At 40.0% G+C, this 124,232-nt stretch overlaps 1 protein-coding gene and 1 pseudogene across 1 annotated transcript; both read right to left on the bottom strand.

Annotated features, from left to right (window-relative positions):
• Positions 1-5,369: 5,369 nt before the first annotated feature.
• Ric1 (RIC1 homolog, RAB6A GEF complex partner 1) lies at positions 5,370-96,364 on the bottom strand. Its single transcript, XM_051146317.1, has 26 exons — positions 96,015-96,364; positions 84,584-84,691; positions 76,466-76,545; positions 56,805-56,912; positions 52,230-52,372; positions 51,810-51,946; positions 42,271-42,362; positions 40,821-40,909; positions 34,451-34,595; positions 33,373-33,421; positions 31,837-31,989; positions 29,765-29,968; positions 25,054-25,092; positions 24,459-24,569; positions 23,182-23,271; positions 22,326-22,486; positions 21,392-21,530; positions 16,049-16,165; positions 14,841-15,569; positions 12,853-13,011; positions 12,629-12,765; positions 10,784-11,070; positions 9,865-10,053; positions 7,555-7,732; positions 7,220-7,408; positions 5,370-6,048 (listed from the first exon to the last, which is right to left on the bottom strand). Exons 1-26 carry the CDS (start codon positions 96,156-96,158, stop codon positions 5,760-5,762), a joined length of 4,266 nt encoding a protein of 1,421 aa, XP_051002274.1. The 5' UTR covers positions 96,159-96,364; the 3' UTR covers positions 5,370-5,759.
• Positions 96,365-118,501: 22,137 nt separating this feature from the next.
• LOC127189865 (elongation factor 1-alpha 1-like) lies at positions 118,502-123,114 on the bottom strand (annotated as a pseudogene).
• Positions 123,115-124,232: the final 1,118 nt, after the last annotated feature.

Below are 124,232 nucleotides of genomic sequence, written 5' to 3'. Positions count from 1 at the left end.
ATGAAGAATTGTGATTTCACAGTTCTTAATTTTTAAGAAAGATTGTTCTATGAAGTGTTTCTAAGTTTAGCAGCTATAATTAAATGTCTAAGATTCCGCCCCAAGGTTTTACCATGAAGGAGGATGGGCCACAAGCCAGCCTATGTGACTCAGGAAGCCGTTGATGAACATGTCTGTCCATCTTTTTTTCACTGTTTTTGATGACTTGTTGAAGATTAATTGTTGCCTTACAATGTTACTGAAATAAACTTTCTAACATACTGGTTGGAAAAAAAAATGGATCTTTTACAACTGCTTTTATTCTGTCCATATTTCAAAGCTATTTTTATATCCCTAGCCTTTTAATATATATATTTAAAAAACTTTAAAATGAGCTATATGGCTTGAGTATTTTAATAATTGGTATGAGCAGCTGGGTGTGGTGCTTTAATCCCAGTACTCGGGAGGCAGAGGCAGGCGGGTCTACAAAGCAAGTCCAGTACAAACAAAGCTAACACAGAGAAACTCTGTCTTGAAAAACAAACAAAAAGTTGGTATGAGCAAAGAATTCAAGATGGAAATGCTCACTCTACCTGGAATCTTGAAATGGTGCACCTGAATTTTAGAAAAGTATACCTGTTTAGTAAATTTAGCTGAGTATATTTAGGCTTAAATTTTCTCCATTGGGAGAGGAAATCACAAAAGGATTAGTTTGTTTTTGTTTGTTTTTTAAACTGGGGCCTAGGGATAAGAGCAGGGGGAAAAAAAGGCTTCATTGCAGCCTGTGACCCACACACATTTTTCCAAGCTCTTTTAGTTTTCTGAGGGGATTCCTTCCCAACAGTTCAAAATGAAACATCTGTTCTCCTTTTAGGGGCAATAAAGTCACAATGCCAAATATGCCTCATTATATGGGATTTAAAAAACATATTTTGATGACAAAGACTATTTAATCCAATATCCTGATCAAGTGGAATCAGTACAATGGAATAAACAATCTTATGATCCTCTCATCAGGGGAGTTCTTCTACCTGCTAAAGGTCATCAGTGAGAACCCAGAGCATTCTACTTAAAAAGGAAAGTTGAAAATTTTCGCTTAAGACAGGAAGAAGACAAAATGTCTGTAATTGCCACTCCCACTGATCATCATTTTCCAGCTAGGGCAATCTGGCAAGAAGAGACAAAACATCCAGATCTGAAATGCAGAATTAAAATTATATACCTGGTTGTAAATGGCATGTAAATGACATGGAAAAATAAAAAAAAAATCCAGAGATGAAATTAAGCATCCCATTTGTAAGAATGAATTAGAATAAAAAGCAAAAACCACACAATATTGCTGAAAAAAAAAAAAAATCAAAGGCCTAAAGTGGAAGATACATTCACGGATTGGGAAGTATGACACTAAAAGACTGCCTTCTTCACACAGATTAATTTACACATGGTATACAATCCCTACCAAGTCCCAGTTTGAGTGTACGCATACCAAAAAGTTGATCCTAAATTCATGTGGAATTGGAGTCCTAGAATAGCCAAACAGTCTTGAGATGTGCTTGTACTTCCAAAGCTTCCTATAAAGCAAGAATTGCCCAGAAGCAACTCCACACGTTTATAGTCTGTTTTTGACAGTTTGTGGGAGAAAAATCTTTTCATAAATTGTACTTAGGCAATTGAGTATCCATATACAAAAGAATAAAGTTAGAGTCATTTATATACAAAAATTAACTCAAAATGGGTCTAAACTATAAAACATAGGCATAAATATTTATAATGTTGGGTTAAATAGTGGTTTCCTAGCTATGACACACAAGCACAAACAACAAGGAGAGAACTCAACTCCCATCAACAAGAAAAACTGTGCTCCAAAAGATAGTATATCAAGGAAGGGAAGTCAAAGAATGAGAAAGCACCAACTACAAACTTGAGTAGGCTTACTATCCAAAAGTATATAATGATAGGCGTGGTGGCGCACGCCTTTAATCCTAGCACTCGGGAGGCAGAGGCAGGTGGATTGCTGTGAGTTCGAGGCCTGGTCTATAAAGCAAGTCCAGGATAGCCAAGGCTAACACAGAGAGACTCTGTCTCAAAACAAACAAACAAAAATATATATAAAATCACTGGCAAACCAAAGATAAAAAAAGATCTTTCAGTTTGATCTAAAAACCATATAAAAAGATACAAACAATTTTCATGCAGATCTGGAAAGACTAAGGTGATTAAGAGTAGGTAGCAAACACTGGACGGGGACTTTAGGCACTCTGGCATAAAGGCATATAGAACTTGGTATTTCCTGAGGACACAGTCATTGATTGTATCATAATCCAGCAAGCCCACTTCTAGAGAGAACTAATACCATATCCACACAGAAAAGCCTTGCTCCCCCAACTTATTTGCTTATTCATGGGGATATGGTCCAAGATCTTCAGTGGGTTCCTGAAACCATAGATACGTGGTACATCATACTTTCCCCCTACATACACACCCATGATAAAAGTTAGGAATTAGGCACGGTAAGAAACAGGTTTAACTGCTGTAATAAAAGCTGTTTAAAGCTTAGGAACTGTTGATGCCTATTATTTTCTATTTGGTACCATTTGGACCTTAGTTGACTGGGTAACTGAAATCTTACACTATAAATGTTCACATAGTAATTCTCCCTTACCCTGCTTTGCCTTCTAAGATTTCAGTTACCCAGTCAACTAAGGTCTAAACTGTATCCTTTAAATGGACAGTAAACATCCACAAAACAGCATGATTCAGCTTTTTAAAAAAGCAGATATATGAAAAATGTTGAAAACATGACACCAAGGTAATAAACACACATTCTAGATGATCCACAAAGCAGACTTAAGGGACATGGGGAGCCGTGCAAATAATTTTTAATTCTACCTATTAGAGATGATGCCTAGCTTCCTATACACTTCTGTTTGCTTGGTGATCACTTGGTGTACATAATTTTCTATCATTTCTTCACTATATCTTGAAGACATACATACATACATACATACATACATACATACATACATTGGAATCATGTTACAAATGATTCCAATATCATCATCAGGCACTTGAATGTCCTCACTCTGTATCTACATATAAATATTTTAAATACATTTGTTTGAACTTCTAGGTATTTCACTCAGGAGAATAGAAGAGGTGGGACTATAAAGTGAAAATAATTTTTGTGGCATATAATGCATACCCTTTTTTGGCTGTTAACCTAAGATAAGTACACAAAAGTTTGTGTAATAGTTTTATTACCCTTTACCGGGAGGTGGGGGGCGGCGGCGGTGGAGACACATTACAGAAGCAGCAGCAACTTTAGTTACAAGCAAAGGTTTTTATGCCCAAATCATTTGTTTTGGTATCAGCAAGAAATTTAACCATATATATTAACTTTCAAGTAGTTATGCTGAATATTTAAGTTCATTAAAGATATGGCTTACACAGTTGATATGTTTTGAACCAAACAACACAGCAAAACAAAAATTTTTTAAAAGTATACAATAACAAAAGAATAACTTTCTTAAGCTGGCCAAATTTCTTGCCTTGGTGTTTCATAGTTCTACAAGTTAGAATATCTGTTTTATTAAAGAGTCATTCCCGGCCCAAACCACAGGAGTAACATCGACCAGTGCGGACACTGCTTTAAGATTGTGAGATGACTTGGGTTCAGCAGCACATGACTAAAATCCTAGCTACAGGAGCAGCTAAGGAAGAGTCACAAACTGGTTTACATCTTGAGCAAGGCTTTGCCGGGGGAATCAGAGGGAAGAAGGAAAAAGAGGGGGAAGGGCTGTTGGATGTAGCTTACTGCTGGAGCACTTGGTTAGGATGTGAGCGGCCCTATGCTCATCCTAATACTGCCCCCATCACCAAAAACCGTGAGACTTAACTCAGTCATTTAAGACATTTGAAAAGGTGACTGCTGCTTATGATGATAAGTTGTTTTTATTAACTAAACAGTCACACTAGAAATTGATTAAATACAAAAGAAATGCTGGCTCCTCTCTCTAATGGAATGGGGCAGAAGACTTTCGGTTTAGTTTGTTTTTTTGTTTTTGCTGCACTGCATCTACTTATAAGCCTTATTCGCTATTTTAAAATTCAGAACAAGCTGATGGTTTGATACAACGATTTAAATATAAGTAGCACCAGAAGGACCAGGTACCAGCAGTAACATATTTCACCATCCAGGAATTTTATCATGTAAAATTATTGCACTTCTAAAGTAGAAAGTAAATAACAGTAATTACCAAATTCAATAATTTTAAATAATTGGTGAAATTTGAAGTGATTTCAAAATAATTCTGAGGTTCCCTCTAAAGAACACTGCCTAAGAGAAATAGTCTCTGCAGTTTAAAAGGCAGGAGTAGAGGCTGAAATCCCACCCTAAGCTCTATCTGCACTACAGGAGACACTGTTTACATGGTGGTACGAATTGGTCCACATCAAATACATTGTTGTTATAAAAATAAACAAGATTTTATAAAAAATAACATTGCATTCCTTGTTCAAATTGCACAGTACAAATAAGCTATCTAAATTAATACTGTTATTAATAATTAGAATTACATATGTGGGTATGTGTTTAGTCCAAAGCAACTGAGTATGTAGTTCTGCTTTCATAATGTATGAAAACTAAAATTTAAGTCATGTCTAGAAATACATAAAATATTTTAAAACTTTACAATAAAGGATTTACAAACCAATTTTTAGTAGCTGATAATATAGGATCCCACAGTCTATTTACATAAAAGCCCATTTTTATTCAATTTACAAAAGCAATAAATAAGAAACTACATTAATTTGCACAAACCCTGTTCCACTTCATGATCAGTGGGATGACTTTTACTACTTTACAGCTGAGCCAATGAGCCTGTCTTCCTCCATGAAGACTGCTCGCTTAGGAAAGAACAAAGTCTTTATTCCAAGAGCGAGTACAGCCATGCAGAACCCAGCATAAACCTTACAGATTATATATAATACACACTTTAAAAATATGGACAGTTCCTTTGAGTGTATTTACATAAGTATGCACAAAAAGATACAATTCTTTGATACAAAAATTTAGTGGTGTCAGCATAATTGATAAGAACCCCCTCGCCCTCTGTCACACTGATCTGGTAGGAATTAAGCTTGCTACAACAGGCACATTAACCCACAGGTAAAAAGCATCATCAATTCAGGACTGCTAGTGAACTGTGCACTAAAGCCAAAGGGTCTCTGTCCACTGACCCATACTGTGCTAGGGTCGGCATTTATTCAAGGGACCAATAAAGAGTCTAGCTGACTCTGTACAGGGAAGCAAAGAAGTAGCTCAGGTACCTGATGAGCTACAGCAAGCACCTTAGCATTTATTTTTAAAAAAGTTAAAAAAAAAAAAAACAAAAACAAACCCACCCCACAAAAACAAAACCAGTCTAGACACACACTGCACCAGAAAATATTTAAGTAGTGAAAAAGTAAGCTTGCTCAGGGCAAAATAATCCCGACACATTAACTGCTACCAATCTGTTGTGAATAAAATCAAAGTATTCTATGTGTACATCTATATACTGCTCATTACTCTACTGCAGATTAAATTTTTCTTGTGAAAGATGTTTTGATACCACATTTTTTATGGAGTCAATTAGAGGAAGAGTTCAATAAAATATAATACTTCATGGGAGTTTCTGACCCAAGTTCTTTTACCTGTGAAGTCATTCAGCCAGATCACAATGTACTCAGTTGCACGCTGCGGTGACTAATACTGCCTGCTGTGATGCTACTCACTGTTGTCAGGACACGGAACAGTCATAAGCCCCGTCCTGAAACGGCTCCTCCTCATCTGCTTGGGTTGTGTCCTCTTCTTTCCGGCTGACCATGCTGTTACTCCCAGTCTCACTCTGAGAGACGCTCCCATGGCTGGAAGAGCCTCTGTTCTCCTCTGCCCGCGGGCTGGTCTGTTCAGGAGTCTTACCCACTGTTATTGGCTGGAAGATGTCAGGCTGGACCTGCTCTTCTGTAAGCTCTGTGAGCTTCTGCAGTTGTGGCTTAATGATGTTTAAAAATGGCTTATATCCAGGGCTAAGCAAAGGGGAAAAGTTAGTTGTCATCTGCTATAAGTCAAGACTTGACAGTGGGGCTGGGGAGATAGCTGAGGCAATAAAGTGCTTGTGCAGGTGAAAAGCCCTGAGTTCAATCCCTAGGGCCCACATAAAAAGCTGTGGTGGTGCTGAGAAGGTACAGATAGGATTTCTGGAGGCGTGCTGGACAGCCAGCTAGCCAAAGCAGTAAGCCCCAGGTCCCAGCGAGAGACCCTGTCTTAAAAAACACCATGAACAGCTCCTGTGGAATGGTACCAATAGCTGATCTCTGTCTTGTGGGCATGTACACAAGTACAAAGGCAAAGCACACACATATACAACTTGGTTACGTATTTAGATAAGCTCTACTAGACATCAATGCAGTAAAGCACATGAGTCAGAGAAGATTCCTGAGCACCCTTCTCAGAACTGACATGGCTCAAAGCTGGGTCTTAATCTTAGCAAAGGCAAGGATTGATATGTCAAAATTAGTATTACAACAGGAAGCAAGGGACAAGAGACTTAAGACCCAAAGGGATCACTTGGGAAGTATCTAACTTAAATACATGTGGCAATAGCTAGATCTAAGGGAAGTAACGAGCCTCAAATCCATACATGACTGCTGACAGACATGACCTCTCAACTCCCACCCACTACTTCTAATTTGGAAACTCTAGGGAATATCAGGAGCGTTGAAATTTACCTAGACTGCATAACCTGTCTTTCACTTAGCCTGTATACAATTTTTACCACAGAGCTAGCAATCTACGTTCCAGTCTTATTCTTAGATTACTTGTATGGTATCAATCATAAGCCAGCATATGCTTTCACACATAAAACTAGCCAACACTATAAACTATTCAATGGGCAGTACCCACTCAAGGGTCTGAGTATACAACGATTAAAGAAAAATGTCTTTAAGACATAAATATGAAAGCAGTTTTTAGTTCCACACGCTTTTGGGGCAGGGTACCATATGTAACTCTGACTGACCTGAAGCTTGCTGTTTAGACCAGGCTTACCTTAACCTAACAGAGATCTGCCTGCTTTTCCCTCCCAAGTGCTGGGATTTAAGGCATGTGCTACTACCACACCTTGCAGTTATAACAATCCTAATATAAAAAAGTCATCATTCACCAAAAGATACCAAACTTATGGAAACCAGCACTTACCAGTCTGTAGAGGCCCACCGGTCCACAGCATGCAGCCCTGTTTTTATGTTTTGTAACATCTCTCCATCCATTTCTGAAGACTGGGCAATCCCCAGAATCTGACTCACTACTGAGGATTCTCTGAGAATCAGGCCGATGACAACACACCAGTCCAGACATCCTGCCTCCATGAAAATGTGCAGCAAATAACTACAAAGCAGCAACAGAACGGTTTGTATGAAGGAGATCTGCTGGCACACAAAGGGCAGCAAGTACTAAGAACCTAACTCCAATTCCCACCTGCATGAAGAAACCAGACTAGGCTTTCTGTGTTTTCAAGAATCTGAGACACTCACCGAAGCTGGACTTGAGACTTATGGGGCCCTTTACTCGCCAACTCCATGGAGATGTGCTCCAGCTCAGACTGAGTCAAACTTAGTGTGGAGAAATTTTCATCCACCACTGTCCAGTCTCCATCCACCATGGAGCTGCTTTCAGTCAAGTCTGTGGCTGAACCAATGCTGCACTCATCACCTGATGAAGAGATTTCAGAACTTACATGGGAGCTTTTCATTTAATAAATGAGCATTTCCTTTCATTATAAATATTAGTTATTTTTAAAATGCTGGTTTCTCAACATTTCAAAATAAAACCATTCAATCTACTGCAAAAGTAGCCATTATACAAATAACATATATTTTAAGACTAGCAGACCATTAAAAAGAAATTATTATGCTTTACAACACATTCTAATTTTTCAAATAAAAGTAATAGCAATTATCATCATCATCATCTTCTTCTGGGCTTGTACTGTAGATCTGTACTCTCAACTACTTGGGTGGCTGAGACAGGAGGATCTCAAGCTCAAAGGCAGCCTGGGAAACTTAGTGAGACCCTGTCTCAAGATGTAAAGTAAAATTAAAAATAAAAAATGGAGGGAAAAGCTTTAAGTATAGTCCAGTAATACACATTTACTTAGCAAGCAGGAGGTCCTAGATTCAATCCCCAGTATTGGATCCCCCATCTTCTACCAAAAACAATGCCCCCCAAAACATTAAACAAACACCCAAAACCCAGTCTAATTACTACTGAAGGTTTAATATTTTATAACCCTATAGCAACATAAATAGCTTCAAAACCTCTTCTATTTTTAGTTTAATCATTACTATATAGCAGAAATAGGTATACTGGTTTTGTAAATGGGCACATAAATATTTCAGGCTTTGAAAGCCAATAGGTAAAATGAAGGTCATTATATACAACAAATGAAAAAGAATTCTGCTTCTTCTTCCTCGGGAAAACACCAAATGGCGAGTGACACCTATGCAGTGGAGGACTTGGCAGCAGCCTTAGGGGACACAGTTGTGGCCATGGGGCCAAAGACAAGGAGTGGATCACTGCCTGGTTAAGAACATGAAGATCAAGTCCTTGGAGTTCTCCCTGCCCATTAAAGAATCTGAAATTATTGGCTTTTCCTGGGCGCATCCCTAAAGGATGAGGTTCTCAAGATCATGCCAGTGCAGAAGCAGACATGGGCTGGCCAGCGGACCAGGTTCAAGGTTTTTGTCACTATTGGGGACTACAATGGTCACATTAGTCTTGGTGTTAAGGGCTTCAAGGAGGTAGCCACTGTCATCCGAGGGGCTATCATGTTGGCCAAGCTTTCCATCATCCCTGTGCGGAGATGCTACTGGGGGAACAAGATTATCAAGCTACACACTGTTCCATGCAAGGTGACAGGCCTCTTGACTGTTTTGGTGTGTCTCATCCCTGCCCTCAGAGGCACTGTCATTGTCTGTGCTCCTGTGCCCAAGAAGCTACTGATGATGGATGGCATTGATGACGGCTACACATCAGCCAGGGGCTGTACTGCCACCCTGGGCAACTTTGCCAAGGCCACCTTTGATGCCATCTCCAAGACCTACAGCTACCTGACACCCAACCTCTGGAAAGAGACTGTGTTCACCAAGTCTCCTTATCAGGAATTCATTGTCATCTTGTGAAAACCCACACCAGAGTCTCTGTTCAGAGGACCCAGGTTCCAGCTGTGGCTACCATATAGAGGTTTTTATATAAGAAAAATAAAGTGCATTAATCTGTTAAATTAAAAATATTTTAAATAAACTTTATTAACGAAATAAAAACTAGTGAAAAAAGTATGTTTTTACTGAGAAAAGCTTACTTAGTCTAAAAATAGAATTCCTTATATGATGATAACATTTTATTACCTGGGTTTCAAAGATAGTATTTTTTTTTAAAACAAAATTAATTTCAAAGGGAGAGCAAGGTGGCCCAGAGGAAAAGCACTTGCCACCAGATGATGCAAGCCTGACAATCAGTTAGATCTCAGAGACCCAAAAACAGATAGACAGAACTAGAGCTGTCCTCTGACTTTCACATATGTATTCTTCCACACAGACCACAGACACACAGACAAGATAAAGAAACACCGAAAAACTTGACTGCAAAGATTTATTTAGTAATGACCTGTATTTCCTGTATCTAAAATAAATATGTTAAAGCCAAATTGCCCTTATTTACTTCTATAGGCAGATATTTAGTGGCTAATTCTTATGATGCTGTGTCTTAGAAACGCCACGGCACACAATCATTTCCCAAACAAAACTCAAGGAGAGCTTCAACTCCTTCCTTTATTAGGTACATACCTTTAGTGGATAATGGTGACAGGAAAGCATCTTGCATTTGTGGTCCAGATGAGGTTATGTCTGTGTCACGATGGGCGGGACCAATGTTGCTGAGCCAGCTCTGACTTCGTTGGATGTTAGAGACGCCAGCATCCATCTCAGGGCTAATGAAAGGGTCAGCTGACTGAGACTTTAAAAGCTGCTCTCCCACTGCATGGTAAAGTCCAGAAGCAAAAACAGGGTATTCAAGACGCTCCCAGTACTACCAGTTCTTAGCCAGTCACCACTGTATACTGTATCACTTATCCAAAACTAGGGATGTGGAGTCACTCTTTCAGAGCCACCTCATGTCTCTTACTGTAACTAGGCCACACTGTAGTCTCTTGACCTAAGTGACTTGCCTTTGTTCTAAAGATGACTCAAAGTTTCTAAACACCATAATAAAAAGGTTTTGCTTAAACAACTGGAAGACTTTATAAACAAGTATCTGATTAAAAAAAAAAAAAAAAAAACCTTTTCTTTTACTCAAACAGTTTCACTTTGTCCTCCAAGTTTAGAAGATATCACAAGTGTCAAAGATGTTTTCTGTTGTTACCCTGGGATGAGCTCTGTCAGGGAAATCATAGCTCAGCTTACTTGAGGTTCCTGACAAATGCATTCTAAAGTCTTTGCCATAATAAGGTAAATGTAGGAGCTTCTACACTCAGACAGTTTTCAACCTGTTCATAGTTTAATGATTAGATTTGTTGAGTTAAACTTCAACCCAAAAGACTTGAGAGAGAATAGTTTCTACTTCATTTATATCTTTGGCCAGATGCTGGACAGTCTAACTGGTGTACAAAAGGTTGTGTTTGAGAGTTCCTTGAATGTCAACCAATAGTAACATGTCCAAATATCTAAAATAAAATACCATTAAAAAAATGTTGGAAGTCCATATTACCTGTTCTGCATTTTCCATTTTTGAAAGGAGAACTGATAGAAGAGGCAGAGATGATGGGAAGTGGCCACAGGAAATCCTTGTGAAGTCTCTTCAGGGCTACCACAAAGTTGTCTACACGGGCAGCTCGGGTACGTTCTTTGCAAAGCCAGCTGATTAGTTCAAAGCCTAACTGGGCTGCAAAGCAGCCAAGGTCCTTTAACCGCACATCTTCCAAGAGGCGCCGAGCATGTCTCCAGAGCATCATGTCAATATACATATTCTCAGCACAGTCACTGTCTTTGCTCCATCTGTAAGAAACAAAAGAAAGCTAAGGACTAACCTCGCTGAAGAACTCTTAGCGTTGAAAAACCTGAAAGGGAAGCAAGAGATCCATTATCTAATTAGGCCTGAAAAGGAAGAAAAAGCTTCAGGGCTTCTCCATATCTCACCACAACCTATTAACATACGGCACAGAGTTACTTCTCCCCTGCCTTTAAATTTTGGGACAGTATCTCTCTCTATAGTCCTGGAATTCATAATATAGATCAGGCTGGCCTTAAACTAAGAGATGCTCCTGTCTCTTCCTCCAAGTGCTAGGATCAAGGGTGTACTCCACCATGACAGGTACAAAGTTAGTTCATATGATCAATTTGCAGAATTGAATACATGGAATAAGAATAAATAGGAGACAAAAGAAGTCAGACCAGGAAGAGGTGGTGTGAAATTGAAATGGGGAAAGAGCAAATGTATTTGTAAACACCAATGAAAGAAGGAAAAACATAAATGACATCCTCTCTACTCGAATTATATAGATGCATGAAAATAAAACTTATAATAAAAATTAATGACAAGTAAGTACAGTCTATCATCCCTAATAGATAAGAGCACATATGTAATCAGCTTGGTAACTGAGTGGCAGCTCTAAGTGAGAAGCAGACCGAGCAACAGTAGAGAGCCTGGCATCCGAAGACTTCTCGGATTTGGTTTCACTCCACCTTGCATTAGTTGTGTGAACACAATCCAGTATTTTTCTGATCCTGTTTTTTCACCTGCACAATGAGTAACAACTCCTAGATTTGTAAGAATTAAGACATAACCATGCAAATGCTTAGGAAAGTGCCTAGTATATTCTTAGTAAGGTACTATTAACCAGTATTTAAATTCAGTGTGTGTGTGTGGCCACTGTTGATCCTCTTCCGTGGCTGTATCTCACTGGTGACTTTTGTCTGTGTGTGCCTGAGTGTTTCCATTGGGGGAAGGGATGTTAATGATCAGTAACATGAGAAAAAGTAAAATATAATAAAACATTTTAACCCTTGATATATGCCAAGTATTGCAGTAAAAATATAAATAAAAACAAAACAAAACAAAAACACAACTAGGGAAGAGAAAACACGAGAGCCGAGACTGGGTAACACCAGAAGCAAGACAAGGACCTCACGAAACAGAAGAGACTCCAAGGATCTGTTAGGGTCACTGTGAGTTTACAGCCGCACTACCAGAGACATTTTCCACTTGTGACAGATGTAGTCTTTGGTCTTTAAAATGTACCAGATCTTCAGCTCTCTCATTACCTAAGATTTTATTCTAGTCCTCTGCTGTTAGAAGAAATTTACATTAATTACATTTAGAACAAGTGAATACAGATCTACTTTAATACAAAGATATAAAAATTACAGAGAATAAGAAATGAACTTAACAGGAAAGAAAAACTAAAGAGAAAAAGGGAAGCCTTCCCTAAGCCTTTGGCAAATGAAAAAGGATTTGCAACTGAATTAAACATTCCCTTAAGACTTAGTTGTATAAACGCCTTGAAATGCAATGTGACAAATGCTCTGAAACAGTAACTGCTCTTTATTCTTTTACCTTTTCCCAGAAGGACCAGATGGCATACTTAGTGTTTTCTGTAAGCTGAATTTACCAGGAGGAACATTTTCAGCTGACTGGGATAAACTGATGCTCCGATTTCTGAAGAACTCGAACCCGCCACTTGAACTGGGCTCCTGTGGTCAGACACAGCACACGGTAGTGTTAGTCAAAGAAGCCCCGTGGTGTCTGCCCTAGAGAAGCTGTACAGTTTTGCAACTAACCTGAGAAGTCGGCGTGGATGGCGGTGTCTCAGATTCTCCAGAGCCAATGGCTTTAAGAAATCGAATCATGTGTCGACACAAGTCCCATTTGCCTTGTTCCAGTGCTGTGTTGAACAGAAGGGTGGCATGCTGCCTACTTACTGCTGGGACTTCCATATTCTATAAAAGTAACCAAGGAAGATACCATTCCATTTATATGATACAATTTTGAAAGATAGAGTAGTTCTTTTCTTGACACTTCTCCCAGCCAAGGAACAAGCTGGCCGGGGGCAATTTAAATAATTTAAGTAAGATGAAAAGGAGCACTTAAAAGTACCACATGGGGAAACAGTAAAGGAGACGCTCTGCTCACAGTTCATTTCTGTACATGTTAGGTAACAATACCCACCTTACAGTCACCATCACCTTTCTTTCTCTATGACTGCAAAAAGCTACATCACTCCCATTTTACAGGATAAGGAAACAGGTCATTTAAATTGTTGAAGAAAAGAAAAATAAGATAAACAGAGGTTTGCCTAATTCCAAAAAAAAAACTTAGGTCCTCTCCCTGTAGCATTTTCTAAAGATCTGACTAGCATTCTGGCTTCTGGCAGGACCAAGCAGTAGTGCTGACACTGAGCCTCCCCAGCACCCTGCCTGCTGTCCTGGAGGGTGGCCACACAGCTGAGCTTATTTACAGGCTCTTTCCCACCAGCCCCAGCAAGGAGGCAGTTTGCTAGAGGCAAGCTCCCAACTGCACAGCTAGGGAGAACACTGGGGGTGTGAGAGACAGACAGCAAAAGGAAAACACAGCTGCATGACTTTGAGTCTTTTTATGATGATGGTGATGTTTTCTTCCATTAGGGCTAGCCAAATGAATCTCAGAATCTTAGGGCTGCTTTCCTCTGCTTAAATATTTCCTCTGGTTTCAGCTACTCATCATGAAGCAAATAAGTTGATAAGAAATCTGCTACAGCCTGAGATTCTGACTAGACTCATGGTTAGCTTTCTGCATAAGCAAATCTCCTCGTAGTAGTATGGAAGAACTTCAGTAGCCTTTCAAATCCATATCAGATTCACAATAGTATCAAACTTTCGAGCCCCTTTGTCAAATAACGAAACAAGTTTTCCAGGGTCTCATTATTTTGAGAAGAATGTGTCATGAGCATCACTACTGTGGCAGTCATGAGCCTCTCAGAAAGGCTACAGTTGGATACTGTGTTAAACTATGGTTTATTTAGAATCCTCGCAGCAAGTTTACATAGCAAGGAAATAAATATATTATTGTAGATAAGTCAGACTTATGCAACAATGTCCAAAGTACTATTTTTCTTACTGTTAGTGTTTCTTACATTTTATTAGTCTAATGTAGTATTTCGAATGGAACATGTACATCATGCATGTTACATATAATAAGAAAATTTCAGCTGTGGGAGATGGCTTAGTATTTACATTCTTACTATGTAAGCTTGATGACCTGAATTTAGAATCCAGAAAAAAAGCCTGACACAGCACACATACCTCTGTAGGCTCATGGAGGCCCTACTAAGATATGGGAGGAGGGGACAGAATCCAAGAAGCACAAAATCCAGCTCTCCTGGCTTATGCAGTAGTGAAAAGCTGGAGAGGCATTGTCTCAAACAAGGCTGACAAGGCTGAGGGCAAGGGTCAGCACTTGAGATTCTTCTGACTTCCACATGCATACTAAGGTATGTGTTACACACCCACACCCTTATACCTTTAATCATATTTAAAATTATATTCTGAAATCATTAATCTGTTTTAGGCCCATCTAGAGATAAATAGCCAAAATATTTAGAAATGTCACTTTTGTAACATTCAAGGTCACCTGGCAAGCCTGAGTTCTTCAAAGTCGAAGATATACACAATAGAGAAAATAGGACCATTCCATAACAGTGCAATCCTGTAACACTATCATAAGGATATGCCTTTTCTCCCCCTAAAATTAAGATCATGAATTCTTTCCCCTTTATAAGGACAACTGTTACCTGTAAGATAATAAGGTAGGAGGCAGCTGTGTCCAAATCCTGAGCCATCAGACATTCCTCAAATAAGTCCTTGGGGTTTCCAACAGCTGCAAAAAGGTAATTCCACAGAGCATACTCGGTCTTCCTGGCACAGTGCACGACTGTCTGAAGGAAAAGGGGGAACTCCGTGATAAATTTCGCCACTGTGGGAAGCAGTGGATCGGGAATGGGCTCCCGTGAGGTAGCTTCTTCTTCCAGCACTTCATGGAGCATGAGCTCCAGCACGTGAGGGAAGTAAGGTAATGCAGCGCAGGACTGAGCCAGAAGTAGGGCTTGCTCTCCAAGGTTCCTGACCAGAAGCTGGCGGAGGATATGGTGGAGGTAGATCTGAGAGGTTCTCTCCACAACACAGAAAGGGAAGAGCACCTCCAGCTGCTCCCTAGCACTGCTCCGTGTATACAAACAATCATAGAGTAAAGTGTCATTGACAGCACCAAGGACCAGTGCATCTTCAAACAGAACGGCCAGGGGGTAAATGTTGATATGGAAAGGCAGCATGATCCGCTGGGACAAGAAGGAGTGCGGCTTTCGGTGATCCCTGGGGAAGAGAGGGAGCCAAACCTTCATGCCTGCACCACCACAGCTCAGCCAGAGGGCCTCCAGAAGGTGGCGTTTTTGTTTATTTGCTCGGCAGGTAGTCCAGACATTTTCCACCGACTGGGCTAGTACAACTGGAGGACAAAACGGCAGCTGAAGGAGACAAAAATTGCTGGGTTTTGGTTTTCCTATTAAACATGTAGGTTATTAAGTTCATAGGTACTAGTTTTGTAGACTTTCAAAATGAGGTTTTTTATTTTTTAAACAGGAACATTTATTTATAATTAGAGATAATAGTAATCTTTCAAAGTATATGTATTGAAATCTAAAAAAAAAAAAAAAACCTAAAAAGAAATAAAGAAAACCTCTATGAATCTTTAATTTCCCAATAAATAAATGAAATTTACAAAGATGTACCTAAGCAGTAACAGCTGGAAAGTGAGACATTTCTTAATTTAGGACTTACCCTCCTCTCTGCTCTCTTCTTAAACCCATTTCTAACATGAATTTTATGTATGTTCTTAGCTTCTAAATCATGACACACTGCTCTCTATTAATTAAATTCCTCTATTCATAAACCCTAACCTCATGATAACTTCTCAGGGCTTGAAATGCCTTATAGTTCTGCTCACCAGCTTCCTTTGGTTAGGGTTAGTGTCCTTTTCCCGAATCTGAGGGCCTGACCTGTCCCTCTGCATCATGATGAGCTGTCCTGCAAGGTTCAGCATTATGCTTTCTGCATCACGAGCCTGAAATTTCAGAAAAAAAATCATCAATACCATTCATAGCCCTGTTCTTGGTATTCCCCGCCACCTAGTGACGTTTATAGGTTAAACAGCCAATGGCATTTACTAGGGCTGCACTATGTACAGCTGTGTTGCTAGGCTCTGTGGGAACACAGTTTCCTGGATGTGACCCACAAAGTATAGTATTATGCAGTTCATTACCAATGAGTGCAGAACTGAATTATTCTGGAAAAACTAAGAGAACCTTAAAAGTCCATAAAGGACTGGAGATCACCTCAGTGACCCAGCGGGCACCATAGAGAAGGTTTAAAAGGACGAGGGACCCAGAGGTAGGAGGAAAGGCTGGCACTCTAACACTAGCAGCTCCACTGGGAAAAGTGAGAATGGTCTCCTAGCGGGACGCCAGCAGACCCTCGGGGAGATCTTGGAAAGTCAGGCGGCAGGACACAAACCACTTCCCATGCCTCTCAAAAGAAAGGATCATTAAAAAAAATCCTGTTTAGTCAGGATGGATTGCTGTACTGAATTTAGGTATGAGGAACTAGTCTGTCATTTTATTATGAAAATCTTAATCAGATGCCAGAGTAAAGAGCCTACAATCATAATTGTTAAACCCCACAACCCCACTTAAACATGCACACAGTAGAATTTGAGAAACACTGCTTTAAAACAATTATCAGATATATCATGTATTTTCATCTGTAAAGAGGAAGATTATTTTGCCTTAAAAAGCAAACAATTTACTGCCAGCCCAGGCATGAAAAAACAAAACAAAAAGCCGGGCACTTGGGAGGCAGAGGCAGGTGGATCTCTGGGAGTTCGAGGCCAGTCTGGTCTACAAAGTGAGTCCAGGATAGCCAAGGCTACACAAAGAAACCCTGTCTTGAAAAAACCAAAACCAAAACCAAAAACTAGAAAAAGCCAAGTCTGAACTAAAGATGGCTTCAAGGTACAAAATCTAAGTGAGGTATTGGAAAGCTGAGGCTGGTGCTGGAGTGATGCCGCCTCAGTGGTTGAGAGCATTTACTGCTCTTGCAGGGGACTGGAGTCCTGTTCCCAGCACCCATGGTGACTGTTCAGAATAGCTTCTAACTCCAGTTCCAGGAGATTCAACTGCTTCTTCTGAATTTCCCCCAACACCTGCACTCACATGCATACACATACAGGTACACACACACACAAAACCCATAATTAAAAATAATAAATATTTTTTGAAAAGTTGAGGACATCCATCAGAAGGAGGAAAATATCAAAGAAGGGCAAATGAGTTTGTTTTCAACACTCACGCTCATTAAGCTGGAAAGAACTTGAAGATTTTAAAATAGAAATGTGTGTGGCAATTGAACAGATGAATATGCTAACATCAGGGTTATGCTAAGGATGGAAAGCTGAAGTAGGTGAGTTTTCATAGTACACAGAAGGAAAGGGCAGGGGACATCACCTGAGCTTTTCCAGATGAGAAACAGGGAAGTCAAGGCTGTGCAAGCTAAACAAGATGGGGGTGGGGTGGGGGAGAAAGCGAGGAGGGGGGAAGAGAGGGGGTAGGAGGGAGAGAAGGAGGGAGGGAGGGGAGGGAGAGAGTGAGAGGGAGAGAGGGAGCAGAGGGGAAAGAGAAAGAGGAGGGGAGGACAGGGAAGAGGAGGCTATTCTGCTGTTGCACTGTGTCCCAAGTTTTGATACCTGCAGGATTTGCCAGGTTAAGCTTTCAGTATCATTTAGGGCTCAAAGAAAACAAGTCAGCTACCCTATGTTCTTTAGCTATATAATACTTAATGTTCTCATTTATGGTTTTCAGATTTAAAATGTTGGATGTCTGTCATAAAAATGAGAATCTTCTAATAAGGAATGAGATAGAATAAAATAATTTAAAATCTATCTGGGAATCCTAAGAGTCAGGCACTCAGATAATAAATAAATGTAGCTAAATGGTGAGAAAGGGGAAACAAACATGCATTAAGACACTTGTGGCTATTTGGGCTTTCACATGAGGAGAAACTCCACAAACATTTCCAAAGACCTTGAAAAGACTTACTAGAGTTTACTATAATACCAATTTTCATAATGGACCTTGTGCATGCTAGGTAAATGCTCTATAAATGCCACTATGTAGCTCCTCACTCATTTTAAGATTGTAAATTTCACATAGCTCCTTAAAAATGTCTTTTCTTTAAAAAGTGGCTATTATTACTAAACACTCAATTTTTCTACTGAAATTATTGTGTGGCTTCATGAGTTTTCAGAAAAACAAGAGCTAACCTGTATGCTCAAAATTCTAAGTTTGGACCAGGTGGTAGTGGCTCACACCTTTAATCTCATGTTTGGGAGGCAGAGGCAGGCAGATTTCTGTGAGTCCTTGTTTACAGAAAGAGTCCCAGGACAGCCAAGGATACACAGAGAAACTCTGTCTTAAAAAGGCAAAAGATGAAGTTTCTAAAATTCTAAATTTGGAAGATTCAAAATATCCTCTTGCCCTACAAGATCCATGGCAAAAAAGCTCCAGGGCAGTCTGTGGCAGTTAACAGGGAGCTTACTCTTTGATAAGAGGCCATTTGACAGTTAATCAGTCTCATCATTGTTTTTAAGGATAACCATGATTAATGCAAGGTTTGCCTTGAAGTTCTGTGGCCTCTGGCTAAGTCTTATTATATTTCAACTTTTTAATCTGCTCTTCACTAAGTTAAACAGCTCTTTGTGAAGTCCCCTCAAACTGTTGCATCCATTATTAAGATGCTACTGATGGCCACTATCTCTAGCTTATACAAAGATTTTTCCTCTCTAAATCTTGCCAAGTATTTTAAAGCAAGACACTGTGCCATCTACTCTCTGATATCTAATCCTAAAATACATAGGCATTTTCCTTAAAACTATAATGTTAATGAAATAATAATTTTTTGCTTTTCTTTCTCAACTCAAATTTATCCTTAATTATTATAACTGCATTTTAACAGCTGGTTTCAATGAGGGTACAAAAAAGCTTAGTGGCATGTTTCTGTAGCACAGCAGTATGGTGGCTTACGTAAGAATGGCCCACATATTTGAATGTTTAGTCTCCTGTTGGGGGCTCATAATCCCACTGTTTGGGTAGGATTATGAGGGTATCACTGGGGACAGGCTTTAAAGTTTCAAAAGGCAAACTCTATTCCCAGAATGCTCCCATGTTTACACGCTCCCTCCCTCCCTCCCTCCCTCCATCTGTCTGTCTCTGTCCCTGTTTCAGTCTCTTACTTGTAGATCAAGATGTGAGCTCTCAGCTGCTGCTCCAGTGGCCTTTTGCCTTCAATTCTCCATTATAGACCCAAATCATCTAAAACTGTAAGCCTATTAAACTCTTTTGTAAGTTGCCTTGGTCATGGTGTCTTAACACAGCAATGGAAAAGTAACTAAGACAAGCAGTTATCGCACGCTCTTCATAAATGCAGCTTACTGACACTGCGTGGGTGGTTCATTTATAGCTAACCTAAGGACTGATACTCCTCTTCCTAGTGGCTTAATTAGACTAACTCTCTATCTCTATAAGTTCTGAGAACTGAGGATGACTCTATATGCTTAATTCAATTTAGGTTCAATGATCTTGGTAAAATGGCTTCATGTGAACTTCCTCTACAGCTTCTGTCTCTTCCCTACTTTCAATGGCACCCTGACGGCTCAGCCTTCAGTGTGATGTAAAGTTTCAGGTAGTAACAATCACTGCTGAATCCATTATTTTCTTGGGAAATAAAATGGTGACTCTGTAATTCTCACATTTCTTTAAAATCTTGTAGTAGGAATCGTGTGAAACAAAACTTTATTTTATCAACTAGGACTAGCTGGTTACCATGACAGAGCTTACAGATGGAATGGGAGCTGCACTGAAAGGAAGAATGTAATTTATTCAGTTCAAAAGGGAGACTGTAACAGTTAACACATACAGAACAAGCATGACATAGTTGGCAATGTGGAACTATCTGGCATGCAGGTGTAACGCTGCAAAGAAAAGTACGAGTAGAGAAGAGAATAACAATGATTTCCAAATATTTTAGAGGTTCTCATGAAAAAGAGCTGCTCTTATTATTCTAAATAAGAGAGAAAAGTAGGGTGTTTCCAATCAGAATCCTTATAAATCATGCTGATAAGAATTTTAACTGTAGTAGAAAGAGGCTGTTTTATTAAATCCTCCATAATTATATGAGAATGAAGTTTAATGTAAGCACCTAAATTAGAAGAAAAAGATGGATGCAGCAGATAAGAGATGACAAATCTACATATTTTAGAATTTCCCTTTCACAACAGGTTCTCAGTTACATCAAGTCTGGAAGCTGCTGGGGTAGCAGAAGCAGCCCAAGCAGCCCTGAAATAGAAGCTGGATGCCTGGGTACCATACCCTCAAACTACACGATTGTACTTTCTCTTCCCTCCTAACTGTCATGAGTCCTCTACACCTTAAATTCATTCGTTTGTTTCTTTTTTGTATGAGTGCTCTGTCTGCATGTACAGCTACATGGCCAGAAGAGAGCATCAGATCCCTTTATAGATGTGAGCACCAAGTGGTCACGAGGAGTTGAACTCAGGACCTCTAGAAGAGCAGTCTGTGGTCTAAACCACTGAGCCATCTCAGCAGCACCCCTAAACTCATCTTATGCTTCTTTACATCTCCATCTCCCTTCTTATGCTTAGGCCATTAATACCATTCAATACAATCTGTACAGTGTCTCCCCAATACTTCTCCTTCATGAAGTTTTGCTCTATTTGAATTTTCCTCTGTACAGAATAAACACTAAGATTTGAAATGAATGTCTAAAGCTACCAATACTATCCAAAAGAGCTCATCTACTCTCATGCCCTTGGCTCTGCTCTAGACACTTCAGTTCTCCAAACCTCAGACTGCATCACGTTGTCTCGTCTGTGAGCCTTTGCACGACTGCCTGAATTTCCTCCTCCCTGCGTAGAACACTCCTACCTCTGCTCCAGGCTTCAAATCAAATTGTATATAAAAATCTTCTGATTGATTATATGGACTACACAATGTTTCTAGGGTATACCCTCAGAGTAGTTTATGTATGTTTAATTACTTGTTTAATGTTGACTAGAAACTTGTGTTTTGGCTTGCCACTAAAACTCAGCGTCTTCCTGAAAGGGACATTGTGGACATTTAGCATGAATTTGCCAAACAAGTAAACAAACACTAATATTGACCTAAGACCTGGAAGACTGAGACATAGACTCCTAAGAGGTCTGAAAACGCACTGGTACCTGCTGTGGCATTTTCAAGGTGATTCCATTCTCTGTACTCACTGACGTCAGAGTGACAGATACCACCAGGAAAGGGTGAGGAATGTACCGTGACATGGAGACTTCCTGAAGAACCTGAACACTAGCTGTAGTATTCGAACTGCAGAAACAAACAAAAAAGTTCACAGCTCAACCATGTTCACAGATTTTTTTCCTTCGCAGTTGCTCTATTACAGCACACTCTCTGTCTACAGAAGACAGACCCTGGAGTTTTTCTGTGTGTCTTTTCCCTATTGTCCTCTCCTCCCATCTAGATCATCAACGTTGAGGGACCCAAAGAACATATACAGAAATAAGACAACGAAAGGCAGCAAAACGCTGGAAAGCAGGAAAAACAAAACCACAACAAAGCACTCCAAAACCAGTAGGGCAGAAGCTATACAAGTGGAAATACCTTGGGCACTGGGGACAGGGACAAATATCTGGTTGGGAAATGACAAAACTTTAATGATGTAGTGATATCTTAATTTTTTATCTTTGCATCACTACCCCATCACAGTACTTCAGCAAATACATTTCATAGCCTTATTAGACAAATATACTTTTAAGACCAAAAGAAAACCCAAGATGGCCTACATGTTACAAGTGGACCGATTCAATAAATAAGGCTTTTGTGCTGCAGACTGTGACACCTCCTGCAGCAGGGTTAGTGAGCTTTCTGAGGACACTTCCTTTCCCTCCTCCAAGTGTCTAGAAAGTATCTAGGACTTCTCTCAGCTACCAATGACACAGGAAGACAAACTCAAAGAGCAGGTGAAGGTGCTGCTTCTCCTTCACAGCTACGACGGAATATCACCTGAACTCCTCATAAGTAAACAAAACATGAAGATAGAAAACGGTTTTCAGAAAACACAGTAGAGGAAGTGGGAGTGACTCGTCCCATGTTATAACTTACCCATCAGATTTTTTTTCAATACTGTAAAGGCATATTGAACAGTCTGCTCTAAACACTACCACCATGTCCCGGAAGACGCTAAGCAGCAACGTTTCCAGTGGTGCTTTGGTGACATGAGCAAAGGCATTGTCCAGATTTGATGTCCGTAGGTATATTCTGAGCTGAAGACAAAAACAAGAAATAGATAAAAATAAGATGGTTACCAAGAATGCTTAAATTCTGTCATGAAGTTTTTGTCTACAGACCCCCTACGCCACTCACTTTAGAGCAGTAGGAGCTAAAAGAATTAACAATGTTTTAGCAAAAAAGGAATAATGTTTATATTTTGGCAAGCTAATTATTTATGAGTAACCAAAGATAGTGTGATCAGGAGTAAATGTAATATTATGACACCGTATTTCAGATTTGTTTACTCAAACCTCATTAGTGAGACTATCATTTTCTCAAAACAACTATAAAAGTCAATAGGTTAATAAAACTATCCTTAAGAACAATCATTCTGTGTTTTTAAAAAATGTTTTATTATCAACCTTCACAGATTATTTCTATCTAAAAGGTTATCCCTATTAGGTTTATTTACTTTTGAGACAGGGTTAATATTTAGCTCAGAATGAACCTAAACTCATAATCTTCCTGTTTCAGCACTTTGGGTGCTATGATACAAAAAGTTATCTTACAAATTGTCACTTAAATTAAAGAATAGTTAGCACCTAAACAGTAATTCCATTATTGAAATATACTAGATTATTGAAATAAATGCTTCTTTAAGTTTTTAATGGATTATTAGTTCACCTAAAATTAAATCGTGCTTAGCGGCAAAATTAAAAATACTTATTTCTGAGAAAATAAACATTACCTCTTCTTGACGGTCACTTAAGTTATAACATGCGAGGACCATAAAGTCATTCCACCAGGCTAAGCCACCAGTCACAATCATATTTTGTTCCTTAGAAGAAAATTTTATGATGTAGTTACCTTAATTATGTTACCCAAACTTTCAAAAAAGCAATACAACTCTTAGAAAGCTCAGATTATTTCTGCTATGTTCTCTCGCACCTAAATTATTTCTCCAGGGCCTTTATTAATAATGTAACATATCCTGTCTTAAAAAATTCCTATAAAGAAACAGCTGTGTCACTCAAAATACCTCAAATACTATATAGCATCATTAATTCTACATCTAAAACAACTTGATTTCAATTCTGGATTTAATCTTCATCAGATGAATGCTTGAATCCCAATCTTTTAGCAAATGATAGCATTGGTGTCCTAACTGGGTTGATAATAACATAAAAGCATTTTAAAGTGCCTGGTATACATAATTTTCCTCATTTCTTCCTAGTTGATTCTCATTAAATCTCGTACATTCTCCCTCTGACCCTCCACCACCTCTGCTACCCAAACGTATATATCACACACAGAATGATCTCCAATTTTGTGGACATCTAGTCTTACCACATAGGATAGGTCAATCTTAAAGATAGTATTGAAACCAAGGCTAAACAATTATTGCTAGTAGTCTATTTATTTCTTCTTATCATGTGCCTATCAAGTGGTGTGTGTGCGCGCATGTGCATGCGTGTATGTGTTTGTGTGCATGTGTGTGTGCATGAGGGGCTGTGTGCGTGCACACACACATGTGCGAGCGTCAGTGAGTTCAATCAAAGCTACTGGCTGATACGGCTGGTTTTTCTGGGCTGCTCTATCTCTACCTTCCAAGGATGGCACTACAGGTGACTTGCCATTTCCACCCAGCATCTAAATGGCCTCTGGGATTTGAACTCAGATTCCCTTGCTTGTGTAGAAAACACTTTAATGACTGTGTCATCTCTCAGCACTTGTCAATGATCTTCACAAGAATGAAAAGCCAACTATCTCAATGAAAGATCTTTTTATCAAATTATCAAGTGTTTTATCAAAATTGACTTATTGGCTATTATCAAATGTCAGTCACTTCTCACTTCTTTTTTCCCCTGAGAACCTGTGAATACAGCAAGTGTTTTACAGTTAAACTACACCTCTAGCTCATTATTAGTTTTTCTTTTTCTTTGCTGTACGTTGTATCTTGAAATTTATTTATTTTTTAGTTAAAAAAAAAAAAGAAAAGAAAAAAAAAAAAAAAAAAAGACTAACCTGAGTAATGTTTCCAAAAAGTTTCCATTTCTTGGTGAGTAAAGAGTAATGTGCAAACCCAAACTTGCCAGCCACAGCGATATTCTGTCCAAGTTTATCAATAGCTGAAAACTGTTTAAAAAAAATTAAAACCTCTTTCCTGCAAATATATATACTTCATTAGGTATAAAGTACTTAATAATAAGGTTAAGAGACTTACTAATACATATTTGCTGAGTGAGTGATTTAAATATAAAAATGCTAGATTAAAAGACCAAATATTGATAGTTATATTTGACAAAAATGTAGAGGTGAATCCACTAGTAATACAAAGCAGATGAAAGATAAAATTTCACTCTAATGGGGGCTGAAGAGATGGCACAGCAGTTAAGAGCACTGATTGCTCTTCCAGAGGACCAGGGTTCAATTCCCAGCACCCACATGGCAGCCCACATCTGTCTGTAACTCCAAGATCAGACACCCTCACACAGACATGCATGCAGGCAAAATATCAATGCATATAAAAGTAAATAAATTTTAAAAATTCGCTCTTATGAATCCACAAGGGCTCAACTCCCAGAATGACCACTATAATACCAACTAAATAACAACTCACCCGGATAGGCCAATTGCTTTCTAGATAGGTGCTGGAAATCTACAGAAAATAACATATTGGTTTGGTAAGACTTAGGAAATATATTCCAAATTAAAGCATTAACTTAACACAACCTAAGATTCAGCTTCCTGCATCATGTCTGAGGTGCCAAGTCGTGGCTTTAGTAAGAAAGCCCTTGGAATTGAGCATCTCCTTATGAACCAGCATTTTATATGTCTCGTCTTAATAATTTCAATGTTTTAGACACCATACTTCCTCCCCCCACTATAGCATTACTGGTTTCTAATATTAAACTCAATACAAAGTGACAAAGAAGTGCATGCAATGGCAGCCATAAACTGTTTCTGTCTGTTGATGTAAACCACCCCCAAATAAATGACCACTTCAGCAAGAGTTTTGGTTTTTACTGGAAATATTTATTACTTTTATACTGTTGTGATAAAAAAAACAATGCATATAAAATCAATCAATGTAAAAACAAACAAAAATTCCGTTGCTTGAGAATAGCAACTGTTTTGTTTGTTGTTTGTTTTTTTTTTTTTTTTAAGCAGTCCAGGTCCTTTGTTTCTTTTTGAACACGGGCTCCAGCAGCTCAGGCTGTCCTCACAAAGGGAGCTGCTCTGGGTGGCGCAAGCTGGCGCTTCAGCTGAACCCAGGTGCCCTTCTCTTTGTTACTTTTTTTAATGCTGTATTTTAAGATGCACTCACAAACCTATATGGATATGCTTAAACTACTATTTTTCTATTAGGCTGTTCAACTTTATTGATCCATAATAACTCTTAATATAATGCAGATAGTAGGTCTCCACCCAAAGCATCAATGGTAAACACAGTTTCCCACGATACCTATCTTACATATTTGTTCAAGGTGTCACTGCATCAGTGCTATGCAACTTTCAAACTCAGTGAAAACTCTGTAAGTTACTGATGTGCAGTAAGCTAGCTCTATAGACTCTATGTGTCTCCTAGTCTACTAATTATCTTTTATGAGCAGTTGGAAGAAAAACAGAACAACGGAAGAGTCTTCTGTTCCTGGAATAAAAAACAGCTTCAATTTATTCAAATTTATTTTAATTTGACTCAAGAAAACATATAGAAAAAATCAGAAGGCCATGTGAAGTATAATCAAACCCAATAAAATTGTGTAAAGACAAAAAGGGAACCAAGTAAAAGCAACATACCCTAAGCATTTGCATTACTCTCATAAAAGGTTAGGCTATACTTATCTGGTAAGTGAACTTAAAAGTACAACTGAACTAACAGCGTAAGCTACTGAAAAAAGAATGTAACAAGTGTACCAGAGTAAGCAGCTCACTGCAATGACACTGGATAAAATAATAAAAATCTAAGAATCTAAGACTCCCCAAACTTTGATGTTTCACTAATTCCTATGAAATGTGACGTGTGAGCTAGCATATCTCTGCAAAACTGATTCCAACATAAAGGCTCAGTAAAAGCTTATCAAGTCATCACACTCTAATGTGTATCTGTAAACACACAAACACAAATACACACACACACACACACACACCTATTCTTTTAACCTTCAAAGTCTATGAAATACTACAAATTATAAATGATTTATCTTCCAAGCCCAAACATAAGTTAAAAATAATGGGCTTGTAAATTTTGATTTAATGTTTTATGACTAGAACAAAATATACATTTTTTCCTAGGGTCACTCTTTTGATCTGTGTGTCATCTGAACTTTGTACTATACACTTAATGCTGTGTATAGAAAAGATGGAAAGAAAGAGGCAGCTAATAAACAACGGAGAGCCATGAGTGCCAAAGGTCTAGTCAGGGCACAGGAGTCATGCCACATCACTGGGAGACTGTCTAAGGTACAACAGAGAAGTCTCTGCCTCTTCCTAGAAAGGTTTTCCAATCTCTCTTTAAATGAAAGCTAACTGCTTTACTTCTTTTTTCCCTCCAAAAATCAGCCTCCAGCCTAGACTAGTTTTGTCTAACCAGTGAGACTAAAGGACTTGCCCCAGCAGATTTGATCTTTTCCAAATACGTCTTCCATACATGATAAAACTAGGGGGAGGTGAACAAGTCACTTATAAGCAAAACACCTTTAAAATCCACTACTGACTTCTCAAATATAACATATTATTTCTAAATAGTTAGAGCCAGGTTAAGTATAAAATCAGTATTCTTAGAATACTAGATAAAAAGAGCTTGTAGCAGCCAGTGTTTACACTGTACAGAACACTGAACATAAGGAACACAGCCACAAACTAAAAGACTTTTGTTTTTTTAATTTCACACTGTATTTCAGTACTTTCTAAATTTGCAATTAAGAAAACTAAATTAAAAACATAACTGAAAAAGGTATCGTCTATGCTGCTGGCTTTGCCTCTAAAGAGTGTGTATGCGTTAGGTTTAGCTAGAGACATATAAATAACAAAATATGGAAATAAAGTTGTATAAAACATGGATTGAACAAGCAACCAGACAAACAGACAGACAGAAAGACAGTGCAGTATTCTAGATTGTGAACAGAAAGCACAGGGGAATCAGCTGACACTCACAAGATGAATCTAAATTACACAGTAAGCACACAAAATAGAAACCACATCAATAAACCAGCTTTAATGGCTTAGCAGGAGAGGGAAAGTGGCAAGGGGACCGAGACACTGCCCTGTTTCTCCAGGGAGTCCTCGTGACTGAGAAGCTTAGAACGCAGGTTTCTGCACTATATAGACAAAGCCCAGAGACCACTGTCACTCTGCATTCAATTGCCAGGCTCCAGTGTTAGCAACATGAGCAAGGCAACTCTAAGTTAAAGGGCAAATTCTAAGTTTTAGTACAAGGTCAATAGTAAATTAGTTCAACATTGAGTAATTACATTTAAGAGTACACTGGACTTTCGCTTTAATGCAGACTGTTTAAGGCTGTGTCAGCCAGCACTCCCTTGTGTGACGCTGGGTGACTCTATTAACTGGCTGAGCTTCAGCTTCCTCATGTACAGAGCCGCGCGGGCTACATGGCCTCTGAGGTTCTTCGAGCTTTAACCATTCTATGAAACTTCAAACTAAGATTCTATTATAATTTAAATGTCTTGGGAGCACAAATGTGATTTTTTTTTTTTACTTATATTTTTATTAGTTTTTAAGTGCTCATTTCTCATTAGGGTCTATGAGGGCTCCAAAGCAGAATAAAGGCATTTATACCTTATTTTTTTGTGAACTACTTGCTTACCCTTATGGTAAATAAATTAATCATTTAACAAGTATTTTATCAAAACTATTTTATCTTTATTTAAAACTAAAAGAACAGAAATGAATAAAGAAATGAAAAGACCTAGGTAAACCCACTTAAAATACTCATCTTTGAAAGTGAGCACAGTTAGCTATCAGATGACAGAGACCCCTGCTGCTGCCTAAAGTCAGTGTTAAGTGCTTGTTTAGTGGAATGCTTCACAGACAGCTAAGAATCACGGAAGTTTTGAGCTGGAAGGAAATTCAGTTTTGTTATTGCCTGATGGATTTTTTTAGTTCCAGACCTACCTTCTTGGATCCTCTGCTCTACTTGGGTCTCTGGTAACACAGACCTGGCTAGGCAGAACTGGCATTGATTCTAGGTCAGTGTAGAATGAATAGTTCAAAGTATGGGGAAATGAAAATAGCAGAGAAATGGCTATAGGAGAGAAGGGAGCAGTGGAAAATTTTAGTCAAGGAAGTAGCGGATCCAGTTTTATATTTTAAAAAAATGTTACTAATTATAAAATGGTATGTACATTGTTTGATTTCTTAAGTTTATTAATGTCTGTTAAATACATTTTCTTTTAGTGCATACCACAAGTCAATGTAGGAGCTACTCTTCCTTTAATCCTTCACAGAATGACCATTTTTCTGTCTTTCACTATCTTCACTAGAAATCAACTGAAAATAACATGAGAGAAAACATAAACTAGTAAGAAATGAGCAGAGAGAAGGCAACTAACTGTGGAAATAGAAACTGATTAAAAATAGCTAGTGTGGTAGTGTGTACATGTATGGTCCCAGCATTTGGGAGGCTGAGACAAGTGAATTCTAGATCACCTACACAGCAAGACTCTATGTCAAAAGGAAAGAAAAAAGAACTGATGAAAAGAAAGCAATCCAAGAGCAGGCTCTGAAACACTTTGGTACTAAAAGGAGAAAGAAAATATTTAGAACTTTGAAACTATGCATACAAATTTCCTTCAAGAAATTTCAATTTACTCACTAAACCAAATTAATCTTAACTGACATCAGAATTCAGAATTAAACCATTTCACATGTCAATCTGTCAAAGTTGCTAAAAGAACCTACTAATTTAAATGTGGTATCAGGATGAATCCATAATTTGGAAAAACATTAAATAAAAATAAAATTATGAGCGATAAATTCAGAAGTTTGCAATCTGGCTCCACTGTTAAGTGGTTACCCATTGAAACTATACAGCCAGGTGTACTAGGTCCTAAGCAAAGCACTTTTCATGCAATGGATATACTGTAGGCTATGCAAATCCACTGAGCTAGATTAAGCAAAACAGAGGCTCAAAGTAAAATAAAATTATGTTCACTGAGGGAAAAATAAACTTCTAGTTCTTGATACTATTAATGGTAAGGATATACTCTGTATCAAACGGAAAGAAAAAAGGCAAGGGGAAAAAAAATTTTAAAGTACTAAGAGAGATACCAGTGAGTAAGTCACTAGCAGTCAGTGAATTGACCACTTACTTGTACAACATGCCAATGCCGATGCCCAAGTAAAGTGCTTAACCCCGGAGACTCTAGACCTCCATCTGCAAATGGGCTCCCCTCACGCCTGGGCATATGCTCAGCATGTGCTGAAGAACACTTCGGATTCTGGGTTTGTGAGGCTTCTCCACAGTTCAAGTATAAGCGATCTTCCCCCTGAAGCAACACCTGCTCTTGATTACTCTAGATGGAGAAAGAAGGGCAAAGGGAAAACAAATAAAAACCCTCAGCATTAGGTAGGGACAACTAAGGAACATGCTCTTCTCATTTTATTACTGAATGTGTACATGTAACAGTATTGATTTTTTTCACATGACAAAATCTACATACTGATCTATTTCATTTAGAGAAAAGTCAATATTTAGTGATTTTTAGTGCAAATAAGGTTTTCCCACAGTGTGCTTTGTCAATGCCAAGGTTTACAAATGTTTTACTAGCACCCCTAAATGGTTACACTATGAGAACTATACTTGGAAAACTACATGTAAGTAAGTACACATTGCTACCAGTTGACTGTGCAAGTTTCTATGGATATTCAGACAAATGCAACAACTTCCACTTTTAGTTAATTATGCCCTGACTTTTCATTAGAAGACCAGTGTTCTCATGGGGAGAAGACTCTCATATTCAAATCAGACACAGTGGGATCCTAGTCTTCACATTTAGTCCAAAGTAAAGTCAATGGAGCTTTATATATTTGTTTTTGTGTAAGTGTGTGGTGCACATGTATGTGTGCATGTGTACGTGGTGATCCAAGGTTGATGTCAGGTCTCCTCCTCAGTAGCTCTCTCTGCCTGTGGTCCCCTGCTGAACCTGAGGACTGTTACTCTGGCTAGGCAGACTAGCTATCTTGGTCTGGGGTCCTCATCCCTCCCTTTCCTGCTGGAATTAAAGATGGCTGCCGTGTACACCTGGCTTCTATGGCGTTCACATGGGCTCTGAGGATTCAAAATCCGGTTCTCATCTATCCACTCACTCAGCCATCCCCTCAGCTGCAGAGCACAAACGGTGCTTCAAGTTACCTGGAATAGGGAAGGGAAGGAAATATACTCTCTTCTTATTTTCTGAGAAATCCTGAATTTTCAAATGTAGTATAGAGTTCTGAGATCTAGGTTATTTTCACATTACTTTTCAATGTATTATACATTTTAAATAACTTGTTATACCACGTATTGTTTAAAAAGCCATTTTTAACATAGCTACCAAGATCTAGACTCATAGCATATAATTGTGCCATGTTAAAATACATGCTTATTGCAATCCTCCTGCCTCACCTTCCCACGTACTGGGAATACAGTGTGTGCCATCATGCCTGGCCTCAGAGTGCGCTCTCGTGCGCTTGCACTTGCTTCTCTCTCTCTCGCTTCTCTCTCTCTCTCTCTCTCTCTCTCTCTCTCTCTCTCTCTCTCTCTCTCTCCATGCTCGTATACATATGAGGAAGTCAAGTGAAAGTCTTCCTCAGTCGCTGTCCATCTTGTACTTTAAGATAAGGCACAGCACTGAGCCTGGAGCCTGCTGGCTTCCCAGGCACACACTATCATGCCCAAACCTTCACCATGGTGCTGGGATTAAACTTAGGCCTCATGCTTGTGAAGCAAACAATTTACCTGGTAAGCCATCCTCCAACCACTCATCCTTCAGCCACCCACCCTCCAACCACCTAGAACTTCCTCCAACCACCTAGAACACCCTCCAACCACCCATCCTCCAACCACCTAGAACTTTTTTTTAATCCTGTGGAGTAACATTTCTAAGTAGTGTCTAAATGGAACACACTTTGGAAAAATCTTACCCAAAGAAAGACTAACTTATTTAAGATGTCATACATGTAAATAAATATGGCTTCTTTCAAATGGCTTTTAGCATTATTTTTTGTAAAAGAATAAAACACTAAAAAAATAATAGTCTAAAACATGCTCAGAAATAAGACTTTGGTATAAATTTTATAGAAACACATGAATCACAGAAAATACACAAAGAAAGTACAGAAAGCAATTTTAGAAATATATTCAAATACGTGGGACATAAATCCCACAGTTTTAATTACTTACCATACAAGGGTTTACAGTGAGTACACTCTTGATAAACTGAAACAGGAAGATGCTGGGCTGTTTAACTGTACTCTGGAGGTTGTCCTCAGTCTCCGTGTGCTGGGGGCCAGACCCGCTGACAGCCCATAGGTGATAGCCTTCTGCACCCCAGCTCTTCAGAGAGGGAAAAGTCAAAGCAACAAGAAGCTCTTTTTATTTCTTTCACAACCTCACTTAAATATTGAAAACAGTCAACATATGAAATAACCAATAGCACAATTATTGTCTTCTGAATGCTGGAGCAATCATGACAAATAACAGAGACAAGAATCACATCCAGGGTCAAAAGATGGCTCAGCAGGTCAAGCACGTGACATCGAAGTATGAAAGCCCGAGCTGGATCGCCAGGCTCCACGGAACAGAGGGAGGAGAGAACCAACTCTACAAAACAGAAGCAAGGATTCTTGCCATCTACCACGTCCTAACTGTCTCCAGAGGAAACCACCAGCATTCCTCTACTTAAAATAGCGAAACACTACATAACGTTCTCAGCTTCAATTCTAGGATTCCAATCCTAAACCTTCTGTAACATCTTAACGTAATTTACCTGCTTTTCAAGTACAAATAAATTTCTTGGAGAGGACAACTCTGATTATGACTAGAAGCTCAGTGAACACCAGCTATAGTAGCTGTGGCGCTGTACAGCCAAGAGCACAGGATTGGTGGCCATGACACTAGAGTTTTCATTCCAGCTTGACTGTTTGTTACACGGTCTTGGCCAAGGTATCTGGTTTCCCCAGACAGAGGTTTCTTCAGTTGTAAAATGCGCAATGAAAATATTTAAATACAATTCTCTAAGACCAATCAGTATTGACATTCTGTAACTAGATTCCACCATAGTATGTTTGAAATTATTAATTTCTAATATGTAAGCCAAGAAAATGATGGGTAAGGTTCATAGACTGCTGTACATTGTTTGAAGCTAAGTAACTGGTGTGTGTGTGTGTGTGTGTGTGTGTGTGTACGAGGCACTGGCTAGTAGTTACAGAAATGTTACTATACTAAAAACGTATATTTGTGTGCATATAGGAGGTATGTGATGGTATGTAGGTGTCCAGTCATGTGTGTGCATGTGTGTATGTAAGCCACAAGATATCATTCCTCAGTGTGTGCGTGTGTGTATGTAAGCCACAAGATATCATTCCTCAGTGTGTGTGTGTGTGTGTGTGTGTGTGTGTGTGTGTGTAAGCCACAGTATGTCATTCCTCAGAAGCCATCTACCTTAATTTTTGAGACAAGGTCACTGTAAAGGCAAAGGCAAGAGGACTGTTAGGTCAAGGCTAGCCTGGTCTATATCATTTGAGGCCAGCCTTGGTTACATAGCAAGAAACCCCATCTTAAACGCACAAATAAATAAACTTCACCAACAATGAACTATACAGGAAAAAAAACTGCAGAGACAAAATTGCTTTCTGATTTTACGAGATCGATATGAAGTCAAGGAAAGAAGGCCTGTGCTCCACCAGCTACCCTTGCTCTTAAAGAGAAAGTACTTACCATAGAGTTTATCTTAAGGGGATCCTTTTTGGTACCATCAGACCTGTAACTGAAACAGAACAGAAACTTGACTGTGTTCCAGTTACATATAAACACATAGCACTTAGCTTCAGCTTAAAAAAAAAAAAGAAGAAGAAGAAGAAGAAAATCAAACTGACCTTATTTTTTTTAGAACAAAAATACATAATAGTATGTAAAACTGAACCGCCCATGCGTTATCACATAATTCTATTCTGAAGGAGCAGTCACTTTCACTTTGGGTTTTGCTTTTCATAGTACTATTTTTGAGACAGAGTCTTGCTATGTAGCCCAGGCTGGCCTCAAACTCATAGAGACCTCCCTAGTTTTGCATACCAAATGCTGGGATTAAAGGTGCATACTACAAGTCTAGTGGTCAGCCTTAAATCGTAACACAAGGACATGTTCACAACCAGGCTCAGAGAAAGAAGTGTTTTGGATCAGTAAGCACATTTTTATTAAATCAGCTTTCAGTTTGGGGAGGGTCAATGTTTAAAGAATCAATATATTCTCAACAAATTAAACCTGAGCTTTACAAACTGTCTTGGTATAAGAGTTAAATAAGAATGGATGGAACTAGAGGTCATATTAAGCGAAAAATACCAAACTCAGACAAACAATCCCATTTCCATTTTTATGCAAAATCTACATTGGGACATGACAGTGAGGGGGACTATGAGGGGAGAATGATGGTCCTGGAAAAAAGGAGAGATGAGGAAATGAGAGGGTATTGGTGGCTGAGGAATGATAGATAAAACACTGCATGTTTTCTATCATGTGTGCAGTCTAGATTTAAATACAAACACACATATGACGGGGGGCTACTTGGTGAGAAGGAGGTAAAATATGGGCAAAGTGCATTGATGCGCACATAATGTAACCATAAGCTCTAATGTATACTACTGTTTTGAATCCTATTAAAATATGTAACAGTAAAATGGGTTTTTTTTTTTTTTAATTAAAAAAAGGTAGTTCTATGGTCTGCATTTCTGAATATATGAGCTGCCAGGGAAACAATGCATTATTTATTTAAAGATCCTCTTTCTTTTTTTCCACTCACGCAAAGTCTCCTCCAAGTGTACAAATCAGCTGGGCTCCAAACACACTCCACAGAGACAGACCTCCACATTCCCAGGTTACTATTATAGCACTATTGTCAGGAGACCATCTAATCAATTTAACAGCTCCTGTTTTGTTCCAAATGTCTGTGAAAAGATAGTGAGAAGGGTAAAAAGGTTACTCAAAAATACCTAGTTTTTTTTTTTTTTTTTTTTTTTTTTTTTTTTTTTTTTTTAACAAGCTTTATGTTCAAATCTGAACAAGCAGAACAGCACAGACTACTTGAATTTTACCTAGGATGAATTCTGTCCATGGAGGGTACCGAAAATAAGGCCAGTGTTAGCCTTGGCCTGATCTAACCTGAACACCTCAAAGCACAGGTGAATTGTGGGAAGTGAAGGCTGGCTTTGCCGTGATTAGCTTGAATACCAACCAGTGTGTAATCTTCAAAGTCTTTTGTTTTGTATGAAGCCGCTTCTGTAAAATGGAGGTAAGGCTGCAGCCAACACTTCCCAGAATGAGCATGATAAGAATGAGTGTTGGGAGCAACTATCTGTTTCTTTAGTGTGTCAGATGACAGTGCACATGATTCTGTTTCTTTAATAGTGTGTCAGATGACAGTGCACATGATTCTGTTTCTTTAGTGTGTCAGATGCTAGTGCACATGATTCTGTTTCTTTAGTGTGTCAGATGCTAGTGTACATGATTCTGTTTCTTTAGTGTGTCAGATGACAGTGCACATGATTCTGTTTCTTTAGTGTGTCAGATGACAGTGCACGTGATTCTGTTTCTTTAGTGTGTCAGATGACAGTGTACATGATTCTGTTTCTTTAGTGTGTCAGATGATTGTGCACATGATTCTGTTTCTTTAGTGTGTCAGATGATAGTGCACATGATTCTGTTTCTTTAGTGTGTTAGATGATGGTGCACATGATTCTGTTTCTTTAATAGTGTGTCAGATGATGGTGCATATGATTCTGTGTCTTTAGTGTGTCAGATGATGGTGCACATGATTCTGTTTCTTTAATAGTGTGTCAGATGATGGTGCACATGATTCTGTTTCTTTAGTGTGTCAGATGATGGTGCACATGATTCTGTGTCTTTAGTGTGTCAGATGATGGTGCACATGATTCTGTTTCTTTAGTGTGTCAGATGATGGTGCACATGATTCTGTGTCTTTAGTGTGTCAGATGATGGTGCACATGATTCTGTTTCTTTAGTGTGTCAGATGATGGTGCACATGATTCTGTTTCTTTAGTGTGTCAGATGCTAGTGCACATGATTCTGTTTCTTTAATAGTGTGTCAGATGATGGTGCACATGATTCTGTTTCTTTAGTGTGTCAGATGATGGTGCACATGATTCTGTTTCTTTAGTGTGTCAGATGCTAGTGTACATGATTCTGTTTCTTTAGTGTGTCAGATGACAGTGCACATGATTCTGTTTCTTTAGTGTGTCAGATGCTAGTGCACATGATTCTGTGTCTTTAGTGTGTCAGATGATAGTGTACATGATTCTGTTTCTTTAGTGTGTCAGATGATGGTGCACATGATTCTGTTTCTTTAGTGTGTTAGATGATTGTGCACATGATTCTGTTTCTTTAGTGTGTCAGATGCTAGTGCACATGATTCTGTTTCTTTAGTGTGTCAGATGATGGTGCAAATGATTCTGTTTCTTTAGTGTGTCAGATGACGGTGCACATGACTCTTCACCCTGAAACAACTACGATGATGAATGTCGCAGAGCACTGGAACACAGTACTTTCCCTCTCAATTCATCTGTCAAACCCTGAGAATCTTCGTCATGACTGGAGACTCGCACAGCATGTGAAGGGTCAGGAGGTAAAGCTCAGAGCTTGCCCACACCAGGGAATTTAGTAAGGATCCCTGGTAATGCTGAGATTATAAAGGCTGCATCCATGATACAAAGGAGAGTAAGAGATAAATTGCCATGTAGATGGGGGTGGGAGTTTTTCTTGTTTCATCCATTATATAGGACAGAAACTAAAGTCCCACAACAGTCCCAGTCACACATAAACTCAGTCTTTACCATGATTTGTAATTTGTGTAATTAATGTAGTTGAAAGAAAAATAAACACTTGTACAGAGAATGCAATGCAAAGGGTTCAGAGCAGTGTAGTAACCCAAGTGATCTCTGAAAAAAATACACAACAATCCAAATCCTGAAGCATCCACAAACTTAACTGTCACGAATGCTAAAATACATAAGCAAACAAATCCTAAGAAGTCAAAGCAGAGGCAAAGTCAAAGTCTTTGGGTGCTAAGATTAATGGAGACAGGATATAAAATTACGACTGTTTTTATAGCTAAAGAAACAGAAGGGCTGGTGGGACACTTTGGTGGGAAAACTACTTGTCATGTCAAGTGCAAGGATCTGAGATTGGGTCTTAGAACCTGTGGTGAGGGACAGACCAATTCTCAAGTTGTTCTCTGCCTTTGACAAGCTTGCTGTGGCATGTGCCTTTCCTCCCTCCTCAATAACAAATGAAATAAGAGAAGGAAGCTAGGAGATGGCTCGGATTATAAAGTGCTCAGTTTGTAAGCATTAAGACCTAATTGTGGCTGGCGTGGTGGCTCACGCCTTTAATTCCAGCACTCTGTGAGTTTGAGGCCACCCTGGTCTACAAAGTGAATCCAGGACAGGCTGTCTCAAAAAACAGAAAACAACAAACAAACAAAGACCTAAATTTGGCCCACAGAACCAACATAAATGCTAGGTATGGTGCCACATGCCGCCTCAGTAGTGGGGAGGCAGACAGGAAGATCTCTGGGATTTGCTGGCCTGCAGTCCAGCTAACCTGGGCAAGCTCCAGGTTCCTCCAGAAATTTTGTCTCAAAAACTCAGAAAGTGACCAAGGAAGACATAATGTCAACCTTTAGCCTTACACACACACACATAACATACAAATGAGAGGACTATGATGAGGAAGAGCAGAGGGTATTAAGAAATAAAAACACAGTAACTAACTGTAAAACTCAATGGTGAACTAAGCAGAACAGTAGCGTAACTGAAGAGAAAATTAATCATTTAAAGACAGACAGCAAAAATACAAGAAACAAATAAATAAATTGTAAAAATCAGTCTAGAGAAATTTAAAAAATTTGAAGCCATGATAAAAGAAATGTAGAAAAATGCAGCAAGTATCTAATTAGAGCTCCAGAAAACAAGACTATGAGAAAGCCAATACTCAGAGATAATGACTGAGAATTTTCCAGAATAGCTGATAGAGGTGAATTTTCACACTCTGCAAATTTCACTTTGAAGCAGTACTAAAAAATAACAAAAGCCATGAATGGCAAACAGTCTATCAACTGAGCAACATCCTCAAAAGGAAATTCAATTTAAAACCAGAAATGTGAGCAGTAATTTCTAATCTAGTAAGTGTACCTATTTCAATAGCAAAAAAAAAAAAAAAAAAAAAAAAAAAAAAAAAAAAAGTTTAAAAATAAGGTAAAATATCACTTTTTAGATACTCATTAAGTAGATTAGACTCAGTAACTTAGCAAACAAAACTGTTGGCATAGCCTGCATTAAAATCAGAGGTGGACAGAGGCAAACCAACAAAGCACGATGGGACTCGGCAGGTCTTAATACGCCACAGTGCTGAGACCCTGCTGGAGAGAGAAGCCAATACCAAGGCTACCCTTTTCCCTTGCCCACTTCTGCGAAAAAGCTTAGGAAAAAAAATCACTATGGCCAGTTAGATAGAAGTAGAAAGTTGGAGTAGAAAAAGATAATTCTGGGGACCTTCTGCTTTCCCGCCTTAAAGACAAAAGTCAGGACATGCCTTGTTTGCTTTCTTCTTGAGGCAAATGCAAAATGAAGCTTGGATCTCAGAGGCTATTTTATGATCATGAGGTAAAGGTTAAATAAAGGTCAATAGGAGCTTGGCCTCTGGATTTCTTGCTCTTTCAGAAAGTAGATTGTATAGTCATAGTATTTTTTTCTTTTAGTCTTAGTAAAAAGTATTTCTACTGACACTAAGTGTAGATTTAATCCTGTGACTAGCACAGATTCAGTCAGGGTTCATCAAGAATGTCCAGTTTTGCCTATTACTATGATGTATCCAGCATTTAGAACACTGTCTAACATGTGGTTGATATTCTGCATTTGAGAGAATAAACTAAGATCAGGTAAGATTACAGAAAGGCTTAGACAAGAAAAACAGGCTAAAACTAAACCAAGCGAGGATCAGAACGAGATGATGGGATAACAGGATAGTTCAGGTGCCTCTTTAATTACACAGAAATTTTTGGGTCAGGTTCTTATCATATGTGTCTTAACAGTATTTAATTAGAGCATGAATTGCTTAATTTAAAGTGAGCTTTGTAAGCACAGCATTACCAGCACAGTAGCTCTTCCCCAAAATCTGTGGTTTCAATTTTCACACTTAATTACCCAAGATTAACCATGGCCTGAAAGTATAAATGAAAAAATTCAAGAAGTGAAAATTTCAAAATTCAATTAGACAAACTGTCTCAGTACAGCAGAGCCTGTGTTCAAGTAACCCTTGTTTTTCTTAATAGTCACAAAGCACAAGGGTAATGCTAGCAGTTCAGACACATAAAAGAGAACATGAAAAGTTGTTATAACTAAAAAGGTGAAGAAGGGTTTTTAAAAAAGAAAATTGCGTGCTGAATTTGGGAGGCTGAGGCAGGATGAATACTACTACCCCAAGGCCAGCCTGGGCTTCACAGTGAATTTCAGATAGCCTGGGCTAATGTGGTGTGACGAAAGGGAAGCTTGTACTGGTTTTGCTGTCATACCTCAAACATCTAGACTCTAGTATGTGATAAAGACATTATTAAAACAGAAAAGGCATTAAACCTGTGTGCTTAAGATAGGAGCAGAAAATACAGACTGACATGTCACCCTAGGAAATACTAAGCCGACATGAAGTTCTTAGCATGCTCCCCTCCCCAAAACAGCTGTCATTCTTAGTTTTTGGATGGTGGCATAGAGTTGAAAATAGGTTTGCACTGAAAAACTGGGGTGTGTGTGTGTGTGTGTGTGTGTGTGTGTGTGTGTGTGTACACATATGTATTATAGATAGACATACAGACAGACAGGTGATAGAGGGAGGGGGATGCTAATCTGCCAATGGAGGAGAGGCTACCAAGATTCTTATATAACAATTTGAGCTAAGAGAAAGTGTCATCACCTATAAAAAGGCTTCCCTTTGAGTCTTCTGAAACAAGATATGAAATATAATCATAGATTATAACTCTAGTACTGTGACACCTGAGGGTTTAAGTTTGGTATAGTAGACATAGCCAAGAACCTACATACTTCCCCAAAAAGAGGTGTTTGAGAGAAAGGCCCCATGTTAGTTACAACTGTTCTATCTCACCATCACTTATTTAACAGTGTTGTTTGTGGAATGCATTGATAGTCCAGTAAATGCATGCACTGTGTGATGATCAGATAAAGTGAGATTTGACTGCTCTGTCAGCCTGACTGGATCACACATCTCTGGGTATACATGAGGGTGTTTCCGAAAAGACCTCCTTGAGGAGACTGGGCAGCACCATTCCACCACAGGAGCCCTGGACTGAATACAAATTAGAAAGCATGGGGCTGGAGAGATGGCTCAGAGGTTAAGGGCACTGACTGCTCTTCCAGAGGTCCTGAGTTCAATTTCCAGCAACCACATGGTGGCTCACAACCATCTGTAATGTGATCTGATGCCCTCTTCTGGCCTGCAGGGATACAAGCAGACTGTATACATAATAGTAAAAAAAAAAACCCCACACACTTTAAAAAAAAATTAGAAAGCAAGCTGAGCACCAGAATTCATCTCTCTCTACTTCCTGACAACAGACACGACATAACCAGCTGTCCTGTGTTTCTGTTACCATCCTTAAACTGTAGGCCAAAGCAAACATGCCCTTTCCTTTTTCAAAAACATTTTACATGTATGGGTGTTTTGCCTGAATGTATGTCTACGGACTACTTTCATGTCTGGTGCCTGCAGAAGTCAAAAGAGAGCACCTTCTCCTAGAACGGGAACTAGAGATGGTTGTGAGCTGCCATGTGTGTGCTAGGAATCACACTTCGGGCCTCTAGAGGAACAGCAGCGCTCTTACTGTGAAGCCATCTCCAACCTCGCAGCCCTCCGTTCCTAAGTTGCTTTGGTAAGGTATTTGTCACAGCAGTGAGGAGAGTAACTGACATGCAGGGCACCTTTCTTATGTTGAATTTGTAAGTAAACGTTCCCACAGGCCTTTCTGTGCCCGGGACAAGCAACAGGCAGCGCTTTTCACGATCACTGATGGTTTCAGCCATCCACTGCAGGGGTGGCAGTGCTGGAATTTAACCTCACAGGTCAAGAGAGACATTACAAATACTCACCAGGATACTGCTTTGCTGTAAGCTCTAACTTATGAGACAGCAGCATGGCTCCAGTAGTGTTATCTATTGTATAAACTTGCACAGAACCACTGTGAAAATAAACAACACTTTTAGTGAAAAATGACAAAAATAAATAGAAAAGGCATTATCATGGGAATCGATGTTCCAGCAAAAGGTATACAGAGTAGAAGACCATCTTGTAAATAATTAGTCACCTCATCAGCGTGAGCAAGTGCACAGGCCACTTCCTTTCTAGATATTCTAGAGACTTCTAACATTTTCCAGGAAGTGCAGACATTGTCCACTACACTACTGTAGATAATTGCAAAGCAACGGAACTAAGCTGAGCACAGCAGCACAAGGGAGAAAAGGCTGGTCTACTCATACAACAGCCTGTGTACAGCACCAAACAAAGGGCTGATTTAGCAGTGCACAGCCCAGGCAGCAAACACATGTGCGTGTTTCACACACAGACACCCTCCTCTTCAACTTGCTTCAGAAGAAAAACATGGAGAGCACAGGAAAAATATACTAATGCCCACACATTTTAAAATTCTAAATAAAATATGAACAACTCAAAGCCATGAACATAAAATGTTTTCCTTCTTTTCTGCACTCTAGACTGGTCTAGACTTCATTATGTAGCCCAGACTACAATAATAATAATCAACAGCCTCTAATTCACGATCCTCTTCCCTCTGCCTCATGAGTACTAGAATTATAAACATGTGTCACAATGTTTGGGTTTCAATTTTATTTAAAAATTCTCCATTATATGAACTATAGCAAAAAACTGACTTGATATGTGAGCTTTAAGGATATTCATAATTAAATAAATTACCCATGTAAAGCCCATGGCACACAAACATGAGAACTTGAGTTCAATCCCCAGAACCTAGGTGAAAAGGCAGCTCCAATGGTGGGAGGTGGAGGGGCCGAGGCCTGCGCTGGCTGGCAGGCCACGCCTACCTAGTGAGCTCCATGCCCGTGACAGGGACTGCTTCAAAAGGAGGAGGATGCCCTCCCTCAAATGCCTGTCTTAAAGGATTAAAAATAAAGGTCCTAAATCTTAACTTATTTATTCCTTTTTATTCCTATCTCATCTTTCTACAGTTGAAACATCTCACTTTTGCAAATAAAATGTTTAGCCTCTGAAATCTGTTCTTTACTTTTGTTTCAAAATAATAAAACACCTTTATATCTTATATTAAGATGACTGATAATTACGACAGGCATAATCAAGTCCCTGAGTGTGTTAAGATATGTTTCCCCCCCACAGACAGGCTTTCTCTGTGTAGCCCCGGCTCTGTAGACTAGGCTGTCCTCGAACTCATAGAGAACCACCTGCTCTGCCTCCTGAGTGCTGGGATCAACAGTGCTTGCCCCCACCCACTACCTGGCAGGGTAAGGAAGGCTAGGTTTAACTTAGCGCCGAAGCCTCGCCAATCACCTTGCACAGCCAAACGCCACCAGCCGGTACTTGTTGTTTGCTGCCACACAGGTCCCGTCAGTGACATCGTGGGGCCAAACTCCATGAAGTTGCTACAACAGGAAAAAGTTAAGACTTAAAGAATGTTCCCCTAAACTTGTAGCTCAATAACACTCATTCAATAAAGAGTCAGTTTCACAAGATGTCGTTTGTCTTCATCTGCATAACAAATCTCTCACAAAGACTACCATCTACTGTTTTCCCTCCAGAAGCATGAAGTTGTAAAGACAAAGAAAAAGGAAGGCACTAGCAATTTTTAGAAGTTGAGAAAGACACAAATGGTAAAGAATGCTTAAAAGTAGCTCACTTTGCACTGTTAGGCACGCAGAAGGCTGGGGATTTGGTGTCTCTAAGAGAATGGCAGAGCTGGCTCACATGTACTTAAGAAGCACATTATAGCCCATGTGAGCAGCTGACAGAGACCCAACTTCCACTCCAATAGAAAATTGAACATTTTTCCTTTGGGCAAAACAGTGAACATCAAAGAAAAGTCCAGGTGTAAACTAGTTTTTAACTCTTCCAAAATTCAAGCATCAGAGTGCCGGGGTAATCAGGTATTCATATCATCTGGAAAGGACTACAGGGCTCTTTTGTAAAGAACACTGGAGACAAACAAGGGAGAAGGAGAAAGGAGTAAAATAAGAGAAGAGGGGAAAGGAAGGAACTGAAGGATGGGGAGGCCCCCCCATATCTTAGTCAGCAAACTAAAAAGTCATATAACAAAATCAACCAAACAGAGAATACTAATTTTAATTTGGATCTCTCAACAACAGCAAATTTCAAATATTTACGATCTAAAAAAAACAGTTATTAAAGGATATACAGTTAAAAGAAGAAAGAGAAGAAAAGTCGACTCCTTGGGATGACGATGATGATGACGACGATGGCATCTTTTTATTTATTTATTTTTTAAATTTAATTTAATTTAATTTTATTAATTTATTGTTACATCTCAATGGTTAGCCCATCCCTTGTATCCTCCCATTCTTCCCTTCCTCACATTTCCCCCTTATTCCCCTCCCCTATGACTGTTCCTGAGGGGGATTACCTCCCCCTGTGTATGCTCATAGGGTATCAAGTCTCTTCCTGGTAACCTGCTGTCCTTCCTCTGAGTGCCACCAGGTTCCCCCCCTCCAGGGGACATGGTCAAATGTGAGGAACCAGAGTACGTGGAGAATGTTCTGACCATTGGCTAGATCTGAGTAAGGGTTTAAAGTTTACCGCTTGTATTGTCCTTGGCTGGTACCTTAGTTTGAGCGGGACCCCTGGGCCCAAATCTGCCTATTGTAATGTTCTACTTGTAGGTTTCTAGGACCCTCTGGATCCTTCTACTTTGCTATTCTCCCACGCTTTTCTCATCTAGGGTCCCAATAGGATGTCCTCCCCTCTGTCACAGTTTCCTGGTAAGTGAAGGCTTTTGTGGGACATGCCCCTTGGGCTAGTATGCAGATATAAGTGAGTATATACCATTTGAGTCTTTCTGCTTCTGGGTTAACTCACTCATTATGATCATTTCTAGCTCAATCCATTTATCCACAAATTTCGGGAATTACTTTTTTGTTGTTGTTGTTTTGTTTTGTTTTAATTTTTTAAATTAATTTATTCTTGTTACATCTCAATGTTTATCCCATCCCTTGTATCCTCCCATTTTTCCCTCCCTCCCATTTTCCCATATTCCTTGTTTTTAATAGCTGAGTAGTATTTCATAGTGTATATGTACCACAGTTTCTTTATCCATTCTTCTACTGATGGACACTTGGGCTGTTTCCATGTTCTGGCTATTATGAACATGGTTGAGCAAATTTTCTTGTTGTGTGCTGGAGCATCTTCTGGGTATATTCCAAGGAGTGGAATAGCTGGGTCTTGAGGAAACCCTATTCCTATTTTTCTGAGATAGCACCAGATAGATTTCCAAAGTGGCTGTACTAGTTTGCATTCCCACCAGCAATGAAGGAGTGTTCCTCTCTCCCCACATCCTCGCCAGCATGTGGTGTCGCTTGAATTTTTGATCTTAGCCATTCTGATGGGTATAAGATGGAATCTCAGAGTTGTTTTGATTTGCATTTCTCTGATGACTAAGGAGGTTGAGCATTTCTTTAAGTGTTTCTCAGCCATTTGATATTCCTCTGTTGAGAATTCTCTGTTTAGTTCCAAGCCCCATTTCTCAATTGAGTTATTTGGTTTGGTGGTGTTTAATTTCTTAAGTTCTTTATATATTTTGGATATTAGACCTCTGTCAGATGTAGGGTTGGTGAAGATCTTTTCCCAGCCTGTAGGCTGTCACTTTGTTCTCTTGAAGCTTCTCAGCCTCATGAGATCCCATTTATTAATGGTTGACATTAAGGCCTGGGCCGTTGGTGTTCTGTTCAGGAAGTTGTCTCCTGTGCCAATATGTTCCAGGCTCTTCCCCACTTTTTCCTCTAAGTGACTTAGTGTCTCTGGTTTTATGTTGAGGTCTTTAATCCACTTGGATTTGAGTTTTGTGCAAGGTGACAAATATGGGTCCAGTTGCATTTTTTTACACATAGACCTCCAGTTAGACCAGCACCATTTGTTGAAGATGCTATCCTTTTTCCATTGAATAGATTTGGTTTCTTTGTCAAAAATCAAGTGACCATATGTGTGTGGATTCATATCTGGGTCTTCGATTCGATTCCACTGATCAACCAGCCTGTTGCTGTGCCAGTACCATGCTGTTTCAATTACTATTGCTTTATAGTACAGTTTGAGATCAGGTATGGAGATTCCTCTGGAGTACCTTTTATTGTACAAGATTGTTTTAGCTATTCTGGGTTTTTTGTCTTTCCATATGAAGTTCAGAATTGAACTTTCAATGTCTTTAAAAAATTGTGTAGATATTTTGATAGGGATTGCATTGAATATGTAGATTGCTTTTGGTAGGATGGCCATTTTTATTATGTTAATTCTCCCAATCCATGAGCAAGGAAGATCATTCCATCTTCTCAGGTCATCTTCAATCTCTTTCTTCAGAGTTTTGAAATTTTTTTCCAACAAGTCCTTCACTTGCTTAGTTAGAGTAACTCCTAAATATTTTATATTGCTTGTGGCTAATGTGCAGGGTGTGGTTTTCCTAATTTCTTCCTCTGCAAGCTTGTCATTTGTGTATAGGAAGGCTACAGACGTTTTTGAGTTAATTTTGTATCCAGCCAATTTGCTGAAGGTGTTTATCAGCTTTAGGAGTTCTCTGGTGGAATTTTGAGGGTCACTTATGTACACTATCATATCATCTGCAAATAGGGATAATTTGACTTCCTCCTTTCCCATTTGGATACCCTTGATCTCCTTTTGTTGTCTTATTGCTCTGGCTAGAACTTTGAGTACTATATTGAAGAGATATGGAGAGAGTGGGCAGCCTTGCCTTGTTCCCGATTTTAGAGGAATTTCCTTGAGTATCTCACCATTTACTTTGATTTTGGCTATTGGCTTGCTGTATATAGCCTTTATTATGTTGAGAAAGGTGCCTTGTATCCCCGATCTCTCTAAAACTTTAAACATGAATGGGTGTTGGATTTTATCAAATGCTTTCTCTGCATCTAAAGAGATGATCATGTGGTTTTTCTCTTCAGTTTGTTTATATGGTGGATTACATTGATGGATTTCCGTATATTAAACCATCCCTGCATGCCTGGAATGAAGCCTATCTGGTCATTGGGAAAGATATCTTTGATGTGTTCTTGTATTCGTTTTGCAAGTATTTTATTTAGTATTTTTGCATCGATGTTCATAAGAGAAATTGGTCTGAAATTCTCTTTCTTTGTTGAGTCTTTGTGAGGTTTAGGTATCAATGTGACTATGGCCTCATAGAATGAATTTGGTAATGTTCCATCATTTCTATCTTTTGGAGTAGCTTGAAGAGTATCGGTATTAGCTCGCCCTCGAAGGTCTGGTAGAATTCTGCACTGAAGCCATCTGGCCCTGGGCTTTTTTCGGTTGGGAGACTATCAATGATTGCTTCTATTTCTGTATGGGAAATGGGACTATTTAGCTTGTTTATCTGTTCTTCACTCAACTTTGGCAAGTGAAATTGATCAAGAAAATCGTCCATTTCCCTTAGATTTTCAAATTTTGTGGCGCATATGCCTTCAAAGTAGGATCTTATGATTCTTTGTATTTCTTCAGTGTCTGTTGTTATGTCTCCCTTTTCATTTCTGATTTTGTTGATTTCAATACTGTCTCTCTGCCTTTTAGTTAGTTTGGCTAATGGTCTGTCTCCCTTGTTGATTTTCTCAAAGAACCAGCTCTTGGTTTTGTTGATTCTTTGGACTGTTTTCTTAGTTTCTAATTTGTTAATTTCAGCCCTGAGTTTGATTATTTCCAGACGTCTACTCCTTTTGGGTGTTTCTGCTTCTTTTTTTTCTAGGACTTCCAGTTTTGTCGTTAAGATGCTTATGTGCGATGTTTCCAATTTCTTTTTAAAGGCACTTAGTGCTATGAATTTTCCTCTTACCACTGCTTTCAATGTATCCCACAAATTTGGGGATGTCGTTCTTTCATTTTCATTGAATTTCAGAAACTCCTTGATTTGTTTATTTCTTCCCTGACCCAGGTGTCATTTAGCAGAGAGTTGTTTAGTTTCCACGTACATGTAGGCTTTTTGTTATTTCTGTTGTTGTTGAATTGCAGCCTAAGAGCATGGTGATCTGACAGGATACAAGGTATTATTTCAATCCTCTTGTATCTATTGAGGCTTGCTTTGTGACCTACGATGTGATCGATTTTGGAGAAGGTTCCATGGAGTGCAGAGAAGAAGGTATATTCTTTCTTGTTTGGGTGAAAGGTTCTATAGATATCTGTTAGATCCATTTGACCCATGGCATTGGTTAATGATGTTATTTCTCGGCTTAGTTTCTGTTTCAATGACTTATTCTTCAGTGAGAGTGGGCTGTTGAAGTCTCCCACTATTATTGTGTGGGAATCGATGTGTGGTTTAAGCTTTTTTAGCAGATCTTTTACAAATGTGGGAGCCCTTGTATTGAGATGTTCAGAATTGTGATGTCATCTTGGTTGACTTTACATTTGATGAGTATGAAGTGTCCTTCCTCATCCCTTTTGATTAATTTTGGTTGAAAGTCTGTTTTGTTCGATATTAAAATGGCTACGCCTGCTTGCTTCTTGTGACCATTTGCTTGGAATGTTTTTTCCAACCTTTTACCCTGAGGTAATGCCTATCTTTATGGGTGAGATGTGTTTCTTGAATGCAGAAGAATGTTGGATCTTGTTGATGCACCCATTCAGTTAGTCTGTGTCTTTTTATTGGAGAATTGAGACCATTGATGTTGAGAGATATTAATGACCAGTGACTGTTAAGAGTCTTACTTTTAATGTTGTTTCCAGTTGAGTGTTTGTATAGTTGTGTTTTTGCCATGGGATAGTTATCTATTTCCTGAGCAGTTTTGGCTGTAGCTTGACCCTTTGGGATGGAGTTTTCCTTCTAGTACCTTCTGTAAAGCTGGATTTGTGGATAGGTACTGTTTGAATTTGTTTTTGTCATGGAATATTTTGTTTTCTCCATCAATGGTTATTGATAGTTTTGCTGGGTAAAGTAGTCTGGCCTGGCATCTGTGGTCTCTTAGGGTTTGCAGGATCGCTGTCCAGGCCCTTCTGGCTTTTATGGTCTCTGCTGAGAAGTCGGGTGTAATTCTGATAGGTTTGCCATTAAATGTTATTTGGCCCTTTTCCCTTGCAGCTTTTAATATTTTTTCTTTGTTCTGTATGTTTTGTGTTTTGAGTATTATGTGACGGGCAGTTTTTCTTTTCTGGTCAATTCTATTTGGTGTTCTGTAGGCCTCTTGTATGTTTATAGGCATCTCTTTCTTTAGATTGGGAAATTTTTCTTCTATGGTTTTGTTGAGAATACTTTCTGGGCCTTGGTGTCTGATATCTTCTCTTTCTTCAATGCCTATTATCCTCAGATTTCTTCTTTTCATGGTATCCTTAATTTCTTGGATGTTTTGTTTCAGGAGTCTTCCAGATTTGGCATTTTCTTTAATGGTTACTTCAAGATCTGTGATTGTATCTTCTAGACCTGAGAATTTGTGATTGTATCTTCTAGACCTGAGAATTTGTTCTTCCATCTCTTGGATTCTGTTAGAAAAGCTCACCTCTGTGTTGCTCGCCTTCTTCTCTGAGGTCTCACATTCTCGTTTTTCTTCTGTCTGTGTGTTTATCATTGAATCCATTTTCATTTTCAGATCTTGAACTGATTTTTTGATTTCTTTCATCTGATTGTATATTCCTGAGTTTCTTCCATTACCTCTTTATAGGTCTTCAGAGCTTTAACCGTTTTCCGTATTTCTTTCATCTGGTTGTTTGCACTTTCCTGCAATTTTTCCAGTTCCACTCTATGTGCTTCTTTTATGTCTCTCACCTGTTTGGCTGCATCTTCCTGTATTTGATTACGAATTTTATTTGTTTCCTCCATTATCATCCTCATTACTAAGGATTTGAGGTCATTTTCTTGTATTTCCGTTGTATTTGAGTTCTCTGGGTTGTTTTCTTTGGAATAGCTGGAAACTGAAGACGCCATGTTGTTTTGGGGTTTTTTGCGTATGCTTTTATGCTGCCCTTTAGACATCTTGCCGTCTTTGGTTTTGTTGGGTAGCTTCCAGAGTTGGATGGAGGGAGTCTGATGATAGATTCACTTGTTTTCTCACGATTTCCCTAGGCTGGAAGCTCTAATGCTTCACTGGTGTGGATGGTAGGAGGTTAGCCCTGTCGTTTTGGACTCTCACAGCCAGTGATCCTCAGCTCCCCTGTGCTGTGGGTCTTGCAATCGTTCTGGGTCTCTGAATGAGTGTTGGGTCAGGCCAAGGTATCCACAGCCTTCTGTGTCCCCTGCCAAGTCCAGCCAGGAACACTGGGCCCGAACCACGGGCCAAACTCAGCTAGATTCTCAGGGCCTGAACCGTCTGCCGAGCTCAGCTAGGGATTCTGGGCCCAAAATGCACACAGGGTCCAGCCAGAATTTTTGGGCTGGGACTGCTCACCAAGCTCAGCTATGGGGCTTTTGGCCCAAAGTGCGTGCTGTGGTCAGTTATTGACTCAGGGCCCGAACTGTCCGCCAAGCTCAGCCAGGAATTCTGGATTCAAACTGCACACTGTGTCCAACCAGAGTCTTAGAGCCGGGACTGTGCCTAAAGCTCAGCTAGAGTCACTGGGCCCAATCTCTCTGTCAAGCACAGTTAGGGACTCTGGCCCCAAACTGCACGCCGAGCTCCACCCGAGTCTCCGGGGCGGAATTGTGCACCGAGCTCAGCCAGGGACTCTGGACTCACAGTGCGTATTGAGTTCAGCCAGGGTCTCTGGGCCTAAACTGCGTGGATATTCCGGCCAGAGTCTTAGGGCCTGTGCACACAGCTCAGCTAGAGTCTCTGGGCCCAAACTGCCCAGCAAGTCCAGCTAGGGCCTCTGGGCTGAATCTGCGTGCTGACCTCAGCCTGCGTCAGTGCCCCAGAACTGCCTGCCGAGCTGAGCTGAGCTAGTGTCTCGGGCAGAACTGCTTGCTGAACTGAGTCAGCACATCTGGTGGAACTGAGCGCTCTGCCCAGTCTGCGTCACAGCAGGAGAACTGCGGCTGCGCTGAGCTAGGACCTCCGGTGGAAGTGAGCGCTCTGCCCAGCCTGCGTCACAGCAGGAGAACTGCGGCTGCGCTGAGCTAGGACCTCCGGTGGAAGTGAGCGCTCTGCCCAGCCTGCGTCACAGCAGGAGAACTGCGGCTGCGCTGAGCTAGCGCTGCTGGTGGAACCGAGCGCTCTGCCCAGCCTGTGTCACAGCAGGGAGCTGGCGCTGAGCTGAGCTGGTGTCTAGGGTGGAACTGAGCGCTCAGCCCAGCCTGCGTCACAGCAGGGGAGCTGTGGCTGCGCTGAGCTAGTGCCTCGGGCAGAACTGCTTGCTGAGCTGAGCCAGCGTCCCCACAGCACTGCTCACTGAGCTGAACCCAGGACTCTGGGGCCGAACTGTCCGCCGAGTCTAGTCTGGGTCCCAAGGCACCACAAGACCCAAATCCTGCCCAGAGTCCCCTCTGAGCAACTCCCACCGGCCACCACACCAATCGCCTCCACCGGAAGGCTCTGAGCTGCAAACCTCAGCCACTGCCGCTGCTGACGCTGGTGCCACTGCTGTTGCTGCTGCCTTGCCGCTGCTGCTCCAAACCGAGAAGATCTGCGCTCCTCCCATGTGCAGGGGCACGCAGGTCCTCCGCACCCTGGTCCCTCCGAACCGTGGAGCACTCCCGCTGCCATGGTGTGGGGACCTCGGTGTTCCTGGCTCAGAAATCTGTGCAATTCCCTGAATTGTTCACTGGAGCCTCCAAACACGGTCCACACTGCTCGCCGCCATTTTGGATCTCTCTTCTCTCTGTTGGTCTTCTACGCCTCCTGATTTCAGACATAATGCAAAGAGTCACCTTAAGCTCCTGCTTCCATTCCGTCTTTGCCATAATGCAATGTATCCTTGAGCTGTTCATGTTCGTCATCTGGGCCGGATTCTCCATCCACACCGTTGGCCATGTGCTTCTCCTCCAGCTAACCCATGGCAGTCTTCCTCTCTTCCCTTCAGGTCTGTCTCCTTCTCCTTTCTCCTGGTGTCGGTCCTTCTTCTTCCCAGGATCGACAATGACATCTTACTTAAAGGTATATAGTAAGCTACCAGTTTGGAGAAGTCTGGTCTGGAGCAGGCCAGAAACCTCTTACAGAAAAATTCTTTAAAAAGATTAAACAAACACCCAGTGACTTTAAGAATGGAATACATAAAGAATATGCTAATGTAGAAGCAGGCCACAGCTAATTTGGTAAAGTGCTTACTATGCAAGCATCAGGGTCTGAGTTTGAGTCCCCAGAAACCATGTGAAAAGCCAGGTTTGGCTGCATGGACTTGTAATCCCAGAGCGTGGAAGCAAGGTCAGGTGGGTCTCTAAGACTCACTGGCCAGCTAGTTTAGTCTACTTTGCAAGCTCTATGCCAATGAGAGAGCCTATTTCAAAAAGCAAGATTGACAGTGGCTGAGGAATGGTAGCCTAGGCTGTTCCCTGGCCTACAGAAAACACACACACACACACACACACACACACACACCCTGAACATACATGTATGCATAAGCAAAGGCATAAACATATACACACAGAATAACTAAACATAAAGAACAAAATAATTATTAACTTTCAGTGGAAATAAAAATCTGCAGAAAAGGAAAAACTAATCATTGATATATTATACAGTTTGGTATAAACAGAATTTACATGCTGACTAATATATAAAAATGGTTAAAAGTCCCATTAAAACAATAATGGAAAGATTGTGGTAATGTGCTGGGGTTTCAGAAGATTGAAGCAAATGGTCGTTTTCCATAAGATAACATCAAAAACCATACAACGGTCAATATAGTTTGAATAAGAATTATGTGAACTAAGAGAACACAGGATTTAATAACAAAGCAAAATTAATAGATGCAAAATAAAATAATTCAAAATATATAATCCATACCTCTGCAGTGAATCTACTTGACACTGGTGTAATAAATCCAACTTTACCATCATTAAACACAACAGCAAATCCATCAAGTGTGGCACAGTATTCCATATCTTTAATGTGCACATCTGCAAAGCCGAGGAATGAACCTACTGATGAAAACCACATAAATAGAGTAGGGCTTTAACACGTTAGTATTTCATATATTCAGGTACTACCATGTGCCCAATATTAAACAAATGGTTCTACCTCATATAGAAAATATAACTAGCCAGGCATTGGTGGTACACGCCTTTAATCCCAGCACTCAGGAGGCAGAGGCAGGCAGATCTCTATGAGTTTGAGGCCAGCCTGTTCTACAAAAAAGTGAGTCCAGGACAGCCAAGGCTACACAGAGAAACCCTGTCTTGAAAAAAACAAATGAAGTATAACTACCTCTAGATGATTGAAGGTCTACTGAAAATGGTACTGTAGAGAGATTGATAGCTTTTCTTCCATTTGTCATTCCTTCCCAATGAATAAGATGAAGAAGTCCATCAGAAGTTGCAACAAGGAGATCTTCCAGCACAGACTGCAAACTGGAAAGAAGCAAGCAACTCAAGTCAATTAACTCGCAAGACAGTATTCTGAAAAACTTAAAAAAAACAAAAACAAAAACAAAAAACCCAAAACCTTCTGCAAGCCAGTATGCAGGAGGCAGAAGCAGGTGGATCTCTGTGAGTTCAAGGCCAGCTTGGTCCACAAAGTGACCAGCCAGGGTTACATAGTAAGACTCAGGATTCAGGAACAGAGACAGAGACAGACAGAGAGTGAGAGGGGTGGGGGGAAGTCAGTCTGGTTTACACAGTGTAGTTCCAGGCTGGTCAGGAATTTAGACAGTGACACTTTGCCCCCTAAAACAAAATAACAAAAACAACAAAAGGAAAACGCTTTAGCGAAGCGGATCATTAAATACTTACAGAACATTGTATATCTTTAGCCTCATTCTAACTTAATCTAGATTAAAAAATAGAAATATTGAGGCAACAAATTAAAGAAGAGCGAGGAGTCGGTGTGGTGTGACTGGTGGCACAGAAGAGGAAAGAGAATAGATGTAACTAACCAGAGGATGACAAACTGAAACCACAGGACGTACATGTAAGCACTCTCTACCACTGTCTAATAAAATTTTCAAAAGTAGACAATCTCTACCTGTACAATCTGATTAACAGGAGCCACATATAGTGACTAAACATTTTAAAACTCAGAGCTCATAACTTCTACATTATAATAAACAAAGCTGCAACAACAACTGACCAGACATACAGATAGGAAAATGTAAACCAGTAGAAAAAGAAAAATTCATCAATATAAATAGACTATTATATAATCACCATGTTGGACCTGCAGATAATCACTTAAAATAATTGTGATATAAATAACAAAGACGTGTATATGAAGCCTGAGAAGATAGCTTTGGTTGGTGACTCCAACCTCAGTAAAGCCAGGGCCATGCACTTGTCAGTCCATCCCTCTCTCTCTGCAATGCTCTCTCCCTGGGACAGACCAGAGTCTGTTTCTTATGTAAGTAAGCATAAGGATCTGAGTTCAGATTCCTAGTACCCATATAAAAGCCAAGTGTGGTGGCATTTACATGTAACCCTAGTGCTGGGAATGTGAGGAAGCACAGATAGGCAGATCTCTGAGATCTGCTGACCTGCCAGCCTACGCAAAGCACTAGATTCCAGGCTCAGTGAGTAACCCAGTCTCATAATGGTACGGTGGAGTCGGGTGGTAATAGTGCACACCTCTGACGCAGAGGCAGGCAGATCTCTGAGTTTGAGGTCAGCCTGGTCTACATAGCCAGTTTCAGGACAGGCAAGGCTACATAGAGAAACACCATCTTGAGAAACCAATTTAAAAAAATAAAATAAAGAATATGATGGAGAGAAACAGATGGCTATCTTCCCCAAAACACACACACACACACACACACACACACACACACACACACACAGAGAGAGAGAGAGAGAGAGAGAGAGAGAGAGAGAGAGAGAGAGAAATCTACATAAGATAGGATACATCATTTACCTCATTCAATTAAAGGTAAACAAACTTGTTAAACAACAGCTAATGCCAGTTGTTAAAGTAATGAATATTTCTCAAAAATGTATAAAATTGGGCCTTATCCCAAGCCAACTGCCATTCTCATTTAATGTTCAGTACAAATGTCAAGCCCAACAAATTAGGTCTTTTCATGCTGTCCTGCTTCTTATAATATTCTGAATATCCTCCTTAGTGGTAAGGCATACAATTTAGGATACCGAGTTCTAAAAAATTGTACTAATATGGCTAGTAAGGAAAATCATGCACATATCACACACTGTCACTTAGAACTTGAAGTAGGATAGTGTTTCTGATTAACCAACTACTAAAACTCATAACAAAAAATTTTTGTCATTTAAACGTTCTCTGTATTCAAACAATAACAAAAGATGGATACTTAATAATAACCATTACTTTTTACTTAATTGATAATAAAAAGATAACTGTACTTTTGCTCCTATAAGCAATATTATAACCACTATTCCTAATTTTAATTGATTACATTGGTTCTAGCAATAGAACATAGCTGACTATACAGACTTTCAGTGTCTTTTTCTCTCATATTCCAAGTGTATAGGGACTTTCCAAGAAGTACGCATTAGACCAGCTAATAGTGTTGTTTAAAATTGTTTCTTTGGAAGTTTGAGAGAAAAACTGAGACTGACAAACACTTGAATTTGCAGAACCTACTGTTCCATAGGTGAAAGTCATTGTCTTAGTCAGGGTTTCTATTGCTGGATCAAACACTGTGACCAAAAGGCAAGTTGGGGAGGAAAGGGTTTATTTGGCCTACACTTCCACATCACCGTTCATCACTGAAGGAAGTCAGGACAGGAACTCAAACAGGGTAGGAAGCTGGAGGCAGGAGCTGATGCAGAGGCCATGGAGGGTGCTGCTTACTGGCTTGCTCACTGTGCTCCCTAAGCCTGCTTTCTTATAGAACCTAGGAGCACCATCCCAGAGGGCTGGGCCCTCCCCCATCAACGACTAGTTAAGAGAACGCCTTAAACACTTGTTTACAACCCAGTGTTATGGAAGCATTTTCTTAATACAGTTCTCTCCTCTCAGATGACTTTAGCTTGTGTCAAGTTGAAATAAAATATCCAGCACAGTCACACAAATTGGAAGCAATTCCTCCCTTCTCTTCCCTTTGGTGGTGCTGGAGTTGAGCATGTTGAAAACAGGCTCTACTACTGAGCTACACTTCTAGTCCCAGCAATTCTTTTTGTGAAGTCTCTTTTTCTATCCTATTTCCATGTGTTACATGGCTTTACCACCAGGTGAAGGCATAAAGCCAAATTGTATCCTTCTACCCTATTTAGTGCCTACATACATTTAAAATTCATTCTGCATCAAGTAACAGTCTTTTAAATTTTTACTTTAATTTTGTGTGCATGTGCGTGTGTGTGTGTAGTGTATGTGCATCCATGCATACACATACGGAGGCCAAGGAGGGTACTACTCTATCACACTCCACTTTAGTCCCCTGAGAAAGGGTCTTGCGCTGAGCTGGAGCTAGGCTAGCAGCCAGCAATCTCTAGCTATTCTCTCTCTGCCCACCAGAGCACTTAAGTTACAGGCTTGTATGTGACCACACACATTTTTATATGGATGCTGGGTATTTGAACTTAGGTCTCATGTTTGTGCAGCAAATGTTCTTACCCACTGAATCATCTCAAGTCACATTCTTGAAATTGCTTCTATCTTGAACAAATAGAATCTGAGGTGATCAGTAATCTTAAGATAACAATGAATATGCTAAACTAAAAATTGTTCAGTTTAATCACATTTAAGCAAATAACAAAGACTTTTTTTCCATGATGAGATTAAATAATAAGAAAACAATCTGAATAGGGCAATGACAACAGCTCACCACTTGCACCCCAATTTTGCAGTTTGTTCCAGTGTTATTTTAACAATAGAAATGGTGAAAGAAGCCCTTTGTTAGAACTATATATCATAAAGGTCTTTTAAAAATAGAATAATATTTATATAGTCTAGAAGATTCACATTATAGTCAAATGTTCAGTTTTTTAAATTTTTCAAATTGTTTCACATTTATTATTTATTTATTTATTTATGAGGGGAGGGATGGTGTGCTTGTTCATGCTATGGTCCATGACTGAAGGTCAGAGGACAACCATGAGAATCAAGTCTCTACTTCCACCATATGGGTCTTAGGGGGAGGGGGCAGGCGGGTGTTACTCAGGTCAGTAGGTTTGGAAACACTTTTACCTACAGAGCCATCTTCCTGGCCCCACGGCTCAATATTTTTGAAAGATAGCTAATTTTAAAAAAGATTTTTCTAAAACCTGACCACTAGCTTAAGTATTCTTCTAGAATAAACGTCTAATACCTTTAAAACCAAATATTCTTATCACTATACACACCTTGCTTTTTACTCAACAGTTTATCTGGGAAGTTTCTTCAGGAGTGATCCTCACTCCTGTTTTCATAACTGTACACTGTTTATAAATCATATATATGTGCAGAAGAAACGATATGCAGTTGTCTTAAGTAACAACTAAAAGGTCAACCACAAAGCAATTAAGATAATAAAATTAAATTGAAAAATCACTTGAAAAAATCATTGACTACAAAAAGACTTTTCCATATTTTAGTATTTCTCACTGCCTCATCATACAAGCTTTATTCACACTAGAATCAGAAAGCTTAATGCTCTTTCAGTGTGTGTATACTTCCAAGAAACATACGGAGGCTGTAGGAAGAGGCTCCTTTATTCCTCAACATACATGATTTGATTAGATCTTTTTAGCACATTATCATATCATACAATCAAACAATATATAAGTTTTGACATATAAACAATTTTCTTGTGGGTCATATGATTAGCCAACTATATGATCTTTTGTGGTTAAAAAAAAAAAAAACAAAAAACAGTCAAACTTAATCAGCATACTATACCTTGTGATGGGTGCTTGCAAATCCAGTATTTTTCTCATTTCTAAACTTAACGCTGGGGCACAATGTTCTTCCTTAAAATGAGGTGTCCCCTTCATTTGTGGGCTTCCTCTAAAAGAAACAGCACAAGGTTAAGACAGCGATATTAAATTTGCCTCCACTCTACACCTAACATACACTCAATTAAACAACATAGCCCAACTTAAGGGACCAGGTGCTCATCCTATAGATTCAAAAGTGAAGACCAAACTTGAATTCTATCACAGTGTATGTATTTATATATTAACTAGATGTAAGTATGTATGAGTAACAAACCTGTGTTGTAGGACTGAGAATAAAAAGCAAGAGGGAGAGAGGGGAAGGAAAAATTTAAGGTGAACTCTCAAGAGAACCAATTTTGTTTAAAATGACTATGAGTCCTACCCAGCTAGGAAATTACAGAAGCAATCCATCGTCCCATATGTAGTGATGTATGGTCCAAACTGTTCATTCATTTCATCTTATTCCACACCCTATCTTTGATTCTTATTCTGTAGGTATTTATTAGAATTAATATCAGATTCAGGGATATAATTAAATATTTCATAAATAACTTGACAATAACAAAATGGTGTATACATATTTAAATTCATAGTGATTAATGGCTGCAGAAGAATACATAGGTCAATGCCAAGAAACAGAGCACACACCTCTTAAAAAGACTACAGAACTGTCTTGATTCCTTATCTTCGCCTGGCATGGGTGTATGCTTTCACCAGACTATGGTTCCTTCTTAATGCCTGTATGGGGATTTGATAGTTATATATGGTCTCTATTACTATGATAAACAAATACCATGACCAAAAGCATCTTGGGGAAGAAAGGGTTTATTTTGCTTTTACTTCCATATCACAGTCCATTATTGAAGAAAATCAGAGAAGGAGCCCAGGACAGGAACATGGAATCAGAGACCATGAAGGATTGATGGCTTTCTCCTGTCTTGCTCAATCTATTTTCTTACATACCACTCACAATGGGCTGGACTCTGCCACTCAATTGTTAATTAAGAAAATGTTCTCTATAGACTTGCCTACAGGCCAGTCTTTTGGAGGCATTTTCTCAACTGAGAGCCCCTTCCAAAACGACTCAAGCTTGTGTCAAGTTGACATAACACTAACCAGCACAGTATCTTTTGTGACAGCTATTAATCTTGTCAACAACTGTCCTGCTAACATCATTTCTCCTTCTAATCACTTACAATCCTACAACTCAATGTAATATTACTACAGTTAAATGCAAAGAGTTGAAGGAGACCAATAGCTTTTGAGGTTTCTAGTTTTTGTGAAAATTACTTTGCTGCTCAGAAACCAGTTTTGCTTACTTTCTGGCTGTGGATTTCTTTTCTTCCCCGACGCCTCCCTCAACCCACATTTAAACTTGATGTTAGTTTACTGTCATTCTGTATTGCAGTGACCAGGAATATTTGATTCTTACTATGTCTGACAGGTTAAGCTAGTTGATATTTATCCATTAACGTTTGTGTGCACATGGTATGTTTGTTTAATGATCCAGTCTTTAAAAAGAAAATGAGTGATTAGTTTACCAGAGTCACATTTGAAGTGGTTACTGTGCACTCTGTGGTTACTTTCCTAGGACAGTCTCCAAGTCTACGTGGTTTTAAAGCTAATTTCATTTTTTCAAAGTAACACTATTTCAAAATTCAAATAGTGTTGGAAGACTTATGAAATAGGACAAAAAGAAGTAATCTCTGAAGATTTTGATAACAGGCCAACCTTAGAGAAAGCTCTGGGTTAAAATGAAGACACCTAAAGAATGGTCACTTTAAAACTACATGTTGTAAAAGGGTGATGCTGACAACCTAGTGAGGGGGATGAATGTTATACTCGTTTATGTGTGAAAAATTATTATACATGCTCAAAGCTATGTATTTCCCTTTGTATCTTAAAAACTTTGTCCCCCCCATAGTGTGTGTGTGTGTGTGTGTGTGTGTGTGTGTGTGTGTGTGTGTGTTGGTGGGGTGGTCTCACAGATTCAAATCTATGATTCTCCTGCCTCCACCTCTCAAAATTGTATTACAATCTCATGTTACAGTGTCTACATACATTTTTTTGTCTTTGACAATTTCATGTGTGTATAAAGTAAAATTTGGTCATTTTCAACCATTACCCTTTTTCATGTCCCTTCTGGTGGTAATGTATATTCTGAAAATATCTCTTACATCCTAAAAGACTGGAGCTTCTGCTAGACTTCACAGCCAAAGTTAATAATATATCTTGAAGTCCTCTAAAACTTAAGACTGCTAGCCACTGTGTGCTCAGCATGTTTGTTTAACCTGCCTTTAAGAGAACAACTCAACAATCAACCTTGCTTGTCTTGGATTTCCTATGTAGTCAACTTTTATAGCCTAAGCTATTGCATAGCTATAATCTTAAGTTATGTACTGTTCCATGCCCCTGACCCAGATATTACAGGCATATCTTTGCTGAAAGCAGCAGATAGAGAAGTTGAAAGCAACTTCCTAAAACTTACCATAAAGGTTGAAAGCAACCATTTATGGTTACCGGTTGATAACAATGATGTTTGCTATTTGGTCAGTAGGGATCAGTTGGAGCCAGCGACTTAATGCCTTGTAAAACTCTGTTAAAAGATTTCTGTACAGTGTCCCATTCTTTCTCCATGTGATGTTTTCTATGCTGTTCAATATAGAGCAAAGCCGTTTATTAGGGACAGTCACACCACTCACAGACAGACAGACAACACACACTCATACACACAGCTCATACATCAGACAGGCACACACTGGGACTGATACACACAGACACAGAGACAAACAGGTTCACAACTGATTCATAAGACAGCCCTCAGGCAGGTGCAGACTCAGACTCATAAAATGAACAGAGGGAACATAAAATAGAGAATTCAAGTCTGGACTTGCTCTTGGTTAAACGACTCCAACAAGTGCTTTTTATTTCCTTAATGCATTACTGGTAACTTGGATTTAACCACCAATGCATTATGGTTTGCATACCTTCACTGAAAACCTTCATCCTCCCAACAAGCCTGTTCCTACTCTGATCCATGCTTTCCCGCCCTCCCACTGCAGTTCAGCTATGGTTGCTTGCATGTGCATTAGTGGGGGTTATTTATTGAGCACATACATTTGTCAATGGCTACACCACTGAAGAAAATAACTCCTATTCCAGGATGCAATGTTTTTAAAATATGCGTGCACAGTGCTGGGAATAGTGGGGGGCCTTGTGCATGCTAGATAAGTGTTCTAACACTGAGAAATGTCTCTCACTCGCAGTGGCACTTTTATCAAAGATTTTTTTCCCTCCAGACAGGGTTTCCCTGTGTAACAGCCCTGGCTGTCCTGGACTCACTTTGAAGAGCAGGCTTGCCTCATCTCTGTCCCTCCCCTATCTATATAAAAGTCCTTACTCTTTTTTTTTCTTTCTTTCTTTTTTAGTAGGTTCTAAACTTTCAAAATAATAGGCTTTCCATAAGCACTGAACCAACATCACTGTGCTGAGCACTTGACTTGTTCGATCTTTGTGTAGGTCTGGGATAGTAACATTTTGTTTCCTTAATACGTTAATAGGATTTGTGATAGAATGTAATCTTTTCCTTAAACTTTTGTTAAGTTAGATAATGAACTTCCTGTTATCCTATTTTCTGTTTTTCTCTCTTATTTGTGCTTTCTGTTTATACCTATACACATGGATTTTCAACTATTTCAATTTCAAAGCTTTTGTGGTGGAATATGTTCTGTACTTTTCTTCCCCAAACTTTCTTTAGGCAATTATCTGTCTGAAGTGATCAACAGTCATTTCTTTCAAATGTTTTTGTTTTCTGCATGTCTTCTTCCTTTAAGTTACCCCACACACCTTCTTCTATTGTCAAGTCCACTACACTGGAAACTTTCCTAAAGTCGTTGATAATCCTTGCTTCTTTAATTTAAAATACCAACACTAAAAAGTTAACAAGAAGTCCCCGTGTGTGGTTGGGCTTGCCAACTGGCAGACTTCAGCATCATGGCCAGCTGCCTTCTTTGCTAAAGTCCTCAAATACTACTAACTCTTAAATAACTTGTCTAAGCAAGTCTAGACTTGCTCTTGGTTAAATGACTTTTTGGTTAAATAACTTTTCTAAACAGGAAAGACGGAAGCCAAAGAACAGAGTGGGGCTTGCTGAACTATCACTGTCTCTCTAGCGTTTCCCCCCCACACTCGTGCTTCTGTGTGCCTCAATCCCTCAGGTACAACCATACAAGTTCCTGTACTTGAAAAATGAAAAGCGAGGAATCCTTACTCTATTTTACCCATGGCCCTTATCTCACTGTATGTAGACAGTATCCTGGGTTAGTAGTCTGTCTATTTTCCCAGCCTTTTTGGATATGCATGCAAATATGGTGACTTCTGTCACTTCTTTCAGGCAGTCAGGTTAATCCTCTCAAGTTATTTACTTTTCTAATTTTCAGCTAAAGTTTGGTTAGAGACATCTCTAGCTTTCATTAAAGGCAGAAATATTTCAAACTGTTGTTGGGTTGATTGTCAAGTATCTTTCAATATTACCTACCTTAAAGTGGAAACTCTCCTTTTCTTTATATAAATCCTTTTTACTTATCAGAGACGAGGAATAATATTTTAAATCAAAATTTATATAAACATTAGTTTCCTAATGACTTCTAAATTACAAAAACCTCATAGAAATATTTCTACTCTATCTCCCAAGCACACAAGCACATAATTTAAAAAAATTACAGTGACAAAAATTAACTTTCTAATGAAAAAATTTTATAGTTGTAATAATTTGATAAAGTATAACAATAGATGTTTGGAAGAGTCTCGTGGGAGTTGAAGCTGGAAGAACAAAATGAAGCCTGTTTATGAAGGGTACCTTGATGGCACGAAAATAATACTAACCATTTACATGCATAAACAATGTCCTCAGTGGCCATAGAACTAACAAGAACTGACATTTGAACATGCAGTTTCAATCCTAGGCTCTAAGCAATTAAATAAACATTAATTTTAAGATGAATGCTGAAGAGTGATGAAGGCATGGGCAGTAGAGACTAGAAGTTAACTAGGAGACCATTTTTCACATCAGAGCATTTTGAAAAAGTGGCTTCTTGCCTACGTACAAAAAGCTAGTACGACTTACTTTAGAATAAAATACAAAGGTAAAGGATTTGTGCTACTTCTGGGAAAAGAACTTGAAAGCCAACATTCAACACCCAGTTTTTACACTGTGCCATGTGGACTTGCCTAGGCCGAATGGCATACTTAAACAAGTAATTGACAATCTTTAAATTTTTGTACAACAAAACTCAACAATTTTTCGTAACTATTCTACATCAGTAAATTTGTTAACTATTCAATCTGAGAGGCAGAAAAAAAATTTTAAAAATGAATATGCTTAAGAGTACTATAGCTATGTTGTTTGTTTACCAGAATTATATTGTAACAACTTATTATTGAAGACACTTCAAATTTCAGTTCCGAGACATAGGGAAATCAAGTTGGAATTAAGCTGGAAGCTTCCATCTTTCTAATATTCAGTGCCAATTGATGCTATGCAGGCTGCTGGGGGAGAAAAAGCATCAACAATTATATCCAGCTGTGGACTCTTGAGTGCTCATAGTTCATAACTAAATTATCAGGCAAGATATGCCCACTGGTGCAATAGTGTTGCAACTGTTATAGAGTGACCAACTGGTTCTGATTGGATTTGAGACCCGTTCTATAGGAGAGAACTCATGTCTGTTACTGTAAACCCAATCAAGTGACTACGATTGGAAGGTTACAGCCCCTTGGGAGAAGCTAGTACTGTTGCTTGGCTAAACAGGCATGGTTATGTTATGTTATGATCATCCAACTACCTTCTAAGTATATTTCTGTGCATAGACCCAAATCTATGCTCATGAAAGCAACTTGAATTCAACAGAATGGGTCACAAAAAGGCAGCAAGTGGAGACGCAAAATTAAAAGGGGTCTAATTGGGAAGGGGAGCAGAACAAGAGAGGGTAAAGAAGCAGTAAATATGATTAAAATACACTATATATGTGTATGAGGCTGTCAAAGCCAAAATATTTTAAAGACTTGTGGGAAAAACATCATGCATATCAACATATGTGGAAGAAGCATTCAAAAGCAAGGAAAGAAAATTTCTATAGGGAGAATATTTAAGAAGATGTCAGAAATTGTTTTAAATTTGATTAGTATATAAATCTAACATGTAAGGAACTTAAGAGACTTCACGTGGGGTAAATTTGAAAAGACTGAAACAGAGGTATATAATATTCAAGCTGTTAAAGAGAATTCTGAAAGCACCAAGACAAGTGACTCTTTCACATATAAAGAGTCCTCAACATAACTGACTTTTTCTTATCTGATTCTATTGAGGCCAGAAAGTACTAGAATAACATATTTAACAGATAAGAAAAAAAAGAGTCAACAAATAATAAGACATTTGGACAAAGCATTCTTAAAAACTGGAAGAGAATTAAGAAGTGTAGGGATCTAAAGAAAATTAAGGGAATCTGTCTTAAGCAATAAATAAATACTAGACATTAAATGAAGCCTTTTGTGATGAGTGGGGACAAGAACAGTAACTCAAAGCCGTGGTTTTAAAAAGCTTTCAAAAAAGGATCATTATAAAGGTAAATATCAAAACTGGTAATATGCTTTTTATTGCTATGATTTGAAAGACAGGTGCATAAAACGATACTTATGCATCTGTGTGACTAATCATACAGTATGTACAAATAAAATCTGTGACAACAGCACCATAAAAAGGAGAGGTACAGAGCAATAAAGAAGTCTAATCTGTATATATCACTGACAGCCAGTTGTTACCAATTCAGACTAGGTAGTTATACATGCAAGATGTTAATTAATCAAGGTAACCACTAAAACAGCAACTACAATGTACAATGAAAACAAACCAGATGTGAATCAAAAAGTGTAATGACAGAAAAAGAAAAAGGCAGCAGCTTCACACAGAAAGCCCAAGAGGGCTGGGATAACGACTCTGCACTGCAGACACTTTTCAGAAAGCTTGAGGACCTGAGTTCCCATCGCCCACGATGCACAACAAAATCAACTCTCACAAGCTGCTCTCTGACCTCTACACACAAACACAAAAATAATAAATATGCTTTTTCTAAAGAGTAACAGTAACTGTAACACAGTGGTGTGCACCTGAGATCTTAGCACTCAGTAAGGGCAGGACAATCACCCAAAGTTCAAGGCCAGCCTGTTCAATTAGAATTTTAAGCCAGCCAAGGCTGCATAATGAAACATCACTACTACTTATGACAACAATTAATAAAATGGTTATTTTTAACTTGTGTAGAAGGGACTCAGAAACAAAGACAAACTGGCTGAAGGTCAAAGGATGAAAAATGATGCTCAGGCTGGATAGGTTTGATATAAAAAATAGACTTTGAGTCAAAAACTCACAGAAGCAAAGGCATTTTCATATGCGCCACCACTCCTAACCTTTTTCTTTAAAAAGATTTTATTGTTCTTTATGTGCATATGTGCCCACATAAGTATGTGCACGTGTGTGCTGGTGCCCACCAAGGTCAGAGGGGGAAGTTAGATCTCCTGGAGTTCCAATTACAGACAGTAGTGAGCTGGCCGTGGTGGTGCACGCCTTTAACCCCAGCACTCAAGAGGCAGAGGCAGACAGATCGCTGTGAGTTCGAGACCAGCCAGGTCTACAAAGCGAGTCCAGGATAGCCAAGGCTATACAGAGAGACCTTGTCTCAAAAAAACAAAAAACAAAAACCAAAACAGACATTTGTGAACTGCCCAACATAGGTGCTGGGTATTGAACTCCAGTCCTCTGGAAGAGCTCTTAACTTCTAAGGTATTTCTCCAGGCTCCAACACTGACATTTTTAACAGTGGTAGACAAACTAGACAGGAAAAAAAAAAAAGAAAGAAAGAAAGAAAGAAAGAAAGAAAGAAAGAAAGAAAGAAAGAAATATAATTTGAACAATACTATAATTCCCTATGGACCAAATATATAACAACAGTGGAGTATAGTCTTTAAAGTACACCAAACATTCTCCAGGATAAAATGTAGTTAGGCCACAAAAAGCACGAATAAAATTTAAAAGATTGAGAACTAGGTGGCTTACCCCTTTAACCTCAGCATTTGGCTGGCTGAGGTAGGAAGACGGCTTAAAGTTCCAAGCCACCTAACTGCAGGGAGTTACAGGACAACATGGGCTATAGTATATAACCTTCTCTAAACCCAAGGGAATAAACTAGAAATAATATATGAAAAAAATAGGACATTTACAAAAACGTAGAATTAAACAATATACTATAAGCAACCTATAGGTTAAAGAAGAAATTGGAAGAAGAAAATTAGAGAATATCCTGAAACTACTAAAAATAAAAATATAATGGGATATTTGAGTTGAAATGATGAATTTTTGTTGTGTTCCTGTTTGGTCTGTTGGTTGGTTTTACTGTGAGATAGGATCTATTGATAGATTCCAAGTCAGGCCTCGCAAACTGATTCTCTCTCAGCTCACTGAATACTGAGATAATAACCCTGTGCCACCACATCAGGAGTGGCACATGCTTATATTGCTAAAATTTCTATGCTAAAAAATAAGTGAACACTCTAATTTTACATTTACAGAACTAGGAAAAGAGCTGGGCATGGTGGCTTGTGCCTGTAATCTCAGTATTCAAGAAGCTGAAGGAGGAGACCTGCCATGAGTTCAAGACCAGCCTGGGAACACAGTGAGTTCCAGATCACCCTGAGCTAGAGTAAAGTCCTGCCTCAACAGTAATAAAAACAAAAACATATAAACAACAAAGCTAACTAGAAAAATATCTAATTAAACTCAAAGCAGAATACATACTACATGAGGGGCTAGAGAGAAGGCTCAAAGCATGAACTGCCTGCTAAGCTTGGGGCCTGAGTTCATACCACAACCATGTAAAAAGCTAGGTACAATACTGTGTGCCTGTAACTCCAGCACTGGCCCAGCCCAGCCAGTTCAATCAACTAACTTTGGGTTCAGTGAGAGATTGAATCTCAATCCCTCCCACTTCAGGGATCAGGTAGGTAGCCAGAAGAGGAAGCAAAAAGATAGTAGGAGTAAGAGGAGATAAATGATCAAAGAGTGTCTTCCAGAGACAATAAACCTGATGCACATATGAAGTCACAAAGATGGTGGCAACACGCACAGATTCAAGATAGACAGGGTACCAACACTGATAGGATGAAGTAGACATAGGCTTCCATCCCTAATCAGGAACCTATCTCCAACTGGCATCCAATAGCAAATAAAAGATTAGTTATCTCTAATGGCATCTCACTGGGTATATTAATGACAGACACCTCAGGAAGGCCCAATGCCCAAGAGTACCAGTAAATGACCAACACAAAACTCCATGGTATTTTCATAAGCTTTTTGTCTCAAATTGCTTTGTTTGGGTATTCTTGTACTGACCTTTGCTTGTATAATTTGGTTTCCAATTTGTGTTTTTATGTGTTTTGTTTGTGTGTTTCTTGTATTTCTTTACTTTAATTTTATTATAGTTGATTTGTTTTTTATTTGATTGCTTGTTTTCTAAAAAAGAAAGGAAGGATGTAGAGTTGGGTGGCTGAGGATAAAGGATCCCAGAGAAGTGGGGAGGAGGAGAAACCTTGGCTATAATATAATGTATGGAAATTTTTTTCAATTAAAAAGAATAAAGGTGAAAGTGATGGTGGAAAGACATCTGACATGAACTTCTGGTCTCCAAATTCATTCTCATATACAATCACATTAATAAGCACATATGTGTTCCACACATCACATTCTCTCTCTCTAAAACAAAACAAAATAGAGCAACAAAAACATTTTTAAAAAGGAAAAAAAAAAATCGAGGGGGCTAGAGAGATAGCACCTGTTTAAGAGTATTTAAGAGTACTGGTTGCTCTTCCAGTGGACCTGGCTTTGAATCCCAGGACCCACACGGTGACTCAAAACTTAACTCTATTCCCAAGGGATCGGACATCCTCTTCTGGGCTCTGTAGCACTACATGCATATGGTGCGCATAAATACACGCAGTCACAACACCCACACACATAAAAGTAAACAACTCTTAAAAACTATTTTTAACAAAACAAAAATTAACTGAGAAGATAATACAAAATAACAGAATAAAACTATGGTTTAAAAAGTAGAACTAAAATCACCAGCTGGCTTTTTTTTTTTTTTAATTGAAAATTGAAAAACCTGGGGAAAAGAGATTCTCGTTTCCCTTAAAGACTCCTTATCTCTATGTTTTTGTCTGTTCTGTGTGTGTGCCCCTGCACACGCAGGACTCAGAGGATAAGCTGCGGAGTCAGTTCTCTCCTTCTACCCATGGACACCAGGGACTGAATCAGGTCGGCGGCTCAGTGGGTCAGTGCCTTTACTTGCTGAGCCACTGTCAGACCAAGATTCTAATCTCTAACCTCAGAAATCAAAGTGTGAGCATTAATACTAATTCTTCCAAAATGAAATCAATTAGAGAATTCTATGAAAAACTGAGCGCCAAGAAGTTAGATAGGTAATCTTTATGAAATGGACACATTTCTAGGAACATACACATTTTCAAACTGACTCAAGAGAAAAGGAAACCTATGCCAAGTAATCAAAACCCACCCAACAGCAAGCTGCAGTGGGCATACACCTATAATCCCAGCACTAGGGAAGTAGAGGCAGGAAACGCACAATAAAAAAATCTTTAAAAATTCTTTCACTTAAGAAGAGAACTTCAGCAGAGATTTACCTAGAGAAGACATATAAATGGCCAGCTAAATGAAATGTGTCCAGGGTTATTAGTCATTAGGAAGTTGTAGATCAAAGTCACAATATAAGTGGGATGGCCCTAATAAAAACAAACTAAAGCTTTCCAACGTCTGCTTGCTAAAAAATCTATCCTGAAAGCTTCCCTCTACAGCAGTCTTGCTTTTCTTTCTCTCTCAGGACTCATTATTGCTGTGGTTTGTTTGTTTTGTTTTGTTTTTTGAGACAGGTTTTCTCTGTGGAGCCTAGGCTGTCCTCAAACTCACAGAGATCTGCTTGCCTGTCTCCCTGAGTGCTGGGATGAAAGGTGTGCGCCACCATGCCTGGCTCAGGACTCACGTTAGATGCTGCATTTTATAAGTAATTTCCTCAATAACACTCTGAAAACATTCCTTTCCTAGACTCCCACCCAAAGCTCTTTTATCTGCAGCTTATTTGTAGTACTCATCAGGTTAACAGTGTACATGACAGTATTTGAATAAAATTTCCCCCTTAAACTGTGAGCTTCACAGTTTATCTTGTATATACTTAACACTCAATAAATGTCTTAAATGAACAAATGATAAAAAGCACCTTGTCAACAAGAGTGTGTATTTCATTTAGCTGCTCAGCCTCGCCTTTGCAGTCTCATTTCTCAAATCTGGTTTACTTCAGGTGATTAAGTGATGACACTGGACACACATGTGGCCTTTGTACGAGCAGGATGATAGTGTCTGTGCAAACGGCCCCAAATTACCCACTAAGAAAAAAACCTAGGCAAATACACAAAACAACTACAGTCATCCAATGGCCGGCAAAAGGATGATTTCAAGGCCAGCTTGGGCTCCAAGGTGAGAATTTGTCACAAACAGAATGAAACAAAGTTTTCTATTCAAAGTCTTTCCAGACTACCATATACAGTGGGAGAACCCAACATTCAGAGAAACAAATTTATGGGGCACAGGCAACAGAAAGGTTGGTATTACACTGAAAATCTCCATTCCTCTTTACAATGCTGCATATTGAGCCATTCTTACATATGGTAACCCCACACGAAAGTCAGACAAGGAGTGAACTACTCAGGGTTTGGATCTCCTGAGGAGGCCTCCAGTTCTAAGGAGCTAGAGAGGAGAGACCTTGCAAGCCAAGTCTAAAGGAAAGGCTAAATTCAGCCTTACAAAGCATACAAGCAAACAAGTCACAACTGGTCAGGATATTTTCCAAGTAATCCATCACCCACAACAAACCTCCTCATTCTTTAAAGCAAAACCACAAAATGCTTTAAATGGAAGATGTAAGGACCAGATAATTAATAGGATGTAGATTACTACACCATACTATAGATGTACAGTAAGTTTGTAGGCCATACTATAATGACGTCAATATGCAAACTAAAATTACTATATGACCCAATAATTCTACATGTGGGTGTTATTTACCCAAGAAATAGAGGACAAATGGAGAGTGGAATGGGATTATAATCTAAAAACCCTAAATTCACATTTTAAAATTGTACTTCTCGTGGCCTAGTTTTTGAACTAAAACATACCACTGATCGCTAGTATAAAACTTTAAAGTGTGCTATGGGAATGTATATGGAGAATTAGTGATACAAAGTATTAGGAAGAAACATTATAGAATAAAGCAGATTGCTGCTCTGAGCTCCAAAGCCAGGCCAGATAGCTTGCTTACATAGAAAGATGGTATGGAAGCACACCCTGCAGAAACACAGAAATTGTGAGCTCCATCATATTCTACATATGAGAAACATAGCTTCCAATGCCACACCAGGGATCTTGGGCTCTATTTTGTGGAGACTAGAGAGCAATAAAAGCTTGTAAGAATCACATCTTTAGGTCTTTGGTTTTGAAAAATAATGCAAAGGGTAGCTCTCACTATGCAGGAGAGACTAGAAGAAAGACTAGCAAATGGATAATTCTAGAAGCACCGGAGTAGCGTGATTAGTCAATGAAACTTGATGACTGAACAAATACAGGAAATGAAGAGAGCAAGGCATGGTTTTCTACTTCATTAGAACAGATTACAGTAACTGCAGTCAAGCTTGGTAAGGCGATGCCAGGTTTGGTTTGGCAGGAGGTATTGGGTAGGGTTTACGAATGATGAATATGAGGTTTACTAAACAACTTCAATTGGCTTATTCATAGAAAGGTAAACTTGGCGCTCAAGAAAGGACCTGAGATAGCCTTCAACTACTTACATAGGCAGAGAATAATAGACTACAGGGTGGGGAGGAGCTCTAGAAAAGTAGTGCTTATGTACTTCACCTGAGGGTGCCAATTTAACCCCCTGACAAACTCATGAAATACACTGCATCAGTTCCACTTATCAGATGAGTAAAATAGAGTTTTTAAAAAAGCAACCTATAAATAATCCCAAACCTAAGATAAACCACAAGAAACTTTATATATGGAAAGGGCAAGTAAATTATATGTTTAAATCATTTAAAGGTAGATTAGATAATAATCCAGGGGAAAAGTTACAGTTCCAAACTAAAGAAGTCTTGTTGGGAATTGAGAGGCAATGAACAATATAAGTGAAATCTACATTGGTAGACGGAAGTAGATTTTACAGACGGACTAGGGTGTGAATCAACTCATATATGGTGGTTCTCTGTGCAGAAGGGAACTACCTTTAAACTTTTCCAGGATTAGGTAACTTACAAAAATAAATCCTCATTCCCTAACCCCACTTTATTTGTCTGCATAACGTACAGTGTGTTATGATAATGCAAGCTATATAAGTAAAGCTGTTTTGTTGCCCCACTCCCCACCCCACTGCTACATCTATAGCAGCTAGCAGCTACAACCATAAGTGAGCACACATTCCTATGATCTTTAATCTGGTGGTGGTAACAACAACATGCAGAGTTCTATGACTTGGGCAGATCTTTTAATAATTCTATCAGTCTTTGGATTCAGGCAGCACCATTGGGATGTGGCTGTGACAAGAGGAGTTTCAGTACTCAGGATTATGTAAAAACTAATACTCTAACCCATCCTATTAATGAATGCTACTATAATTATAATGGAATCATAAATGGTTGCATGATATATGCAAAGTTCAACAGCTAAAAGTCACAGATGTAAATTTACAGAATAGACACATGCTGAAATCAAACTAGATACAGATGATCTGAGATGCTCAAAGAGAAACATTTTTAACACCACTATCATCTATTCTCCACATAGTAAGGTAACTACTAGAAGGAAGAAAATTAGTTAAAAATTTCTCTCTGAAAACCTAACATCGGTGTCTCATTAGCAATAATAAAAAAGATATAATCATGTGCCACCAAAACATTTCAATCAAAGGTGGATTTCATATAGAATAGTAGTCCCATGTAATTAAAAAGGGTGGAAATATTCTCTAGCTTATGATATTGCAGCCATTGTTACCAGGAAGCACAACACATTCACCGCGAGTTTGTGGTGATGCTGTGTTGTACGGAAGTGTGTTCAGAGTTCCTGGTGTTGGCTATCTAAAGATATCAAAACTGTGCTCATAAGAAATGTAAATGCAAAAGACACCTTTTCTATTTTTAGATATGTTTAAATACACAAATACCATTGCACAATGGTACAAATATAACTGCTTATAGTTTTAACATTGTAATACGCCATGCAAGATTGTAACTGAGGCTGAAACAGCTATAGCTTCATACACTGTAACACTGTATTCCTGGAAGTATCCTTGGTAACATGCAGACAATGAAGTACCTAAGGATGCATTTCTCAGATATGCCTTTGCCTCACAGTGGTACATGACTGTAAATGTGTCTTGGATAAACCTTAGTGTATACAACTATTTGGGCCTCTTTTCTCCTCTACATCTGATATGAGTTAGCAGACATTTTTGGCCCACAATGTAGATAGGCTCCTTCTGCTAAAAACAGCTGGATTTTTGAAGATAAGCTGTTGAAAAATAACAACTGCTAATCTCAATTTCTTCTCTTTCCAACCAGCACTAACTCACTGACAGCAAACTGGTGAGAAGTTTCACAGGTCTGATGAAATGTGTTAAGAAGAAAGGTAAAGGAGAATAAAGTTAAAGCTTTGATGGTGATTGTTTTGGAAGAATTTTTCCCAGTGGAGAACACAGTACCTATGTCTTTAATATCAGTTAATTAAACATCTCAAATTTCAGTACTGTTATTTAATTTTTGCAGAACTGGTCTTCAAATCTAAGGCCTTGTACATGTTAGGCAAGCAGACTAAAGCACTAAACAATATCCTTAGCCATAGTGAATATTGGACTCAATAAAACTGGTTTAAAAAAAAAAGGCTAAATTGAACATGGTGGCATATGCCTTATTGTTAACTACTTCAGAGGCTGAGGTAGGAGAATCATTTGAGCTCACAAGTACAGGGGCAAGCCTGGGCAACACAATGAAGCCCTACTTCAAAAAACAAAGAAATAAACAAACAAAAATCAATTGTGGTGGAAAGGTGAGTGGGGAGGAAGAGCATTGCTTTCAAACATAAGCACCAGCTGCTTCTGCATAGTGACTTCCAGATAGCCAGGGATACATAAAGACCCTGTCTCAAAAAACCAAAACCAACCAAACAACAACAAAAAACAGGGGTGCATGACAACTAATTTGTTGAAATTATTTTCATTATGAAGAAATAAAAAAATTAAAAGAAATAATTTCAAAATTTCCAAAACTCATATTTAAGAATAGTTAAATAAACACATTTCAAAGCTAAACATAATTATTTCTGATTTGTCCATGGCAAAGTTTTCATCACAAACTTCACTGAAAATCTGAAAATGTAAGAAAAATAAATAAATAAATAAATAAATAAAGCCTTCAGCCAGTCTGCATACTGGTCTGAGTAAAGATGAAGACATACATATTTTACTATAGGGTGGATTTTATAAAGATACAAAAGACAAAACAAGCATCAGAGAGTAAATGACATTCGAAGTGAAAGCCGTTGTTAATAAGGCTGCCATTGGTGTTGGAGGCTGACTCCCTGCATCTACATGAATGCTAGAAACACCTGGTGGAAACTATTAAAGAACACAGAGGCATCTGAGCTGTGTGCTCAGATGGAGTGTGATGGAAAATGATGGGTACGCTGAGGTTAAGATGCTGTCATGTAATACAGGAAAGCTGAGATGCTCTAGAAATAAGTTCATGTGATGAACTCCTAAGATGGAGAGAGGAGAAACAAGAGAAAGTGCTATTTCTATAATTGAAGAGACTCTTCAAGACTATTATAAACTTTTTTCATTCTTCCTTTTTTTTTTTTCCTATTCCTTACTCCTCAAACAAATCTTAAGTAGTAGTAGACTGCTGGATGGAGCAAACACGGGCTGAAGTAGTCTAAGTAGTCTCAGAGGCTAAGTGCTACGGACTGTGGGACTATGACATCATGTCTGAATCCTGGCTCTAGCCTGTGGCTGCATCGGTTTATGATGATGGATCGCTTTTCTGGGCAACAGTTGATATAAGGTATTTAAGAGCTTACAATGGCACACATGAGAATAATGACAAAACCATTTTTCCCACTCTCCTCTAACCATTATGTGATCACAAATTTTCAAGTTTTAAAAACATTAGCTCCTACCAATTAAAAGGAAAAAAATGGTACCTTTCATACCATTTTACAAATGGTTTCTTCAAAAAACTTACTGAAATAAGTAACTCTAGAAAGTACTAGAGTACACACACACAGCAGGCTGGCTTTAGTTTACAAAACCATATAACAATAAATTCACAGAGTACAATAATGCAAGTTATAGCCTGGTAAATTGAAAGTCATATATGTATTTTATTTTCTAGTTTTTTTCTTTAACTTACTTTAAAAACATTTTTTTGAGAAGCTCATGCAAGGAGACTGCATCTACATCACTCCTGCTCCTCCTTACCCTCCAACTCCTCCCATGTCCCACCCCTACCAAACCCGTAACTTCTTAACTATTCTACTTACACATAGAAACACACCACGGTGTCTATGTGACCTATCATGTCTGTTTACCACAGCTTGTATGTGCATGTAACTGAGATGACTACTGGGACTGGATATCCTTTGCTGGAGCTTGCCCTTGAGGGACACTGACCTCCTTTCTCAGAATCCACTGGCCACATGTAGTTCTGCATCTAGGGGAAGATGGCATGGAACTTCCCCCATCTCCTTTGGCATATCAACTGGTACTGCCAATATGTCATTATTGCAGTCTTGTTCTGGCAACTACACTGTTGGCAGCTCATGGGCGCATTTGCCCTCTGCTGTCTAGGGGACGCTATCTAGCAGCAGGCATCCTGTTGTACATGATGGTTGCTTTCTGATTTTATACACATTTTAATGTTATCATTAGATTATTGTTTTACATATAACAAGTATGTTTTACCTATGTGAAAATACTGATTATAAAGAGATGAAGTGTTGTGCTGGCTCGCTGTATGTCAAGTTAATCGGTTAGAGTCATATAGAAAGAAGGAACCTCTGCTAAGAAAATGCTCTTACCAGACTGGCCTGTAGGCAACTCTGCCAGGCATTTTCATGGTTGAGTATTGGTGTGGGAGGGTACAGTCTACTGTGGGTGTACAGCTGTGGGCAGCTGGTCTTGCATGGCATAAGAAAACAGGCTGAGTAAGCCATGAGGAGCAAGCAGTAAGCAGCATTCTTCTATGACCTCTGCTTCAGTGACTCCCGATTCCCTTCATGATGGACTGTAACTTGGACACGTAAACAGAAATAAACCCTTTCCACCCCAAGTTGCTTTTGGTTATGGTGTTTTATCACAGCCATAGAAACCCTAACTAACACAGTGTCTTCTTTCAATTGAAAAGCTAACCAATTGCCTAGGTGTATTTCTCTCAAACAAACAAACATACAAACCAGAAACTGGGTAGTAACCAAGTGTCTAGACAACATAAGAAAAGCTGGTATTTAAAAAAATTTAAAGCAAAACAAAACCACCAAATCTTTTCTTTGGGTTCAATTAAGAGAGCCAGCTACACAAAGGCTGATCAGCAACAGCCGTACTGCTTGACTCCAAGCCTAATAACCCCACTCAGTACATTAACTCCAGATTAGCTTTTTCCAGTTCCTAGTTCATGAATAAAGATTGTTATTTCATTAATCCTATTATGTAAGCCTTTTCTTAAGTATTTTTCTTACAATGTGAACTTTGAAAAAGTTCAGTGATTTTGTTTTTTAAGATTTATTTATTTATTATGTATAGTGTTCTGCCTGTGTGTACACCTGCAGGCCAGAAGAGGGCACCAGATCTCATTATAGGTGAGCCACCATGTGGTTGCTAGGAATTGAATTAAGGACCTTTGGAAGAGCAGCCAGTACTGATAACTCTGAGCCGTCTCTCCAGAACAAGTTCAGTGATGTTAACTGGGCAATAAACTAGGCAGAAATTGCTTTATAGAAAAGAAGGGCCCAAAATGTCACCGTCTGTGTGTCAAAATGTGTACGTCAGAGGATCCAAGTAGCCAAAGCCGGCTAGCCAGCAAGCTCAAGCAAGCTCTGCCTGTCTCCACCTCCCCCAGGCCTGGGTAGCAAGCACATGCCATCATGCCTCGCACTTTTATGAAGGTTCTGGAGACTGACTTTGGTTTTTCCCTGACTAAGCCATCTTTCTGTTTTTATCTGCTCACCTAGAAGAAATTGTCCAAATTAGTATTGGGATAATCCTTATACTATCAGGGTCTCAGGCATATTTTACTTCATACCACTGGTTTTATTTGCATAACTGGGCTTATTCTTCTTCAGTAATGTCTTTTTAATATATATATACATATATAATTTTAATACATATTTTTAGTATTTTAAAGATATATCTATATTTTAGGCTATATATTTTTATATATTATATATCAACATATTATATTAATATATTATTATATGTAAATTATATATTTAAGGTATTTTGAATGTTCTGAGAAGTTTCCTCTTAATAATATTGACAACAATCTCTCGTGTAACATCAAGCAAACTTCTGACATATAAGTAGTTTGCTGAAGAAGAAAAGATGTGGTATTTAAAAATTGTTGTTTTATTTAAAAGTGAAGCATGCTGTGGAGGAAATGTGCAAAACATAATGACAGTTTAAAGAGTTAAAGAGCAAAAGTCCATGCTCCCCCAAAGTTTAACTAGGAGGTAACAACTGTCTGTCTGTTTTTCCTAGCATATATAAAAACAGGCAGAGGAGCTCTAACCGAATAAGAGCTCCCCTCTTCTTATTAACTCCCAGCTCTCCATTTTAATGAAGACTAGAGTCTATCTGACATGGAGTGTACTAGTCATCTGAATGTCTAAGAAGTGTAGCACAATACTCAGTATCCCTTCACTTATTTAATTACTATTTTAAATTTTAATTACATATATTTTTAGGGTTAAACTTTAAATCCTACTGAAGAAGAATAAGCCTAGTTATGCAAAGAAAACCAGTGGTATGAAGTACAATATTCCTGACACTGTAATACTGTAAGGATTGTCCCAATACTAGTTGCACTGAGCCGTTTAAATTGACAGTCCAAACACTGGTAACTTCAGAAGCACCATTTTAGAAATGCTGGCCATTTTATATCTTAATGACTTTATATTTTTAATAATTTGTTTTTATTTTATGTGCATTGGTGTTTTGCCTCCATGTATGTCTATGTGAGGATGTCCGATCTTGGAGTTACAGACAATTGTGAGCTGCCGTGTGGGTGCTGGGAACTGAACCTTAGTTCTCTGAAAGAGCAGTCAGCACTCTTAACCGCTAAGCCACATCTCCAGCCCATCTTAATGACTTTAGATAACTCTTTTTTTTTTTTTTTTTTTTAAGATAACTCTTTTTAAAAGTTAAGTAGAAAAGCCAATAAAAGAAAGAAAGCCAATAAACTTACTTGGGATACACTGGTTCATACAGGTATTTGTCCCCTCTTGAAGATGTGATATGAAAAAACAAGATGTAGCCATTTGCTGTCTGAAAAGAGAAATTTTATCAACCATGAATTAGAATGTTAACTGTCATTCTAGGTTGTAATTTTACAGGACTATGAAAAGAAATCTTGTTCAGCTCTCCCCTGAAGAATTATAGCCTCTTTATATATATAAAATGACGTTTAAGATAACCCATTTTTAAAAAATGTTTAACAAAATTTTTAAATGTTTTAAAGTTGGTAATTGAAGTCCATGGACATGAGCATTCTAAAACAATTGTATAACTGAACAGATGAGTGCTGTGCCAAACACACAGTACACATTGAACTCTATGAAAGTGTGGTAAATAATTAAGTTTGCAAAGCAATACTACCAAATAGGTAAAATGCCTGATTGTACCCAAAACTTTATCAGTTACTTCAAAGCAGGATAATCTATATAGCTAAAAGTAAAAACTTTAATCTTTTAATATTAAATATACTGTGAAATACTAGGAAAAAGAATAAGAGCAAATCTTGAAATTTCAAAATCAGCTAAAGTCAATTTCTAATTTCCAGGATATAAGCATTTGAAGTTCAAGTCTGAACATCTAAGTTTTAAAGTAACTAAATATTATAAAAAACAAACTGTATTTTTAAAAAAATTGCAGTTTTGGGTGACTGGAGCAGGTTTCTGGCCAGCCAGAGCTACCCTAAGAGACTCTATCTCAAAAACAACACTAACCCAACAACAACAAAATTATAAACAACACAAAACATTGTTATATGACTATGGTAAACACCTGTGACTTACAAAACTCAAACAGCCACATTCCATTTGCGCAAATATGTTAAATACTATATATCATTGCTTCTAGAAGAAGCAATCCAGTGAAGTGGCAGTTTTTTCCCCAAACAACTTTACCCTAACACTGAATTTCTATCATCTCCGAGGTACATGAATATGAATCCAAAGTTCAAACAATCAAAACCAAAGAAGTCATCCACGGTTTCCTATTTCTTCTCAGAATGAGCTTCCTGTTTTTCAGTTAAAGGAATGAGAGGAAACAGATTTCCCAGTGCAGCCAGGGTTGGTTTGTTTGCCCTTCTGTAATATAATTTCAAAAACTACAGTTTAATGTACTAGGATATTAAAGAAGAAAGTAAAGATCATTCAGGAAATATTATCTTTGGAATTCTTCATGGCAATTTTGCACTTTTGAAATAGAAAAACAAGAGATTAATGACTTCCAATCAAACTACAGCAAAAGTCATAAACATGTCCTATCCCATGCAGAATGGTGACTACTGCAAACTTCTGCTGCCACCTCATTAGGGCAAGGAAAGGCAACAAAGAATGGCCAGCTCTTAAGATGGTAGCATTACCACAAATGCTGTCTGGGAGATCAGTCACTCAAAGGTCAAGAAGTTCACCACTTCACACACTCAAATGCTCACAGCATACACAGCGAAGTAATAAAGAATATACACAACTATGTCAGTGAGAATAAAACACCACTTTATACTAGCAATTCATCTAATACAAAAGTGAATACACAAATAATATCTTGGTTTACTAGTTGATATTTGGTATCAATCATTTTAAATAAATATTCAGATTTCTGTGTATACCAAACATTATATACTTTTAAATCTCAATGACATCTACTATTGACATTCCATATGCAGTTCTGCTTTTGAACAATTTTTAACATCTTAGTATTAAATGATGTCCCTTGCCCTTTAAACAAATCTGTTACTATGCACTATTATAATGACCTTTCTATCCATGACTCCCAAATTATATAAAGAAAGCATTAACTATTGCTTAATCTTTTCAGGTAATAATCTTAATTCCCTCTGTTAACATACATACACATACAACCACGAAGAAACACTTCACACAAGCAGTTAGGGAAAGTTATACTACAGTGGTTTTCAACCTTTCTTGGGGATGGTCTGATGTATTTTGATGGTAATTCCTGCTTGCTGTCTCTGTGACCCACCTTTTGATTAATAAAAAGCCATCCCACCTGGGCAGGCCAAAGGAGATAGGTGGGGCTTAAAGAGAGAGAGGAATCCTGGGAAGAAGAAGAGGAAGGAGAAGGAAAGAAGAAAGGAGAGACTCTGAGAAGAGAGGAAGGCTGCCATGCGTTAGAAGCACATGGCAGGTGTGGATAGAAAATCTGGCCCAGATGAAGAACATTAGCGAGTATTTGGGATTATGGATGGGAGGTAGCTTGATAGAAGTTATTAGAAGTAGGTATGTGATACCTGCCCCACTGTGGGAGGTAGTTGAGAGGCTAATGTCTGCCTTGCCCCAGGTTAACTAAGGCTATTTTAAAATACAGCAAGTGCTTGTGTCTTGATTGACGGCTAACCAGGCATACTGACAGTACAGATAAACCTTCCTCGTGCTGTAGGCCTTTAATATAGTTCCTCATGTTGTGATGACCCCAACCATAGAATTATTTCATTGCTTTCACTGCATTCATAACTGTAATTTTGCTGCTGTTATGAATCATAATATAAATGTCTGTGTTTTTCGATGGTCTTAGGTGATCCCTGTGAAAGGGCTATTCAGCCCCTGCACCCACAGATGGAGAACCACTGCCATAACAGGAAGCTTTAGCAAAGAAGCAAAACCTAACCTCTGAGAGTTGAATTTGTGGGGCTGGGGAGATGGCTCAGTGCTTAAGAGCACTGACTATTTATTGTTCCAGAAGACCTAGTTTCAATTCCCAGCACCCCCATGCAGCTCACACCTGTCTACAACTCCAAGATCTGACATCCTCACATAGGTATACATGCAGGCTAAACACCAATGACGTAAAATTAAAATAAATAAAATTTAAAAAGAACAGGAAAGAAAAAGAAAGTTGAATTTGTTTTCAGAGTTACCACAATCACTACTCACTACAATTTAAAACCCAAATAAAGAAACAGGAGAGTAATGCACAACCACAGGAAAATAAAGAGTATATCAAAAACTGTCACTGAGCAAGTTCAAGCATCGAAATTTATCATTTATTTTCGATTTTTGAAATAGGATTTCTCTGTGTAGCCAATCAAAAACATTAAATCAACAGGCTTAAAATATGTCCAATGAACTAAAAGAACCACGGATCAATCCTTGTTGTTGCTGAGGTGTGGTAAGCTCAATAGGTCAGGAGATTATTGCCATAGAACAGAGAATTTACAGTTTGGGGAGTAAGGTACACAAGCGTACCACACCAAAGGACGTACCAGAGTCTGCCAGGGAGCACAGAAGCAAGGAGAAAACCTCAGTATAAGACGCACTACCTTGGAAGCTAGAGAGATGGCATAGTGGTTAAGAGCAGTGTCTGTTCTTCCAGAGGTCTTGAGTTCAATTCATAGCAACCACGTGGTGGCTCATAACCATCTATAATTTGATCTGATGCCCTGTTCTGGTATGCAGGCATACATGCAGATAGAACACTCATATTGAATAAATAAATCTTTTTTTTTTTTTTTTAAAGTCACTACCTTGGTTTCCACAGTATCCTGGTTAGTTTTATGTCAACTTGACACAAGCTTGAGTCATCTGGGAAGAGTATTATCAACTGAAAAAAATGCCTCCATCAGACTGGGCCTAAGTCTACAACACATTTTTTTACATAGTGGCTGATGTGGGAAGGCTCACTGACGACAGTACTACCCACCCCAGGGCAGGTGATCCTGGTTGCTATAAGAAAGCAGGGTTAGGGGTGAAAGAGCCAGAGGGGTCAAGAACACCACAAGAAAACACAAAATCAACAAATCTGGGCCCCACACACATATGTAACATGTGCAGGTTGGTCCTCACATGAGACCTCTAACAGCGGGAGCGGGGGCTGTCTCTGACTCTGCTGCCTGCCTTGGCATCCCTTTCCCTAACTGGACAGCCCTGTCTAGCACCAGCAGAAGAAGATACACCCAGTCTTACTTGGTACGCGAAGGCAGGCTGATATAAATGGGAAGTCTTCCCTTCTCTGAAAAGAAAGGGAGGGGAGTCTCAGAGAGGGGAGGGAAGGTGAGAGGGAGGGACTGGAAGGAGAGGAAGGAGGGAAGGTCTGATCCAGATGTAGAGTAAATAAATTAATTAATGAAGAAAAAGAAAGGAAGCAGGCTGAGCAAGGCACGAGGAGCAAGGCAGTGAACAGCATCCTCCATGGCCTCTGTCTCAGTTCCTGCCTCGACTTCCCTTGGTGATGGAGTGTGACTTGAGAGCAGTAAGATGAAGCAAACCCTTCCTCTTCAGTTTGCTTCTGGTCACCGTGGTTTATCACAATAAAAACCCTGAGTCACATGGAAGGAAATGGGTGACCCAAAGCAAAGAGGTTTAGTGCCAGCTAGCTTGAGTGGCATCACGGGGCTCTGGAGGATGAGGATGATCCTTATTTGGTGCTTGGCTCTCAAATATAAACAGAGTTAAAGGCAAGATCTCCCGTGAAAACAAAGACCAAGATGTCAGAGGTTCCAAATTACAGAAAATTGAAAGCCATGATCAAATCAGAGGAAGATTTTTTTTTTTTAAGTTTGGTTTTTCTTTCTTTCTTTTTTTTTGGGGGGGGGGGGTTCTGTTTGTTTGGTTTTTTTTTTTTTTTTTTTTGGTTGGTTTGTTTTTTTTTTTTTTTTTGAGACAGGGTTTCTCTGTGTAGCCTTGGCTGTCCTGGACTTGCTTTGTAAACCAGCCTAGCCTCGAACTCACAGAGATCCACCTGCCTCTGCCTCTTGAGTGATGGTATTAAAGGTATGCGCCACCATGCCCTGCTTTAGTTTTATAATTTTAACAATGACTTCGAGGCCAGCCTGGTCTACAAAGCAAGTCCAGGACACCCAAGACTACAGAGAAACCCTGTCTCAAAAAACAAAACAAAACAATACAAAAATACAAAAATATGTAATTTTAACAGTCTAACTCTACTTCAATGAGAATATAATTCTCTTTAAGGTGCTAATGTTTTGGGGCCAATTAGGATTTAATGCTGTTATTCCTAATGATCAAAACTGAATGCAAAGATTTATTGATTAATGTTGGCTAGTAATGAGAATTTACATATATCCCATCTAAGATGAGATGAGTTCCCTGTCCGCGCATGCACACACAACCTTATTCTTGCTATGTATGCAGCCATGGCTGAATTAGGTCCTGCTATGTAGCCCAGGCTTACTTTGAATTTGCAACAATTGAACCTTAGTCTGGCAAGCACTGGGATTATAGGTGCGTGGTTCAATGAAAAACAGAAGCTTCTCTTTTGCACAACTAAAAAAAAAAAACTTTACAAAAAAATTGTTTTGAACTTGGATCAAGGTTGTTAAGAATGCTATTTGAACTGTGACATGAACTCAGGAAATTAATTTCCTGCTAATTCCATGTGGGATATAATTTTCTTCTCTGACTTCTGAAAGCATTAAAGTATTTTCTGAAAGTATTGAACGCAGTCTGACACTACTTATGATCCAAGCAGTTTCACTAGTTGTCACTGAAGTTACTTCACAATGTATCAGTTTCCTAGATGAGGCCTGTTTACAGTGTTAGCCTGAATTCAATGTTTATCAAATCCACAGCAGAAGCTACTTTCCATGCTAAGAGTATAACTCAGTGGTAGAGTGACTGGCATGTGTGTTGCCCTAGTAATCCCAGCACACGCAAGAACAGCTGTTTCCAAAGCCATTCACTGCTTATTAAGGAGCAGATGGTGACTCACCATCTGCACCCTCCCCCCAAAACAGGGTTTCTCTGTGTAGCCGTGGCTGTTCTGAACTCAACTTTGTAGACCAGGCTGGCATCGAACTCAGAGATCCACCTGCCTCTGCCTGGAGTGCTAGGATTACAGGCATGCACTACCATGCTTGGTTGGAAGATGACTCTTTTTTAAGTTCAGAAGAATGTTAATTTCAGACAAAAACTATAAAGGTTTCCAACAAGCCTTTACCACCACTAAGCCATCAAACAGCTGTCAGGACACACTAGTCAAGACATTCGGTTCTTACCTCTGAGGAAAACTGAAAACAATCATGGGCTTTGAAAGCCTGAGTTTCACAACTTCAAAATCTGTCCAGCTATGTCCTTTTCTATTTTGTATCTTATTTTTGCTTTCAATAAATGCCTATCTTAGTGGAGTCCACTTCATTTTGTACTAAATTAATAACTAGTTTTCTCAACTTCTTTGAGTGTTTTATGAATCTAGAGATGTTCCATACAGGCTATGCGTACGGAGTAATTCTCAGCTTTTCACACTCAGCACTGGCCCTTCAAAGAAACTGTAACAGAGCAGAACTATATAATTTGATAATTCATCAAGAATTGAGCAATTGGGGCTGGAGAGATGGCTCGGTGGTTAGGGCACTTACTGCTCTTGCAGGGACTCTGGTTCTATTCCCAGTGCTCCATCAAGGTTCACAACCATCCCTAACAGTTCCAGGGGGTCCAGTGCCTATTTTGGACTTCCCCTGACACCAGACACATACACGACACACAGACAAAATACTATATACATAAAAAATAAGAACATTTTTTTCAAGAACTGAGCAATTTTACTTTGTATATACTTTCAAATTCTCATATAATAAACTGTTTTAAATTTTCTAATTTTTCTATTAGTTTCAATGAGTTAGGACTATATGGTGAGTATTTAGTGTGGTAATAACACTTACACTGTATTCCTTTGGAGTTCACTGCATAATACACACAGTATTTTGCCACTTAATTCAACAATAAAAAAATATAGACTTGAATGTTTTAAAAGCATGACATAATTTACTCTTCTGTCTTTTGAAGTATGTACTAGTAATAAATACTATAATATAAATATAAAATATCACTGTGTATAGTAGCACTTGGCATACAATATAGTTATAACTGTGTTATAATAATTTGTAGTGTGCTGCACAAAAGTGGAAAATATTGGGAATATCACATACGGTTGTTGTCAGCACTTCTCAACTCAAATCTGCTGTTAGACAAATACATAAATAAGTGAGCATGTTTGTGTTCCAATAAAGCACTATTTATGGACACGGGAATACATTATGTGTGTGCACATGTACATATAATGTACACACATTCATTTTTGAGCAAACCAGAATGTCATACCTTGATTTGCTTTGATTATTTCTATCTGTACAATCAATTATAGTTTATAGATTACATATAGCAGGCAGAATTTGCTATGTAGTTGAGAAGTCTGCAGCTCTGCTACAAGAAGTGCAGACTACTTAGTACTTTTGTCATCTGGAACATTTTCAGATAAGCAGCCCAGTCACCACAAGACTGGGAACAAACACACTGATGTGCTAACGTAACACTTAAGACAACAGTGAGTGGACAGTGGTGTAATTCAGTGCTTAAGCACTTGCCTAGCATGCACAAGACTCCAGTTTGATCTCCATGATGGAGGGAAGGGTACAGTAAATGAAATCTAAGTTCTCTAACTTATTATTAATTAATTAATTAATTTATTTATTTATTATTTTTTGAGACAGAGTTTCTCTGTGTAGTCTAGGATGTTCTGGATTCGTTTTGTAGGCCAGGCTGGCCTCGAACTCACAGAGATCTGCCTGCCTCTGCCTCTCTGAGTGCTGGCATTAGAGGTGTGTGCCACTGCACCTGACTGACTCATTTTCTAATTTCTCCAATATACATTATCTGTGGGCTAGAGGGGGCGGTAGCTCAGAAGATTACAAAGAAAGGGACACAAGTGTTGTTCAGGGATGGCAGAATAAGGAAGGTACAGTGGCTGGAAGAAGACAGAATAGAGCTGAAGAGGGTGGCGCACACCTGTAATATGTCAGCACTCAGGAGGCAGAGGCAGGCAGATCTCTGTGAGTTCAAGGCCAGCCTGGTCTACAAAGTGAGTCCAAGCCAACCAAGGCTACACAGAGAACCCCTGTCTTGAAAAAACAAACAAACCAAAGCAAACCAACCAACCAAAGAAAAGACAGAGTAGGATAGCATAGGCCCACAGAAATCAGTACAGCTTTATATCACAAAAAATTACTAAGTGCGTAAAAGACTAAAATGAAATCATATTAGAAAACCTCAGTTAAATGTACCTTTATAATTTCTTAAGCTAATGATAATTTGGAAGATATACTTACTGACACTGCTATCATGGTACTATCCGGCCTCCATTCAGCTTGTTTGTAAGATCCAAACTGAGTAGATGATTTAGCTGGCTCCTTGTATGTTACAATTAACACACTAGGCTGGAAGAAAACAAGTATATTTTACTTTAGTAGTATATCATAGAAACATAGATAAGCAAAATTTAAACATTACTTATAGCATACATTAGCAATAATTTAAGCTGTTGCATAATCTAATATCAAATCATCCACCTTCAATAATCCAAACAACTTACCAAAGAAAAACAAGCTGTTAGTTATGCATACATCTACTGAATAAGCTAAACTGATTCAATAATTAGTAAATTTCCAAAACAGAACCATACTCAGCTATGTTCATAGGTGAATTAAGCCAAATATTTAAAGAAGAAATTATATCAGTTCTCTATAACCTTCCCTAAAACAGAAGTGACAGTGGGTAGGGGATCCTTCCTGATTGATTTTGTTAGTCCAGCATTATCCTACCAAACTCAGACAAACTATATGAAAACCAAAAACCAACACACCAAAATCTCTCAAGAATTTAGATGCAAAATATCTCAACAAAATATTAGCAAATTAAATCTAACAAGGAGCCATGTACCAGGACCAAGTGTACTATATCCAGGCATTCAAGGCTAGCTCAACAGTCAAAAGCCAACTAAACACAATAAAAAGAAGAAGAAAAATAATAACATCAATAAAGGCAAAAAAAAAAAATTAATATGTAACATCGGTTCAGAGAACTCCAACTTGCTAATGAACAGCTACAAAAATCCCACATCTATGATTACACTTAGTAATGAGAAAGTCTGAGCTTTCTCACCTGAGGAACAAGGCAAGGATGCATTCACTACTATTCAAGATAGTAGCACAATTCCTGATGAATGTCATATGACAAAGAAAGAAAATAGAAGGCATACATAATGGGAAGGAAAATATTAACCTGTCTTTATTCACAGATAACAGTGGCACATGCAAAATTTGAAAGAACTAACAACAAATTCTAAAATAAATAAGCAGTGATAGCAAAGTTACAAGATACAAAATTAATATACAAGAGTTTATCATTTTCATATATTCCAATAATAAAAAGTATGATTTTATAATAAAAACCATTTTCACTTTTACTGCATTATTCCAAATGAAATATTTAGTGTTTAAATCCAATGGTATTATGTACATAAGAAATACTATACATATACGAATGGAAGATAATGAAAGAACAGATGAATAGTCCATATTAATGGACAGAAAAGTGCCAATATAACAATTCTTCTAGTTTGATCTACAATTCAACATAATCCCAGCCCAAATCTGAGTAGCTATTTGGAGAATGTCAACAAGCTAACTCTAAAATTTAGGTGAAGAGTTTCAAAACAAAGAGTGGTGATGAATGCTGGAGTGCTAACGCTAAGTTTAAGACATCACTATAAAGCTACAGTAAACATGCAGGAAAAAAAATAGAGCAATTGATCAAAGAAACAGAACAGAGAGCCTGAAAACGGACTCTCACAGTCAACTGATCTTTGTCAAAGAGCAAAGGCAATACAGGGCTGGAATAAATGAAAATGATTCACAAAAGTTCAAGATAAATACCTTACACAATTCTCAAGAACTCAACATAAATCAAAATCCTATGTGTACAGTGTAAAATTCCTGGAATAGAACATGGTAAAAAAAAAAAAAAAAAAACAAACCTAGATGACCCTACAAAGGTGCACTATCTAGAGCAGATGATTCATAATTCATTAAAAATTGTTCTGTGAAAAATGCTATAAAGAGAATGAGGACAAAGAGAATGGGGAAATGTTTCTGAATGCCTAATAAAGAACTGCTATACAAATACACAAACTTAAAATTCAGTAAGAAACAAAACAACCCAATTAAAAGAAGGGTAAAAGATCTCAACAACAACCCAACAAGAACTACACATGGAAATTAATCTTTTCACATGATATTCACCATCATCTGTCCTTAGATAAAAGTCAACAACAGGAATTCACATTCTTTGCTGTTGAAAATGCAGAATGATACAGCCACTTTACACAGCTGGCTCACACTTACAAAACCAAACCAACTAATTGTATAAGGTAGCATTTACTCATTACTCAACCAATTGAGCTTTAAAAAAAAGTTCACACCAAAGACAGTTTAAAACCCTGAGTGTGGTGGCCCCAAGCTCTTAGGAGGCTAAGGCAAAAGAATCATGAATTTTGCAGCAGCCTGGGTTTCAGTGCTCTTGGGACTAGCTTGGGCTGCACAATAAGAAAGGCCCCATTTAAATGGCAACACCAACAAAAGTAAAGCACAAACAATATAGTAGTTTCATAAATATTGCCAAAACTTGGAAATAACCATAATATTCCTTCAGTAATGAATTAACTATAGCAGACTCAGATATCAAGACATAAATAAATATGGAGAAGCCTTAAATGCATTATTATTGGAAAAGATGAATACTATACAGTTGCAATTATATGATACTTGGAAAAGTTCAGGCAGGAGACTTTGTTTTTGTTTCTGTTTGTGGTGTTTAAATGGGAACCATCAGGGCTAGAAGAAGAAAGTGAGTGGATGGGTCACTGAGGCTCACAGCAAACGCTCTGTATGCTGCAGTCTGGGTTCTGGATGGCCCCCAAAGACCCACGTATTTTAGGTGTGGTTCCTGGAACATGGTGCTATTGAGAGGTAAGAGAACCGTTAGAAGTAGGGCCCCAAGAAACGAAATTATACTGGTCCCTCCTTCTGCCCCCTTTTCCCTTCTGGGCTGCCGTGAGGGGAGTGGCTCCCTTCGCCATGTATACTCACCGTCGTGTGCTATGTCTCCACAGACCCCAGAGACACGCCTTCTGATCATGGGCTGAAACCCATCTCAGGTATTTGGGAACAGTAACGAAAAGCTGACTAACATACACTGTAATGCTATACATTTCTCAACCCACAGAATGCAGGGTGTCAAGAGTGGACCCGGCAGTAAGGACTTTCCATAATAATCACTGGTCAGTGTGGGGGTCACTGGTAGTAACAAACACCCCTCAAAGTAAGAGGTGCTGACATGAAGGAGCGTTACTGAAGGAGGGGCAGGCAATAAGTGAGGATTCTCTGTTCTTGCTGCTCAATTTTGTTGAAAACCTAAATCTACTTTTAAAAATAGGTTTATTCTTAAAATAAAAGGCACAAAGATTTCAGTCAATATCTACTAAAGGTTAAAAAGATATAACATAATAAAAATTAGATCAAAATTCTAATCTTATAAAGTTTATAACCTACTCTGGAAAAGCATAATATCTGCAAGTAGGAATCCAGGGAGAGAGTGTAGCACACCACCAAATTCTAAGCAACATGATAATAATGTATCTGGGCAGCTCTTCAGTTTCTCAAACATTTTTCATATTCTATCACAGCACAAAGGCTCCAAGTAATAAAATAATGAAGAATACAGCTAAGACAGACTTCAATGGAACATTTTAAAGAGCCTGGGTAAGTAGTAGCCAAAGAAGGAGCCCAGCAGAAGCTCAAGAGGCGCCCAAGACTAATAAGAAGCGGTGTGGCTGGTGCAGTGACCACAGGGACCTTTAAAAAGGCAATGAATGCTTAAGCAAAAGGGCTTACAACATAGGACTAACTTTCAGAGGATTTCAAATGCAACAGTGATTTCTCAGCCTTAACACTATAAAATCAAATATTTTTGGTACTCGTGGTTTCCAAATATTTTCTAATCACATAAAATTCATAGAATGTTGGCCAAATAATAATAAATTATAATAAGGTGAATAAACAATTAATTTCAAAAAGAAAAAAATCATATTTTCCTAAGGGAGGGAAAATTGTAGTAATAATCTAAAAATAGAGTACTGATTTAATAAAAGTGGGGTTTAGGTGACAGCCCACATTACTAAAAATGGAGAAATAAAAATATACAAAAATTCTTTTCCATGAAATGACTTCAGGTAATGGCAAAGAAATATAATTAGACAAACCTTCCTTTAGACAACAAGAAAAAAATCTAATAAATAATATTTCAAAGCTGAAAAGCAACCTAATGTGGGCAAAAAGGAGAAAGTAGCCTTTCTTGAAAGGCAGTGATTATCCTGCCTCAACCTCTTAAGTAGCGAGAACTTACAGGCCTGGACTGTGTTCAAAGTGCCCTCGCTAATAGGAAATGAAATAGTTTGGCTACCTAAAAAGATTTAAATTTAGTTTTAAAAATAAAGCTAAGTGCAAAACTTACAATACAAATCAGAAGTGCAAGGAAGAAACACAATACAGAAAACCCTAAAGATTCCACAAGTACAAAAAGAAGTACAAGAAATCCTAAGTTACAAGATACAAAATCTACACATAAAAACCATTATGTTTCTATGCACTAAAAACAAACTGAACTAGAACTTAAGAAAGCAATCCTATTTATAAACAGCATCCAAAAGTAAAATAGTATATAAATTTAACTAACCATATGACACTGAAACTGTAAGCCACTGAGCATGACACAAATGGAAAGGTATCCCATGTTCATGGATGGTGATTTGACAGTTTAAATGTACATACTATCAAAACAATCTCTATTAAAATTCCAATAATATTTTTCATAGAAATGTACAGAACAACCTGTGTGTTGTAGTGCACGCCTATAATCCCAGCACTCTGGGAGGCAGAGGCAGGTGGATCTCTGGGAACTCAAGGCCAGCCTGGTCTACAAGCGGAGTCCAGGACAGCCAAGGCTACACAGAGAAAACTTGCCTCAAAAAAACAAAACTACAATAACAACAACAACAACAACAGAAATCTACAGAACAGTATTAACATTCATACAGAACCCAAAAGACAAAACAGCCAAAGCAATCCAAAGAAAAACAAAGCTCCATTCATACTACCTGGTTTTAAAGTATAGTACACAGCTACAGTAATCAAGATAGCACTGTACTTGGATAAAAACAAGGCACAGTGATCAATGGCACAGAAGAGACCCCCTGCATAGAAACCACGCACCCCATCCCACCTCCATAGGCACTTCATCTTTGATGAAGATTCTAAGATTAAACAAAAGGGAAAACAGTTTTTTCAACCAATGGTGCCAGGAAAACTAGATATCCAAATGGAAAAGAATAAAACATTCATAAGCAAAGGTCAACTCAGGGCAAACTAGAGACTTAAATTAGACATGGGGCCGTAAACAACCAATTTCCTGATGAAAATAGAGGGAAGGCTCCTTGATAGTGTTCTTTGTAACAAGTTGTGGATGGCACCAAAAGCAAAGAAACAAAGCAAAAATAAACAGTGGGAGGACATAAATCTAAAAGCCCCCACCCAGCAAGGGCAACACTTGAGGAAATGTAAAGACAACCTGTGCAAAGGGAGAGAATACAAGCCTAGGACAGACACAAGACACTTAAGCAATTCATAATCAACAGGAAAAAAAAGGCAACTTAAATCAGCAATGGACCTGAGCAGACATTTTTTTCCCACAAAAGATATTAAAAGCAGCCAGTAGGCCAAGAGCTACTCAGTATTGCTAACTAGCAGGGAAAGGCACAGGAAAGCCGTAAGAGCGCTTCATACCTGTTAGGATGGTTTTCATCAAGAAGTCAAATGATAAAATATTGGTGAGGATATAGAAAAGGGATTATCTTGAAACTGTTGGTGAGACTGTAATTGGCATAGCAACCATATACTTTCATAATTCTATTCCTTTAGTACCTATCTGTGTGTACACTTGTGCTCCTCTCCCCCAGGAACGGTATTACTCTAAAACTGTACAAAAGAGGAACTGAAATCAGTATTTTAAAAGTTATCTGCATTCCCATATTCACTACAGCTTTACTCAAAATCACCATAATGTAGAAAGAACCCAAACGATTGCCAACAGATGAACCGATAAAGGAAACGTGGTGTATATACAATGGGATATTATTCAGTACTAAAAATAAAAGAAAACCTGACACTTAGTACAACATGGACAAACTTTTTTTTTTTTTTTGGGCTGGGGTAGGGGGGTGTTGAGACAGAGTTTCTCTATGTCACTCTGGCTGTCCTGGACTCATCTTTGTAGACCAGGCTGGCCTGTGAACTCACGGAGATCTGCCAGCCTCTGCCTTTCCAAGTGCTGGGATTACATGTCTGTGCCACCGCACCCAGCTAGGATGAATTTTTAATGAAATAATGTTAAATAAGCAAGACACAGGATGGCATATATTGCATAAGCTACTACATATGTAGAATCTCAAGAAGTAAAACTCACAGAAACCAAGACTAGAAGAGAGCTTGCCAGAAGCTGGGAGTGACGGAAATAAGGTCATTTGGGTCAAATACAAATACATAGTTACAAGACTACTCAATTTTTGTGATTTAATACAGAGTTTAGTGACTACAGATAATAATATTATATACTTGCTCAGAACAGATTTTTTAATGTATTACTACTATACAATAGTAATGTATATGTGGCAGGGACATGTATGTGCTATAACATGTGTATGTGTAGGTCAGAAGCCCAAGAGATTTTTTTTTTATGTGTATGAGTGTGTGTCTGCATGTATGCATATGCACCAAATGGGTACCCTGTGCGCATGGAGCCTAGAAGAGGACATCAGATTCTCTGAAACTAGAGTTACACAAGTTGTCAGCCAGCGTGTGAACTGAACCTGGGTCCTCCTGGCTCTCCTTTAAGTGCAATAAGTGTTCTTAACCACTAAGCTATCTCTATAGCCTGAGATAGATCTTAAGTGTTTTTCATCACATATAAAGGAACTACGTGAGGTGGCAGATATGCCTATTAGCTTGATTACAGCTAGTACTATACATGCATAAAAAATTTACCATATATCATAGTCTTACAATTTTTGTTATATATACTCAATAAAGCTAGAAGGAAAAAAACCCAAAATAGTACTTCATCAATAAATAAACACTTCAGGTTATGATAGGTAAACAATGGCTCATGGAGAAAGGCAGACTGCAATAGAAGCTAAAGAATAGGTAATATGCTAATAAGCAGAGATGAGGCAAGAGAGCATTCCAGGATAGGAGTGTCTCTGATTATCAAACTAAGGAGTTTGAACTTTACTCTGTAACAAAAAGTGAACCCTAGAAGACTTCTAGACATGTCAATTTATAAGGAAGGTCTCTGAAGGCAGTAAGAATGAAACATGAATGCTAGAAGAGATAGAAATTAAACAGCCTTCCTAAGGATGTGCAACTAATTATCCTTACAGCTTGTTCTTGAGACATCTACTGCACTGTGTTTTCCATGTACACATTAACAGGGATTTTTCATCAGCGCACATCAACAGGAATGCAAGTTTCTGCTCAGGGTTACTCAAATACATTACTTATAAGACAGTGATGATTTGCCAATTTCAGCTTTTTATTAACAATCTACAGTGATAACTCAAAGCACTTCCATCTCTGTGTGGGATGGTGAGTTCTAGGTCAGCCAGTGATACATAGTGAAACACTGTTTCAAAAAAACAAAACACACACACACAACAAAAAAGGCTGCCATGCATCATATTAACACACAACCATTGGGAAAATGTTTTCTATATATAATAAGCCTCTTCATCACCTTCATGTGCTGCCTACTTATGTTATCCTTTACAACTAGTATTCAAAAATACTTCTGAAAGTAATAAAAACATTTGAAATCAGTGACCTGAAAATTGAGACGAGTACGTATCTAACTCAAAATGGAAACAACCTAAATATTTTAAGGTTCACATATGCAGACTTTCATAATTAGAGTTAAGTCTACTAAAGGAATATCTGTGGCTCCCATTATACTACAAAATGAAGTTATCTCACACAATACTCATTTTACAGAGCAGCTCCGTCCTCCAAGGTGGATTCTACAATACTCTTGACAGAAATACATCATCCTGTCAGTAAGGGCCTACCTCAATCACCTCACCCCTACATATGCTCTTTCTTTCTTTCTTCTTTCTCTTCCTCCTAGTCCACCTGTCTTCCTTTTTCATTGACAAGGTCTTACTCTAGCCCAGGCTGCTCTAGAACTGACAAAGTAGGCCAGGTGGGCCTCAAATTTATAGCCTCATGCTCTCAATCTCAAGTGCTGGGATTACAGGAGTGAGACACCAACCCACGTTCTAAACCGTTTTAAAACATATACTTCAAAAAATGTGGATAATACTATTCTAGACTTCAGTAGAATTTTAAAAGTATTTGTTTGTTTACTTATTTATTTAGTGGTGTATGTGTGGATATGGCAAGGCAGAGGCCACAGCACAAACATGAAGACAAGAACAAGCCACAGGAGTCAGTTCTCTCCTTTTACTATGTGGGTCATGAGGGCTGGCAGCACCTTCCCCTCTGAGCCACATATTTAGACCTTGCTGGTCCCTGGACTAGTTTTTAGAACTCTCAATTGAAATGGCAATGTCAAAACAGCAAACCTCTACTAGCATGTCACACTGAACACCAAGCAATAAACCCAGTTTATTGATGAAATGTGCTACTTTAATTATCAAAAAGCAAAGGGAGTATCTATAGAAATGACTGTTCGTAAACAAGCCCAAACAGCACTAACATGTATCTTTCAAATTTGACTAGAAAATTAGTCTGAAGAGATATGGCTCTAGAACACTGGAATTCCAAATAGCAACTTAGTACATAATAATGGTAGCTATAAGAGGGCCATAGAAGTTTACTAGGAGACACATAAAATGCAGTTATTTTCAGAGATCTTAGTATAATGTTCCCATCGTCTCATGGATAACCAAAATTTAACATACAGCAACTTCGGACATTCAAATAACTAGTTGAGACTAAACACATATTTCTTCCACAAAGCTGGTTTTCTCTTTTAAAACTGCATTTTTCCATGTAGGCTTACTTTATTGAGTCCTAACAAAATTTCAAACAAGCAAAATCTACTTATTCTCTCTTCTGAGTCTATCTCCTTGCCTTTAAATGTCCTAAAGTAGCTTTTCTAACACTTCAACTCTGTAGAAATCTTTAGAACTTCAGTACAGCCTAAAAAAAAAGAAAGAAAGAAAGAAAGAAAAGAAAATGAAAAAGAAAAAAACCTTACTTTTAAAACACCGCGTTGTAAAGTTTAGAAATTAGAAAATTAAAATGAACATTTTCACAGGGTAAGAAAAGCTACATACACATATCCCCAGGAGAGACAACTTGGCTGGTGGAGCTGCACAATTGTTCCCCACACACCTAGCCACATAATCACAGACCTTAGAATCTCATGTGATTCTGATTTTCTAAGCCCTAAAGCTTGTGCTCAGAGTTTCAGGTTAAGCCATCCTAGAATGTCCTGTCACCTCCCTGAGGTAGTCCAGAAATTTATTTCATGCTTCTGAACCCATATATTCCTACAAATCTAACTTTTGGGAATTTTTTAATTTCCCTGTGTGTGGTGTATTGTTTTTGTATTATGTAAAAGTTTAAGTTTTACACACCAGAGAGCAACAGTAACCAACATACTTTTGTGAAAAGCAGGTGTGTGTAGAACGGGAGTCTGAGGAAAAGGAGTAGGTGTTTAAATTCCGTAACCCTGCATCCAACTCCAAATCCAAACAGATTTTATTGTAACCCTGCATCCAACTCCAAATCCAAACAGATTTTATTAACAACGCCAATGTCCCTAAGACAACTGAGACACATTTTAGTGTTCCTTTTGGGGGCTGGGGGTAAAAATAGGGAAGCGCACAGGCTTTTGGCCTACCATGCTGAACTTACGCAAATCAGATTTGTATCTTTAGAGGTTTAAAAAAAAAAAAAAAGGTAAAATGTTAAGTTTTACAAAGTGTTACACTCAAATGAAACCACTAAATTTAGGAAACAATGTAAAATTCATGTTCTAATTATGCTTTTCCAAATCAACTATTAACTTTAAATAGTTACATTAAATAAAAGTTGTTCAATTGCAGCATATGTTGAAAACGAATCTCATTTAGGTACCAAATTCTGTATAACACATATTTAAACCCTCAATGAAGCACAGAATGGAGTATCACACTGCTGATACTGTAACTGTTCAGTGCCCTGCAGTTTTCTGATAGGTTTCTGAAAACTAGGTCAGCCAAAACCTAGTGACAAAATAGTCTGATTTACAGCCTAACTATGTAATAGTGAAATAGAAACCAAAATTACCTAAAATCTAGCACCGGTTTTACCACAGCTGTGTGTGAGGACAATCAAGGGCACTATCGGCATTCCAATGGTAACAAGCAGAGATCTAAAGGGTTTAACCAAATCAAAACCAATGTTTCATTTACCTAACAAGGGCAAGCAACTTCCAATCTCTTTTCAAGGAGAGACCACCACTCTGACCTCGATTAGACAGATCATCTATCTCTGTTAATGGGGAAGGGGGAATTTAAAAATCAGAATTCTGTAATTTTCAGATCTCCAGCAGCAGCAATGGCCGAACTCCACCCCTTACTTTTCAAGTTAGTTCTTATGTACTCTGAACTCAAGACCCAGGAGGAAAACTCCAGGACTCAAAACAAAGAATTCTGCCCCCACCCCACTCTCCAAGCCTTATTATTTCCATGTGCGGCGCAGACAGATGTGAGTTCCCTGCTCTTTACCATGCCAGCGGGGCTCCAGAGTCCAAGAGCAGCCAAGAAAAGGACCCGAGTTCGTGATGCACGGAAAAGACCGGGAGCTGAGTTACCAGACCTCTAGGTTCAAAACCAACAACAACTCTTATGTTTTTAGAAATCCGTTACAACAGGTCTGTAAATCCTGACACTGGGTAAAGGCTTTCCAGAACTCCACTAAAACAACCACTTTAAAGCAGCCGGGAGCTGGGACGCGCTACTGCTGCCAGAGTGCGGGGGGTGGGGTGGGGACGTTCCAACAGATTGGCTCTTCGGCGAGGAGGGCAGAAAGGCAGGCAAGTCTGGGCTCGGCTAGGGAGCTCCGGGCCCGGCGCCCGACTGTGGGCGCCACGCGGGTGCCGTGGAGACTCTGCCCGCGCGCGGCGCCAAGCCGAGGGCGAGAGGAGCTGAGGGCGGCCGTCGCTCGCGGGGGGCGGGGGGGGGGGGGCGGAGTCGCGACGGGACCGGCGTCCCTCGGAGAGAGTCGGGACCGGGCCGGGGTCGCTCGGGGGAAGTCCGAACCGGGCCGAGGTCGCTCGGGGGAAGTCGGAACCCGGCTGGGGTTGCTCTTGGGTAGTTGGGACGGGACCGCGGTCACTCGGAGGGAGTCCGGACGGAATCGGGGTTGCTCGGGGGAAGTCGGGACCGGTCCGGGGTCGCTCGGGGTTAGTCGGGACTGGACCGCGGTCGTTCAGAGGAAGTTAAGGACCGGACCAGGATTGCTCGGAGAGAGTCGGGACTAGATCCAGGCCTCTCGGGGAGGGAAGTCGGGACTGGACTAGGGGCCCCTCCGGGGAAGTCGGGATGGCGGCGAATGCCGCGGAAGGACGGCGGCGCCTACTACTTACTCGGCTGTACCAGATGCTGAGGCGGGCCGGGGCCAGCACGGCGAAGAACGCTCTCCGAGGGTCGGACTGGACGTGGAGCGGCGCCTCGGCCGGGCTCCGCGGCGCGCAGAGCAGCCTCTTGGGCCAGCCGCTCAGGAAATACATGGTCCGCGCGCGGCTCCGACAGCCCCCCGGCCGCCCCGGCCGCGTCTGTCACGCTCGGCGGCCCCGGGTCAGGCGCCCACCTCCTACACCGCCACCGGCCGAGTCGGCGGCGGCGACAGCGGCAGCTCGGAGCATCTGCCCGGGGGCCGGGCCGAGCCGGGCCAACGCGGTACTGCGCGACGCAGTCTCCGGAGCTGACGGGCCGGCCGAGGGTGGGGGAGGCGGGCGGCCAGTGGGGCCCCGCGGCGGGAGGAGCCGAGGCCGGCCCGCCCCGCTCGCCGCTCGCGTCAGCACGCCGCACGGCGCGGGGAGGCTCCTGAGGCTCCGCCCGGTCCCCTTCACCCCCCACCCCCACCCCCCGCCTCCGAGGCCGCCGCGCGTCAGAACGCAGGCTGCTGAGCTCGGTGCGTCTAGCTGGCGACCTGGAGCGTGGAACTGGGGGACCGGGACGAGGCGACAGCGCCCGGCCAGTGCTAGCCGGAGCGCCTGGGTGGCCCGGCCCACTTGCACTTCGCCTGGATTGGCGCGACCCCCGGGGACTGTAAAGGGGCGGGGCGAGCGGGGCGCGCGTCACGTGACACCGGGGCTGAGCTTGGCGTCGGGTCTCTACAATTATTCGAGTCTGTCTTTTGTGTGCTGCGGTTAAAAGTGAGAGCTGGTGATGCCCCTGCCTGGACACAGCTTACGTTCTTGGCAAGATCCTTGGTCAGCCACTGAACTGCGAGGCGGAAAAGTGCCTTAGTCTTGTCCCCGGGTCTTCGGGAGTTCTCAACCTAGTACTGTATATATTTATACTTCACTTTGCATCCTTCTGCCACTTAACTCATGCTAGACATAGCCATGATGGTTCCCTTTTGCACCCCCAATAAACTGTTCTGGAAGAGAAATGGGCTTAGATTTTTGAGTTGTGCCAGACTGGAGATACTGTATGGGGTGTTTGATTTTGGGGGTGCATAACTTTAGGACCTGGAACGTTAGACATAGCTACAGCTTTTTAGTAGATTGACTTGATAGCGCCTCTCAAGTAGTAAGAGTGCGTGAAGAAACGATAGGAAGTGGACTTAGGGGAAAGGTGTCTGAATAAAAAGTGTGTGCCTTGCCATCGTCACCTTTTATTTACTTTTCTCAGGCACATTAACCAAGGTTTAAAAGTAACAGTATTAACAGCAAACAAGAAAACAAAACAGTTACAAGACAAAAAACAAAAAAGTTACCAGCAGTGTAACTTTCTGTAATTGTTCTAACACGTAATGCTTTTTCTAGAAACTGACTAAAGAAATGCCTGGCTGCTCTCCAGCATTTTGTTCCCAGAGGTGTGTCCCGCCCCCCACCCACTCCCAACACAGCACGCCTGGGCTGTCTTAAGCCAAGCAGACCCAGAAAGTATTTTTCAGATGAAAGTGTGGATGGAATCTTGATCATCTGAGTTACACCGCTGGATAAATAAAGTGGTCCAGAGAGGTCTGCCTTGACAATACAAAATTGTAGAAGGACTTCGTTGTCAGTACTTTTTAGACATAATTGTACACATGGCGGAGAGGAAATAAAGCTGCGATGATTCCGTTGAGAATTTTTGCTCTACCCCCACTTAAGTGTGTTGGTGTGTCTCACCAGTGCATCCTTCTGCACTCGAGGGTAATTTAGGTATTTCTAAGTAGTTTTTTAATTGTTCTAAATTTTGACCTTACTTGCCAGCTTCAGGATTGGGTTCTCCTGCTGTCATCATTTGAAGCAGGTAAGGTTTACAAAATAATTTTAAGGAGATGATTTGATTCCACAGAAAAACTTCAAGGCAGATAATGTTGACACATCCTTCTTGAGGAGACATAGCACCTAAGTAGTGGATGTGCCTAAAATCACTTGGCCTGAGAAGAACTGTTCTTCCTTCCAGGAACCCAGTGGTGAATTGTGATAGTGGCCTGATCATGGAGAGGAAGAGGAGATCCTCTGGGCCTTTCTTCTCCCTTGGTAGCAAAGGGGTAAAAATCTCTCACTTTAAAACTCCTTAAGTGTTATCCAGTGTGACAGAAACCTTATAGACTGAACTAACTTTCAAAGACTGTATTTTAATATTGTAAAATACACGAATATATTTGATCCTATCAAACTTAATTTTTTTGTTTTTGGTTGGCTTGGGGGGGGGGGGAACATGGAGACAGGGTTTCCTGTGTAGCTCTGGCTGTCCTGGACTCATTTGTAGACCAAGCTGGCCTCAAACTCACTGTGATCTACCTGCCTCTGCCTCCCAAGTGCCGGGATTAAAGGCGTGTGCCACCGCTGCCCAGCTAAACTTAACTTTTTTTTTTATAAGGGTGCACAGAAAGAAGTACATCTTTAAACTGTGTTGAAGGGTAGTTTGGTACAATATCTATAAAGAACAATGCATAGTATAGTGTGTGGATAGAGAAAGGCAGCCAGCCAGAACCTACTGTGTAGTGGATGTAAACATGGTTTTGTTTTGATCCCAAGTATGTGATGTGAAACCACTGCTTGTTTCTAGCTGTGTACTACTGCTGAGTTTTTTTTTTTTTTTCCTATAATTATTTTCTAAGGAAACAGAGTTTTAGCCTTAAAATATACCTCATAGGCCAGGCATGATGGTTGCCTGTTGTGTTGGCTGTTGTCAGCTTGACTAGATCTGGAAATAACTAAAACACACCTGGCTGGGTACACATGTGAGGAATTTTTTCTTAGTTAAATCATTTGAAATGAGAAGACCCACTTCCATTTTGGATCTTCTGAAGTGGGAAGATCCACCTTTAATCTGGGCCACAGCTCTTGGCAGCTTATATACAGGACATGGAATATAATCCATATAGTCTCTGCCTGCTTGGTCTTGCTCTTGCTGACAAGCCCATTCCTCAGAGCCTCCTTCGTCAGGACTCAGGGTTAAACTGAAGACCATCAGAGACGTCCAGCCTGTGGACTGAACAACTATTGGTTCTTAGACTTTGCAGTAGTAGACAGCAGTTATTGGACTGAGAGGACCACAGCCAGTAAACCATTCCAACAGAGCCCCACTAGTCAATAGATATTTAAACAGATGGTAGAGAGAGAGATACATGTACATACACTCTATAAATTCTGTTCCTCTAGAGAACCCTGACCAGACCTGGAATCCCTGTTCTTGAGAGGTATAGACAAAAATTATGAATTCCAAGCCAGCTTGACCTATGTGGGGCCCTACGTTAAGTAAATTACACACACACACACACACACACACACACAATGCTGCAGATTTAAAATATAAATGTCCTTAGCCGGCCGTGGTGGCTCACGCCTTTAATCCCAGCACTTGGGAGCCAGAGGCAGGCAGATTGATGTGGGTTCAAGGCCAGACTGGTCTACAAAGCAAGCCCAGGATAGGCAAGGCTTCACAAAGAAACCCTGTCTGGAAAAACCAAACAACAAAAAACCTAAAACAAAACAAAACCAATATAGATAGATAGATGTCCTTAAAAAATAGAATTGTCACTGGGTGTGGTGGCTCATGCCTTTAATCCCAGCACTCATGAGCCAGAGGCAGGTGGATCGCTCTGAGCCCAAGGCTAGCCTGCTCTACAAAATGAGTCTAGGACAGCTAAGGCTACACAGAGGAACCCTATCTCGAAAAAGCCACACACACACAAACACACAAAATTATGGAATATTTTGTCAAAATTTAAAAATTGTGTTGGAGAATATCTGTTATGAAGTATATTAACTGTGTATTAAGTCATGAGAATGGTTTATACATATTTTATAAAATATTCCATGTGTGTGAAGAAACACATTTAACAGAAAATATACCAAAATGTTGGTGTTTAAAACTTTCTTTTTTTTTTTTTTTTTTTTTTTTAACTTTCTTTAAGTATGGGTACTTAATATGTTTTCTTTGGGCTTTTTTGTATTTTTCTATATTATGTTTAAGGAATCCATGTTACTTCCGTAGTTAGACTGTTTATAAGACAGTAACCTTTTAATGGTTGAAATGTCCCACTTGTCCTGCTTCAAGTAGGGTTGTGCACCGCTGGCAAATCAAAGATAGTAATACAGTAATGTGGAGTTTCAGGTGTGGTCTCAAGAGTAGTGAGAGAAGTATTAGTAGGAAATAATTAGTCACCGAACTAAAAGTAGGTTCTGTGTATTTGCATACAGCCACAGGCTTCTGGGACAAAGCCACAGATGGATTTTGGTTCTGAGCACACCACTTCTGATGTCTGGGAACCCCCATAGGAGCTTCTGATAACCACTGATGAGGTTGTTTTAGTTTGTGACTCTTCATTATGCTTTGAGCATCTGCTTTATTATACTTGTATCTTGTGCATTTGCTTCTGGGATGGACTCCTGATTATGTGTACTTTCTGCCAACTGATAATAACAGCTGTGTTTTGCTTTAAAACAATATGGAAGTGATCAGGGTACATGAAAAGAGATATCCACGAAACAGGATTGCCCATAGGTTGATAAAATTTCAAGATGACTGATCAATTCTGGGAATTCATTATGTTATTTCCCCCACTTTAACTTTCAAAATTTGCCAGAGATTTAATTAAAAATATTACAGCATAGCAGAATGATTCAGTCTCAGCCTGAAGCTCTGAAATGAATCCCAGCTGTAAATGGACTTGTCTGGACAGACTGACAGGCCAAAGGTTCCCTGTTCACCCCTCTAGTTGTCAGCATAAACCTGGAAGAGCAAAGCGGGGCCTAAAAACGAGGCAGACTACAGTCTCATGCAATAAGCAACTTCATTCAGCGCATCAGGCAATTCATAGCCTGAGGGTTAGGAAGACTCACATGAATCTGGTGTTCAAGGGCAAGCCATGTGTGGCAAAAACAAGTTTTTCCATAGAGGCATATGAATAACAGCTGAGGAAAATGCACTCTTATCTGCTACCCCTGGGAGGGGCATGAAAACACCTTCCAAGAACAGTTCTGTGTTTTGAAGGAACCGAGGTCGCAAGACTCTTGTTTTCTTACAAACACAAACACTGTATTCCAGCATCTTCACTTTTTTTTTTTTTTAAGTAGGTTATCCAGAGTGGTTTGGATTGGAGATGTTGCGGATAGATCTAAATGTTACTTGATGCATGAGTATCCGATAAGCAAGCAGATAATAAATAAGAACCTTGAAATCATGGTGTGCTAATACTCTGCTACCAAGAGCAGAGAGCCAGACTATGCCCAGTACTATTAGTTACGTCATTATATTGATCAGAAAAATCTAGAGAAGCCAGAAAAGAGACCCATGGTTAGTAGTTCTAGTATCTTGTAGAGCATAAGCTTGTATTTGCCTTTAGTAGGAATACAGATGTTATGATGCCCTGTGCAAATGGGCAGTTATTTAAATCCCAAGGAAAAATTAAACACAGTGAGTGAATGAGTCTATTCTGGGTCAAGATCCAAATATAAACACAAGTCACTAGTGAAGTAACTTCTCCCTTGGTGCATATGGCTTTAACTTGGCCCCAGGTGGGCAGATAGATCTCTCATTATGTGGTCAACATCTCCTTTTGCCCTTTGCTGGTGACTTCTGCTCTCTCCTTGCCCTCCACTGTCGATCTTGGTGGCTCAGGGCTAGAGGCCTTCCAAGAGAAATCCATGTTTCAGTAGGATCCATCTGCAATGACAGACATGTGCCCCTTCCCAGTTTTCTTCTGAAGAAGTAAAAATAGGGTAAGTTAGTGCATCAGCTTCCTTATTTCCTTTTGCAATAAAACCAGGGATGTTAGAGAGTGCATGAGAATGAGTTTGTTGCTGGAAATAATCCAACATAAGCAGAATCTGAAATGACATTTAAAGGTTTCTGAACTAACCATAATAGATGAATCAAAACAGCCAGTTCCACCTGTTGGGCTGAAGAAAAGGAAGTATTACTAGATTGATAACTATCTGGACCATGAATCCCTCCTCCACCCTTAGATGAGCCATCAGTAAAATAAGTATCTGCCTGTGGAATGGGAGAGATTGGACAATTTTTGTAATCACGAATTCAGTTCATATGAGAAAGTCCCATAGTTCATGAGCTGGATAATGATTTTTCTATCCTTCCATAGTCATCTGCAAATAAAATGTGAAAATCAATAGAGTTCTGTAATGCTTTTTAAAAACTGATTGTTAGCTAAGCGTAATATAATGCAACAAGGATCAAACCCACATAACTGTTGACATAAGGTCCTCCCCTGATTTACAATTGAGCAAGAAGAGTAAGGTAAGCAGTATTTTATGGCCCTTATGGTGTAAATAGATCCATTCCAAAGGTTTATTCCCTTGTGATATAATACCTATTGGAGACAATTTAGGAAATAAGTTTAAAGGCAGCAAAGGCTCCACTGGATACACAGATGCTTCTTTTAGGCCGCACTCAAATAGCTGTAATTCTTCCTTGCCCCTTGAGATAATATGGAAGGGCTGTCCAATGCTGTCTATCCTTCTAGAGTTTTAAGTAGATTGTTTTGTGCATATAAGGATTTTGGTTTTGCTGAAATTGCACTAGAAATACCAAATGCATCTCCTGAGGCCAGGGAAGAATTGCTAAACGCGTTATCTTTCCCTGCCATGCCCCTAGCTTGCCTAGGTTGTAAAGTTAGTTTTTTCATAGGCTCTCATCAAAAAGTGGGGAGAATTAAGTATTAGATTGATTATCAAATTCCTCAGCCCATGTTTCAGGGTTATTTTCAAGCAATGGAAGATAAATATTTCAAAGAGACTCCAGGAAGGGAGCAGGGGAAACTGTCAGAGGCATAGGTGGTGCCATATTTACTTTTGATTTTGCCTGCACAGGGAAAACCTTTTTGCCTCTTACCAATTTTAACATTTGGTCATCCAATTTATATTCATTCAAAGAATTAGCCATCTCTTTGTCATGATTAATATCCTCATTTTGCCTACGTATTTTTTTTAAACTTTTTTATTGAATGTCTATGATTTACATGTCATGCACCAAGATCCCTCTCTTCCCCGCAGTAAAATAAAACAAACAAGACAAACAGAAAGTCACAGAAGCTGTAGTGTATCACGCAGTATAGCCTTTTGTCCACATATGTTTACTTTCAAATGTTCACTGGGTCTGGTTGGAGGCCTACACTATCGTTACCAGATCCTCACTGGGACTGCTGTCAGATATCCTGCTGTTGCTGTGTGTCAAGGAGATTCTTAATCTTTGAATCTTCAGGTCCAGTGTTTCAGCAGGTCGTACATGGGGTAGATGTTGGGATGAGGTTCACTCAGAGCCCTGGATCAGGACCCACTCCCTTTTCCTCAGAGCAGTGCCCGCTTTCTTGCTCCATGTCATCATGACAGGGCCAGCTCTCCTGCTCCTGTGTCCTCAGGGCAAAGCCAGCTTACTTGCTCCCTTATCCTCAGGACAGGGCCTACTCTCCTGCTCCATTGTCATCAGGGCAGGGCCAGCTCACCCACTCCCATGTCCTCAGGGCTCTCCAGTTCCTGTGTCCTCAAGGCAGAGGCAGCTCTCATGCTCCCATGTCCCCAGGCCTGGCTCACCTGCTCCTGCATCCTAAAGGCCAGCTCTTCTGTTCTTGTGTCCTCAGGGTCAGCTCTCCTGCTTCCATGTCCTCAGGGCCAGCTCACCTGCTCCTGTTCAAGTCGCCAGGTTGTTGCTGGCCATCAAGGCTTGGATGGCCTCCTACTCCTGTAGGTACTGGATCTTGTGGGCCATCAAGCAGGTGGCAAGTTGAGGCCCCTCAAAATCTTCATTGAGTAGCTCGCAGAAACCAATGATGTTGGTCCAGCTCAGCTTCTTGTCCCAGGGAACTCGTGGGTCTGTTGATTCGCACCTCCAGAGTCTCCGGTTCCATCAAGTGCTCCATCAGCCACGCCCCTGTCTCGGTGCTGCCCTCTGCATGATCCAGCTCTCAGCACTGAGCACAAGCTCAACAAAAGGCGAAGCCTTCGCTGGTTTCTGCCCCATTATTCTCAACTCACCTCCTCTGTGAGGCTCTCCACTCTCTTACAGCCAACTTCAGGTCCCTGATTTGTGAAGCTATTTGTTGCCTGCTCTAGAGGCAATGGGACCTGGGAGAGTGGGGCCTAAAATAGGCAGACTAAAGTTTCATGCTACTTTTTGTTTTGTTTTTGTTTTTTCAAGACAAGGTTTCTCTGTGCAGCCCTGGCTGTCCTGGAACTCACCCTGTAGACCAGGCTGGCCTCAAACTCACAGAGATCTACCAGCCTCTGACTCTCAAGTGCTGGGATTAAAGGGGTGTGCCACCACACCTGGCACACTAGCCAACTTAATTCAGAGCATCAGACATTTTATACTCTGAGGGTTAGGAAGACTCACCTGGGTAAAGGGTTCAATGACAAGGACAAGGCACACATGGCAAAACCCATGTTTTTCCATAGAGCCATATGAATAACAACAGCTGAAGTAACTCACTCCTATCTGCTACACCTAGGAGGAGCAAGAACAATTCTGTGTTTGAAGAAACTGTGGTTACAGGAGTCTTGTCTTTGCTGTTGTTTTGTTTCTTCTTCTTCTTCTTCTTCTTCTTCTTCTTCTTCTTCTTCTTCTTCTTCTTCTTCTTCTTCTTCTTTTTCTCTTCCTTTTTTGGAGTTTCTCACAAGCACTTACAGGACTGAACTGTGTTCCAACACTTCTCAATAGCCGTGTGTTGGAATCTATTTTAGTGGGGACTTGAAAGATGGCTCAGTAGTTGAAATCACTCTGTTCTTCCACAGGCCCCAAGTTTAATTCCTAGAATCCACATGGTAGCTCACAACATCTCTAACTCCAGTTCCAGGAGGTCAAACACCATTTTCCGGCCATCATGACATAAACGTGTGTAGCGCACAGACATACATGCAGGCAAAACACTCATACACATGAAGAGAAGTCTGCTTTGGCCATTGATCAGAGGGTGATGGCACCAGGAGGAGAATTTCCTCCTACATTTTATCAGTTTATCACCTGGTCTTTCTCAGTCTGCTTCAGTAGATACATAGCATAATCTTGCCATCTCAGAGATCTTGCTGGGCACATGCACTCTTGTTCAAGTGCAAGTCATGGTCACATTGCCCAGTGATCACCTGGGCTTCTCCAGGATGCAAATACAGGGGATATTCGCAGATTCACGGTAAAAGTGAAAATGTCAGTATGGAACAATATACATGTAATTGGCATGCCACCCATAAGTCTATCTTGTCTACACTGCTACTCACAAATCACAGTTAAAAATTACTTGGAGCCAGTAGAGTACCAATAAGGCAGGAAAGTGTATTATTAATAACCCCCAATGAGGCTTATAATTAATAAATGAAATTTCTGTGATGGGACATTAGCACAATGTAGAAAATAAAGTGAAGAAGCTATTGTTTATCTTAACCAAATGAAAGAGAAAAGTTATAACTTTTCCCACTCACTCTTGCTCATTTGTTTATTTGTAACATGGTCTTGTTTTTTTGCCTGGGCTAGCGTCAAATTTATTCTTTTCCTGCCTCCACCTCCCAAATGCTATGACTACCACCACACCCAGCTTTGTCTTTTTCTTCCTTTCTTTTCTTTTTCTTTCTAATAATTTATTCAGATTACATCCCAATTGTTATCCCCTCACTTGTATCTTCCTGTTCCCCCTCCCTCTTTCACCCTATTTCCCTCCCCTAGGTCTGTGACAAAAGGGAACCTCCTCCCCACCATATGATCACAGCCTATTATGTCTCATCCTGATAGCCTGCTTCCTCTTCCTCTGAGTGCCACCAGGCCTCCCCACCAAGGGAAGTGGTCAAATAGGGAGCACCAGAGTTCATGTCAGTCCCCGTTTTCCACACAAATGTGAAGAATGCGCTGTCCATTGGCTAGATCTGAATGGGGGTGGGGAGGTCTAGGTTCTTTCCTGATCTCAAGCTGTATTATATAGTGCAACAGTAATTAAAACAGCATGGTACTGGCATAGCAATAGGCTGGTTGATCAATGGAACTGAATCAAAGACCCAGAAATAAATCCACACATGGACCCTTGATTTTTGACAAAGCAGCCAAATGTATAAAATGAAAAAAAAGATAGCATCTTCAACAAATGGTGCTGGCCTAGCTGTATGTCTACATGTAGAAAAATGCAAGTAGATCCATATTTATTACCATGCACAAAACTCAAATTCTTTTTCTTTTCAAGACAGGGTTTCTCTGTGTATCTGTGGCTGTCCCCGACTCCCTTTGTAGACCAGGCTGGCCTTGAACTCTCAGAGATCCACCTGCTTCTGCCTCCCCGAGTGTTAGCATTATAGGCGTGCGCCATCATGCCCTGGACATCTTTGTCATTTTAGGGAAGAAAAACTATCTGGTAACAGATTTAAGTTAGCCAACAGCAACAGTTATTCTCTTTGACTATGTCTCAACCAATTTTCCAGTCTAACACAATGTTGGACTTGAATACTATGTGTATTCTTTATTAAAAAGAGGAGTGAGCAGACATGTTGTTAACCCTTGTCTTAGTCACTATTCTGTTGCTGTGCAGAGACACCATGTCCAAGGTAACTTATAAAAGAACACATTTAATTGGGCGCTTGCTTAACAGTTTCAGATGGTGAGTCTATGGTCATCACAGTGGGGAGCAGGCAGCCAGGCAGGCGTGGGATTAGTAGCTGTGTACTTACATGGTGAGACCACAACCACAATCGTGAGGCGTAGGGAGAGGACACTGGAACTGTGTGAGCTTGTGAGACCTCAAAGTCCACCCCCTAGTGACACACTTCTTTCATCAAGGCCACACCTCCTAATTGCTCCCATATGGTTCTACCAACTGGGGACCAGGTATTCAAACATGAGCCTGTGAGGGCCGTTCTTAGCCATTCACCACATCCCTGTAACAGCAGACATCACTGTGATTCTATCAGATAGCTCTCTTTCAGTCTCTTCTCTGCCTCTTTAGTCAGCCAAAACTCTGTATCCATTGTGTTATCCCAGGATCACTTAGGGTAAATATAATATTTACTTGTAATTTTTCCTAGGAGTGAAATGGGAGGAAATGGGTCTTGGAGAATCACAGAGACATTGTTGCCGTAGGTGTGCTTAATTCAGGGACTGCGGTGCTAGGCTTTAATGGTCACCAAAACCTCCCTGAGCCACTGACCTTTGTCATGAGAGTCCTGAGTCCTTTGTCCTGAGAACTCAAAGATTAAATTCCACCGGGTGAATTTTGAAAAGGACGGGTTGTTATAGAGTGAGAGCTTAAAGAGAAGGAAGCAGAGAGGAAGCAGGCAAAGTTCCCGTGTGGTAGAAGAGGTCCCAAGAGAAGGTTGGTGGTAAGAGGCTCTGTCTAGAAGTTAATTGGCTTCTCAGGGAGGAAGTAAATTGGCTCTTGAAATGACTGGGCTGAGATGGGGAAGGAGAGCTGGTTAGCCTAGATTATCCAGTTATAGATCCCCACGAGGTGTCTATGCGTCTGTGTCCCACTAACTTCATGCTGTGCTCATTAGACTGCTGTACTAAGGGAGAAAGACAAACAAAAACCTAAAGACTCAGACCAGTGTATATGGCCAGTGTGCTCCAGACTTCTGGCCAGGACAGAGCTGTCAGTGGAACCAAGGGTACTTCTGGCCACAACAGAATGGCTTGTTTGCAAAGTCTCTTTCCCTTAACTGCCCAGCAAGTTATAGAGATATACAGTTCTCATGGAAAAAAAAAAAAAAAAAACAATAGGCCAACTCAGTATTAATTGTATGTCATGTTTTATAACATCCAAAATGTTATGAAGTAACCATCATGTTCTTTTTCTCATCACCACTTTTAGTTACTTACAGTTTTATTGCAAATAAACTAAAACCTTAAGAAAGTGGACTGAGTGCATACCTGTAAGTCGGCACTTTAGAGGTTGAGGCAATAGGATCAGAATTGTGGGACAGCCTGTGCTATGTAACAGTTCTGTCTCCAAAACAATAATGAGAAGAATAAATTTACAACCGCACATTTTAAGTGTACAGCTGAGTAGCACAAATATGTTTACGCCGTGAAACATCTCTGGAAATCTTTCATCTTACAAAAGCAAAAACCATATTCACTAAACAAAAATCTCATTTTCCTCCTCCCCCAAGACCTTAACAGCCACCATTCTACCTTCTGTTTCCATGAACTTGTCTACTTAAGATACTTTTTATAAACAGAATCTTACACTTGCCTTTTTGTAACTAGTCTATTTCACGTGACGTGGTGTCCCAACCATGTAGCCTATGACAAGTTGTCTTTTTGATACCTACTAACATCCCATTCTATGTGTGCACCACATGTTATTAATGCAGCCATCCATCCTTGGACGTAAGCATTTCCTCCATCTCTGGTTACTGTGAGGAATGCTGTGAACAAGGACGCAGATATCTCTTTGAGATTTCTGACTTCATATCCTTTGGACATATACCCAGATCCTATGATCATATGGCAGCTCTACCTTTATTTATTTATTTATTTATTTAAGGAGCCACAGTTCTGTTTTTCAAAATGTTGCACTGTTTTACAATCCCATCAACAGCGCTGAGGAGAGGGGTGTTGCAACCTTCCACATTCTCAACAGGCCAGAGGTAGGCTGTGCTCTATTGCTCTGATTTTCTGACACAGTCTCTCACTGAACCTGGAACTTGCCATACCACCATGCCCAGTTTTTCCGTGGGTGGCGGGGATCAGAACACAGGTCCTCACACTGCTCAGCAGGCACTTTGCCCACTGAGCCATCTTCCTAGTTCCCAGATTTGTTTTTAATCATGGCCACCATGCTAGGTATAAAATAATATCCTCACAGTTTTTATTTGCATCTTTCTGGTGGTTACTCATGTTGGACATGAGCTTATTGGCCACTTCAGGGAAATGTTACAAGCATTACAGCATGGATAATGTTTTATTCAAAGTAAGCCACTAAAGTGGTCCTGCGGGACTCTAGTAGAGCTGGGGAGTTCCTATCACATAGTGACATGGGAATATAGTCTCATGTGGATGGTGTTTACCCATGTATCTGCAGAGTGGTGTAATCAAACTTGTGCTCCCAGTTGTTATAAAAGTAGAGCAAATATTTTATGTGCCAACCATGATCTTGGTTTATTACTTGCTATGCTTTCTTGTTACTTTATTAGAGTATACCCCTTCTGCATATTAAAAAAGATTCTATAAAACAGCATGCTGTGTTCTTCGGCAGCAGCCTCACATGTCTGTTTACCATGTCTTTTGATCTTATCAAAAGGTCACATGAATGGAATGACCTGTACCATCTAGGGTTATGTAAGCACACACCACAATGTTCCCACAGCAATGTGAACTGTTGCTATTACCTTTGATAGGCAATGACATCAGGAGACCTGCACAAAATGTCACAGATCAAGAGATAATCTCTGTGTTTAAGTTCTAGAAGATAAGATTTTAGATGCTCCATCATGTTTGAAGATAGTATAGGCTATTTAATAAACAGTCTTAGAGGTACCGTTCTCTATTGCTTCCTGCCTTGTTTTCTGAGTCAGGGTCTCACTATGTAGCACCCTGTTTAGCCTGGAACTTGCTAAACAGGCTGGCTGGACCAGGCTGGCTCCAACTCACAGAGATCTGCCTGTCTGTCCTCAGAGTACTGGGATTAAAAGCATATGCCAAAGATAAGTATGTTCTATAATCAAAGAGTTGAAAGGATCTTACAAGTTTGATTTCTTAGAACAAGTCTTGAATGTTAGAGTCAATTTACATGCACTCCAGACATAAAAGAATCATTTAGAAAAACCAAGAGAATTGGCATAAGTGGAATATATCTCTAAAACTGAATGCCCAGTATATTTAATTATAACTACTTAAAAGAAAATGTGGCCAAATAGCTGACAGTGTCCCCCAAAGACATAGTAATTGCCATTTATTTTAAAAGATGAAAGAGACAACTATCAAAATATTCACAATCATATTACTAAAAGGTATAAGTATGATTTTTAGTTTTATATTTGGAGTATCTCCTACGTGTGTTTAAACCAGGAGGATAGTAAGTATTAGTTAAAGATGACATCCATTTCCTGTCAAGGTGATCATTTCCAAGGAGTGGTCACGCCGTCACCTGTGTCTGCTTTGCCTGTAGATACCTTAAATGTGCAGGTTCCCTGGCTAAATCCCAGACTTCCTGGATTAGAATGTCCTGGTAGTGTGATCTGAGAATTAGGATTTTTAAACAAATACCCTAAATGACCTCATGCACATCAGAATAGCCGGTAAGTGTCCATCAGGAAGGAAAAAGAGAAAGGGCCATTTATTCTCTCAGAGTGTGCTCTGCTCTGTGCCCAGCCTCACAGTTCTCCTGTTGCCCAATAACTGAGTTAGAAGATGCTCTGGGATCCTGAGAGGTGTGAACATGACTCCCTGGCTCGTCCCTGGAACTTTATGATCTCCCAATGAGAGCCTTATTTTGAAGAGGCAAGAGTTCCGGTAGAGGAGACAGGCTGCAGTGGATGCCTGTCTCACGTTGACTGCCCACGCATGTCCCTCATTTGTACAGTAACACTGGGACCCAGGTTGTTACTCTTTTCAAATACCAAAACCAGGAGCTAAATGAATATGTGCCTTTAATAGTATACTTTGAGGCAGTAGTACACTCTTGTAGGAAAAAAAATCACAACTATATTTTGAACTAGACGCACACACACACACACACACACACACACACACACACACACACACACCTTTATGTCTTATGTTTGGTCTAGATGCACAAATAATAACAACTAGCATTTATCCAGCACGAATTGAGTGTTAAGTTCCACTGTATACACCTTAATGTTTATCCTCTTTATAATGAGAGATAAATACCTATACCTATACCCATTTCATAGATCAGGAAACTGAGGCTTAACACAGATCAGAGTTTACAGAATTACAAAGGAATAGTAAAACTTGAGTACAGGGTCCAAATTTTTAATAATTTAACAAATTGTCTTTTGCTAAGTATGCATAATAACTTATGTCAACCTGATTTACTAGTTTTTATTCAGTTCCTAAAATTGTTTTTCTCTTAATTCTTCCAGTAAGGAAACAAATGAAGTTATATTCACTTGGAAAATAGTATTTTTTTATATTAAGCAAAACAAAGGATCTTATGGATTATTGAAAATAAACAATTTCTCTAGAACTTTCTGTGGTAAGAGTACATGAATACAGAAGGAAGAGCAAAGGCACCATCCAGACGCAACCTTGGAAGCTATACATCAAACAAAGGAGTGAACACTCAGCTGTAGAGTCACATTTGAACTTGATCTCGTACAGATCATCTGACACCTGAAACCTCACAGGAGTTTCCCCTGCTCTAGACATGTCCCCTGAAGATGCCAGTGTGGTTCCTGACAGGCTCTCCCTTTCTGCCTCACTTTCTTAGGAGCTGATCCTGGCCTTGTCTTTGCCACCCACTGCCTTTCACTTCCAAATCAGAAGGTCGTCTGCAGGACCCGAGGCAGGAAGGACAAGGTTCTACTTTCTACAGTCTACTCGTTCCCAATGCCATGCAGGATCCTGAGGAAACGCAAAACACTATAAACATAAAACAAAGGAAAAAACAGTAGGGATGGCAGGACTCCTTCCATGGTTTTACCTTTACTAGGGAGGGGAAAACTCATGGGTTCAGACTAGTCATGTCTGAATTAGGAAAGGAAATTGGCCATTGCCGATATATACTCTGTCATTAAGTCCATTTCGCCTAGTGATTGATCAGATAAAACCAGTTCACCCTTTCCTGATTGTTTAGAAACAGTAAGTGGTTACCCAGTGTTCTCTTGAGTACAAACACTAATTGAATAACATGTGGCAAGCATACTGGCAACCTTCTACCTCCAGAAGTGGGGCTGAGTGATAAGAGACTGAGGACCTTCTCAAAGCAGCCTCTTACTGCTCGTGCAGTTCCCTCTTGTGGCTGATATATGTATTAGGAAAAAAGCACTCAGGAAGGATAGCAGGCTACCAAGAAGAAACGATACCCTATAAGCATATACAGGGGGAGGAGGTCCCCCTCAGTCAGTCATAGGAGAGGGGAGTAGGGGGAAAGCAGGAGGGAGGGAGGAATGGGAGGATACAAGGGATGGGATAACAATTAAGATGTAATATGAATAAATTAATAAAATATCAAAAAAAAAGAAGAAGAAGAAGAAGAAGAAGAAGAAGAAGAAGAAGAAGAAAGCACGTCACTGCTAAGGCTAACTGATGCTCAGTCACGCTGGAAAAGCTCTGAGTACCAGTGTAGAACTCACTACAATATCAACGCATCACAAAGAAGAGACTTGATACCCTATGAGAATATACAGGGGGAGGAAATCTCCCTCAGGAACAGTCATAGGGAAGGGGAGTAAGGGGAAAATGGGAGGGAGGGAAGAATGGGAGGATATAAGGGATGGGATAACCATTGAGACGTAACAAGAATAAATTAATAAAAAAATTTTTTAAAAAGCAATATCAACGCATTGACAGATACCAGCCTTTGGTTAAGAGCTTTCGGAAGGCTTTCTATCTTCACAGTCCCATGCTCACAGCTGGAACTCTAGTTAACACAGAAGCCTTTAGGGAAGGTTGAGCAGCTGCTGGCATTTGGAAAGGCCCTAGGAGGCTTGGGAAAAGCGCCAACATACCAAGTGCCACAGTGGTATCTGGCATCAAGTACACTGAGACCCATTATCAAAACCAGGGCTCGTAAAATCAGAAATATCAAAGGCTCTAGGATATACCGATTTGGATTTGTTCCAGAGCATAGGTTCTTGGATCTATTGCTCAGTGGTAGAGCAATTAATTGCCTAGCCTGTGGGAGGCCCTGAGTTTGACCCAGGCTGATTAACAAAAAACAGAAAGCAACAACAACAAAAATCTAGATTGTTTTTTGTTTTGTTTATTCAAGACAGGGTTTCTCTGTGTAGCCTTGATTGTCTTTATAGACCAAACTGGCCTCAAATTCACAGAGATCCAGCTGCCTCTGCCTCTTCAACTGCTGGGATTATGTGTGTGCACCACTGTGCCCAGAAAAAAAAAAAAAATCTAGATTCTTAATCTAAGTTTCAAAGTTCCATAAAGACTTTTTGTAGAGATTAAACAATGTAATTCATGTAAAAGTAGTTGGAACTGTGTGTGGCACCAATACAAATCCCCCCCTAAACACTAGCCTTCATATTATTTTAACACGTCAGAGAAACATAAAAGTTGAAGAAGACCTAATATGTTTGTGCTTGGCCACCCTGCCCAGCAGAGTATCGAATTCTGCTGTTGGCACAGTATCTAAGCTGGCATCAGTGAGCAAAACTGATAGCATCCCTGGGTCCTGACCCAAGTAAGTAGTCTCAAATATGTGGCTAGAAGAAGCCCATGAAGTATCGGCAGGGACAGACAGCGGCCCACGCTGTGTGAGGCTCTACAGATGCCCAGGTCTTCCGAGGATGGAGTAGCTTCTGGGTACCTCCGTTTCCTGAGCCAACTAACCTACCTCTCCAACTCAAATAGTTTTTAATTTTGTTTTATGTTTATGAGAAAAAGAAGAGGGAAGAAAGACGTTCTGCTTCATCCTCTGCCACACAGCCTAACAGAAAACACAAAGCACAACCACTCTCTCAATGAGCAGCAAGTCTTTCTAGAATTCCTCAGTTGAACTGAAATTACACAGGGCACACACTCAAGGCATTTTTCTCCAACTGCTCAGTCAGCAAAGAGCAGACTTTTGGGGATACCCAAGCCACAATCTGAAAGCTGTGTAGGCCTGCTTGCTTAGGGTTTGGCCTGCCATTAAACATCTTTACTTCTCTGAAAAACCCTCATGATACCACCTAAAACTACAATAAGACTTGGTGAGGGCAAGTTATTTTCCAAAAGAAGAAAGCACGAACTTTTCAATTTGTAAAAGGAAGTTTACATTTACATAACATATTGAATAGTATATGTCAGTGCAGGGTGGTGTTTATATATCCTAGTCACAGGCTGTGAAGAAGCTAACTGCAATTTTTTCCCTTGTTTTGTTTTGTTTTGTGTCTCCTGTGGCCCAGTTGACCTTGAACTCCTAAGCCTCGTCTTTTTGTCTGTCTATTAAGCACTGGGATTCCAGGCTTGCATGACCACCCTTGGAAAAATGTTGCCTTTCTTAATAAAAATAAACTCTTTTCCAAAGTTGGCTATAGAAAGAAAACCGTTATGTAAAAAGGAAATGGCTCTTACATGCCCCTAGATATGTCATCCCCTGGCATAGAATGGAAAGCAGGGCTTCTTCCTAGGCACAGGCTCTCCCTGATAAATTGCCCCTACAATAAATTGCATCATACCACTTTTTCTGAGAGCCAGTCTATGGATGCTCAGAGCCAACCCACACAGATCTAGGTAAGCCCATAAGTCTAGACTCCAAGGGCTCAGAGCAAGACGTGAAAGCAGCTTGTTGCCTGTGTGTGGAACTCGGCTGAGGGGTACCACTGATGCTTGTTCCTTTGCAGGGGAAGTTTGTGTCTCTGTTGAGATCTATGCAAAATAGTGATATCAGAGCATAAACGAGTGAGTACAGTGTTCATAAAAGCAAGACTATCAGGTCATTTATTATAAATCATCTTAAAATTTGAGTAAAAAATCAACAAAAAGGTGACAAATTTCTTAAAGATGAAAAAAGTAATGATTCATTTCTGAAAACACAGAGAAAGAGAAAGGGAGGCAAAGGCACAGAGAGAGGGAGGAGGCCCAACAAACACAGGCCTGCAATTAAGAACATTTACTAGCAGCTCCAGGGGTGTGTGTGTGTGTGTGTGTGTGTGTGTGTGTGTGTGTGTGTGTGTGTTGTATCTGGCCCTCTCTTGTAGTTTCTGTAGGCATAGCGTATACCCTCCACAGAATCACAAAATAGAATGAATCTTAAAAAGAAACCACATTCTTTTTTTAAAAATATATTTATTTATGTATAGTGTTTTGGCTACATGTACACTTGTGTGTCAGAAGAGGGCACCAGATCTCATTATAGATGGTTGTGAGCCACAATGTGTTTGCTGGGAATTGAACTCAGGACCTCTGCAAGAGCAGCCAGTGCTCTTAACCTCTGAGCCATCTCTCCAGCCCAGAAACCACATTCTTAAAGAGCTGGTCACAACTTATATTAAATTATTAAACTATTAAAACAGTAGTGAAACTGATCATTTAATGATTTTTATGGCAAATTTTGCTGTGAAAAAATTGCAAATTTAAACAACAGCTTTCTAATTTATTATTTTATGAAACTAGATTTTTCTCACTGACCTGATTTAGTATAAGGCATTTTTACTGAAAATCACACCACAGGAAAGCATGTAGTATGAAATTTCATCCAATTCTTATGCTTTTACAGAGTGAAGTCACCTGAATCTACATATTGTGGCTTATTTTTTCCAAACAGTATTTTAAAAATCTAATCTTTGAAAATGTTATGGGTTATACAGGATATTTTGATCATCCCACACCTACTACCCCGTTTTCTCCAGTTCTTCCCATAAACGCTTAGCATATTTACCTCCCAAATGCTCTTTCCCTTTTTAGTTTACTAACCCACAGAGTACAGTGACTGCTACCGTAGACTCATGGGTCCAGGCCCATCAACTGGGCCATGGGCAACCTATCAACAACCATAGTCCCAAAGAAAAGTAACTTTCTCTCCCCCATTATCCATCGACTGCCAATAATAGTTCCAATTGGGTTGGGGTCTCAGAACCACCTCCCCCATGGGGGAATGTTGGCTGGCTCGCTCTTGTGTGGGTCTTGTGCGAGTCACCTCAACTGCTCTAAGTTCATGAGTGCCGAAGCCTGGTAGTACCCTGCCCCCCAAAACGTTTCACAGGACTCCTTCCAGCTGCTGGCTCTCTCACTCTTTCTGCTCCCTTCTTCCTCCGTGTTCCCTAAGTCTTGGATGGGATGAGGTTGGTATCCACGGTCCATCTGTGGCTGACCACTCAGAGTCATTTATTCTCAGCTGTTTGATGGGGCTTGAGTCTCTGTGTTAACCACTAACCACTGCAAAAAGACACTTCTCTGACCAAGGTGGAGAGCAGCACAATTTTATGGGTGTAAACGCAGATATTTAGAAGGCAGTTTGACAGCATGACCATTTAGAAAACAAGTAAATATTCTTCTAGGGTCTGTGCCCTCCCTAGTCGTGGGCATGGGCTTTTAGTCAGGTTCACAGCACCAGGCATGAAATCCATCTTGTGAAGCAGGTCTAACTCCATTTAGAAGATAATTGGTTATGCACTGTTATTAGTTACTTTTCTGTTGCTGTGATAAGACACGTGACCAAGGCAGATTTCGGAAGGAAGAGTTTATATGGGCTATGGTTCCAGAGCCCGTTCTGGTAGGGAAGTGTGGCAGCAGGCAGGCATGACAGCCTAAGCAGGAAGCAGGAAGCAGAAAGGAGGCGGCAAAACTGGAAATAGCATGAAGTTACAAAGCCTCAAAGCTCACTCCCAGTGACGAGCTTCCTCCAGCAAGGCCACATCTCCTAAGCCTCCCAGATAGCGAGCGCCACCCACTGGGCATCTAGTGTTCAAACGCCTGAGCCTATTATAGAATATTTCTTAATCAAACCGCCACCCTCCCATAAAAGTCAGATCTCTATGGCAGCAGTGGGCATGTCTTACCTGGCAGGTTGGTACTGCAACATGCAGGATCCAGTGTTGGGTAAGACTATTGCTGTCTTTTCTCCCCCAGCAGCCTACATAGCACCTTGCATCACTGTGAAAAAGCTAGCCAGCGGATAGAGAGTTTCCTAGTCAGTGAGACTAATTTCCCTATGTCCGGCACACAAAGCATGTGGTGTCGTCAGCAAAATGATCTTACCATCTAATTCTGGTGGGCAACCAAGAACCACGGCGGTAGCTTGTGTTGTTTTGGGGCCTCCCTGACCATCACCACCACCACCACCACCACCACCACCACCACCACCACCACCACCACCACCACCATCATCATCATCATTTATTTTTATTATTATTATTATTATTATTATTATTATTATTATTATTATTGTTATTATTATTATTATTATTATCATTAGTTTGTTTTGTTTTTCGAGACAGGGCTTTGCTGTGTAGCCTTGGCTGTCCTGCACTCGCTTTGTAGACCAGGCTGGCCTCGAACTCTGGCGATACGCCTTCCTCTGCCTCCCGGGTGCTGGGATTAATGGCGTGTGCCACTATGCCCGACTCATTAATATATTCTAAGCTTGGCACTGAAGTTTTTTTTTTTAATAGCTCATGTCTTTTGGAAGCAGCTCTGTCCACTGAAGCAGAGGACCTACCTCTAGACTGTTTCTTTAAAAAAGAAAGAAAGAAAAAAGAAGTAGTTTAAATTAGCATACTTACTTGTGGTTTTCCTAAGTTTCGGTTAACTCACATGTTACCCACCCCCTCATTTGCCTCCCCTGTCGTCGGCCACACTTAAACCTTTAACCCCCAGTGTTCCCTTCCTGTTCTTTTATGTCACACGCATTCTACTATGCCCTCTAATTATATATTTTTTTTTTACTGGGACTTCCAGATCATAGGTTTCCAAACAGCTTTTTCATACACCCTTCATTTTGGTTAACCCTTCCCCCGCTTACTCATTTCCCCGTGGCCCCGCCCCGTTTGTGCTTAGCCTTCCAGCCTCCTTTATTCTCCTCTCTACTTTTGTTTTGAGTATATTCTATTCTCTTCTCTTCCTTAATGCCTACCCTCAGTGGCTCATTTCTAGTTTTCTAGATCCATTTGTTTCCCAAGTTAAACACACAAGACAAAAAATAAATAAAATAAAATAAAATAAATTGAAGTTAGTACCCTCTTATAAGAAAACAAATTGCAGTGTTTGTATTTCTTGACCTGGGTGACCTCACTTAGTATAATTTTTTTTTCTGGTTTCATCCATTTAGTTGAAAATTCCTTGATCCTATTTTTCTTTACAGCTGGATATTTCCTGTTATAAATGTACCACACTTTCCTTATCTTTTCACCAGCTGGTAGATATCTAGCTTGACCCTATTTCTTTATCATCATGAGCAGAGCACCCATGAGCACGGATGTACAAGTGTCTCCGAAGTAGGATGTAAGGCCTTTTGCATGCATGCTCAGAAGGGATGCGGGGGGGGGGGGGGTCATGTGGCTCTACTTCTGGTCTTTGGAGTGACTCCCAGACTGATTTCTAAAGTGGCTGCACCAGTCTACACTTCACCAACAGCATATGAGGGTTCCCAGTTCCCAACACTGACACCAGCATTCGTTGTCATTTGTTTTCCTGATCATAGTCATGAACTAGGGTAAGATGGAATTTTTTTTTTTTTTTTCCCTCATTAAACTTGTTTTAATGGGTCTCAAAATTCTGTGGCAGATTTTTGGTCAAGTTGTTTCCATTTAAAAGTACTGATTTTGAAAACTAATAACTTAAAACTGCCACACACACACACACAAATGGCCCACAAAACATTCTCCTTTCTTTCTGAAGGTTTTACGATGCATTGTTATCATTAACCAGTCTTTCCCTATTAAACTTAAATGGCCAATTGAGACAACAGTTCTGAGACAGTTCTTCCACCACTGATTAAGACTAGGGTGGCAGGTGTGAGGAATAATATTCATTTAGCCTTCTGAGATTTCTGGGCAGACTTGGTGACTTTGCCAGCTCCAGCAGCCTTCTTGTCCACAGCTTTGATGACAGCCACAGCAACTGTCAGTCTCATGTCACAAACAGCAAAAAAAACGACCCAGTGGAAGATAGTCAGAGAAACTGTCAACACACATGGGCTTGCCAGGGACCATATCAACAATGGCTGCATCACCAGACTTCAAGAATTTAGGGCCAGCTTCCAGCTTCTTACTGGAGCAACGATCAATCTTTTCTTTAAGCTCAGCAAACTTGCCTGCTGTGTGAGCGGCGTGGCAACCCAGCACAGGAGCATAGCCAGCTCTAATTTGGCCTGGACGGTTCAGGATGATCACCTGAGCAGTGAAGCCAGCTGCTTCCAGTGGTGGGTCATTTTTGCTGTCACCAACAATGTTGCTATGTCTACCATCTTTGATGGACACGTTCTTTACATTGAAGCTCAGACTGTCCCCAAGAAGAGCTTCACTCAGTGCTTCATGCTGCATTTTAACAGACTTGACTTCTGTTGTGACATTGACTGGAACAAAGGTAACCACCATGCCAGGTTTGAGAACACCAGTCTCCACTTGGCCCGCAGGAACAGTGCCAATGCCGCCAATTTTACAGACATCCTGGAGGTACAGTTGCAGGGGCTTGTCAGTTGGATGAGTTGGTGATGCGATACAATCCAAAGCTTCCAGCAGTGTGGTGCCACTGGTGCTGCCATCTTTGCGGGTGACTTTCCATCCCTTGAACCAAGGCTTATTAAGCACTTGGCTCCAGCATGTTGTCACCATTCCAACCAGAAATTGGCACAAATGCTACTGTGTCAGGGGTGTAGCCAATTGTCTTAATGTAGGTGCTGACTTCCTTAAACCTACAACCTGCAGCATACTACCTGTGTTCTCTTTCAGCATATCAGATTTTGCAATAAGGTCCTCAACTTATTTTGTGCAGGTTTGTAAGTATGGGTCTAACTTAGTTCTTCTACATGTGGACATCCAGGTCTCCCTGCAGTTTGTTGAAGATGCTGTCTCTTCTCAATTGCATATTTATGGCATCTTTGTCAAATATGAGATAGCTGTAATGATATGCACGTGAATTTGGGTCTTCTATTTTTTTTTCCATTTGTCTACATCTCTGGTTTTGTGCTAGTACCACATTCTTTTTATCTCTGTATCTCTGTAATATAGCTTGATTATATTAATAAAATGTGAAATATTTGATAAAATATTATATCCAAAATATTTATTGGACATTTTTGTGTTTTTTTTTTCATGAACTCTCTGTTCAGTTCATTGGCCCATTGATTAATTGGCAGTTCATTTATGGGGTGTTTAATTTTTGTTGTTCTTTTTTTATTGTAGATACTAATTTACACCTCACAGAAATATCATACTTTTTGACTGTTAAAAGTTGGTACTTTAAACCGGGCGTGGTAGCACACACCTTTAATCCCAATACTTGGAAGGCAGAGGCAGGTGGATCGCTGTGAGTTCGAGGCCAGTCTGGTCTACAAAGCGAGTCCAGGACAGCCAAGGCTACACAGAGAGACCCTATCTCAAACAAACAAACAAACAAACAAACAAACAAACCAAAAAACAAAAACCAAAAAGTTGGTACATTAAAAGAGATAGTCTAGTGGGGCATGATGGTCTGTAATCCTAGAACTCAAGGAATCTGAGAAGATGGAGAGTTTCGGGCTAGCCTGGGCTACATAGTGACCCCCATACCAAAACTATCACTTTCATGTTTCTATTATGAAAAAAAAGAATCACAGGAGTTACTTCTCTTTGTTTTCTTTATTTCTTTTTGGTTTTTCAAGACAGGGTTTCTCTGTGTAGCCTTGACTGTACTGGACTCACTTTATAGACCAGGCCGGCCTCGAACTCATGAAGATTCCCCTGCTTCTGCCTCCCTAGTGCTGGGACTATAGGCCTGCACCACCACACCTGGCTCAGAAGTTATTTTTAAAGCCCTAATAGGTTCTAACGTTGGGGATGAGGACAAAGCAAGTCTTAGAGGAGGGAACACTGAGGCAGGTCCTGGAATAGCGGGTAAGATCGGTGACAGCCTAAGAGGAAGCCAGGCACCTAGGGTGCGGCCAGGAACAGGCACATGGAGCTAGAACACTCTTACAGTTGGGCCTCCTATTATGAGATCCCGCACCTCGCAGCTGCAGGTGCAGGTGCAGGGCCACTCCGTAGCACGAGCAAGGGCTCCTGGCCCAGTGGCCCATTAAAGCTACCGCGGTGCTTTCCCTCCGCAAACCAGTGAGAACGTAATCTCCAGCAGGAGCTTGTCCACGTGAGCACTTTGCAGCCAGGACTGAGACTTGCTGCGTTAAGAACAAGTAAACAGGAAGGGCAAATTCAGAAGCAACTCACAGAATATTTAGTTGTGCGTCAGAGACGGTATTTACTCTATAAACAGTTTGAAACACGCACCGCCAGAGAAATCATAATGAGTCAGTCCAAAAGTCAGTGTAGATAATTTTCCACTATTGTTTCAAAAGAAAAAAAATCACTCCAAGTATTTTAGGTCTCAAAATATTTACGCCTTTTAGGGGAGAAGATCATTACCAACTGAAGGTCTGATCAGCAGTGAAATCTGCTTGGAGGGGCTTGGAGGCAGGTGGAATGGAACTGAGTGTGTGAAGCTTCTCCTGGACGCTAGGTGGCGCCATGGACTGAGACTTGGTGAACCATGCTTCAAAGAAATGTTAGCCTGGAAGCCGTATACTTCGACTCGTCACTTGGGGATTTTAAAATCATCGTCATCATCGTTGTTGTTGTTATTATTGTGTGTGGGCAAAAGTTGCCTACTTTTTATATGCCTTGTATTCGTGTGCTTGAACTCCACAACGTGATGAAGACTGTTCCCTGTGTACTCCAAACGCCTCTGCGCTGCCGCTGCTAGCGCGGGGCCCCAGAAGCTTAGAAGGAAGGCGGGCCTAGACAACCCCGTTGGCCCTGGCGACACCAACGGTCTGCCCACTAAGGAGGCACTAGTCAGGGATCCTCCAGCAGGCGAGCGTGGAATGGGTCCCTCTCTCCCAACTCCTCTGCTGGACTGAACTGACAGCGGCTATTTCTTGCTCTTTCTCACCAACAAAAGCTTTCTTTGGATTCGGGTTCACTAATTCCCTCCTCCACCTTGTCCCTCGGGACCTCGGACCGCAGTGATTCTCCTCCAAAGCTTGGCCACTATGTCCCTGCCTTTTGTTCTTAGCCCTCTCCACACCCTTGGAAACAGTGTGTGGTCGTGCTTCTTGAATCTAGCTCCTGCCTCCTGGGATGCTCTCAGCTTAGAACCTCCTTCCTCACGTTCCTGTCCCACATGCACCCAGTTCTTCTCCCTGAGTAACCCATTTTTTGGTTTCCTATACTTATAAACATACAACCATATAGATAAACACCTGTTCTATTTACTCAAATTATAGCATACCTGACTGCTGCACCCCATGATTTTATTTCTAGATAAGCTATCCTAAAGATCTCTCCACAGCAGTACACAGGGATTTTCCTTATACCAATTTGTGGCTGAATTATATTCAACTTTATAGAAATACAATTGTTTTTTAGCCAGCTCCGTATCCGTAGAAATGAAGGTTATTTTCAGACGTCTACTATTAAAAATGTTGCCATAAGAAATAACTTTAGAGACCGGGCGTGGTGGCGCACGCCTTTAATCCCAGCACTCGGGAGGCAGAGGCAGGCAAATTGCTGTGAGTTCGAGGCCAGCCTGGTCTACAAAGTGACTCCAGGACAACCAAGGCTACACAGAGAAACCCTGTCTTGAAAACCAAAGCAAAACAAAAAATAATAAAATAAATAAATAAAATTGTATAAAGGCCATTCATTTGTCCTCTGACATTTGTTTGTCTGAGGACATGTATGAGACTGAGTAAATTGCCCATGTCACAATCACCAGAAGTAGGAGTTTATACCTTTGCTCGGTTTTGCAGGATATTACCCCCATGACATACACTGTCTATTCCCACTGCCCGATCTCCCTATGCTCTCCCCCACCTCTCTCTTTCTTTTAAAAATAGGTTTTGGCTTTTTGGCCACCTTGGTCTTGAACCTGTGAACTGAGGTGATCTTCTTGCCTAGGCCTTTTATGGAGCTGGGGCTCCAGGTGTGTGTTGCTCTATCTGGTTCCAAATTGCATTCTTACAAAATGTCAACCCTTCCACATCTATCCCCAGCTTAGTGGTTATGAGCACAGAACTGTGGTGTTCGATTGCAGTTTCTGCTCCGTTAGTCACTGTCTGTGAGCCTGGGCAAGTCACAGCTTCTTGGTGCCTCAGTTTCTCCATGTATAAGACGAGTCCTTTCTCGTGGGTTGGAATAGTGCCTAGCACCAGGAAGAGCCTCGAAAGCACCGTCAGCATTCCTGCAGGCCGAGCCAGCCCTGCTTACCTGTGGGCATTCACACGCAGAGCCAGCGGTGTGCATGGCTGTCTCGTAAGTAGCCTGCCTTTCACAAAAGTAATATATCAGATCAATTCATGAAAAGAAAGTGTGGCCATCCTTGAAATGGATCCCCCAAGGAGTAAGAGTTTCTGGGGCTCCCTTTCCTGCATCACAATTTTGTTATTATTTTCCTGTTCGCATGTTCTTAAAGACAGTGAGGCCCATCCATTCACCCACCTGCTTGGCCAGCTGGGCATCCTTCTAGGAGAGCAGCCTTCTTAACACTCTCTAGCAGACTTGTGGTCCATAAGCCCCCACCGTGCGTACCACCAACAAACCAGGCACCATCTTGCTTCAGAAGCACACGCCACACCCCGCTGGGTCATTTAAACCATCTCAGCACCATCCTTGACTGATGATCTCCTTCACAGATTTCTTATTGCATGTATTCTTAAATCCTATGAATTACTTCTTTTTAGCATTCCTCAGCTTTACCCTTCCTCCTTCCTGACTCCGCTGAGGCTGCCGAACATTCAATTCTTGCTTTCCAGGGGCCGCTGTAGAGTCACCTGGGGGAGTCAAAGCTGAGGAATACCTCCATCAGAAGGGCCTGTGGTGACTGCCTTGCTTGTGTAGGAGGGCCGAGCCCACTGTGGGCGGCACCATTCCTAGGCTGGTGGGCCTGGGCTGTATATGGAATCTAGAGGAGTAAACAAGTAAACCGTTTTCCCTCATGGTCTCTCTTTCATTTCCTTCCTTGAGTTTCTGCTCTAACTTCCCTCAGCGATCGACTGTTACCGGGAGATAGAAGTCAAACACACCCTTTCTTCCCCCAAGTTGCTTTGGTTAGATTGTTTTATCATAGCAACAGAAAAGCAAACTGGGAGAGAAGTGTTGAGGACTGGGTGTTTGGAGGGGACCTTAGCCTGACCCTAAGTCACGGTAAGAGAGTCAGACTGGAACTAGACTCTGTAAGAGTTGGGGAACTAGTCTCATCTTTCACAGTTTCTCAAACAGGTTGAGACCACATGCAGGAAAAGCAGCGATGGAACCTGTGGGGGCATGACCTGAGTGCTAGACCTGTGAGCAGAAGACAGGGCTCTCATGATAGCATCTCGGAACACTGCCAAGATG

This window comes from Acomys russatus, chromosome 5 (assembly GCF_903995435.1).
Source record: "Acomys russatus chromosome 5, mAcoRus1.1, whole genome shotgun sequence".
In the NCBI taxonomy this organism is placed as follows: Eukaryota; Metazoa; Chordata; class Mammalia; order Rodentia; family Muridae; genus Acomys; species Acomys russatus.
This window is presented reverse-complemented; position numbering and strand designations above follow the sequence as displayed.

What these genes read in the sequence shown, in the direction of transcription:
- Ric1 (XM_051146317.1), bottom strand. Translation starts at nt 96,158, where the DNA reads ATGTATTTCCTGAGCGGCTGGCCCAAGAGGCTGCTCTGCGCGCCGCGG. An exon ending in ATTGAAAAAAAATCTGATGG is followed by an intron (nt 21,531 to 22,325) that starts GTAAGTTATAAC and finishes TTGTTTCTGCAG; the next exon opens with TTCGAATACTACAGCTAGTG. An exon ending in AAATGGAAAATGCAGAACAG is followed by an intron (nt 10,054 to 10,783) that starts GTAATATGGACT and finishes TTTACCATGCAG; the next exon opens with TGGGAGAGCAGCTTTTAAAG.